At 59.3% G+C, this 129,693-nt stretch overlaps 6 protein-coding genes across 9 annotated transcripts in view; 5 read left to right on the top strand and 1 right to left on the bottom strand.

Annotated features, from left to right (window-relative positions):
• Positions 1-5,317, top strand: part of LOC147525889 (microtubule-actin cross-linking factor 1, isoforms 6/7-like) — a 7,970-nt gene extending 2,653 nt beyond the window's left edge. Inside the window, exons 6-17 of the mRNA XM_086630822.1 lie at positions 333-458; positions 726-869; positions 2,144-2,332; positions 2,690-2,804; positions 2,894-3,060; positions 3,443-3,605; positions 3,803-3,957; positions 4,036-4,110; positions 4,469-4,586; positions 4,718-4,908; positions 4,988-5,108; positions 5,271-5,317. Coding sequence (XP_086486948.1) covers positions 333-458; positions 726-869; positions 2,144-2,332; positions 2,690-2,804; positions 2,894-3,060; positions 3,443-3,605; positions 3,803-3,957; positions 4,036-4,110; positions 4,469-4,586; positions 4,718-4,908; positions 4,988-5,108; positions 5,271-5,317 — 1,611 coding nt within the window. The remainder of the gene's footprint in view (positions 1-332; positions 459-725; positions 870-2,143; positions 2,333-2,689; positions 2,805-2,893; positions 3,061-3,442; positions 3,606-3,802; positions 3,958-4,035; positions 4,111-4,468; positions 4,587-4,717; positions 4,909-4,987; positions 5,109-5,270) is intronic.
• A 10,410-nt stretch (positions 5,318-15,727) lies between these two features.
• Positions 15,728-34,939, top strand: EPPK1 (epiplakin 1). The gene is given in 5 exon segments (XM_086630821.1): positions 15,728-23,644; positions 23,646-26,096; positions 26,098-26,930; positions 30,386-30,692; positions 34,757-34,939. Coding segments are annotated over 5 exon segments (11,691 nt in total).
• An 11,399-nt stretch (positions 34,940-46,338) lies between these two features.
• LOC147525888 (epiplakin-like) lies at positions 46,339-49,284 on the top strand. Its single transcript, XM_086630831.1, has one exon. It carries the CDS (start codon positions 46,339-46,341, stop codon positions 49,282-49,284), a length of 2,946 nt encoding a protein of 981 aa, XP_086486957.1.
• Positions 49,285-62,458: 13,174 nt separating this feature from the next.
• Positions 62,459-90,520, top strand: NRBP2 (nuclear receptor binding protein 2). The gene is made up of 18 exons (XM_086630819.1): positions 62,459-62,581; positions 75,980-76,102; positions 76,901-77,002; positions 77,236-77,325; positions 78,605-78,645; positions 78,736-78,830; positions 79,033-79,056; positions 79,396-79,479; positions 80,138-80,193; positions 80,919-81,014; positions 82,101-82,233; positions 82,414-82,516; positions 82,657-82,707; positions 83,334-83,469; positions 86,724-86,777; positions 87,106-87,169; positions 88,056-88,111; positions 90,413-90,520. The coding sequence occupies exons 1-18, from the start codon at positions 62,459-62,461 to the stop codon at positions 90,479-90,481; spliced, it is 1,500 nt and encodes a 499-aa protein (XP_086486945.1). The 3' UTR covers positions 90,482-90,520.
• Positions 90,521-91,069: 549 nt separating this feature from the next.
• On the bottom strand, positions 91,070-92,178 carry LOC147525887 (uncharacterized). The gene has a single exon (XM_086630830.1). The coding sequence runs from the start codon at positions 92,162-92,164 to the stop codon at positions 91,262-91,264; it is 903 nt and encodes a 300-aa protein (XP_086486956.1). The 5' UTR covers positions 92,165-92,178; the 3' UTR covers positions 91,070-91,261.
• Positions 92,179-96,450: 4,272 nt separating this feature from the next.
• On the top strand, positions 96,451-124,856 carry PUF60 (poly(U) binding splicing factor 60). Of its 4 annotated transcripts, XM_086630839.1 has the most exons (12): positions 96,468-96,501; positions 103,213-103,320; positions 108,250-108,345; positions 110,155-110,244; positions 111,270-111,320; positions 115,390-115,551; positions 116,012-116,104; positions 117,038-117,251; positions 117,652-117,842; positions 121,775-121,910; positions 122,370-122,605; positions 124,430-124,856. In XM_086630839.1, exons 3-12 carry the CDS (start codon positions 108,268-108,270, stop codon positions 124,727-124,729), a joined length of 1,551 nt encoding a protein of 516 aa, XP_086486965.1. In that variant the 5' UTR covers positions 96,468-96,501; positions 103,213-103,320; positions 108,250-108,267; the 3' UTR covers positions 124,730-124,856. The 4 variants fall into 4 exon arrangements, with proteins under 4 accessions (XP_086486964.1, XP_086486965.1, XP_086486962.1 ...); XM_086630838.1 differs by lacking the exon at positions 103,213-103,320 and having other exon boundaries at positions 96,451-96,501; XM_086630836.1 differs by lacking the exons at positions 96,468-96,501; positions 103,213-103,320 and adding an exon at positions 103,944-104,879.
• The last annotated feature ends 4,837 nt before the right edge of the window (positions 124,857-129,693 follow it).

Below are 129,693 nucleotides of genomic sequence, written 5' to 3'. Positions count from 1 at the left end.
GGTTGCTGTGCTTTGGGGTGCTCCGTGGGGTGCTGGGGTGGTGGGTGGCCGTGCTGTGGGGTTGCTGCCGTGGGGTGCCAGGGTGGTGGGTGGCCATGCTTGGGGTTGCTGCCGTGGGGTGCCAGGACAGTGGGTGGCCGTGCGTTGCAGGGCGCTGTGTGCAGCTGTGCATGGCAGGGTGCCGAGGCCGGGTGCCAGGCTGTAGGTGCGCCCGTGTGCAGGGTGCCCGGGGCAGGATGGCTGCGCATTGCAGGGTGCCTGGCTCGATGCAGGGCCGAGGGGATCGTGTCCCGGTGCCGGGTGCTGAGCTGGGCCCTGGTTTTCCGTGGCAGGCGGAGGAGTTTCACGCCCTGGTGCATTCCTTCCTGGGCCGCCTGGCCGAGTCGGAGAAAACCCTCAAGTTCGGTGTCTTTCCCGAGGAGGAGCTGGCGGTGCAGGAGTGCCAGAACCAGCTGCAGGTCAGTGCCAGCCCCGCCGGCCCCCATGGTCCCCAGCTCCGCGGGACGTGAGGTCCCATCGCACCGAGACACGGGGTTTGGGGTTCCAAGTGTCCCGAGGCTCAGAGATTTGGGGTCCCAGACCCCCCGGGCAAAGACGGCCGCGCTCAGCGCCCAGCATCCTCCTGCAGCGGGGGGGGGGGTGATCCCTGCGGCGTGAGGGGTGGGGGGGTGCACAGGGGTGCAGGGGCTGACACCCGGCGGTACCACGGTCCGTGCCCTCCCCAGGAGCTGATGCAGTCGCTGCAGTGCCAGCAGCTGGAGCTGGAGTGCATCACCTCGCTGGGGGAGGAGATCCTCTCCACCTGCCACCCGGACTCCGTCGTCACCGTCAAGTCCTGGGTCACCGTCGTCAAGAGCCGCTTCCAGGAGGTGAGATGGGGGCCCCCCCTCCATGGCTCCCCCCCTCCATGGCTCCCCCCTCCATGGCTCCCCCCTCCATGGCTCCCCCCTTCATCACTCCCCCCCTTCATCACTCCCCCCCTTCATCACTCCCCCCCTTCATCACTCCCCCCCTGCATTGCTCCCCCCTGCATCGCTCCCCCCTCCATCGCTCCCCCCCTCCGTCGCTCCCCCTCCATCGCTCCCCCCTCCATCGCTCCCCTCCTCCATCGCTCCCCCCTCCATCGCTGCCCCCCCGGGTGCGGAGCAGATCCGTGCCCGCGCCGAGGACGAGCACGGCCCTGCGCCTTTCTCACCGCCAGCGTCTCTTCGGTGCAGCCGTCGCCACCGGCACATGGCGAGGCGCTGGGGATGCTCGGCCCCAGCCCCGGCCCCGGCCAACACACACCGTGCCGGCCGTGGCTCAGCTCCTCCTGCGCAGACCCGGCTCTCCGTGAGCTGCCGGGACGCACCGCCCTGGCCGGCTCCTCACTCCCCCCTCGCTTCCCCATCCCGGAGCCACTCGGGGTCACCGGGGCCTCTCCGATCCCACCGGGATGGTGGGGGCTCATGCCCGTGTGATGGCAGATGCCACGAGGCCCTGGCAGGGAGTCCGTGGGGAGCAGCATCTCGGGGATCCCCGTCCTGGACCCCGCTCCCGCAGCGGCTCGGAGGCTCCCTGGCACAGCGGGTTTGCAGCCGGGAGCGCTGCCGGCGCTGCCGGAACGGGTCGGACGGGTTGGGCCGATCCCTCGCCCGCGTCTGCACAAAGCCCTTAGCGAGCAGAGATCTCGGCTGTCTGATCTGGAGCCGTGCCGGGGTCCTGCCGCCCCCGGGGCCGTCCTGCCAGCCCCGGGCAGCCGGGACGCGGCACGGCCCTGCCGTGAGGGCAGCCGGCACGTCCGCACCAGCGCAGACTTGCCTGCCGGCACGGCCGGTAGCCCTGAGGAGCGGTGCTCAACGTGCCGGTGGCAGCACCCGAGAGCTGCAAAGGCCCCTCGCTCCAGCCCGGTGGTCACGGGCGGGTCGTGGAGCCCCCGCGTCCCTGCGCCACGTCCCTGTGCCGCGTCCCTGCCCCACAGTCACCGGGGCTGCTGGCCGGGGGTCCGCGTGCCCGCCCCACGGCAGGGCTGGGCTGTGGGTCCCCGCGCAGAGCTTCGTCCCCCCACTAAAACAACGGCGCCGCGGTGCCCAGTTGGGATTGCGGATGCCGGGGGCTACAGCTGGCCCCCGGCCCCGTGGCACAGCCCCCCGCCGTGCCGCAGGTGCTGAGCTGGGCGCAGCAGCAGGGCGAGCGGCTGCGGGCGCAGGCGGCCGTGCTGGCCGCCGAGCGGGAGGAGGTGGCCCGGCTCATCGACTGGATGGCGGCCGCCGAGGAGGCGCTGAACCTGCGGGACCAGGAGCCGCTGCCGGAGGAGGCCGAGCCGCTGGAGGAGCTCAGCGCCCAGCACGCGGTACGGGACCCTGTGCCCAGCTGCCCACTGCCCCGGGGTCCCCCCCTACCCTGCCCGGCCCCGGGCGAGCGCTCCACCCGACTGGGGATTTTTGGGTGTACTGGGCTGAGGCTGTGGGTGCAGCTCGCGCACGGCAGCGACGCAGCGGCGCGTCTCGCACGTGCCGGCAGCCGTGGCCCGAGCTCACCGCGACTGCGGCAACGGCTGCCGGTGCGGGAGGGTCCCGGGGAGGGGGATGGCAGGGTCAGTCTGCGGCGGCCGTGCTCCCAGCTTTGGCCCCCTGCCCCAGGGGTGCCAGCGCGGTGGCAGGGCATGCCGGGGGCACCTGGGGCGCTGAGTGCCGGCGCTCTGCGGCAGGTGTTCATGGAGGAGCTGAACCGCAAGCAGCCCGACGTGGAGAAGGTCACCAGGAGCTGCAAGCGGAAGCTGGCGGCGGAGTTGGGTCCGCCGGCCACCCGCCGGCTGGCTGCACGTAAGGGTGACCGTTGCCCCCCGCGCCGTGCCACGCCGTGCCCTGGGACCCCCAGCTGTGCCCTCACCACCCGTCTCCACTGGCCGCAGGGCGCCGCAGCACGGGGAAGGCACAGGGCACGCTAGCGGTGCCGCTCGGGGGGCTGGAGCCCCAGACGCCCCTCATGGCCCAGCTCCTGCACCGCTGGCAGCAGCTCTGGCTTCTGGCCCTGGACCGGCAGTACCGGCTGGAGACGGCCCTGCAGCGCCTGCGGGAGGTACGCGCAGCCCCGGTGGTGCCGCGATGCCAGCCGGGTGTGGGCGGTTGGTCTCACTGTCTGCCGGCGGGAGCCCCCAGCCCTGGCTCGGACATGGATGGGGACGGTGCCCGGGGGTCGGTGGGATGGAGCTGGCAGTGCCCAGCAGCCTGCCCGGACCCTGTCCCTGCACACCCCTGCCAGCCACAGGCCGGCTGCTGGAGCAACCCGGAGTCAGGGGGTCCTGGGCAGAGACCCCTTTGCCGGTGTTGGCGGGGTTGGGGCTGGGAGCGCGCCGGCTGCACCGCAGCAGGGCTGAGCCCCGACGTGGGGCAGAGTGCGGTCACCCCGGCTGGCACGGTGCAGGGCACGGGGGGCTTAACGCCCGCCCGTGCCTCCCGAGCTGGAGGAGTTCGCCCACTTCGACTTCGGCGTCTGGAGGAAGCGCTACATGCAGTGGATCGGCCAGATGAAGTCCCGCGTCCTGGATGTTTTCCGCGGCATCGACAGGGACCAGGACGGGCGCATCAGCCAGCGGGAGTTCGTCGAGAGCGTCCTCGCCTCCAGTGAGTGCCCGCAGTGCCAGGCTCCCCCCGGCCCCGAGAGCCTGGAAGGGGCAGTCTGGGGAGAGGGAGGGCAGCACAAGCAGAGGCAGGGTCTGCCAGCCGGGATCCCCCTTGGAGCGGGGCTGGGACTTGGTGCCCGCACCAGCTGGCCTTGGCATGGGGCATGGTGGGCTGAGGGTTCCAGTCTCCCCCCGCAGAGTTCCCCACCAACGTCTTGGAGATGAACGCCGTGGCGAGCATCTTCGACATGAACGGCGACGGCTTCATCGACTACTACGAGTTCGTCAGCGCGCTGCACCCCAACCGCGACCCGCTGCGCCGCACCGCCGACGCCGACCGCATCCAGGACGAGGTACGGCGGGGCGGGGGGGCCGAGGCCGGGCAGGGCGGGGGTCCTGCCGCGGGTCTGAGCCTGGCGTGCCGTCCGCAGGTGAACAGGCAGGTGGCCCAGTGCAACTGTGCCAAGCGCTTCCAGGTGGAGCAGATCAGCGCCAACAGGTACCGGGTAAGTGCCAACCGGTGCCGCTGCAGCCCCCTGCCCTGCTGCCAGGCCCTCAGTGGCCCCCGTTGCCCACCCCGGGGTCCTGGGCTTGCTCTGACACCCTGCACTGCAGTGGAGGTCCCGCAGCCCCCCATGTGCCCCAGACTCTTTGCGGTGGTAGGGAGAGGGCACATCCCCGTGTCCGTGGCATCCCCATGTCCTGTGGGATCCCTGTGTCCTGTGGGGTCCCTGGCCCCGGGCACTGCGTGCAGGACAGGGCAGGGAGGGCAGCGCTGGCGGGGACGGAGGGACCCGACAGCCTGGTGATGGGTGGCTCTGGGCGCTGGTACCTGCCGCGGTGCCCCTCCTGACTCCCTGGCAGTTCGGGGAGTCGCAGCAGCTGCGGATGGTGCGGATCCTGCGCAGCACCCTGATGGTGCGGGTCGGCGGCGGCTGGATCGCGCTGGACGAGTTCCTGGTGAAGAACGACCCGTGCAGAGGTGGGTACCAACATCCCGCGCTGGGCACAATCCGCAGCCGGCAGAGGCCAGGAGAGCTGTGGCATTGGCGTGGCAGGTGTCCCCGGGCACCAGCCCACGGGACCCCGGTGCCAGCCCCGCTCTGTCCCCAGTGAAGGGAAGGACCAACCTGAAGATCAACGAGAAGTACCTGAGCGCAGACGCCTTCGGTGCCGCCGCCGCCGCCAAGTGCGCGGGGAACCAGTCGGCGCCCTCCTCCAAAGTGCTGTCCCCCACCCGCTCCAGCTCCAGCCTCAGCCTCTACAGCAGCGCCTCGGCCCCCAGCAGCCCCCTGGCCAGGAAGGTGAGGGCCGGGCAGCCTGCCGCCCAGTCCCGACCCCCCCAGCCCTGCCAACGCGGGCACTGACCCTCTCCCTCCCCAGTCGGTGCTGCGGAGGACGCGCTCCGGAGACCGGTGCCCGCGCTCCCGCGGCTCCCTGCTGCCCGACGGCGCCGAGCTGCAGTTCACCGCGGCCGAGGAGAGCCCGGCCGGGGCACCCCCAGGTGAGGGTCCTGCCGCTGCGAGGGTCCCCCGTGGGCTGAGGGGGCTGGGAGGGCACAGGGGAGCGGGGGGCGGCGTGGGGCAGGGCGGCGAGGCTGTGCCCTGGGAGCACTGCTGCGGGGGTACCAGAGAGCCCCCCACTCCAGCCCCTCTGTGCCCTGCAGAGCCACCCGAAGGGTCCCCTCCAGAGCACCGCAGCCCCTGCCGCTGACCCCCTGGCCGCCCACCTGGCGCCTGGCACCCTCGGCCGGCCCCACTCAGGACTCTCCTCGCCGGTGGCTGCCCGCCCCGATGCTGGAGGATGGCGAAGCTGCGGCTGCGTGCCCCGCGGGTCTCCAGCCAGGCGCTGCAGCCCCCTGAGCGGGCACCAGCCTGCAAGGGCCAAGCTGTCTGTCCGGTGCCCGTCCCACTGGACTTGGCCCTGGCGGATATGCAAACACCCCCTGACACACACCAAACCACCCCCTGGGCTCTGGCTGGCATGGCCCCCTGCCCCACCACCCCACCGGGCAGTGCAGGGGGATCCAAGCCCCGATGCCCCACTCTGAGTGCCCAGCACAGCCACAGGCTGCCGGGAGCATCCCGCCGGTGTAGGATCAGCCAGGGCTGCCTGGACACCCCCGTGCCAGACCCTTCCCTTCTCCCCCGGGCTCCTGCACCATCGGCGTGGCCGCCGGTGCCTCTGGGCATTTGGCATTGCGGGCATGGGGTCCCCCCGTCCTGCCACCCGCGCCCCGGCGGGAGGCAGCCGGGCTCGGCACGTGGGCACCGGGGCCCCTGGCCGGATGCAGAGCCCCATTTCTGGTGCTAACCCTCACCCCTCGAGCCTTCGGTGCGTGCGCCTGGTGCCCCGGCTCTGGCCGCTCCCCGTCCCGGCAGGGCCGGGGCTGCCGCGGGCGAGGGGCCCCTGGCACCTGTGCCCCCATCCCGCCCGCAGCCCCTGCGGCGGTGGCCCTGGCCCTGCCAACGCATGCTCACGCCGCCCCGCTAACCGGACAGCAGTAGCGCTGAATGTAACCCCGGCGGGGCACGGCCCCGCCGCCCACAATAAAGAGTAGGTTTGTTTTTCTATGAGCACCCGCCGCTCGCTGCCATCTGTCCGTCCGTCCGTCTGCTCACCCCACTGCCGGGCCGAGGGACCGCCACAGCCGGGCGGTGCGGGGGCAAATCCGGCACGGTGGCACGTGGTGGCTGGGCACGGCTGGGTGTGCCTCCAGCTGGGTGCCACCGGCAGAGACGCCCGGCGCCGGAGCCGCGACTGGCAAGCCCGGGGCGTTGTGGTGGGTGCCAGCGGGCACCGCGCCGTGTTACCTCCTTTCTGGGGAAAGCATCGCTGGGATTCCTGCTGCACCCCAGCGCCTCTGCCCGGGGCCAGGAGCCCGCGCCCACGGCGGGTGGCCCTGGGAGACGTGTCCCCATCCTCGTGTGCTGGCCATCCTTCTGCCACCCTCAGCCGCGAGGGCACCAGGAGCGTCTGCGCGCGGTCCCCTCCGGCAGCGTGTCCCGCAGTGGGGCAGCTGGGGGCCAGTTGGGATGGGGCTCAGCTGCAGGTCCCGGTGGGATGAGGCATCCGGAGCCACTGGCCGTGTGCCCGTTCCCGGAGCCGGGCACCCCTTGTGCACAGGGACTATCCACGGCCATCGCAGCAGCACGGCCCGTGCCCAGCACCCCCCTGCCACCAGGAAGTGCGGGACCCCACGTCCCGGGACTACTGCTGTCCTCCACCCCGCACCGGGGCTGGGGCTTTGCCCGGCTGCCACCACTCCATGCCGGGTGCCATGGGCCGGCCGCGCTTTCAGCCCCGTTTCCCCACTGTGCTCCCCTAAAACTCTCTCCACGCTCGTTTGGTTTTTTCTGGACAAACGCTGCCGCGTCGGAGAGCGGCCGAAGGGGGACAGGTCCGGAAACGTGCCAGAGAGCCTGTGCCAGGGCATGAGCCCGGCGAGCCCCCCTGCGCGGGTCGGGGCTGCCAACAGCCCCCTGGCAGCAGTGCCGAGCCCCACCGCGCTCCGTGGAGCTGAGCATCTGCCAACACGTCCCGGGACGGTCGGCGCGGCGCTGCCGGCACGGGCTGGGGCCGCCAACACGAGTTGCGTTGCACATTCCTCTGCCGATGGAACTCCCATCCGCCACTCCCAGCTGGCGGAACACGCCCGGCACCGCCGGCACCACGGTGTCAGCCGCATCCAGAGCCGCGGGCGGCGGCGATAACAGGTGTGGAGCGGCCGTGGCACACACGCCAACTGATCACGACATGCTGGCGCAGCCATGCAAACGCTGGCAACGCGGGCACAGGGTGGCATGACAGCTGGAGACACAGACCCGCCATGTGTGGACAGGGGCACAGGGTCCGAGCGAGACCGTGCCATGCCCAGGCAGCCGTGGGGCAGGGGGGTGCCCGGGGAGAGCCCCCGCGGCTCGCAACCCCTGCCAGGGCTGGCACGGGAGCACCGTATGGTGCGAGCACATCGCTTTGCTGCGTGAGCGGCTCCTGGGCAGCGAGTGAGGTTGGCAGCTCAGCCCCAAACGGGGGCCGGATGGCGCCCAAGCTGCCGTGGCCATGCCATCCAGTGAAGCCGGGTCGCACGGGGCTCTGCTCACGCGGCGGAGCTGCCATCATGCTGGCGGGCGCCCCCGGACCCAGCCAGCCCCCGCTGCAGGGAGGGGGAGGCGGGTGCCGCCCTGTTGCCCAACCGCCCCACGCTCATCCCAGCTGTGGGAACCCCGGGAGCGGGACCTGCCCCACCTGACGGGCCCACCCCGTGTGCCCCACACAGCCGCCCCAGCCCCGGACTGGAGCCACGCTCCGGTGGCAGCCTCCTCGTCCTCATCCCACCCGCCAGACCCGGCCGTGCCGTGCGGGGTGAAGGGGGCCTGGGGCAGAGCAGGGGGTGAGCCCCGGGGGTCCCAGCCCGCTGAGCGACCCCCAGCAGCTCCTCCAGCCCCGAGGTGACCCGCCCCGGCTCCTTCCCGTCTGCTCCCGGCTTTCCCGCTCCTGGCACGGCGGTGTCGCCCGGCTGCTCTGGCTCCCACCCGCAGGCACCGGGCTCTCTGGCCTGCGGTTTGCACCCATGTCGCACGTGAAGCCCTTGTCCAGAGCTTGGGGCACGGTGTTGCCAGGCACGGGGTGAGAGCCCTCCAGACCCATCCAGGTTGGGATGCCTGCGGGGCTGGAGGCAACGGCATGGTGGGGATGGAGGCTGGTGGGACCAGAGTCTTTAGTGCCGCACAGGTCCGTGTCACCGTGTCTGCTCTGCCCTGGGCTGGGGCTGGCATGGGAAGGATCACAGAATGGGTTGGGTTGGAAGGGACCTCAGAGACCACCCAGTTCCAACCCCGCTGCCATGGGCAGGGACACCCTCCACCACACCAGGTTGCCCAAAGCCCCATCCAACCTGGCCTGGCACACTGCCAGGGATGGGGCAGCCACAGCTTCTCTGGGCAACCTGTGCCAGTGCCTCACCACCCTCAGAGGGAAGAATTTCTTCCTTAGATCCTGCTGAAATCTCCCCTCTCTCAGTTCAAAGCCATCACCCCGTGTCCTGTCACTCCACACCCGTGTCCAAAGCCCCTCTCCAGCTTTCCTGGAGCCCCTTTAGGCACTGGGAGGTGCTGGAAGGGCTCCCCGGAGCCTTCTCTTCTCCAGGCTGAACAGCCCCAACTCTCCCAGCCTGTCTCCAGAGCAGAGGTGCTCCAGCCCTCGGAGCATCTCCGTGGCCTCCTCTGGCCCCGCTCCAGCAGCTCCATGTCCTTCTGCTGTTGGGGACCCCAGAGCTGAAGGCAGCACTGCAGGGGGGTCTCACAGAGCAGAGCAGAGGGGCAGGATCCCCTCCCTGACCTGCTGCCCACGCTGCTGTGGGTGCAGCGCAGGGCACGGGTGGCTTTCTGGGCTGCCAGCACACGGTGCCGGCTCATGGTGAGCTGCTCATCACCCAGCCCTGACCCACGTGCAGGACCCTGCACTTGGCCTTGTTGAACTCCGTGAGGTTCATCCTTGCCCTGCTGCTGCCCTCCCACTGGTGCCAACAGCGATGCTCAGGGTCCCCCAGACCCCCAGAGCTGTGGGGCTGTGCCCTTTGCTGCTGCCCCAGCAGACCCAGGCCGGCTGTGGCAGGGGCTGGACCTCGGGACATCCATGGACTGGGGCTGTTGGCAACTGGGACAGACGGACACAGTGCAGGAGGACAGGCAGCCTGGCAGCACGGGCAGCATGGATGAGCGCCGTGGGCTGCCCCACGCCGGGGGCTGCACTGGAGGTGTCAGACGGCGTGACCCGGTGGGCAGCAGCACCGTTTGCCATGGGCAGAGCGACGGCTGCCGGGCCCGGTGATGGCATTGCACGGTGGCGGCAGCGAGGCCCCTGCCAGCCCCACCGGAGCCCCTTCCCCGCAGCAAACGGCTCCACGGCCCCACCGGCTCGGCAGCTGGCACAGCCGGGCTGTCACCGCTCCCGGAGCCAGCAGCTACGTCCAGCCCGCACCGCGGCTGCCCACGGCGGGGGAGATGTGCCCGGGCCAGTCACTCCTCTCTGTACCCAGCTGAGATGTTTTGGTTGAGCCGCATACGGTTACGAATCGCAACCGCACATTAGTGCTAATTACCGTAACCAGACCCTTTCCTCTGCTTTGGGCGTCGTGCCCAAGAAAGCAAAAGCAAAACAGTGTCGGCAGGCGTAGCACGGAACAGCCCAGCATGGCACAGCGCGGCCCAGCATGGCCCAGTGCGGCACAGCTTGGCATGGAACAGCCCAGCATGGCACAGCGCGGCCCAGCATGGCCCAGTGCGGCACAGCTTGGCATGGAACAGCCCAGCATGGCACAGCGCGGCCCAGAATGGCACAGCATGGCACAGTGTGGCACAGCTTGGCATGGAACAGCCCAGCATGGCACAGCATGGCCCAGTGCGGCACAGCTTGGCATGGAACAGCCCAGCACGGCACAGCGTGGCACAGCATGGCCCAGTGAGACACAGCATGGCACAGCACGGCCCAGCATGGCCCAGCATGGCACAGCACGGCCCAGCGCGTCCCAATATGGCACAGAATGGCACAGAACAGCCCAGCATGGCACAAACTAGCCCAGCACGGCACAGTGTGGCACAGAGTGGCACAGACAGCCCAGTGCGGCCCAGTGCGGTACATGGGTTCCTGTGTGAGCAGCCATGCTGCCTGGGGCAGGGGCCAAGGTGCCCCTCCTACCCATCCCTGATGAACCCCCATCGGCCACCCGTGCCAGGCTCCTGCTCACTGGCCCGCCATGCCCGTGCCGGGCCCCGCTGCGGCCCCGACACCGTCCTCGCTGCCAGTGTGAGCTGGCAGGGCCCTGGCACGGCTGCAGCGGGCACCGCTGGTCCCGACCCCACCAGCCGTGAGCGGGTCAGTGCCCCGCAGCCTCGTCAGCAGGAAGGTCTGCGGTGGCGGCACCGCTCCAGCGGGTTGGTGCCAGGCCCTCCATGGCGGCGGTGGTGAACACTTATCCCTGTTTGCCTTTGCAGCCGGCTTCTGGGACATGATCTCTGCTCGGTGTGCCACAGGAACGGGGCACGGGCCTGCAAGTGGCTGCCAGCCCTGCCAGGGGGGATGCAGCCCCTGCCCCCTCCCTGGCCGTGCCAACGCTGCCCCGAGGGTCCGGGGCATCCTCTGGGGCAGCCCCATGTCAGCCTCGGCTGCTCTGGGGTGACACCCTCCCGAGGGTCCCTCTGCACTCCAGGGACCACCGGCCAGGCGCTGCCCAAGCAGCGGGCACAGAGGGCTGTTTGGCCATGCTAGCCCCAGCGGAACGCCCCTCGGCACGGGGTGCACCGCCACTGCCGGGGTTTGCCGCACCAGCAGCAGGTGCCAGGGCTGTGTGCCCGCCGGACCACGCCGTGCCACGCCGCAGGCTTGCCCGGCCAGCCTGGATACCGGCAGCTCTCCAGACAACACACTCCCACGCACCGTAAACATCGTGCCCAAGCGCGGCGCATCCCTTCCTCAGTGCATCGCCCGCAGGGCTGGCACCGGGAGGGAGGGGGCTGCAGGGTGACTCTGCGGCGCCCAGTGGCCCTAAAGGGCCCCTTCCCCCTGTGCAGTGCCCGCTGCCCTTCCGGTGCCCACTGAGCACCCACAGCACCAGGGAGAGGCAAGGGGGTGCTTGGGGTGGGGGGAGTGGGGCACTGGGTGTGGGGTCTGGGCAGAGGGAAGGGGGCTGGTGGCGGCGGTGGGGCAGGGGTGTTTGGGCAACCCAGGAGGCAGCGGGATGCCTTGGGCACATTTTGGGTGATTCCAGCTCCACCTGCACATCCAGAGATGTGGGCAAGGTTGGGGGGGCCGGGGAAGGGTCCCCCTCACCCCCCAGCTGCCGCGGTGCCAGGGTCAGGCTGCGGCTGGATGTCCAGGGTCTGTCAGCCCCACGGCCTGGGGTGCTGCCAAACAGACCTGGCGGCCGTGCCAATTCGGTGGGGAACGGCCACGCAGCGGGCTGGGTGGGGTCGCTGCGGGGGCTGCCATGGGATGGAGCTGGGGGTGCCCAGGGGCTGCGGCTGCGGGTGGGTGTGGGGTGACGGGCAGAAGGATGAGAGGCCGCTGGGGCACGTGGAGGTTTCCCCCCAGCCCCTTTCTGTTGGCCGTTTTGGGGCCACCGAACCCCTCATCCCGATCCCACCCAGCCCTGGTCCTGCGCCCGCCGGGGCACAGCACAGGGAGGGTGGCGATGGGGCCGCGGGCAGCTGGACCCACCGCAGGGGGGGAGCCGGGCACCCCGAGGCGGCGCGGGGAGGGCTGGCCCGCGTGTTTCGGGCAGGGCTGGGCCGGTGTGTCATCCCCAGGGGCGGGGAAGGGAATGGTTTTAAACCCGCTCCGGTCCCCGGCAGGAAGCAGCAGCGAAGCAGTGGGACCGTGGGCATCTGCCAGGCGAGCCCGTCCTGCCGTCACCGCAGGCAGGTAGGAGCGCAGAGGGGCTCGGCCAGGCGTCGCGGCACTGTGCCGGAGGCGCTGGCGTAGGACCTGGGCGTGCGAGGAATCAGGCATCGCCGGTGCCCGCCGGCCCGGCTGGGCTGCAGCCCAGTGCCAGTGCGGGACAGTGGGCATAGGGCGACAGCCGCACGGTGCTGCCACATGCCACCACCGCCGGCCCCTGTGGCCAAGCGCAGTGGGAGGATGCTGGTCCTGACCCTGGCATGTGCCGGGAATGGGACAGGGGGTGATGACTGTGGGGCGGGATGGCTCCCAGGGAAAAGCCTGGCAGCCTTGGGGCACTGGCGGGCACAGCGGGGCTTGGTGGGGCGGCGGGTGGCGAGGAAGGGCAGGCAATGGGGCAGCGCAAGTGGGGCACTGGCAGCACCATTCCGCGGTGCCCACTGAGGTGGGTACAGGGGGCTGTGGGATTGCCCCCCACGAGGGCAGGGGGCAGCCCCCATCCCACAGCTCTGGCGGAGCACCAGCCCCGCTACTGGCACCTAACGGGGCAGGTCCGCAGGCGGGAGCACCCGTCTGCCACCAGCCGTCGGTGGGACCCAGGCCCGGCGTCCCCCGCTCCGTGGCAGCCGGGAAGGAGTGTGGGCTGCCCGCCGCCCCGCTCAGAGCAGGGCCCCCAAAGTGCCTCCCCGTCCCCGTTTCCCTTCCATCACTGCCCAGACAACTCCTGCACTGCCCTCCCTCTGCCTGAAACACCCCCAGCCTCAGCCTGTCCCACCGGAGACCACCCCGCAGACCTCCCCCACCCCACCAGTCTCCCACCCTCAGCCCCAGCCCCTCCCCAGCTCTGCTGCCCTTCCCCGGCAGACGTCTCCTCCGCCACCCTCTCCCTAATCCCAAGCCCCCCACCCCACCAGTAAAACCCGTCCCTTCTCCCAGCCCTTCCCCGCGGCCCCCAGCAGCCTCTCCCACGGCTGGCGCCGGCCCGTCGGTGCGCGGTGCGGGCGCAGGTGTGCGGGGTGGTCCCGTAGGTGCAACGCTCGCCCGTGCGCCGGGGGCAGGAGGCAGAGCCGCCCGCGGTGACTCACGCGGGCTCGCGGCACCGGTGGGTGCGACGGGGCCGCGCGTGCGTGCGTGACGCCGACCCGCGCCGGGGCTCGCACCGGTGCCAGCACGTTTCCCGGCACAGCCAGGAGCGAAGGCGCGGAGCAGCGGTTGCTGCTGCCAGGAAGAGCTGCCCGCGTTGGGAGAGACCGTGGCCGCGGGGACGGCCGCAGGTGCCGGCGCCTGAACCTCCGCCAGGAATCTCCCCGGCTTTGTCGGCAGAGTCGGTTACTAAGAGTTTCCACAGGGCTGACGCCTTCCGACAGCGGGGAGGAGAGCCCTTCCTCCGCCCGCGGCCCCCGCGCCTGCCCGGACCACGCCAGGGACCCCACCTCGGCCCAGGGGGTTCCTGCCCCTGGCCCCCAGCCCCGATGGGAATTGGGCTTCCGAGCTGCCGCGGTGTCACGGGTGGCAGTGCCCAGATCCTCTCTGTGCCCTGGTTCCGGCAGCTGGCTTGGGTCTGGATCTGCCTGGGGGTCTCCAGATGCCGCAGCCGCACCAGTGCTGCCCACCGCCGTGCCTAGGCATGGCCAGGCTGAGCCGGGCTCCTCCTGAGTGTGGCACAGCCTGCACCATCTAACCTGGCATCTCTCTGCCAGGAAAGGGCTGCGGGGCTGGGAGTGTCTTTCCCAGCTCTGGAAGGGAGCATGGAGCCTGGAAGGCGGCAGGGACCCTGGAAGGTGGCACGGACCCTGGGAGGTGGCACGGACCCTGGGAGGTGGCACGGACGCTGGCCCGGCGTGGGCAGAGCCGGTGGTTTTGTGCTGCCAGCCCTGTCGTGTGTTCTGCACGTGCGTGGCACCAGGCACAGGGCTGCCCAGCACTGCCGTGAGCCGGCAGGACGAGGAGATGGCCCGGCAAGAGAGGGGACCCCCCGCTCCCAGCCCACAGCCCACGGCAGAGCGACTCCCCCCAGCCTCGGCCAGCAGGACGGGCCCCTCGCTGGCCGCCACAGCAGCCCCCCACCAGGCAGAGACCCCCCAAGTCCCGGCTCTGCTCCCCTCCCCTCATCCCGCGTGGCTCCGGCGGCCGTTCCGGAGGCAGGAGCAGGGCCCCGCGGCCGTCCCGCCAGCCGTCCCCACCTCTTGGCGCCCGAGCCGGCGCGATCCTGAACCGGCAAAGGCAAACAGCATTGCCTGGGCAGATCCGAGCCGGCGCGGCCGCGCTCGCGCTGACATCACGGGGCGGACGAAGCCGGCGCCTGCCGGGACCTTTCCCCTGGAGCGCGGCTGGGACCGAGGAGCCTCGGGGAGGAAAAGGTGCTGGTGTGGCTGGGGGGGAGTGGGACGAGCTGGAGTGGGCACACGGGGATGGAGCCGGGCACACGGAGCCCATTCAGAGAGACAGGCCCTGGGCACAGCGCCTGCCGGCGTTGGCACCGGCACGCCGCGCTTCGCTCCCCGGTGCGTTTACGCTGGCAGCGCAGGGCAGGACGCGGGTCGGTGAGCACGAGGTGGGGTCCACGCCCCAGTGCCGGTGTGGGCAGTGGGATACGGCCGGTCTGTGCCGTCCCCGCTCAGCGTGACTGCCGCGGGACGGTCGCCGTGGCTCCGGCTCTCCCTGGGGCTGCTGTGCCAGCGCCCTTCCGCGTACGGCGGTGCCCACCGTGGCCTGTCCCAGTTCTCTCTGGCTGTGTCCTTGCAGCACCGCGGTCCGGCCGGCTCGGCTGCGGCACCTCGGGCAAGCGGGTCTCCTCCACCTGCCACAGTGCTTCGTGCTCGGCCCCATGGCCTTACCGTAGGGCCGGTCCAGCCCTGGCACACCCCGGTCTGCACTGGTGCCCGGGAATAAGGAGCCATCGCCGCTGCCTTGGCCAGCCCCGTCTCTCCCCAAACCTGCTCCGGTCTCCTGCCGTGTCACCAGCTTCCAGCTGGAGGACCGGAGGGTGTCGGGCACGGATGCCCCACTGCGCAAGGCTGTGCGTGCCACAGCCATTGCCCAGCGGCCGTGGCTGACCGTGGCTCCCCGACCTCTGTGCCGCCCGTACCAGCCACACGTGCCCTCCAGCCTCCTGGAGTGCACGGCCCAGCGCTCGACGGCCTCATCCTGCCGCCGGCACCGTAATGTGGCAGTGTAGCGGCTGTACCGCGGGTGATCCCAGCGTGCCCGGGAGGTTTTCACGCAGGTCCGTGCGCTCCTGCTGCACTCACCCGCTCCTCCTTCTGTTGGCCCCTTCCCGCGCTTCCCGAGCCATGCCCGGAGAGCGGATACCCCAGCTCAGTGCAGCGGCGGGCACCAGGCAAAGAGCCTCTGGGGATTCTTCTGGGTGCCTGGCAGCTCCAGCCCCTGTGCTGGCACTGGTGCGGCTGCGGGGAGCGCACCGGGAGACGGGGCTGACCCCCTGTCCCTGGCCGAGGGGAGCGGCCTTTCCGCCCTGGCTCGGGGTTTGCTCATCCCCGTGTCGGTGTCAGTCGCAGCCCGAGCGAGTGCCAGTGCCCCCGGGGAACGCTGCTTTTGGCTGGTGCTTTGCCCCAAGCCCCGCTGCCCTCCAGCCTTTGGCTGGTACTGTTCTCCCCCCGAGTTGATCATGCAAACCACAAAAAAGTTGATTTCTCACTGAGCTTTCCCATTCTCTGCCCTCTCTCCAGAGCGTCTCGTCAGCTGTGAGAGGATTGCAGCGGGAGGATGGAGAGCAAGCCGGCAGTGAACGGCCACGCCGCCCCTGTCTCTCATGGCGAAGACATGCCGGGAGCAAACGGCCTGTGCCGGGACACGCTGCAGTGCAAGCAGAGAAAAGCAGCGGATGGGGATGTGGCGGAGATGGACGTGATGGTGAGGGACGCTCCTAGTGAGCCCTCGGAGGCAGCTGGCAGCATTGCTGGGGTGTACGTGGAGGCTTCAAAGAAGATAATGAGCTTTTACGATGCCACCAGGGAGCATCTGCTGAGTTTGGATCCGGCGCTCTGGCTGCTGGAGGCGCAGGCGGCCACGGGCTCCATCGCCGACCCGGTGAGGAACAGGCACGTCTCCGTAGCAGAAGCTGTGCGGCTGGGGCTGGTGGGGCTGGAGCTGAAGGAGAGGCTGCTCTCCGCCGAGAAAGCTGCCACGGGCTTCGTGGACCCCTACACAGAAGATCGCATCTCCCTCTACCAGGCGATGCAGAAGGAGCTGGTCGGGAGGGAGCAAGGCACTCGCCTGCTGGAGGCCCAGATGGCAACCGGCGGCGTCATTGACCCGGCCACCGGCTGCCGGCTCCCGGCAGGCGCTGCCTGTGAGAGGGGATATTTGGATGAAGAGATGGGGCAGCTCCTCTCCGACCCCAGCCGTGAGGACAACAAGGGGTTCCTCAACCCCAGCACCATGGAGAGAGTCACCTACACGGAGCTCATAAAGATGTGCATCGTAGATCCGGCCTCGGGCCTCCTCCTCCTGCCCCTGCACATCACGTTCCCGGGGCTGGGAGGGCGGGTGAGCAGCAGGGACCTGCTGGACTCCGGCATCATCAGCCCCGACACGTTCCGAGGTCTGGAGGAGGGAAGAGTTTCTGTCCAGGAGGTAGCGGAGAACGACGCCGTCCGGCAGTTCCTGCGTGGGACGAGGAGCGTGGCGGGTGTCGTCCTGCCTTCCGGCGAGCGCAAGAGCCTTTACCAGGCGCTGAGAGAGCACCTCCTCGTGCCGGGGGCTGCTCTGATGCTTCTGCAAGTCCAGGCCTCCACCGGCAGCCTAACAGACCCTGTAAAGAACAAAAGCTACTCAGTCGATGAGGCTGTCAGGGTTGGTCTTGTCGGCCCAGAGCTTCACGAGAAGCTGTCTTCAGCTGAGAGGACCATCACTGGATACAGGGATCCCTACAGCGGAGAAATGCTCTCTCTGTTCCAAGCCATCAGGAAGGGCTTTGTCCCCAAAGATCATGGCATTTGCCTCCTGGAGGCTCAGATGGCCACGGGAGGTATAATTGCTCCGGGCAGGCACCTCCATGTCCCCGCAGAGATGGCGTGCAAATGGGGGTACCTGGACGAGGCCACAAGACAGCTCCTCTCCAGCCCTACCAATGACATGAAAGGGTTCTTCGACCCCATCTCCAAGGAGAAGCTGATCTACGCCGACCTGCTCCAGCGCTGTGTCACTGATCCCAACACGGGGCTCCTTCTGCTGCCCCTTGGTGGAGAGAGCGGAGAAGGATCCCAGGGAACCCACCTCTTCTTTGACCACAGGACCCAAACGGCTCTGGAAAACACAGAGGTGCACATTGCTTTGGGTAAATTCAAGGGAAAGTCGGTGTCTCTCTGGAAACTGCTCTTCTCAGACTACATCCAGAGTGAGCAAAGAGCTGCCCTCAGCCAGCAGTACCTCGCGGGAACGCTCTCTGCGCAAGAGTTGGGTGAGGCAGTCAGTGCCGCCATCCAGGAAACGGCTTCCACCGCTAACGTCACCTTCGAAGGACTGAGGGAGCGAGTGACAGCTGACCAGCTCCTGAGCTCTGAGATCATCAACAAAGATCTGTTCAAGAAACTGAAGGAGGGAGAAACATCAGCCAAAGAAGTCGTCAGCATGGACACCGTCAAGAAGTACCTGCAAGGGACGGGTAGCATCGGTGGGCTCCTGCTCCCTGACTCCCAGGAGAAGATCAGCATCTACCAGGCGAAGCGGAAAGGACTTTTGAGGCCAGGAACGTCTCTGATCCTGCTGGAGGCACAGGCTGCTACTGGCTTTATCATTGACCCAGTGGCCAACAAAAGGTATTCCGTGGACGAGGCGTTAAGAGCAAACGTCATCGGCCCAGATGTTTACGACAAGCTGCTGGCTGCAGAGAAATCGGTCACCGGCTACAGGGATCCTTACTCAGGGAACAAGATCTCCCTCTTCCAGGCCATGACGAAGGAGCTCATCGTGAAGGAACACGCCATCCGCCTCCTCGAGGCCCAGATCGCCACTGGCGGCATCATCGACCCCGTCAACAGCCACCGCATCCCCGTGGAGGTGGCCTACCGGCGCGGCTACTTCGACAAGAAGATGAACTTAATCCTTTCTGACCCCAGCGATGACACCAAGGGCTTCTTCGACCCCAACACCCACGAGAACCTCACCTACCTGCAGCTGAAGGAGAAGTGCATCACAGAGCCATCCACCGGGCTCTGCCTCCTTCCTCTGAACAGCAGAAAGCGCCAGTTCATCGACGAGGCCACCAGACGGGTGTTCAGGAGCTCCTGGCTGCCTGTCAGGTTTGGGCGGTTACGGGGGGAGAGGGTCTCTGTGTGGGACCTGCTGAACTCTGAGTACTTCAGCGAGGGAAGGCGCCGAGAGATATTCAACCATTACCAGCTGAGGAAGCTCACCCTGGAGCAAATCCGAGTCATGTTGGAGGAGGAAATGAAAAAATGGGTCCCCATCAAGTTCCCAGCCCTGAGAGGCAGCGTCAGCGCTTACCACCTGGTGGAAACAGGCGTCATCGACAAGGCCCTGTTTGAGAAGGTATTGGAGGGATCCGTCACGCCAGAGGAAGTCCTGCACATGGACTCCGTCAGGAAGTACCTCTATGGTTCCGGCAGCATCGGAGGGATTGTACTCCAGCCATCCAACCAGAGGTTAAGCATTTATGAGGCCATGAAGAAAAACATCATGGTACCAGCAGTAGCCCTCCCGCTGCTAGAGGCCCAGGCTGCCACAGGCTTCATCATCGACCCGGTGAACAACCAGAAACTCTGCGTGGATGATGCCGTCAAGGAGGGGGTCATTGGGCCAGAGGTCCACGAGAAGCTGCAGCATGCAGAAGGGGCTGTGACAGGCTACAAAGACCCTTTCACAGGCGAGAAGATACCCCTGTTCCAGGCGATGAAGAAGGGCCTGATTGCTGACAAACAGGCCATGCAGTTGATGGAGGTACAGATGGCTACAGGAGGCATCATTGACCCAACGTGTGGCCACCATATCCCCACAGAGTCTGCCCAGAAGCGAGGGTGCCTGGATGAGGACACAAGCAAGGCCCTTTCTAAGCCCACCGAAGACAACAGGGCCTTCTGTGCCCCGGACAGCAAAGAGACCGTGACCTACGCCGAGCTCATCAAGCGCTGCCAGAAGGACGAGGTTGCCGGCTTCCACTTGCTGCCTCTGCCACAGGCAGCAGCTCCTGCCTACACCGAGGAACAAATCCAACGGATCTTCAAGGAAACTGTGGTGAAGGAAAAAGGGGTCTCTCTCTGGGAGCTAATCCACTCCGGGTATTTCACCGAGGAGCAGAGGAGTGACTTCGTGGAGAGGTTCCGGTCCGAGGAGATGTCACTGCAGCAGCTGGTTGCTCTCGTGCTCAGACTGGTCGGGGAGATGGAGATGAAAGCCCGCACCCACATCACCTTGGAGGGCCTGCGGGGCCCCGTCCCCGCGGTCTGGCTGCTGGACGCCGGCATCATTACCGAGAAGACGTTTGAAGAACTGGCTCGGGGCACAAGAACTCCCGAGGAAGTGGCTGCAACGGAGAGCGTGAGGAGGTACCTGCAGGGCACGGGCAGCATTGCCGGGGTGCTCATAGAAGCATCCAACAAGAAGATGAGCATTTACGACGCCATGAAAAACAATCTCCTCCTCCCTGGGGCTGCTGTGAGGCTGCTGGAAGCTCAGGCAGCCACAGGATCCCTGACCGACCCGGCGACAAACCAGAGACTCAGCGTGAGGGACGCCGTGAAAGCAGCTCTTGTCGGGGAAGAGCTCACCGAGAAACTCCTTCTGGCTGAGAGGGCGGTGACCGGCTACACAGACCCCTACACGGGGGGCTCCATCTCGCTTTGCCAAGCGCTCAGGAAAGAGCTGATTCCCCTGGGAGATGCGGTTCCCTTGCTAGAGGCCCAGCTGGCCACAGGAGGGGTCATTGACCCCGTCCACCACCATCACCTTCCACTCCAGGCTGCGTGCAGATACGGCTTCTACGACGAGGAGCTGAACCAAACTCTCTCTCAGCTGAATGACAGCACCAAAATCTATTTTGACCCAAACACAAAGGAGAACGTGACCTACCAGCAGCTGAAGGACAGGTGTGTTCGTGAGGCCGAGTCAGGTCTTTGGCTCCTTCCTCTGTCGGAAAATGCAATGTTCTGCGTGGATGAAGAAACCATGGAGGTGCTGAAATCTGTGACTGTTTGTGTCAACACAGGGCGGTTCAAAGGACAGACGGTGTCAGTCTGGGACCTTCTCAACTCTGAATACCTCTCGGACAGCAAGAGGAGAGAGCTAGTGCAGAAGTACAAAGATGAGAACACTGAAGTGCTCCATGAGATCGTAACGATTGTCACCAAAATCATCGAAGAGACTGAGACACAAGGCAAGAAGTTTGCATTCAAGGGCCTGCGGAAAAGAGTATCTGCCAATGATCTCTTCCAGTCTCAACTGATAGACAAAAAAACCCTCGATGAGCTCAACCAGGGGAAGAAAACCGTCAAAGAAGTCACTGAAATGGACTCTGTCCGCAGGTACCTGGAGGGCAGCAACTTCATAGCAGGGGTCCTGATACAGCCGAGCAACGAGAAGATGAGCATCTACCAGGCCATGAGGAAGGGCATCCTGAGGCCAGGCACAGCACTGGTGCTGCTGGAGGCGCAGGCTGCCACCGGCTACATCATCGACCCGGAGAAGAACAAGAAGTTTTCAGTGGAGGAAGCATTAACTGCAGGTCTGATCGGAGGGGAGATTTTCGAGAAGCTGCTGTCAGCCGAGAGGGCCGTGACGGGCTACACCGACCCCTACACGAAAGCCCCCATGTCCCTGTTTGAAGCGATGAACCAAGGACTGATTGTGAAGAGCCACGGCATCCGCCTGCTTGAGGCCCAGATCGCCACCGGCGGCATCATCGACCCCGTGCACAGCCACCGTCTCCCGGTGGAGGTGGCCTATCGGCGCGGCTACTTCGACCAGGAGATGAACCAGATCCTCTCCGACCCCACCGATGACACCAAGGGCTTCTTCGACCCCAACACCCACGAGAACCTCACCTACATGCAGCTCCTGGAGAGGTGTGTCCAAGATTCGGAGACTGGGTTGCACATGCTACAAGTTGTACAGGAAGGAGGAAAGTACTTCTACATTGACGAGGTTACAAAGCAGGTCTTGCGCTCAAGGCCCCTGGAAGTGAAAGTTGGAAAGTTTAAGGACCAGACTGTTTCCATCTGGGAAGTTCTCTGCTCTCATTACATCTCCGAGCAGAAAAGGAAAGAACTCGTGATGCAGTACAAATGCAAAACCCTCACGCTGGAAGATCTTACAGCCCTCATCCTCAAAATAATTGAGGATACAGAGCAAAGGGCAGAAGCCCTCAAGGTGAAAGGACTCCGGGGGGATGTGTCAGTGTCGGAACTGTTTGACTCTGAGATAATTGACAAGAAAACTTTGGATCAGCTGCAGGATGGGAGTCTCACACTTGCCAGCCTCACAAAGAGGGACGCGGTAAAACGGTACTTGGATGGCACTGGATGCATCGCCGGGGTTCTGCTCCCATCAAGGAAAGAGAAGATGAGCATCTACCAGGCCCTGAAGAAGGGCCTCCTGACAGAGCCATGTGCACTGGGGCTGCTGGAGGCACAGGCTGCCACCGGTTTTCTGATTGACCCCCTGAAGAATAAGAAGCTCTCCGTGGATGAGGCCGTCTCGTCCGGGCTGGTGGGCAGCGAGCTGCACGAGAAACTCCTGTTGGCAGAGAAAGCTGTGACGGGCTACACAGATCCTCAGGCAGGAAATAAAATATCCCTCTTCCAGGCCATGAGGCAAAAGGTAACAGCCAAGGAGCACGGCGTGCGCCTGCTCGAGGCCCAGATCGCCACCGGTGGCATCATTGACCCCGTGCACAGCCACCGCCTGCCCGTGGAGGTGGCCAACCGGCGCGGCTACTTGGATGATGACATGTTTCTCCTCCTTTCTGATCCGGATCATGGTAGCAAAGGTTTTATAGACCCAAACACCCATGAGAAGATCAGTTACAGTCAGCTCCTACAGAGATGTTCCAAAGACAGAGACACCGGATGGTACCTGCTGCAGGTCATGGGAAAAGGCGATGACTATTTCTACATTGATGAGCAAACAAAAAAAGCCCTTTCGTCTACCAAGGTACAAGTGTCTGTTGGAAAATACAAAGGACACGTGTTATCACTGTGGGAACTTCTCTGCTCGGAGTACATCACAGAAGAGAAAAGGAAAGAACTGGTGAAAAAATATAAACAGGAATCCCACCATATCCTACAGGGCATCATTGATACAATACTGAAGATCATCAAAGAAAAAGAAGAGGACAGAAGTGACGTCTGGTTCCAAGGGCTCAGACAACAAATAACAGCTTCAGAACTTCTCAGTGCTCAGATAATTACAGAAGAAACAATGGAAAAACTCCACGAAGGAAAAGAGACGGTGGAAGAAATAGCACGAATGGATACCGTGAGAAGATACCTTGAGGGGACTGGAAGCATCGCCGGCGTGCTAGTGCCTTCCAAGGCCGACCCCGCCAAGATGGAGAAGATGAGCATCTACCAGGCCATGTGGAAGGGCATCCTGAGGCCAGGGACAGCACTGGTGCTACTGGAGGCGCAGGCTGCCACCGGCTACATCATCGACCCACTCACCAACCAGAAGCTCTCCGTGGACGAGGCCGTCTCATCTGGGCTGGTGGGCAGCGAGCTGCAAAAGAAACTTCTTAGTGCAGAGAGAGCCGTGACGGGCTACACCCATCCCTGCACGGGACAAAAGATGTCCCTCTTCCAGGCCATGAAGAAGGAGCTCATCGTCAAGGAGCACGGCGTGCGCCTGCTCGAGGCCCAGATCGCCACCGGCGGCATCATCGACCCCGTGCACAGCCACCGTCTCCCGGTGGAGGTGGCCTACCGGCGCGGCTACTTCGACCAGGAGATGAACCAGATCCTCTCCGACCCCACTGATGACACCAAGGGCTTCTTCGACCCCAACACCCACGAGAACCTCACCTACATGCAGCTCCTGCGCCGCTGCGTCCCCGACCCGGACACGGGGCTGCTCATGCTCCACGTGATGGACAAGGGCTCGGTGCTCTACCAGCTGACCGAGGACGCCCGCAAAGCCCTCCAGACTGCCCGCACCACCGTCAGCGTGGGGCTCTTCCAGGGACAGAGCGTCACCGTCTGGGAGCTCCTCTTCTCCCGCTACGTCCCCGACCACCGGCGCCAGGACCTCCTCCGCAAGTACAAGGCGGGGACGGTCACCGTCTCGGAGATGATCACCATTCTCACCGCCATCATCGCAGAGGCTGAGGGCCAGGGCCATGACACCACCCTGGCCCACGAGACACCGGTGGAGAACGGTGAGGCTGCGGGCTCCCACCGGGAGCGGGAGCGGGAGCGGGAGCTGGAGCGGTCCCTGAAGTCCCGCACTGTCGAGATCTCGGTGGGCGACTTCCATGGCAGGAAGGTCTCCCTGTGGGAGCTCCTCTTCTCCAAGTACATCTGCGAGGCCAAGAGGCAGGAGCTGCTGGGCAAGGTGCACGCTGGAGGGCTGGACCTGGAGCAGCTGGCAAAGCTCCTCACCGTCCTCATCCAGGAGGCGGTGGAGCGGAGCGGCCAGGTGAAGTTCAAGGGCCTCAGGAGGCAAGTGACCGCCGTCGGACCTGCTGGACTCGGGCATCATTGACAAGGACACGCTGGCCGACCTCGTCCAGGGCTCCAAGACGGTGCAGGAGGTGACAGAAATGGCCTCTGTCAAGCGCTACCTGGACGGCACGAGCTGCATCGCCGGCGTGCTGGTGCCCTCCAAGGCCGACCCCGCCAAGGTGGAGAAGATGAGCATCTACCAGGCCATGTGGAAGGGCATCCTGAGGCAAGGCACGGCCCTGGTGCTGCTGGAGGCGCAGGCTGCCACCGGCTTCGTCGTCGACCCGCTCACCAACCAGAAGCTCTCCGTGGACGCGGCCGTCTCCTCCGGACTGGTGGGCAGCGAACTGCACGAGAAGCTGCTGTCAGCCGAGAGGGCCGTGACGGGCTACACCGACCCCTACACTGGCGACAAGATCTCCCTCTTCCAGGCCATGAAGAAGGAGCTCATCGTCAAGGAGCACGGCGTGCGCCTGCTCGAGGCCCAGATCGCCACCGGCGGCATCATCGACCCCGTGCACAGCCACCGTCTCCCGGTGGAGGTGGCCTACCGGCGCGGCTACTTCGACCAGGAGATGAACCAGATCCTCTCCGACCCCACTGACGACACCAAGGGCTTCTTCGACCCCAACACCCACGAGAACCTCACCTACATGCAGCTCCTGCGCCGCTGCGTCCCCGACCCGGACACGGGGCTGCTCATGCTCCACGTGATGGACAAGGGCTCGGTGCTCTACCAGCTGACCGAGGACGCCCGCAAAGCCCTCCAGACTGCCCGCACCACCGTCAGCGTGGGGCTCTTCCAGGGACAGAGCGTCACCGTCTGGGAGCTCCTCTTCTCCCGTTATGTTCCTGACCACCGGCGCCAGGACCTCCTCCGCAAGTACAAGGCGGGGACGGTCACCGTCTCGGAGATGATCACCATTCTCACCGCCATCATCGCAGAGGCTGAGGGCCAGGGCCATGACACCACCCTGGCCCACGAGACGCCGGTGGAGAACGGTGAGGCTGCGGGCTCCCACCGGGAGCGGGAGCGGGAGCGGGAGCTGGAGCGGTCCCTGAAGTCCCGCACTGTCGAGATCTCGGTGGGCGACTTCCATGGCAGGAAGGTCTCCCTGTGGGAGCTCCTCTTCTCCAAGTACATCTGCGAGGCCAAGAGGCAGGAGCTGCTGGGCAAGGTGCACGCTGGAGGGCTGGACCTGGAGCAGCTGGCAAAGCTCCTCACCGTCCTCATCCAGGAGGCGGTGGAGCGGAGCGGCCAGGTGAAGTTCAAGGGCCTCAGGAGGCAAGTGACCGCCTCGGACCTGCTGGACTCGGGCATCATTGACAAGGACACGCTGGCCGACCTCGTCCAGGGCTCCAAGACGGTGCAGGAGGTGACAGAAATGGCCTCCGTCAAGCGCTACCTGGACGGCACGGGCTGCATCGCCGGCATGCTGGTGCCCTCCAAGGCCGACCCCGCCAAGGTGGAGAAGATGAGCATCTACCAGGCCATGTGGAAGGGCATCCTGAGGCAGGGCACGGCCCTGGTGCTGCTGGAGGCGCAGGCTGCCACCGGCTTCGTCGTCGACCCGCTCACCAACCAGAAGCTCTCCGTGGACGCGGCCGTCTCCTCCGGACTGGTGGGCAGCGAGCTGCACGAGAAGCTGCTGTCGGCCGAGAGGGCCGTGACGGGCTACACCGACCCCTACACCGGCGACAAGATCTCCCTCTTCCAGGCCATGAAGAAGGAGCTCATCGTCAAGGAGCACGGCGTGCGCCTGCTCGAGGCCCAGATCGCCACCGGCGGCATCATCGACCCCGTGCACAGCCACCGTCTCCCGGTGGAGGTGGCCTATCGGCGCGGCTACTTCGACCAGGAGATGAACCAGATCCTCTCCGACCCCACCGATGACACCAAGGGCTTCTTCGACCCCAACACCCACGAGAACCTCACCTACATGCAGCTCCTGCGCCGCTGCGTCCCCGACCCGGACACGGGGCTGCTCATGCTCCACGTGATGGACAAGGGCTCGGTGCTCTACCAGCTGACCGAGGACGCCCGCAAAGCCCTCCAGACTGCCCGCACCACCGTCAGCGTGGGGCTCTTCCAGGGACAGAGCGTCACCGTCTGGGAGCTCCTCTTCTCCCGTTATGTTCCTGACCACCGGCGCCAGGACCTCCTCCGCAAGTACAAGGCGGGGACGGTCACCGTCTCGGAGATGATCACCATTCTCACCGCCATCATCACAGAGGCTGAGGGCCAGGGCCATGACACCACCCTGGCCCACGAGCCACCGGTGGAGAACGGTGAGGCTGCGGGCTCCCACCGAGAGCGGGAGCGGGAGCGGGAGCTGGAGCGGTCCCTGAAGTCCCGCACTGTCGAGATCTCGGTGGGTGACTTCCATGGCAGGAAGGTCTCCCTGTGGGAGCTCCTCTTCTCCAAGTACATCTGCGAGGCCAAGAGGCAGGAGCTGCTGGGCAAGGTGGCACGCTGGAGGGCTGGACCTGGAGCAGCTGGCAAAGCTCCTCACCGTCCTCATCCAGGAGGCGGTGGAGCGGAGCGGCCAGGTGAAGTTCAAGGGCCTCAGGAGGCAAGTGACCGCCTCGGACCTGCTGGACTCGGGCATCATCGACAAGGACACGCTGGCCGACCTCGTCCAGGGCTCCAAGACGGTGCAGGAGGTGACAGAAATGGCCTCTGTCAAGCGCTACCTGGACGGCACGGGCTGCATCGCCGGCGTGCTGGTGCCCTCCAAGGCCGATCCCGCCAAGGTGGAGAAGATGAGCATCTACCAGGCCATGTGGAAGGGCATCCTGAGGCAGGGCACGGCCCTGGTGCTGCTGGAGGCGCAGGCTGCCACCGGCTTCGTCGTCGACCCGCTCACCAACCAGAAGCTCTCCGTGGATGCGGCCGTCTCCTCCGGGCTGGTGGGCAGCGAGCTGCACGAGAAGCTGCTGTCGGCCGAGAGGGCCGTGACGGGCTACACCGACCCCTACACCGGCGACAAGATCTCCCTCTTCCAGGCCATGAAGAAGGAGCTCATCGTCAAGGAGCACGGCGTGCGCCTGCTCGAGGCCCAGATCGCCACCGGCGGCATCATCGACCCCGTGCACAGCCACCGTCTCCCGGTGGAGGTGGCCTACCGGCGCGGCTACTTCGACCAGGAGATGAACCAGATCCTCTCCGACCCCACCGATGACACCAAGGGCTTCTTCGACCCCAACACCAACGAGAACCTCACCTACATGCAGCTCCTGCGCCGCTGCGTCCCTGACCCGGACACTGGTCTTTACTTCCTTAATGTTTTTAGAAAGTAATTGTAAATCTTTTTGCATTTTGTTCTTTGTTATTTTGTTGGTGAAGAATTCCGCCGTTTTTAATATTTCCTTTGCTTCTGGTATTTTTCTTATTTTTTCCTACTCCTGTTTTTTAAAATTCCAACCTGTTCAGAGAATTCTGTTATGGGTCTCTCTTCTGTTCAATAACCCACCTGCTCCAGGCAGAGCTTTTACGTGACTCCACCGAGCATCTTGGTCCGACACAGGACCCGTTGTCTCCTGTAGTCCGTCAGGAGCACGGGAATCCGCCTGGGTCACCTCGGGTCATTTTGGTGAAATGCGTTGTCCTCATTTCCTCATCCATGTTTAAGAGGAAGTAGGTCTGTTGTGGGGTATGAGGTGTAACCAGAACCGTATTTTTATTCTCCTTCCAGTCTGTTTTCTGATGCGTGAAGAACAATTTTTTCTTAGCCGTTTTGAGGGCGTTATTAGAGTTGCCAGTTTTCAAACTGGAATTTTGTACAGAGAGCGTATTTCCAGTGCCTGAAGGGGCTACAGGAAAGCTGGAGAGGGACTTTGGGCAAGGGCATGTAGTGACAGGACACGGGGCAATGGCTTTGAACTGGGAGAGGGGAGATTTCGATGGGATCTGAGGAAGAAATTCTTCCCTCTGAGGGTGGTGAGGCACTGGCACAGGTTGCCCAGAGAAGCTGTGGCTGCCCCATCCCTGGCAGTGTTCCAGGCCAGGCTGGATGGGGCTTTGGGCACCCTGGTGTAGTGGAGGGTGTCCCTGCACATGGCAGGGGGTTGGAACTGGATGGTCTGTGAGGTCCCTTCCAACCCAAACTGTTCCATGATCCTATGATTCCGTCTAGGCACTGTGCCAGGGTGGGGTTACCTGTTCTGCAGTGGGATCCATTATCTGTGTTTGCTCTCAATGCCTCAGCCTGTCTGGTTTCTCCGAGGGTGTCTGGACTACGCACACCCTCGTCTTGGAGTGGTCTAGTCTCTCACTGGTCCATACACTCAGTTCAGTTGCCATCTGGGCTTTCCATCCCTCCAGTTCTCCATGGAGCCTCCACAGAGAGCTGCACTGTGGGATCCACGCAAGAGCTAAGAGCCCGTGGCGTACGTCGTCGTGCCGTATTCCTGGTCCATCCATCCGCAGTCAGGGGAGCCGGCAGCGGAGCCGGCCTGTGTCCTGAGCCGACTCAGCTCCTGGCCATGCTCCTGGCGAGGCGGCAGCCCCAGAACCACTCTGCCGTAGAGTTCAAGGCTGAAGAACTCCACTACTGTTTAACAGGAGGAAACTCAACTCTCCTTAAATGCACTGCCTGAGGTCGTTTGCCTTAATTAACCCGGTAATGTTGCGGAAAATGGATTTTTTTTGCCAGAGCTTGTATTGCTGATAGCAGAAACAAGTGTAGATGAGCAGTGGAACCCCTTACGTGACCTGCTGCGTAGCTCAGGGATCTGCATGGGCTCAAAAAGCGATGGGACGGATGGACAGGAGAGAAGTCCACTGAGGGTCGTTAAATGCAAAGACACACCTCAGTCCCAGGAGGTCCCTCAGCCACAGGCTACCAGAAGGGAGAAGACGGGATCAGGGAGGTGTTGGTACGGGAATGCACTGCTGTTACACGCTTAGTGTGGACTCTGGTGGTGGACAGAGCCGACCTCACTGAGGAGGAGGAGAGGACACGTGGCTGCATGGTGCCTTAGCTGCTGGCTGGGCTAAACCAGGACAATGGCCCACTGTGGCTCCCTGAAGGAGCCGTGTTGGGCAGCCACACACGTGCACAGCCAGGAGCTCCCGGTATTTAAATGGCTTTGAACTGGAAGAGGGGAGATTCCCGTGGGATCTAAGGGAGAAATTCTTCCCTCTGAGGGTGCTGAGGCACTGGCACAGGTTGACCAGAGAAGCTGTGGCTGCCCCATCCCCAACCCAGGCCAGGCTGGATGGGGCTTTGGGCAACCTGGTGTAGTGGAGGGTGTCCCTGCCCGTGGCAGGGGGGTTGGAACTGGATGCTCTGTGAGGTCCCTTCCAACCCAAACCATCCCATGATTCTATGATTCTATCTCTGCAAGGAATTCCTGTCCCCGGTCCGGCGGTGACACCTAACAGGGATGTGGTGGTGGTGACGGTCCTCCCCGATGACGGACCCAGAGAGCGAGCTGAGGCGAAACAGACTTTGGGGCTTCTGATCCGGAGTCACATCATGACTCACCTGTCGGACGTGTGGTGGTCAGATCCCAGGAGATGTCCGGAGAGGCTTGTGATACGTGCTGGGGAAGAGGCAGTGACTGTTGGCCCCACACTCAGGAAGGTGGAGGAAAGAGGTTCTGGCATTAAAACAGGGTTCAGGGAGGAAGACGAAAGCCAGGCAATCCATGACAGCATTCGCTGAAATGATCTGGGTACCACGTGGAGGTCAGAGACTCAAGCAAAGACATGAATTCACCAAATGAAGCTGAAAAGACGTTGTCATAAAAGTTCTGCATCTGCAAGCAAAGGAGAGGCCAAACTTGCACCGTTCAAATATGGTGAAAACCAGGATGGAGAAACGGAAAAGGGAAGAGCGGTTTAAAGACGCAGAAATCCTGATTAAATAGAGTTCAGAAAAAAAGCAGAGAACCCAGATATAAATATCGTGTGTAGGGCTGAGGAACCGGGATGCCTCATCCTGAAGGGAACCCTGGCGGGCCATGGGCTTCTCGGGAGGAGGCTGGGCAGAACGCTGCCACGCCAAGGGATAAAGTGCACGGGAGGGTGTGCCGGCGGCAGCGCCGGGCGGTTACCGGAGAGCGCGGAGTCGGGTCAAAGTCACGAACACGCCGGCAGAGAGCCCTAGACGAGCAGACAGGCGTTGGGGCATGTCGCTGGCTGTCAGTGCGGACACATGGTGTCCTCCGCAGCTGGGAGGGAGGGCACAGCCTGAGCGGGGGCGTGGGAGGGGTGTAAAACCATAAATGACGTGGACACGGTGAGGAGGGGACGGATTGATGAGGGGGATGGATGCTCCGAGGGCTGGAGCACCTCTGCTCTGGAGACAGGCTGGGAGAGTTGGGGCTGTTCAGCCTGGAGAAGAGAAGGCTCCAGGGAGACCTTCCAGCACCTCCCAGTGCCTAAAGGGGCTACAGGAAAGCTGGAGAGGGGCTTTGGACACAGGCGTGGAGTGACAGGACACGGGGTGATGGCTTTAAACTGGAAGAGGGGAGATTTAGATTAGATATAAGGAAGAAATTTTTCTCTCCGAGGGTGGTGAGGCACTGGCACAGGTTGCCCAGAGAAGCTGTGGCTGCCCCATCCCTGGCAGTGTTCCAGGCCAGGCTGGATGGGGCTTTGGGCAACCTGGTGTAGTGGAGGGTGTCCCTGCCCATGGCAGGGGGTTGGAACTGGGTGGTCTGTGAGGTCCCTTCCCACCCAAACCGTTCCATGATTCTATGATTGTTGCTGTTTTCCGTAACGGATGAGGTTGTGAAACAGCAGGAACGATTTCTGGTCGCAGTACGACCGCGGCGGTGGCTGCCAGGGTGTCACGGAGGCAAAAGTGGAAACGCTCAAAGGGAAGAAAAGACAAGGAGAAGGGATCCCTCGCAGCGAGGGAGCCGTCGGCAGGGCCTGGGGAACCCACGCGGAGAGCTGGGCCGTGGAACGCCTGCAGATGCGGTCGGGGAACGCCGTCAACGGCGACGGAGCAGATGGTGTGAAATTACTCAGCTTTGCAAAGAAACGTGCCAGCTGCAACAACCGCAGGAAGACCCAGGAATGCCAAAACCGGCAGATTCTGCTCAAGGTGGGTAAAACAGGCGGACGGGGGGAGCAGCAGCCCCGGCGCTCACGGCCGGCTCTGCGCTGTCGCTGTCAGCAGCCGACGATTCCACGTGTGTTCCGCGGCTGCCGGAGTAAACACAGCGGTAAGATCAGGGAGGGAACGCATCCCTGCCCAGCTCTGTCCGTCCCTGCCCAGCCGTGTCCATCCCTGCCCAGCTCTGTCCATCCCTGCCCAGCTCTGTCCGTCCCTGCCCAGCCGTGTCCGTCCCTGCCCAGCCGTGTCCGTCCCTGCCCAGCTCTGTCCATCCCTGCCCAGCTCTGTCCGTCCCTGCCCAGCCGTGTCCATCCCTGCCCAGCTCTGTCCATCCCTGCCCAGCTATGTCCGTCCCTGCCCAGCCGTGTCCGTCCCTGCCCAGCTCTGTCCGTCCCTGCCCAGCCGTGTCCATCCCTGCCCAGCTCTGTCCGTCCCTGCCCAGCTCTGTCCGTCCCTGCCCAGCCGTGTCCGTCCCTGCCCAGCTCTGTCCATCCCTGCCCAGCTCTGTCCATCCCTGCCCAGGCCGTGTCCGTCCCTGCCCAGCTCTGTCCGTCCCTGCCCAGCCGTGTCCGTCCCTGCCCAGCTCTGTCCGTCCCTGCCCAGCCGTGTCCATCCCTGCCCAGCTCTGTCCATCCCTGCCCAGCCCTGTCCGTCCCTGCCCAGCCGTGTCCGTCCCTGCCCAGCCGTGTCCGTCCCTGCCCAGCCGTGTCCGTCCCTGCCCAGCTCTGTCCGTCCCTGCCCAGCTCTGTCCGTCCCTGCCCAGCCGTGTCCGTCCCTGCCCAGCTCTGTCCGTCCCTGCCCAGCCGTGTCCGTCCAAAGGCACTGTGTAACGTCCCGAGAGGAGACCGGGCTCCTCGGTGGGGCTGCAGCCAGGAGCTCAGTGGTGGCCCAGCCTTGGGGCTGCGCTGGCGTAGGGCAGGGTGGACGAAGAGCACCTGCACCTTCCAGGGAATTCGGCCAAAGGAGCCGCCAACAAGAACATACCGGCACAAACCTGGTCGAGAATGAGCTGGGAGGCGGTGATGGGATCAAACCTGGCCGGTCCCACCCATGGATCAGGACACCTGGAGTGATGCTTATTTCTTCTGTTGACATGAGAAGGAAACAGAGGCAGGCAAACACGGAGACACAAACCTGACCAATTAGTGTTAATGAAGACGATAACCAGGAACAAGCCTGGTGGGCAGCACTCATTGATGACTAATTAACAAACTGCAGGCACACCTGCAGGGACACTGGGACTTGGCAGCTGGCGCCGACCCAACCCTGAAGGTCTCAGCATCAGCAGCTGGAGGGGTCTCAGCTGGCTGGACCTGGGGAGGGTCCCACAGACTCTGTCCCAAAAACTGGCTGCTGAGTGAGGGGCTCCGCGCTGGCGGCTGGAGCGGGCCCGTGGGTCACAGCCCGTGTGTGCGGTGTCGGCTGAGGGGGGGTGGTGTGCATCCTCCCCACTCTTGGTGCGTGTGGGTGCACGTGTGTGTTCACCAGCAAGCTGCGGGCTGGACAAGACAGCGAGCGGGGGACTCACGGAGGGGGTCAGGAGCCGTGTGCGTGTCTCTGGGAGACACGTGCGCCTTCGCTACTGGTTGACCTTGCAAATGGCAGGGCAGCAGACATGTCCCTCAGCCTGTGCAGAGACCACTGACTTTCAACCTGAATTATTCCATGATCCTGACTTTCTGTTGCGTTTCTTTTTAAGAGAGTAGAATGGCCTGTGTGGCCCCAGCAGCTCCAGCCTTGGCACCTCGCCTGCCCATCGCTGAGGCCCTTGCCCAAGCACGGCGGCACTCTTGCTGTTCCAGGACATGCCGCAGCCTCGTCGGGCCATGTTCTCCTCTGCCTGGGGACCAGCACAGAATCACACAGAATCCCAGAATGTCAGGGATTGGAAGGGACCTCAAAGGATCATCTAGTCCAATCCCCCTGCCGGAGCAGGACCACCTAGATCAGATCACACCACAACGCGTCCAGGCGGGTTTGGAACATCCCCAGAGAAGGAGACTCCACAACCTCTCTGGGCAGCCTGTCCCAGTGTTCTGTTACCCTTGCTGGGAAGTTCTTCCTCATGTTTAAGCAGAACCTCCTATGTTCCAGCTTAGATCCATTTCCCCTTGTCCTATCATTGGATGCCAGTGAGAAGAGCCTGGCTCCGTCCTCATGGCAGTCACCCTTTGCATATTTATAAACATGAATGAGGTCCCCCCTCAGCCTCCTCTTCTCCAAGCTAAAGAGACCCAGCTCCCTCAGCCTTTCCTCATAAGGGAGATGCTCCACTCCCTTCATCATCTTCGTGGCCCTGCGCTGGACTCTCTCCAGCAGTTCCTTGTCCTTCTTGAACTGAGAGGCCCAGAATTGGACACAATATTCCAGATGCGGCCTCACCAGGGCAGAGTAGAGGGGGAGGAGAACCTCTCGACCTACTCACCACACCCCTTCTAATACACCCCAGGATGCCATTGGCCTTCTTGGCCACAAGGGCACACTGCTGGCTCATGGTCATCCTGCTGCTTATGGTCACCAGCACGCCCCGCTCACCCTGCCGAACCAGCGCCTTGCAGAAGACCCTCCACCCAGGAGCACGTGCAGGCAGTAATTAACCCTCCCTGTGTGTAATCAGGCGCCGAAGCTGCCAAGATGAGCATCACACCCACCGTCCTGCCACATCCGCTTCAGGCTGGAGGGGCAGAAGGTTTTATTTGGGACTGTGATGGAAGTCGGGTGGCCTTTCCTGGGACACCAGCTCCCGCTGGATTTTTTTGGCTGCCTGTTCAAAGCCTCTCCCTCCCTTTTTGCCCGTTTTACCCTTCCTGGAAACTTGACTCCCTCTTCCAGGGCGGCAAACAGGAACAGCCGGTGCCGGGTCGCCGGGCAGTCGGCCGCCTTCCTGGGTGTGACATCCAGCTGCGTTGGCAGCAGCACGGTGCCCCCGCGGCTGCCGCCCGCCCCGGGCTGGGAGAGCCACGCCGTGCCATGATCTGGTGCACCACGGACCCCGGGCACGGCCACAGGCAGGAACGGTGCACCAGCCACGCTGGGCTCTGGTGGCCCCTGGAGCTGGCCCCTGGGCCCGAAGGGCACTGAGCCGTGGCCTCCAGGAGGTCAAAGTCTCCACCTGCAGCAGGGTGTGCCCGTCCCCTGCCTGCCTCCTGAGCCGGGGTGCCGTGCCCTGTGTGCCACGCTGCCTCCTCCCCACCTTCCTCCCTAGTCCACGCAGCCGCAGCCACCTCCCCCGAGCTCTCCGCTGCCCTCCTGCCCCCCGTCTCACTCGTGGTTGGATCTCCAGTCCCACAGCATCTCCACCTGCCCTGGCAGCATCTCCTGTGCAGTGGCCTCTTGGCCACCAGGCTCCTGGCCCCAGCCCAGGGCTGCACGGCTGCCGCATGGCTTCGTGCCTCCCAGAGCCATCCTCCTCCTCGCCAGGGCAGATCCAGGGATCTCACCCACTCGGTCTCGCAGCTGCCTCCCAAACCCCTCGGAGCCACCCCCAGCCCCGTTTCAGGGTGAACCACGGTCTCTGCTGGTCTCTCACCTGAAGCCCCTGCCGTGCTCCCTGGCCCCCACGCACAGGGACTGCCTCCGTGCCAGGACGTCCCCTGCCCGGGACACCCACCGCGCAAGTCAGCCGGGTGGGTGGGACGCGCCCCCCTGCGCCAGTGTCCCAGCACCTCCCGCGTGGGACCAGCCTTCCCCACCCAGCTCAGCCGCGTGCTTGGCGGTGCCGGACCACCCTCGCTCCACCGATTCTGGCAGCAGCTCCGACCCACAGCTCCGTGTCCCCTGCGGGCAGGGCTCGGAGCCCCGGCCACCTGCACGGAAGCTGCCCACGCTGACCCCATGCCACGGTTTGGGGGCATCACGCTTGCCCCCTCCCACCCACCCCCCCGAGCTCGCAGCTCTTGCACCTTCACTGGCCAAAGCCAACGCACCGTCGAGCCGCGTCCGTAACCTCCACTGGCCAACCCAGCCGGCGGCCCCTCCGCGGACCAGCTGCCGATAAGCCGGAAGGGGTAAAGGCGAGATGGGGGGAGACCCCCCACCCTCCCTGCCCGCAGCCAAAAGCAGACCCGCTGGCGAAGCGCTGGGCACCTTCTGACGGAGGGCGCAGTCGGATCGCCCTGTGCCCCGGCTCTCCGCGGCGCAGCAAGCCCCGCGTCCAGAGCACCTTCCGGATCCCCGAGCCCCGGGCACAGGGGCACCTGCTTTGTGTTTCAGGGTGGCCTGGCCGAGCGCTGTGAACAGCAGCGTCAGCGCGGTGGCTGCAAACCCCCAGGGGCTGTGGCCATGTCTGGTCCGGCAGCAGCGGCCGCACGTGTGGCCACCTGCCCGGAGGCGTTGGTAGCCAGGCTGCACGGCGTGGGGGGCGCGGGCTCAGCAGGAGGGAGCGCGCAGGGGCTCAGCCAGACCAGAGCAGACACGTTACGAGGGGCCCATTCATCAAGCGACCATCTCCGGAGCTGGATTTTCCCTTGCTGCTCTCAGCAGGGTGTTGTACCAGTGACCACCACTGGCGTGGAACATAGAGTCATGGAATGGTTTGGGTGGGAAGGGACCTCACAGACCACCCAGTTCCAACCCCCTGCCATGGGCAGGGACACCCTCCGCTACACCAGGGTGCCCAAAGCCCCATCCAGCCTGGCCTGGAACACTGCCAGGGATGGGGCAGCCACAGCTCCTCTGGGCAACCTGTGCCAGTGCTTCACCACCCTCAGAGGGAAGAATTTCTCCCTCAGATCCCATCGGAATCTCCCCTCTTCCAGTTTAAAGCCATCACCCCATGTCCTGTCACTCCACACCCGCGTCCAAAGCCCCTCTCCAGCTTTCCTGTAGCCCCTTTAGGCACTGGGAGGTGCTGGAAGGTCTCCCCGGAGCCTTCTCTTCTCCAGGCTGAACAGCCCCAACTCTCCCAGCCTGTCTCCAGAGCAGAGGTGCTCCAGCCCTCGGAGCATCTCCGTGGCCTCCTCTGGACCCCCTCCAGCAGCTCCGTGTCCTTCTGGTGTTGGGGACCCCAGAGCTGAAGGCCGCACTGCAGGGGGGTCTCACAGAGCAGAGCAGAGGGGCAGAATCCCCCCCCAACCTGCTGCCCACGCTGCTCTGGGTGCAGCCCAGGGCACGGGTGGCTCTCTGGGCTGCCGGCGCACGGTGTCGGCTCATGTCGAGCTTCTCATCATCCAACACTCCCATGTCCTTCTCCTCAGGGCTGCTCTCCATCCATCCCCACCCAGCCTGTCCTTGTGCTTGGGATTGCCCCGACCCACGGGCACGACCTTGCACTCGGCCTTGTTGAACTCCATGAGGTTGGCACAGACCCACCTCTCATCTGTGTCCGAGGGGGGGGGAGGACAGATGCTGGACGCTCATAGATGGGCAGCAGAGCTGTGTTGTTTGCCAGCTGGGAGATGGACCGAAGGGCTGACCCCACCAGCTGCACCCAGCTCTGCACATCCCAGCGGTGCCCCGAGCTCAGCTCTGCGGATGTCCCGACAGCTGCGGCTGTGGCACATCGAGGGGCTCCGTGGCCCTCACCGGAGCCACAGCTGCACCAGGAACAGGTGCCATCTCCTGACGTGCCCTCAGGGGAAGACTGTGGTGGGGGAACCTGGGCCAGTCCGTAAGTACGCGATGCACCCTTCCCCTGGCCGTGCCCAGGAGCTGTGGAGGGAAACTCTTCTGCCAGGAAGCTGGGAAGCTGAAGGAAAAGCAAGTTCCCTGGGAAGGGTGGCAGGAAGGAGCTGCTGCCATGGTGCAGCCCTGGCACCAGCCCAGCGCCGCTGCCTCACTTTCCCCCCTGCTGCCGGCGGGGTGGCCTGAAGCACCGGGGAAAGTCTTGCCGATCCTCGTTTCCCAGGAATCACGTGTCAGGGTGGAAGATGCTCGAGAGCTGCTTTCCCACAGAGATCAGCGTTGTGCAATCACGTATCTCCAAGCCGGAATGAAAAGCATTTTTGTCTTTTTCTGTTTGTCCATGGGTACCTGCCCATGCCCGTCCCTTGGGTGCTGGGCTCGACTGGATCATTGTGGGTTCCGAAAGGGACATTTTTGTTATTCTTTCCTTCAAAGGCACCTGGTGTTGCTCGGCTCAGCTGGGAGAGAACAGGCGGAGCAGGCGCGGCAGCGTGAGCCGCCTGCACACAAGGTGAAGTTCCCCCTCGGGTCCAACGCCACCGGCTCACGTGGCTCTGCAGGTCCCGAGTCAGCTCCACGCCTGCCAGGAGCACCCACACGGCGCGTGGGCGGCTCCACGCCTTGGGACACCCGTGCCGCTGGGAATCCCGGAGCACGAGCTCCACGCCGTGGGTCACGCCAGGCAGAGAGACACCAGCTGCTGCGGATCTTCCCTGGTTAATGTCGGCCCCTGCCGTGTGCGGGGGCTGCCCGTGCGCGGCTGTCCCAGGAGGGATGTGTGCCTGCGTGTCACCCCGGGATCCCAGTGCTGCTCCGGGCTCGGCTGTGCCTGCGTGTCACCCCGGGATCCCCACGCTGCTCCGGGCTCGGCTGTGCCTGCGCATCACCCCGGGATCCCAGCGCTGCTCTGGGCTCGGCTGTGCCTGTGTGTCACCCCGGGATCCCGCACTGCTCCGGGCTCGGCTGTGCCTGTGTGTCACCCCGGGATCCCAGCGCTGCTCCGGGCTCAGCTGTGCGGCTGTGGGGACCGGCTGGGAGGGAGTCGTGCCAGCAGCTGAGCTCCGGCAGAGGAGTTTCCCAAATCAGGCGCCGAAGGAAAACACCACTCCGCGACCAGCCCAGCGCCGAAGCATCCCTGGGAAAGCCGCCTCCCGGCTCTCTGATGTGGTTGGCGGCTGCTTCAGCCCCGGACACCTACGCCTTCCGGTGAGGCCGAGCCAGCGGGCTGCAGGTAGCCCAGCGCGGTGTCTCCGTGCCAGGCTTCCCGGGAGGCTGCAGGACCAGCGGGTGTCACGGAGCGCAGCGGCCGACAGGAGCATCCCGTGGGTCCGCGTTCTGGCGTTGCTCCCCGTGGAGCAGTCAGGGAGGGGGAGGCAGCACACTCGTGAGTCCTGCCCGCTCGCCCGGCGCTTCTTGGCTCTGCTCAGGGCACAGCCCCTCTGCCCTTAGCAGCCCGCAGCTTCGGGGCCAGACAGACGCCAACGGGTGGCAGCCCTGGCCATCCAGTGCCAACTGTACGGATCCTGACGCGGCACGGACCCTGACATGGCACGGATCCTGGTGTGACATGGATCCTGGTGTGACATGGATCCTGACGTGGCACGGATCCTGACATGGCACGGATCCTGGTGTGACATGGATCCTGACATGGCACGGATCCTGACGTGGCACGGATCCTGGTGTGGCACGGATCCTGACGTGGCACGGATCCTGGTGTGACACGGATCCTGACGTGGCACGGATCCTGACATGGCACAGATCCTGACATGGCACGGATCCTGGTGTGACATGGATCCTGACATGGCACGGATCCTGACATGGAATGGATCCTGATGTGACCCGGATCCTGACATGGCACGGATCCTGATGTGACCCGGATCCTGACGTGGCCCCTCTCTCTTCTGCCGAGCGCAGGACCCGCAGTCACCCGCAGACCTGCATGCCCCACCACGCGCGGAGGCACAGAGCGCTGGTAGGTGCCGTGGCAGCCGGCGCGGGGCTTCGCGGCTCCGGCTGTTCGTGTACCTGCCAGCTGCACCCCCGCGTGTGGCCGAAGGGGAAGGGCGACAGCTGGTTGTCAAGTCACTAAGTAAGGAGGAGATGTCTCCAAAGGGCCCCCACCACAGCTCAGAGCGCGGCACGGCCAGACACGCTGGCTGGGCGATGGGTCCGAGGCGTGAGTGGCAGCGCTCGCACCCCGGCAGGTCGGTACGGCTGGTCAAGCTGTCTGGGAAGCGGGGAGCCGGGGCGGCAGCGGGGCTGGGGGTAACCTGGACAGGCTCCTCGCTGAGATGTCTCCAGGACTTGTGCAGACTGGGAGCTAAAGAACCGCTTCCGCATGAGACAGACGGCTGATGTACAGAGCATCTCCCTTCTGATGAACAGCTGAGGGAGCTGGGTCTCCTTAGCTTGGAGAAGAGGAGGCTGAGGGGGGACCTCATTCATGTTTATAAATATGGAAAGGGTGACTGCCATGAGGATGGAGCCAGGCTCTGCTCAGTGGCATCCAATGATGGGACGAGGGGAAATGGATCTAAGCTGGAACATAGGAGGTTCTGCTTAAACATGAGGAAGAACTTCTTCCCAGTAAGGAGAACAGAACACTGGGACAGGCTGCCCAGAGAGGCTGTGGAGTCTCCTTCTCTGGAGATGTTCCAAACCTGCCTGGACGCGTTCTGGTGGGATCTGATCTAGGTGGTCCTGCTCCGGCAGGGGGATTGGACTAGATGATCCTTTGAGGTCCCTTCCAATCCCTGACATTCTGGGATTCTGGGATTCTGTGACTCTGTACCACCTTCCTTACGCTGTTCTGCCGCTGCGGGGTTTGCGGGTCAGTTCCGGTTCTGCAGTCAGGACCCCACCGTCAAGATCGAGCCCCGTGTTTGCTCACGAGGCCTCACGGCCAGCAGCGCTCGGCTGCAGCTGCCCGCGCCACGTGTCGGAGTCGGGCTGGTGCCTTCCAGTGCCGAGGGAACGGGCCCCATGACACCGGTGTCACCGGGTGAGGAGCTGGTGACGCTCCCAGGCAGCAGACAGAGAGGCAGGAGCCCTCCTTTGAGTCTCAAGCCTGACGGTGAGCCACAGGAGCAGGGGGAAGGGATGGAGGCAGGTCCGGACACAGTTGCACACACACGGGGGGCACCGCGTGCACGCAGGCACCGGCCGCACGGCGCTCCGCTGGGCTCTGGCGCGCCGGGCAGGGAGAGCATCCCCATGCCTTTAACGCAGCCGTGCCCAGCGGCTCGGGAAACGGGGCCGAGAGGACATCAGCCCATGCCATGGCGCTGAAGCCAAGTGCCAGGAGGGGACGCGCGCCCCATGCGCCTGGCAGTGGGTGGCCCCAGCAGTGAGCACGTGAGACAGGACTAAGGTCTGGCACGCAGCACGCATGCAGCCCTGCCCAGGAGGACCAGGGCTCCTGCTCCGCGGCACAGGGCTGGCGATTGCGAAGCTGAGAGGCTCAGTGCAGCCTCTGCCATGCTCCCTTTCCCTGGGGAAGGTGTGCAGGTGCTGGAGTCACCCATGGGACACAGGAATGGCCACCTGCCTGGAAATGTGCTGGTGGGCACCCTTCTTCTTCATCAGCCCTTCTCGGGGGGGTGGCAGAGGAGCAGGTGAGCCCTGGGGCTGTGGAGGGCCAGGTTGTCCTGTGCCAGGGCGTGCAGCCCCCTTGGTGGCTCCAGGGGCTGGCACAAGGCTTACTGGCAGCAGCATCCTATATTCCCCTGGGGAAATACCTCTGGGATGCAGCACTGGGCACAGCAGAGCTGACCTCACTTAATCCGTCTCCAAAAAGCCTTTGACAGTGCCGTAGAGAAGATCATGAAAGAACTAAGCTGCTCCAGGGTTAAAAAGAGAAAAAAAATTGTCAGATCCCAGAAACAGGCCAGGACGGAAGAGTAGGACTAAATCCTCAGTCCTTGTTGGGAGAGAGGGAGCCCTGTTCTCTGCTAAAGAGGGGACAATCTGGGAAGAGGGTCGAGGTGAGGCACCAGCGTTTCCATGTGGCACAAGGCTGCTTAAGCCAGCTGGTGCCCGTGAGAGTGGTGGGACTGCTCAGAGACCTGCACGGGCAGGAGGGTCAGGGCTGTGTCACTGCAGGTGACATTTGCAGTGCAGGTCACCCCCGCTGCCCGGGCAGCCAAGGGAGAGCAGGTCCCTGCAGCCGGTGGTTCCTTTGTGGACACGTCCTATGTCAGACACGTGTACATGGTCAGAGGAGTCACAGTCTGGGCTCCAGCGAGCATCCTGGTGTGCTCTGCGCAGCTCCAACGGGACCCGGGCTCCAGCTCTGAGAGAGGTGTCCACCGCGGGGAGACAAACCACAGCCTCTGTTGGGACAAATGCAAAGTAACGCACCTTCCAGGGAAGCCACCAGCTACCAGCCCTTCGGAGGTGTCCGAACGAGCTGAGCCAGCTCCAGGTAGTGGTCCAGGGCCACGGGTACAGCTCAGAGGAGAACCCTGCTTGGCCACGGTCAGCGCTGTGCCATGCCTGGGATGGGGGGGCCAATGCAGAGAGCTCAACGTTGCCTTGCCGGTGCTCATCCGGCCAGGCCGGTGTGCGGGGTCTGCGCCGCGCAGAGCAGGTGCCGGGAGAAGGGAGAGGTGGGATCCTCCCGCCTGCCCCGGACCCTTTGCATCCCCTTCCGCCCCGCTGCTGTCTCGGATGAGGCCCAGGACAAAGCTTTTGCTGCAGCCCGACCGGAGCAGCTGAACCTGCGGTGACGTGCAATTAGCAGCAAATTTGTGGCATCCGTAACGAGCCGACACAACGCCGGCTTCCCAGGAGGGAGGAAAGGCAACAGCAACGGGTCCTGTGCCCACCTTCGCCCCTGGGAACAGGGGGACCTCCTGCCCAGGTGTGTTCCCCAGCGCCCAATCGACCTCGGTGAGTCAGAGGGAAAATGCCTCCGTGTGCCGATCATCCAGTCTGGCGAGCACCTACGCGGGCAGGAATGTGCACCCGCAGCAGGACACCCCGGGAAGGAAGGGCAGGGGCAGGCAGCACCTCCTCCGCACAGGGGCACCGGCTCACGCACGCCCACACGGGGCCAGCGCCACGCCAGCACCCGCGCCGCGTATGTGCGGCCGCACACGCAGGCTCACGCGGGCATATTCCGGCAGCCCCCTTGCACACGCACAGTCACGCTCACGGGCGCACACGTAGAGGCACAGGCGCACACGCGGGTTGATGGGAGCACACGCGCGGGCAGAACCGCGCTCGGCCACGGGCACGGTTGGCACCCAAGCACAAACAGCTACGCAAATGATTCGGACACCGGAACGATCCAACCAAAGCCACCCTTGTCCTGGAAGCGGGCACCAGGAGAGTGGTGGCTGCGGTCTGACGGGACACGGCCCGTCCTACGCTGGCACAGAAACGGACCCAAACACGGGACTGAGCTCCAGCCTCGCTCAGCCCGGAGCTGGCCGGAGCCACGAGCCTGCCTCTGCCAGCGAGCCCACCGCAAGCGAGCAGTGATCACTTGTCCCGAGCTTCTGGGCAGACGCTGGCCACGGCATGGGGTGGCCCCCGGCTCACCAGGAGCGTGAGACGTGTCCATCCTGGGGCTGCTTCAGCCAGAGGCGCCGAACCCCCGCTCCACGCGCTGCGAATGACGGCAGCAGCCACCACAGCTCCGGTGCCTGCGCGGTCCCAGGCACGGCCACGGCGAGGGACAGGCTCGGTCTCTGTCCCAGTTGGACACCAGGGACAGCTGCAGAAGGGTGGCTGCAGCTCCCCCCGCCACCAAGGGGCTCAACCAGAGCAACAGCAGATCGAGCAAGCCCAGATCCGTGGAGACTTCCGTGGCAGCCGGGACCTCGGGCTGGGCAGTCCATGAGCGGTCGTGCTGGACACCTGTCAGAAGAAGGTGGTGGTGGAGAGTCCAGAAGCCTCACTGTGCCTCTGCACCCCCCGCAGCCCGAGCTCCGGTGGGAGACGTGCCCCACATCTCGCAGCGGGGCTGGTCACCGTGCCCAGCCCCTGCCACCCCAGCCAGGCTCCCAGAGTAGGGGCTGCCAGGACACCGTGCTGTGGTGGTCCGATGTCTGCATGTCAGCTGTGCTCCCGTGTCTCAGCACAGGGCAGGGCCACCAGTCCATCCCCAGGGGCGGGGAAGGGAAGGATTTAAATTGGGCGCTTGCCTCGGCTGCTCATCCTGGCTGAGAGGCGGCGGGAGGAGGAGGAGGACCAGAGCCTGCCGGGAACCAGCCACTCTGGATACGTGTCCAGCAGGTAGGACAGAGCCCCTCTGGAGGGGCACCGGGGGCACCGCACAGCCCCGCTCCAGCATGGCACTCTCCATGCAGCTACCGGGGCCTACAAGGGATGTGGGGACCTCCCCTCCACCCCAAAGCCTAGTGCCCAGGGGCAGGCGAGCAGGAGGTCTCCAGGCAGGACTCAGTCCTTTCCAAGTAGGGACAAAGCGACAGAGTGGCCCCAGGGCTGGATGGATCTGCCGCTCCACATGATGGACTGAGCGGATCGGGACCTTGCGGTCGGGCAGGGAAGCGACCAGAGCCGTGGGCCCTGCCGGAGCCTGCGGGCACCGAGCCAGGAGCTGCGGTGGGTCTCGGCTGGGAGCCAGGCGGCTGCGGGGCTGGGGGCTGACGCGGTTTCACGCCCCAGGGTGCAGGCAGAGCTCGGGACCGCGGCACAGCCGGGCCCCCCCCAGCTCACCCCGGCTGGAAAACCGCTTCCACTGGGGCTTCTTGGGCTGGGCTGCTGCAATAGCTTGGCAGGGCAGGCAGCTCCTGCGCCGGGAGCTGCGTGTGCAGCCAAGCCCCAGCATCAGGGGCTGATTAGAGACCAGCTAATGACAGCTTGCAGTTGGGCAACGTCTTTCCAGTATGGGGTGTTTACACGACATCCGTGTCCTACATAGGTGTCGCCAGCTCCAGGGCGTGACACGGCATTCCGCTTTGTCCCGGACCGAGTGCCACCCCGGCAGGCAGCACAACCAGCCCGTCACCTCCCGGGAGGGCTGGGCTGCGCGGGGCACTGGAGGGCAGGGAAGCTGCTCTCCGGGGCCGGAGCCACAAGGTGGACCGGAGCCGACGGCCGGAAAAGAGCCCGAAGCCATGGGCAGGGCCCCCGGAGAGGCAGCGGCTGGGCTGTGGCTGGGGGGTTACGCCTCTCCCCGACCGTCACCCATCCGCACCAGCACCAGCCCGATATTTCAATGGATCAAAAGCGGTGACTCAGAGACTTCGGGACCAGTTAGGTAAACAGTCGGAGAACTACGCTGTGACCCTGATAATGAGTTAAACGTGTCATTAATGTCAGTCACTGCCGTTTACGGGGGATGGGTGTTCCCAAAGAAATGTTCTGGGTTTCGTTGCTGCTGTCTTTACAAGACTGTGGCCTCATCACCACTCAGTGTTTGGATGCTGGAAGTTTATGGGACTTCCAGAAGGGACCAGGGGGCCGCGTGGGAGACGTCCCTCGAGGATCACTACACAGACCCAAAGCGTGTCCGGTTCACGAAATCCACCGAGCCGAAAACAGCCAGGGGTTGACACAGAAACGGGGGAAATATCACACCCACCGCCCCGTCCTCCATCCGTCCCCTCTTCTCCGCTTACGGCCTAAGATGGAAACAGGCTCCGGGGTACCCGGACCCGCGTGGCCGTTCCGATGTCTGCTGGAGAGCGCGGCTGCCTTCCTCCGGACCGCGTCGGACAGCCCCGCCGGCGTCCTGGCTGAGGGGCTGCATTTAAGGGGTGCCAGTGCCCTGGCTAAGGGGCTGTGCTTTAAGGGGTGCCAGTGCCCTGGCTAAGGGGCTGTGCTTTAAGGGGTGCCAGTGCCCTGGCTAAGGGGCTGTGCTTTAAGGGGTGCCAGTGCCCTGGCTAAGGGGCTGTGCTTTAAGGGGTGCCAGTGCCCTGGCTAAGGGGCTGTGCTTTAAGGGGTGCCAGTGCCCTGGCTAAGGGGCTGTGCTTTAAGGGGTGCCAGTGCCCTGGCTAAGGGGCTGTGCTTTAAGGGGTGCCAGTGCCCTGGCTAAGGGGCTGTGCTTTAAGGGGTGCCAGTGCCCTGGCTAAGGGGCTGTGCTTTAAGGGGTGCCAGTGCCCTGACTAAGGGGCTGTGCTTTAAGGGGTGCCAGCATCCTGGCTAAGGGGCTGCATTTAAGGGGTGCCAGTGTCCTGGCTAAGGGGCTGTGCTTTAAGGGGTGCCAGCATCCTGGCTAAGGGGCTGCGCTTTAAGGGGTGCCAGTGTCCTGGCTAAGGGGCTGTGCTTTAAGGGGTGAGGGGGCGAGGGCACCCGCCGGTCTGGCTGTGACGGGTGGCACTACCGGCAGAGTACGTGCCCGAGCTGGAGAGGCACCGCCACAGCCGCCCTCAGCAACCCGCTCTCAGTCCCTCCCTGCTCACTCCTTTGTGTTTACAGCCGTACAGAGAGTTTTACCCACCGTCTCACCGACGTAACCATGAGCTAACAACAAAGACTGACCACTCATGACCTGCTGCGGCACCGGAGCTCGGCGCTGCCCGTGGCAATACTTTCCCTGCCAAGTGTGGTTAGATCACAGCCCTCGTTGCCGCGGGACGTGGTAGAGGCTGACACCAGACCTGGGCCCTCCGGATCCGCGGAGGTCTGCAGCCTGTGGTGGCTACAGACGGTGGGCCAGGACAAGCCCGGGCCAGGACATCTGGAGGGCCATGTGCCAGAGGGCTCGGCCAGAGGGAGCATCTCTCTACCATCCCGTTCCTAGAGCAGTTTCCCTAAATATCTGGAGAGAGCACCTTGGCCCGGCTGCAGAGCAAGCACTCAGTCACACAACCCCCCCCACTGACTCTGCCCTTGTCCCCAGTTGCTGGCACTGGTTAGAATGGTCCCTGGGATGAGGTCTGGCATCAGCTGACCAGCTCTCCCATGGATGAGGCCCAGGTGCCATCCAGAAGTCAGCATAGGCAGCAGACCCCCGTTTTGGAGGAGAGGAGAGTGTCACAGGATGGAGTTGGGAGCTCTGCCAAGCCAGTGGCCTTAGAACAAGCAGAGACCCAGACACATCTCACCTTCAGCAGAAGCACGGCCTTAGAGAAGGTTCCTGCCAGCTCGGACCCACTGCTGCACGTGGATCTTTCCAGCCGCTCCTCTGTCACTACGACCATTCCCTCGTCCTGTGTCGTGCCGGGGTGGTGTGGGATCCCACAGTGAGAAGAAAGATCTCCATGGACAGCCATGAGCCAGGCTGTGCGTGCCACCATGCTCAGGGCTGGCGGTGTCCCACCACGCTCACAGCCCACCTGTGACCGGCATGATGACCAGCGTGATGGTCTAAGTGGACAGGACAGCAGATGCCTTGCAGCACCAGCCAGCTCCTCTCCACAGCCAGACAGTCGCTGGTGGCACCCCGTCAGCACGTCACTGTTGTTTCTTGGCACGACCTGTGCTTGCCAAATGACCACCAGCTAAATCCGCTGGCCCCAGGGCAGCACAGGAGCCAGTGCTGAGGGAACGGGGAGGTGAGCAGTGGCCATGCTTCCTGCTGGCACCCTGTGGCACCAGCCCAAAAGCCAGCAGTGGCTGTGTCACCAGGAACAGAAGAGGAGGGTCAGAGAGGCCACAGGTTTGAGGTGTCGGGCTCCGGGAAAGCAGGCAGCTCCTCGGGAGCCCGGAGCGGGGCCAAGGTGGGACAGGCACCGAGCCTTCCGCTCTCGACGCGGCTGCATCCCTGCGCCAGGACTGCCAGCTGCGCGGGGTCGTGTAGAGCCAGGGCTGCAGCTTCTGGAGAGCTCTCATCCGCTGCTCGAGAGGGAGCTGGGTGGCAGCACTCTTGGCCCCGGGGTTGCTGCTGAGAGAGGGGGACAGCAGCAAAGCCCCAGATCCCACTCCGCTTCCCTCTGGGCTCCTGAAGGGGAGCATCTCCTGTCCGGGGAGATGACTTTCTTAACACGCACCATGAAAATTGCGCAAGAACCTGAGTCTCACCACGTCTGTTCTTTCTCTCTCCTCAGACACCCGCGGTGCCCCGCAGCAGCAGGACTGTTCCCCAGAGACACGGCAGAAGATGAGCGCAACCCCTCAGAACAGCAAGTCAAGCAACACGGGAGGCAACCTGATTGCAGGTGGACACAAAGAGATGGGCGGGGGTGGGAGTAACTTCATAGCCGGAGTCTTCATCCAGGCCATGAATAAGAAGATGAGCATCTACGACGCCATGATGAGGGGGCTCCTGACACCAGGTACGGCGCTGGTGCTGCTGGAGGCACAGGCTGCTTCAGGGTTCCTCACCGACCCCGTGAGGAACGAGAAACTGTCGGTGAAGGAGGCGCTGACGGCAGGACTCATCGGCAGAGATTTTTACGAGAAGCTGCTGTCCGCAGAAGGAGCCGTGACAGGGTATGCAGAGCCGTACACAGGACACAAGATCTCCCTCTTCCAGGCCATGAAGAAGGAGTTCATCGTCAAGGAGCACGCTATCCGCCTGCTCGAGGCCCAGATCGCCACCGGCGGCATCATCGACCCCGTGCACAGCCACCGCCTGCCCGTGGAGGTGGCCTACCAGCGCGGCTACTTTGACCAGGAGATGTGCCAGTTTCTTTCTAACCCCAAGAATCAAACTAGAAGTTGCTTTGACCCCAACACGCATGAAAACCTCACTTACACACAGCTCCTCCGCCGTTGTGTCCCCGACCCGGACACGGGGCTGCTCATGCTCCACGTGATGGACAAGGGCTCGGTGCTCCACCAGCTGAACAAGGACGCCCGCAAAGCCCTGCAGGCTGCCCGCACCACCGTCAGCGTGGGGCTCTTCCAGGGACAGAGCGTCACCATCTGGGAGCTCCTCTTCTCCCGCTACATCCCTGATCACCAGAGAGAGGAGCTGCTGAGGAGGTACAAGGCGGGTACGGTGACCATCCCGGAGATGATCACCATTCTCACCACCGTCATCACCGGGGCAGAAACAGAAAACGGGGATCTGAGCTCCTCCACAGTTACACCCAACAACGAGGTGGGAGCGTCACAACCCGTTCAGGATACGCACTCCCAGGAGCAACAGTTGAGAAAGTCCTTGAAGTCTGCAACCATCTATGTCACTGCTGGTGAGTTCCAGGGGCAAAACATTTCCCTGTTGGATCTGCTCTTTTCCAATTACATCCCTCAAGGGAAGCGGCAGGAGCTGCTGGAGCTGTACAGAGCAGGGATACTGACCACAGAACAGGTAGCTGCCGCGGTCACCACCATCATCAACAGAACAGAGGCTGCAAATGCCGCACTCGTGGCAAATGCCAGGAGTCCACACAAGGCAGGGACAAGGGCAGGGGAAAATGGAGATGATTTTTCAACGCAAGATGCACAACTAGATAACATCTTGAAGTCCACCACTATCGATGTGCCAGCTGGTGAATCGCAGGGGAGGCAGGTCTCTGTGTGGGACCTGCTCTTCTCCGACTACATCCCTGAGGAGAAAAGGCAGGAGCTCCTGGAGCTGTACCGTGAAAGGGTACTAACTCTGGAGCAGATGATAACTGTTGTCACCACTCTCATTAAGAAAAAAGAATCCACAAACAGAAAATTCCTGGTTGCAGTCAAGGCTTCCAACAAGGACACTGTGCCGGCGGCAGGAGAGAAGGATGACGGCTCCTCCAAAGAAGAATCATGGAAAACTACCTTGAAAACCACAGTTGTTGACATGGAGGTCGGGGAGTTTCAGGGCCACAAGGTCTCTGTGTGGGACCTACTCCACTCCAAGTATATTCCAGAGAAGCACAGACAGGAGCTCCTGGAGCTCTACCAGGCAGGAGAGTTAACCCTTGATCAGGTGAAAACCGTTGTCACCACCATTGTAACCAAGGCAGAGGCAGCGAGGGCAGAGCAACTGGCGAATGCCAGTAGTCCGAGAGCTGAGCCGACAGTCGCAGCAGCTGAGCACACCCATGTGGAGGAGGACAGGACCTGGGAAGAGACCCTGAAGTCCACCACAGTTGAGATTTCTACGGATGAGTCCCAGGGGAGGCAGGTCTCTGTGTGGGACCTGCTCTTCTCTGACTACATCCCTGAGGAGAAAAGGCAGGAGCTCCTGGAGCTGTACCGCGCAGGGACATTGGCCTTGGAGCGGTTAATAATTGTTGTCACCACTCTCATTAAGAAAAAAGAATCCACAAACAGAAAATTCCTGGTTGCAGTCAAGACTTCCGACAAGGACACTGTGCCGGCGGCAGGAGAGAAGGATGACGGCTCCTCCAAAGAAGAATCATGGAAAACTGCCTTGAAAACCACAGTTGTTGACATGGAGGTCGGGGAGTTTCAGGGCCACAAGGTCTCTGTGTGGGACCTGCTCCACTCCAAGTATATTCCGGAGAAGCACAGACAGGAGCTCCTGGAGCTCTACCAGGCAGGAGAGCTGACCCTTGATGAGGTGAAAACCGTTGTCACCACCATTGTAACCAAGGCAGAGGCAGCGAGGGCAGAGCAACTGGCGAATGCCAGTAGTCCGAGAGCTGAGCCAACAGTCGCAGAAGCTGAGCACACCCACGTGGAGGAGGACAGGACCTGGGAAGAGACCCTGAAGTCCACCACAGTTGAGATGTCTATGGATGAGTCCCAGGGGAGGCAGGTCTCTGTGTGGGACCTGCTCTTCTCTGACTACATCCCTGAGGAGAAGAGGCAGGAGCTGCTGGAGCTGTACCGCGCAGGGACACTCACCGTTCAGGAACTGGTGAGCACCACCAGCAGCATTGTGACGGACAGCAAAGAAAAGCACCTCACCACCCTTCCCCAGCAGACAGTGGATCTCCTCCAGTCCGAGGGCTCCTACATCACTTTTGGCCAGTTCCAGGAGCAGAGGGTGTCAGTGTGGGAGCTCCTCTCCACCAAGCAAGTCTCCGAGTACAAACGAGAGGCACATCTCGACACTTACGGCACAGGAGGGCTGACGGTGAACAAGATCACCATCACCACCACCGTCATCACAGGCCCACAGCGCAAGAAGAGGCACCACCAGGACCACTAGCAGCACCCGCCCCAGAAGAGGAGCGAGCTCTTCCTCCTGGGGCAGGCATGGCCCAGGTTGTTGGGAGGGTTTGCTCCCCACTAACCCAATTTTGGGCAGGAAAGAGTGGTGACAAACCCGTGTGTGGAACGGGGCGGTCGCCTGGTTAAACTCCTTGCTGTCTCAACTACTGCTTGGCCGAGATTTCTTTTGTCCAACAGAGCTTTCCAGGGGGTTCTGGGGAGGGACCAGCGAGGCTGTGACTGCGCCTTTCTGCCGTGCACACACAGGCACTGACAGAGAACAGGGGCACGCGTGGCCAGCACCCACGTCAGATGGGCTGGAGAACGCCATGAACGGGAGCGGGCAGAAACCCCGGTGCAGGAGCTGCGGGCAGCACAACTGGCCACCCCAGAAGAGCTGCAGAGGGACAGACAACCTCTGCTCAGGATGGCCAGGACCCCGGCCCTGCTGAAGAGCAAGCAGCGGGGCAGCACACGTGGCTGCGGTCGCCCGTGGGACATTTAGCCCTGACCTGTCCTTCAGCTCCACCGGGGCCACGCGGGTCTGCTGGGCACCGGGAGCTCTGGAGCTGGAGCTCGGCCCCCAGGGCTCCGACACCTGCAACGGTGAGGGGCTGCGGGCTGCGCTCACGTGCTGGGACCAGCCGTGCTTCTGCGGGGCGAGAGGACACCGCGTGCAGGGCAGGGCTGCTGCCATGTGTGCCGAGGAACTGCACGTCTCTGTGCTTGTGAAGGTCGCTGCCGTCACAGATGGAGGAGCACCCACGGGGCATCCCCACGCTGCTCAGTGCAGGGGGTCAAGCGTGGCTCCCTGCCCCTCACCCCTGTGTGCGTGTGCAGAGCCACGTGCACAGAATCATAGACTCATGGAATGGGTTGGGTTGGAAGGGACCTCACAGACCACCCAGTTCCAACCCCCCTGCCATGGGCAGGGACACCCCCCACTACACCAGGTTGCCCAAAGCCCCATCCAGCCTGGCCTGGAACACTGCCAGGGATGGGGCAGCCACAGCTTCTCTGGGCAACCTGTGCCAGTGCCTCAGCACCCTCAGAGGGAAGAATTTCTTCCTCAGATCTCATGGAAATCTCCCCTCCTCCAGTTCAAAGCCATCACGCCGTGTCCTGTCACTCCACACCCTTGTCCAAAGCCCCTCTCCAGCTTTCCTGGAGCCCCTTTAGGCACTGGGAGGTGCTGGAAGGTCTCCCTGGAGCCTTCTCTTCTCCAGGCTGAACAGCCCCAACTCTCCCAGCCTGTCTCCAGAGCAGAGGTGCTCCAGCCCTCGGAGCATCTCCGTGGCCTCCTCTGGCCCCGCTCCAGCAGCTCCGTGTCCTTCTGGTGTTGGGGCCCCCGGAGCTGAAGGCAGCACTGCAGGGGGGTCTCACAGAGCAGAGCAGAGGGGCAGGATCCCCTCCCTGACCTGCTGCCCACGCTGCTCTGGGTGCAGCCCAGGGCACGGGTGGCTTTCTGGGCTGCCAGCGCACAGTGTCGGCTCATGTCGAGCTTCTCATCATCCAACACCCCCACGTCCTTCTCCTCAGGGCTGCTCTCCATCCATCCCCACCCAGCCTGTCCTTGTGCTTGGGATTGCCCCGACCCACGGGCACGACCTTGCACTTGGCCTTGTTAAACGTCACTGGGGGGGGGGGGAGGGGGAGGTGGCACCGTGTGTCACCCCGCTGCTGCCCTCTGCCGACCAGCTGCTGCCGGTCCCTCGGTCCGTCCGTCGGTCTGTCCCCGCAGACACGGATATCAGCCCGGCACTGGCGGCCCTGCCCGCCTCACAGCCCACCCGCAGCCCGTGGCACGGCTCACCGGGGCGGCGGCTCTGCCCGGTGGCACCTGCGCAGCCTGTGCAGACGGAGCGGACAGGGCAGGGCGCCTGTGCCACTCTCCAGCTGCCCTCGGTCCGGGTCCCAGTGTGGGGCCCCTGGCACCGGCCCCCGCAGCGCGGCTGCTCCCAGTCCAGCCTCTACAGTGGATCCCTCCAGCCCAGGAGCCATGAACACCCCCTGCCCCAGCTTGGGCGCCCGAACACCCCCCTGCCCCAGTCCAGGTGCCCTAAACATCCCCTGCCCTGGCCCAGGTGCCCCAAACACCCCCTGCCCCAGCCCAGGTGCCTGAACACCCCCCCTGCCCCAGTCCAGGTGCCCTGAACACCCCCTGCCCCAGCCCAGGTGCCCCGAACACCCCCTGCCCCAGTCCAGGTGCCCTGAACACCCCCTGCCCCAGCCCGGGCACCCCAGGCAGCCGCCAGCCCCAGCCCAGCCTGGCCCCCCAAGCATGGGGCCTCGGAAGCCCCCACAGTCCATGACACGCAGCTCCAGCCCTGCCCAGGGCACCTGGGCACAGCCCTGCCCTGCTGTCCCGTGGGGTCTCATTGAGCCACCCAGCAGGTCCTCAGAGTGCCCCTCTTGAGGCATACATGCTCCCGGTCTTGGTGCTGGGCACGGCATGGCATGGCCTCCCTGCTGTGCCCCACGGTGCCAAGGCCCGTCAGGGCTCCCCAGACCCCTCAAACCCACACAGGGCCATGGCACTGCCAAGGAGCTCTGTGGGGCTCTGGTGGACACAGGGAGGGAGGTGTGCCCCAACACTGCCAGCTCTTGCTGGACACGGGGAGCGGCACCCGCTGCGCTGCTCCGGAGCTCACGTACCACACCATGCCCACTGCCTTGCCAGCTCTCCGCTCAGAAAGGGACAGGGAGGATGCAAACCATTGCCTTAGCCAGGGACAGACTGCCCAGGGATGAGCCCCACCGCCGGGTCACACTGCCCGGGGGTCGGTGGCACTTTCTGGGGGCCTGCTCAGATCCCGAGAGCTGCGAGGGCTGCAGCCTCCCCCGGAGCTGCGGGCAGGGTCAGCTGTCCTGCCGGGCACGCTGCCCACGGTGTGGCTGCCACAGGGAGAGGCTCAGGGGGCAGCCCTGGATGTGCCCGTCACAGCTGCGGGTGCCTCTGGAGAGCGTTCCCTATGCACAGAGCTCTGGTGCCATGCGAGAGCCCCGCAGAGCCAGGCACGCGGGCTGTCCGTGCGGCTGGCAGAACGGTCTCGTCGCAGCCACCCCCGTGTTACACATGGGCAGCTGCAGAGCTGTGCCTGCACCCCGGGGCACGGCCCATGGCAGGAGCACCCATCCCTGCTGGGGAGGCACAGGAAGGTGCTGATGGAGGTTCCCATGAGACATGACACTTCAGTCCCAGGGGCAAAAGAGCTGCTCCATCGGCGGAAGCCCGCTAACAAAAACCTAACACAGGGCTAATAGGGGCACGCAGCAGCACAGGGACCTCTTACCCACACTGCTCCACAGAGGGAATGGAGCTGCTGGAAATTACTAGGAAGGGAGCAGAGAACAGAACACCATCTCCTGAGGTGTTCACTGTCCCATCTCATTGTCCCATCTTGTAAGCACTCGGAGAAGCATAAGAATGTTGAAACATGGGGAAGGAAAGAGGAAGGACTGAACAGCCTCAGATGGAGAGATGGCCGCGGTGGATGGCACAGGAGTTGGCAGCGGGGAGATGAGTTCATTGTCTTTTCCAGCATAAGGATTGAGGGTTATTGCAGAACCCAGCACGAAGCCAGTTCAGGTGGAAAGAAGTAATTCTGCACACATCAGGTAGCTGAGCTGAGGAACTCCCTGCTGCAGGATGTCCCTGGATGCTCAGAGTTTCTATGGATGCAAAAAGCAGTTGGAGTAAGCCATGGGGGAAAATCTATCCGGGGCTACTAAACAGCAAGAGAGGTCATTGTTTCAGGAGCTACCAGAGGCACAAACCCCTGGGGCCTGGGAGGACATAGCAGGGAAGTGCTGGTGCACGCTCGCCTTGTTCTCGCTCCGCTTCCTACACACTCGCTGCTGGCTGGTGCCCCGTTTCAGAGCCAGGCGGGCCGTGCAGGTGCAGCCCCCCTCCATTTTCTTGCTTCTTGCAGGGCATCGGTGCCAGCCGGTGCCACTGGCTCCGGGGTCAGCTGAGAAGGCAAGCGGAGAAGGGCGGGCAGGAGGACTCAAGCGGCCAGGGTGGAGAGGCTTCTGAAAGGAGCCAGTGCCAGCCCCAGCCTGCCTGTGGATGGAGGCTGGGTGGGTTCCAGATGGCTCCCTGGGACTCAGACTGCGCTGCCACAGGAAGTGCTGAATTTCCAAAAAAGCAGCTGAAGGAAAACAGGACGTTGTGTAAGGGGAAAGCTGCATACATTTGCATAGTTATGAGCTGGTTGCATAACTGAACGCATCTGAATCGTGCCTGAACGCTCTTCGGGGGCGTGGGGGCAACAGGGCACAAGCAGGGGTCAGGCAGTCCCAGTGCCTGCTGCCCAGTCCCTGCAGGAACGTCGCGCCGCGGGGGATGCGCGGGGCAGCTTCTCACTTTCAACGGAGAGGACTGGGGTTGGGCGCAAAAGCCCCGGGACCTAACCTGCTGGAAAAGGAACGGGAAACCAGCAAACCCACCACTGTGCCCACAGGGCAGGCGAAGTCGCGGCCATGAGGGGGGAAGCGGGTGGGATGCCCACTGTACGGCAGCTTTGCCGCCCATTGGGGGCCGCAGACCTGCACGACGGTGCCCTGGAGCGTGGGACGCAGAGCCAGCCATGCCCACCAGCCCAGCGCGAGCACACCAACCCGCTCGAACAAAGCAAACGTGGTTGGCAGGGCGCTCCTGGGCCAGCGTGCCTGCTCCTGGCTGGGCAGCAGCTTCCCATAGAAATCCTGCTGCAGAACGGGCAGGCTCCCTGCACCTCTGCTCTGGGGGGTTGTTCCAGTCTGCCTCCACCAGCTGCTGGAAACGCCTCCCAGTTTTAGCCAGGTCGGACCGATTTCTTCTTCTGCAAAGCCTGTGCATCGGTTTGAGCAGAGCTCCTCCTGCTCCAGTGTTTGCCACCGATAAGGCTGCCCTGAGCAACCTTATCTCCCCTCAAGGGCTGTTTTGAGGAGCTATCAAGCGGGGCTGCTCTCATCTCCTCTCTGCATTCCCTCAGTCAGCTCCGTCGCTCTTCTCCGCACCTTTGCTGCAACGAATTCGTGCTTTCTATTTAGCATGGCTGGTGCATGGTCTGTAAATAACGCTCTGTTCAACAGCACCGGCACTATCTGCCTCTCCTGGGCATAACCCCAACGGAGCCAAGAACGCACCACGTCTGCGTGGCTGCGCTGCACGGCAGCCGACGGTCATCCCGAGGTTGCTGAATGCACCCAGGCCTTTTCCTCTTTAATCACTTCCCAATCAGGGGCCTAATTTAGGGCATAAATGTTTGTTCAGTGACTCCAGGGCATGACTTGGCATTTTGTGCCATTCCATTTCCTCAGCCTTCAATGTCACCCGCTGCCCTGAACGCTGTTCCTGCCCTCTGCTCCACCGTTTCACTCTCACCTGCCAGCTCACCGACCTGCACCTGATGTTTTATGACAAAGTCCCTGGTAAAAAAATGAAATTAATTTGGCTCTTAAAGCCCATATTCTCCCTTATAATTCCCCTTTCAGCACAACCCGATCTCCTAGTGGCAGATGGGACATGGGATGTGTCTACATCTACAGTAAGGATAACTACAGCAGAAGTAACTTTTTTGGCTTCGCTGCTGTTGTGTGCAACTGTCTTGGGTTTGTCTTGGCAGCACAAAGAGGGGGTTTTAGCAACACAGCTCCCGAGTGTCTCCACCAACTTTTTTCCCCAAACCCCAAAGACGACAGCTGACGTCACCTATATGCTCAGCTGAACGTCTGCTCGTTTCTGCTAGTGGAAGTTTTGACCTCAAAGAGAAAAGGAACGAAAGGTGGTGTTGTGATGAGAGCTTTGCTTAATTTTCCACTTAACTGCTTCGCTTCTTTGTCTTCACAAAAGGTCAAAAGAGTGTTTAAAGGCTGTTGGGACAGGGAACCCCTCTGCTGCAGTGTGATAGCCCAAGCCACGCTTACCCCCCTGCTGGTGTAGCAGCAAAGATAGGGATTTTACCTCAAAATCCTCCAGGCTGGAGCCCCCAGGGCGGCAGCCATCCCCTGTGCCCCTGGCCCGTGCCAGCTGCGGGGCTGCACATGGGCAAGCTGGGGGATCATTCACACTGGGTGCAGGGCACTGTGCATGGCAATGTCATAGAATCATAGAATCATGGGATGGTTTGGGTTGGAAGGGACCTCACAGAGCATCCAGTTCCAACCCCCCTGCCACGGGCAGGGACACCCTCCACTACACCAGGTTGCCCAAAGCCCCATCCAGCCTGGCCTGGAACACTGCCAGGGATGGGACAGCCACAGCTTCTCTGGGCACCCTGTGCCAGTGCCTCAGCACCCTCAGAGGGAAGAATTTCTGCCTCAGATCTAATCTGTCCCCCCCCCCCCCCCCAACACCTTGCTGCTGGGCAGCCACAGAAACCGCCTGTCCCAGCTCATCCGCCTCCACCAGCATCTTCCAGAGCTGGCATCTGGGAGCAGGGGCACAGAGCCTGGAGCCGGGCAGCTCGGGCGTCCCGCCGGAGGTTCTGGGGTGGGCTGCGTGTCCTGGAGAGCAACGGGGCTGCTGAGGGAGGCCAAGCGGGGAGGGACCTGAAGGAACTGGCTGAGATTTACAGAAGGAAACCACAGCTGAAGCGCAGGAAATACCCCGGCAGCCGAACGCCGGAGGCCGGGACATGGAAACGTGGAGGCCGGGGGCCACCTCAGCCTCAGACAGCACCGGGCGTGCTGCTGCGCGGAACACGCTGTCCTCTGCCGAGAGCACTACCTGCAGCCTGGCCTCCCTCCTTGCCAAGGGGCCGGGAGGCAGGAAACTCTGCGCGAGTCCCTGGCCAGAGCTGCGGAGCGGCTGAGCCCTTCCAGCTGCCGGCGGGAGCCTGCCAAGGAAGGGGGCGCGGGCAGCGAGGTCTGACACGCACCAGGCAGCCTTGGCGCGTGACCGGCTACGAGCAGCAGACAAATTCAATTCAGCCTTCTCCAGTGGCAGCACCGGTGCGAGCAGCAGCGTCGCCCGCTCCGACAGCAGGCTCTCGCAGGGCTTCGACTCCCACCTCCCTCTGCCATCCCTGCCCTTGACTCCGCTCCCCGTCAGCCGCTCCGTGCGCAGCGCCGGGCTCCCTCCCTCCACCTCTCCACTCAGACAGGGATGCCTTCCTCCCTCCCGGCAATGCCCCCCCTGCCTCTGCCCACTGGGTCCGGCTCCATCACCCAGCGCCTGTCCTGCAGCCCGTGGCCGTGCCCTCACGTCTGCAGATGGTCCCACAGCCACCGTCTCCATCCAGCGCCTCCATCCCTCCGCGCTGCCCCGCACACCCGCCTGGCTGCTGTCCCCTGCTCCCTCCTGCTCCCTGCTGCTCCCTCGCAGGCGGACGAGCCTTCCCCAACAGGTTCAAACTGTCCCATTTTTGGTGCTGAGCTGGGACCGGTCACAGCGAGTGCCCTCGCCCCAGCACGCACCCATGCACCGTGCCCTGTCCCTGCGGGCAGCCTCGCCGCTGTTTACGCGGCGCGCCGTTGTGCACGCGCTTTCCACGTATGGAAGCACTTATGGAAGCGCTGGGTACGTGTTCCCGGCACTGCGTGGGAGCTGCCAGCGGGAACGCACGCAGAGCTCCAACGAGCAGGGCTCAGACATCGTAAACGTCTGCAGCCCCTCACCAAAGCCTCTGGCCTGGCCTTTGCCCCGAGACATTTGCAGACGTATGAGCCATCCCAGGGGTAACAGGAGATGCTCTCAGCGGTAACAGTTGTAAGAAGTAGTCTGAGGAACCTGCGCTGCCATATTCCCAGGAAAGCTCTGATCCCGCAGCGCTAAATGCACGCTGGGCTGTCCTCCCGCGGATTCACACGTCGGAGTCACGCGCTGACACCAGCGGGTCACACGCCTGTGCGGGTCACACGCCTGCGCGGGTCGCGTGTTTGTGAGGACACACGTGGCATGTGGGGAGCTGCAGCACGGGCGAGGTCAGAGCCCGACGCGTTGACTCCAGGAACACGAACAGATTCCCGAGGAGCCGTGCGCTGCCGCACGTTTGCCCTGCAGAAACACGCTGCAGGAGGACACAGCAGCGGGGAAGAGGTTTGTCGGCTCCACGGAGTCATCCTGGCACCGAGACCGAACCTTACACCGTAACAGAGTGCAAGTTGTGCAAAAACACGTGATGTCATCACGTCCCAGCCCTATCCATCAACTGCGGATAAAAATAGGCAGGAGCCAAGAGGGGCCTCCCAGCAGGGAAGGGAGGGAGGGAGACAGGGAGCTTCAGCCCAGACCTCGGCACCGTAATAAACACCAGCGCGCCGCAGGAGCCGGCGCTGCCCCGGCCCCGGCACAGGCTCGCGGGGCAGCACGGCGTGGGCGCCCCGCTCCCGCGGGGAGGGATGGTCCCAGCTGCACGGCATCGCCCTGGCTTTCCTGCAAAACCTGCAGAGCGTTCCGGAAAGGAATAAAAGCCAATGAATCCTGAAAGGGGTTCGACAATCCCCTCAGACCCCAGCAATTTGAAGTCGGAGCGCGCTCGAAGGGATGCAAACTGGGGACCCGCATTAATTAAAACGAGGGGCTCCCCGTCACCGCGAGACCCCTCAGGACCCCCACGCTGCAAAGCAGCTTTCGGATCCTCTGGACTCTTCCGGTCACACCGTGGCGAAAAGCACAGCAGGGCAGTTCAAGCCACAGTCCTGGAGGGAGCAGTGCCCAGGACACCGGGTGAAACTGGGGGAGACCAGAAAGGAGTCCCAGTTCCACATCTCCGAGTGCCCCCTTGCCCAGGGACTGCTGAGCAGAACCGGTCCGTTCGCCCTTCCCGACAGTGGAAAAAGAGAACTGACCCCAAGCAGCAAATCCTTCCTGCCTCACCGCCCGCATGCAAGAGTCATGGAATCATGGAATGGTTTGGATCGGAAGGGACCTCACAGACCATCCAGTTCCAACCCCCCTGCCATGGGCAGGGACACCCTCCACTACACCAGGGTGCCCAAAGCCCCATCCAGCCTGGCCTGGAACACCGCCAGGGATGGGGCAGCCACAGCTTCTCTGGGCAACCTGTGCCAGTGCCTCAGCACCTTCAGAGGGAAGAATTTCTTCCTTAGATCTCATGGAAATCTCCCCTCTCTCAGTTCAAAGCCATCACGCCGTGTCCTGTCACTCCACACCCTTGTCCAAAGCCCCTCTCCAGCTTTCCTGGAGCCCCTTCAGGCACTGGGAGGTGCTGGAAGGTCTCCCCGGAGCCTTCTCTTCTCCAGGGTGAACAGCCCCAACTCTCCCAGCCTGTCTCCATAGCAGAGGTGCTCCAGCCCTCGGAGCATCTCCGTGGCCCCACAGCCAAGGTCAGACAGCTGTTTAAGGAGGTCACGTTCAGCACAAAAGTGTGGAGGCTGCCAGGACGGACCAGGTTTCTCCTGCTTGCTGGTTATGTGACAGTCAGGACAACCAGTAAATGAGAGACCGTATGACTTACACCTGAAAGTGAACAGGCAAGACAAATATGCTCTACTATTTATCATCCCGTAAAGAAAAAGGAAGTAATAGAAGGAAGATAAATAAGTTTACTCTGATAGGATGAGAGGAAATGGCCTCAGGTTGCACCAGGGCAAGTTTAGGTTGGATATTAGGAAAAATTTCTTCACTGAAAGGGCTGTCAGGCACTTGGACTGGCTGCCCAGGGAAGCGGTTGAGTCACCATCCCTGGAGGGATTTAAAGGAGGTGCAGGTGTGGCACTCAGGGACATGGTTTAGCGGGGGACTTGGCAGTGTTGGGTTTACAGTTGTACTTGATGTTCTTCAAGGTCTTTTCCAACCTCAACGATTCTATGATTCCATGTGGATGAGGCACTGATGATGAGGGGCTTGGGAATGAGGTAGTGGGATATAGGGCATTCTCCGGATGAGGATGAGGGGGCAGGGATGATACAGAGGACCATCACTGCTGTGGGAGCATCCACTGGTTCTGCATCACCTCTGCCTCTCATCATTCCCGTGGAGTGTCCAAAGAAGTCAGGGGTATCGCACGCTGAGAACCCTGTGCTCAAAGTGGCTGAGAGCTGTAGGATCCAGCCATCTCCTGCTGCTGGATGCAATCTATAAACCTTAAAGGACCTTAAAGGTTGGCGTAACAGCTGCTGATGCAGAGAGTGGCCGGTCCAGGGACACAGCCGCATCCCGCAAAGGACGTGTCCAGCAGATGTGACGTGAGAACAGCAAAGGTCCACAAAGAACATGTGAAGACCAAAAGTGTTTGCTGCCCAGGGAGCACGGAGCCGCAGACGGTGCGAGAGCAGCTCCCCCGGGCCGGGTCTGAGCCCTGCACATCCCCGCTTCCCGTTTGTGCCAGTTGCTAATGGTGGATCCCAAGAGGAAGCGCGCTGGAACCGGGGCAGGGACGGAGCAATATTTCATCTGCTGCAGACTCACAGCTGCTGACAACCCGCCGCTTGGAGCCCTCTCGAGCCAGAGGCTGCATCTGCGCCTTCCTGTTTAATAGCCCTCAATCAATTTTTCTCCCACAAATTTGCCTAATGGCTTTTAAAATCCTTCCCTGCTTTGGCGGCTGTAAACACCCTACGGCAATGAATTCCACCATGTGTCACCCACGGACGTTTCACCCCAAGAAACACTCCGTAAAAAATGACTCCCATTCCTGTGTCTGACAGCTCTTGCCCAGCCGTTCCGCCAGGCACCCCAGCTACCCTCCTGTGAAACGGTGAGGAACCGTTCCTACGTGCTCCCTCCGTGCCCATCCTGGTGCTCTGTGGATCCCCCGCTCAGCTGCTGCTCTCCAAGCTCAGTCCTTAGTTTCCTGGGAAAGCTCATCCGCACTTTTGATACCCCTTCCTGTGCCACAAGAGCCTCCGCAGCTCTTCGCAGCCAGCTTCAGAGCCGGCTGTCCTGAATGGTTTGGTGTCATCAGCAAACTCTGCCAACTCGTTGTTCATCCCTTTTCTGCATTGTTTAGGGACGTGTTGGAAAGCGGTGCCTGGTACGGAGCCTGCCGTAGGTGCCACGTACGTTCTCTGGCCGTTCAGCGCCTGCGTTCCTCCAAACCTCTCGGGCAAGGATCAGCCTGGCAATCTGTCACCATTCGTATTATCGGCCTGTTATACAGTCTGCTCTTTTGCCACCTCGTTTTGAGACAATTCCTCTGGCTGTGCCGTGAAGAAGGGCTTCCCACAGCGTGAATGCTCCAGCAGAGAATGGACTTTGCTTTTTTACTGCAGCCCTGCCTCTCCAGTGACCCCGTCTAGACCCTCACCATCCTTGGGCTCTACGTGTCTTCTGCTCAGGTTCTTGCCTTCAGTGTTTTTGAATCACAGAATCATGGAACAGTTTGGGTTGGAAGGGACCTCACAGACCACCCAGTTCCAACCCTCCCTGCCATGGGCAGGGACACCCTCCACTACACCAGGTTGCCCAAAGCCCCATCCGACCTGGCCTGGAACACTGCCAGGGATGGGGCAGCCACAGCTTCTCTTGAGCTCTGCTTTTTACCCTTGGCCAGTTATTTATCTTTTGCTGTACACTTGGCCTGTCTTCCTCGTTGGGACAGGGCTTTTCCTTGCAGAGGACGCCTGTCAGCACTGACAGGTCACCCCCAGCACAGGCTGACCCCCCTCAGGAACAGCCGGACTGGCGGACAATTGGCAGAGCTGCAGCAGGGAGCCAAGTCCACGGGAGGCTGTCACGGGAGTGCCGTGGGGGCTCCTGGAGACACAGGCAGATAGGGGCAGTGCCCGGGGTGTGCTGCGAGCTTTGTGTCTGCTTCCAGCCTTTTTATTCCTTGTCCTTATTCCCAGCTGAATGTTTGACTTCCACTTTGATAAGAAGCCATGGTTTCCTTCCCTCCGAGTCCTGTCTGGTGGGCACAGGACAAGCTCACCGAGGAGTTTGTGGCACCCAGGCTGTATTGATGGTGGCACCAGGGTAACTGTTGCCACCAGCTACAGCCCTGCAGCACGGCCATGGGCGCTCTGGCAGGGGGCTGAGCTGCTGCCGCCAGCTCCCCATGGCACACCCTGGCCTGAGCCCACCTGGGTCCATCGCTGCTGGAAGGCTGTTGGCTGCCAGCGTGAGCCCTGTGCCAACCCCGGCAGACCCTGTCACCACCTCCCGGCCTGTGAAAGCCTGTCCTGGGCCATGGCCACCTCCCGGCACAACCTCCACTGCACCAGCCTGGTTGACTGCCAGGCAGGACCTGGCGGTGGCCATGCCATGAAACGCCTCCTGTTTGTTTATGCTGTGCTTCAGGGAACGCCATTATGTGTACGATACCTGGTGTGCATCGTTGGTGCCTCCTTGTCCAACACCACCCTCCCGGTGCACCCTCTCGGTTAACCACACCGGCTAAAAGCAGTAACTGTCTGGAGGCAGAGGATGTGTCCCAGAACAGCAAGCAGGCACCAGTGCTTGTAAGGAATCAGGGTGGGACACACAGCCAACGTGCTGAAAGAAACCGGAGATGGCCACAAAGAGAAGAAAAACATCAAATGAGCCAGAAACTTCCCCGAGGAATGAAAACATCTGTACGATTTCTTGCTCGTAGCTGGTGAAGCGGTTTCTGGGTGCACAGTGCCTGGGTGGGCACCGGAACCCAGCTGGTTGCTCCACCTGGGGTGCAGCCCCCGGTACCCACCACGGAGCCGCGGCTGTTGGGGTGGCCGAGCACGGGCACCACGGGCACACCGGGAAGGGCCGCCGCGGGGGCCGCGGGAGCACGGAGGCCCCGCCGAGCGGGACTGGGAGGGCGGCAGATGCCCGGACGGAGGCCGGGGCGAGGAGAGGGCCCGGCACCGAGACGGGCGGGTCCGGCCTGGCAACCGGGGCTCCGAGGCCGGTGAGACAAGCCCCGGGGGCGGGGGGGGCCGCCGGCGGGTGCGGGGTGCGGGCACCGGGTCCTGCGCGCGGCGGGGCTGCGGCGGCGCCGGCCGGGAGCGGCGGGGATGGGCGGCCGCGAGGCGGGGCGGGGCGGGGCGAACCGGCGGCGCATCCCGGGGCCGGGGGCCGCGGGCCCCTCCCGGCGGGGCGGGCCGTGCGCGGCCGCACGTCCGGAGCGGGGCGGGCCGAGCCCGGGGCGGCCCCGCGCGGCGCTGTCAGCCCGCGGCGCGGCTCGGAGCGGAGCGGAGCGGTGCGGAGCGGTGCGGAGCGGAGCGGCTCCGTTCGGCTCGGAGCGGGGCGGCCCGGCCCGGCCCGGCTCGGCTCGGCTCGGCTCCGTTCCGTTCGGCTCGGCGCGGCGATGGCGGTGCCGGTGCCGGAGCCGGACGCGCGGCTGGCGCAGGAGAAGGAGGAGGAGAGCGAGGAGGAGAGCGAGATCCTGGAGGAGAGCCCGTGCGGGCGCTGGCAGAAGCGCCGGGAGCAGGTGGGCGCGGGGCGCGGCGGGACGGATGCCACCGCTGCCGCCGCCGCTGCTGCTGCTGCTGCCGCCACCGGGCCCTGCGGGCACCGAGCGCTGCCTCTCGCCCGCGGCCGCCCCGCGGGAGCCCGCTCCGGGGCAGGCGGCGCCGCCAGACCGTGTCCCGCCGGCCGGGGCCGGCGCCGAGGCGGCCGCATCCCCCCGGGCACGGGCAGCCCTGCTGAGATCCGGCCGGCGCCCGCAGGTGCCCGGGGCGGGGGCGATGGCTGCGGCCGGCGGCCGATGCGGAGAGCTGCTCCGGCGGGAGGCGGGGGCAGCCGGAGGCGCGGGGTCCCCGGTGCGGGGGGCCGTGCCGTGCCCCGGTGCGGGGTCCCCGGTGCGGGGGGCCGTGCCGTGCCCCGGTGCGGGGTCCCCGGTGCGGGGGGCCGTGCCGTGCCCCGGTGCGGGGTCCCCGGTGCCGGGGGCCGTGCTGTGCCCCAAGGGAGCGGGGCAGTCCCGGTCACGCAGCCCGCAGCGAAGGGCAGCGGTGCCCGAGGGACCAGCCGTGCCGGGCCGGGCCGGGCCGTGCCGGGCCGCCCGCTCGCAGCCGGTTCGTGGGCCGTGTCGGTGCTGGCGGCTCTTGCTGGACTCGGTCTCCGAGCTGCGCCGAGTGGCGGGGCCGGTAAACAAGGTGGCAGCCCCTACGGGAATGAGGATTTGCCGGGTAGAACGCGGGTCGTGCACTCCATAGCTGCAAAACGCGGTTCCTCCTCTCCAGACGAGGGGTTTGGACCGTTTCAGCTTATCTTCCCAGGCCAGGGGCTCCGCACAGCCCTCCTGCAGCGTGTCCACCGGGGTTTTGCAGTGCTCTCGTCGTCACTGCCTGCCCTCTCCTTCCAGACGTGTGCCCCATACCCGTGTACTGACCATCTCCCCTGAAAGCGGAGCCTGAGTCTCCCTGCCCCTGCCAGGGCACCCAGGAACAGGGATCAGAGTCAGTGGGTGAATCCTGACCCCAGGCAGGGGTGGGACAGCATGGACAGACAGACGCCGCCAACACTGCCAGCTCCTGAAGGGTAAAAGGGCCCATCCAAGGCCAATCCTGTTCTTCCCACTGTTACCTGTTAAGGGCCTGACCTGTCAGTAGTCCATAGCACTGTCTGCCCGCGGGCTGCCCGCGCTTTAGGCTGTTTTCCCAGTCTGGGCTTTGCTGAGATTTTGATAACCCACTAATGTTGGTACCATCAGCACCTGCCCTTCTCGCATCCCTCTGGGCTTTCTGGTGCTTCAGCACCCACACATCACCCCTCCATCTCCGTGCCCGCTACCCTACCACCTCAGCCTCTCATCTCTACATCAGGGCCTGGCATCAGGGCGTACATGCCGCGTGGCTGGTGCCTGAGCCTCATCCCACGGTGTGCGTGCCAGGACCTGACCCCATGTTCAAAATCCCATGGCTTCTTCCCCTGCTTGTCCTCGGTGCTCCCAGAGCATCAGATCCCACCCATGTGGCACATCCGAGGTGTCGGAGCCAGCTGTATCTGGGTCTCGTGTTGTTTCCTTTATCTTTTTTGGGACAGGCTTTGCTGACGTCCATCATGGGCTGTCCGTCTGTCTGCACCCCGCGTCTGACCGAGCTTCGGCTGCCGGTGCAGGCGTTGCGGTGCGTCCTCTGTGCCGCCGGTGAGGCGTGGGGTGACGGCACAGGCGCAGCTGACAGACAGACCCGGCCTCTCCGGTGGTCCCTCTGCCGGGGCGGGACAGCTGGAGAGCTGCATGGAAACTGGTGTTTTAGCTGCGAAGGCAGCTCTTGTAATTAGATCTACAGACTTGAGATGACCTCCACTGCGTGCTGGAGACAAGTGCCAGGTGGAGAAGTTCGGTGTGGTACGGATGGGGCCCTGTGATTTCCATGCATCCGAGCTGTAGTTGCGTTGTGGTTTTTGACACAGTTCTTGGATGATGATGCGTGTGGGTCTCTGACCCGCTGCAACACCCTGAAACCCCCACTTGGCCTTGGAGGTCGCTTCTCACTTGAACCGTCTCCATCTGTTTTGACCTAACAATGACATGTGACGGCGCGTACTTTAACATGTCGTTTTGGGAAGGAGCCTTCTGGAGCGGAGCTGCAGCGGCTGGAACTGGCCCCTGGAACTTCGTCCCCCCATGCAGCGTGTGGAAGTGGAAGCAAACGTGGGGCGCAGCCCGCCCAGTGACATTTCCCCGCGGATGTTCTGGCCGTCGGTCGCTGTGCCGCGCTGTCCGTCTGCGGGGAGTTTTTTCTGCCGGAGAGGTGGGAAGGGGGGACTGGCCTTCCCCGGGTGTTGCGGGACGGCTCGTGCGTCTCGGCGGTTTGTGATGTGGTCGCACATCACGGCGATGGGCTGTCACGTCTCTGGGGACACCAGGCGTGCCGACGGCTCACCGGGCCCGCGTTGCTGTGCCGAGGCTGTGCCCCCCTGGGAAGCGAGCGTTCGGGCGACGGGGCTGGAGGGTCCGTAAAGCGGCCGTGACAAAATGCGCGTGAACTCGAACAGGGAAGTGGCAGCGCTGCCGAAATGGCAAAGTGAAGGAAGTTTTGCATAAGAGAGTAGTTTGTTGCGAATTCCTAGATGTTTAGTTATGTGCCAGGAAGACAAACCACCCCTTGCTGTCGGTAAGCTGTGGATACGGCGTCTTCCAACAGCCGTTCTGTTTAACACACATTCTGATTGCCGTAAGCGCTCCAGGTATTTTCTCCAGTAGGGATTTTCCCTCACTGTCCTGATGATTCATTGTAATTATTTGTTCTCCTGAATTTGCTTTTGCCAAAACAGTCGAGCCCTGCGTGGGACCCACAGTGCTGTGCTTGATGGAAGGTCTTGCTCTTTTGGGAACAGGCCCAGGGAGGTGGGAGAGCTGCCGGTGAGCTGCCGTCTCTGTGGCAGGTGGCACGAGCCCGGGAATGTGGCTCGGAGCCGTGTCTGGAGCCGGGAGAGCCGGAGCGGGCAGAGGCAAGCACCCCGTAGGGTGCTTTGATGCTTAAACCATCATGCTCAGGAGTACAGGCCGGGCAGCAGTTAATGATAAATTAATGATGATTAATGACAAATTGCCGGTGTGTCCGTATTAGTTACACGCACACGAGGCCCACACCTTTGATTTTACGCGTGGCCGCCGCAGCCGTGCTCCACCGGGAGGATGCAGAGCCGCCGCTCACCACCCCGCTGTGCGTTACCACGGCGCCTTTCAGGTACGGACGCAGCAGCTGCGATGTGCCGTGATGTTAGAGCTGTGCCGGCTCTGGCCGTGCCCACCACAGAAGAAAACATTTCCCTGATGGCTTCCTTCGCCTATTTAGAAGGCTCCGGGGGGACCTTCCAGCACCTCCCAGTGCCTAAAGGGGCTACAGGAAAGCTGGAGAGGGGCTTTGGACAAGGGTGTGGAGTGACAGGACACGGGGTGATGACTTTAAACTGGAAGAGGGGAGATTTTGATGGGATCTGAGGAAGAAATTCTTCCCTCAGAGGGTGGTGAGGCACTGGCACAGGTTGCCCAGAGAAGCTGTGGCTGCCCCATCCCTGGCAGTGTTCCAGGCCAGGCTGGATGGGGCTTTGGGCAACCTGGTGTAGTGGAGGGTGTCCCTGCCCATGGCAGGGGGGTTGGAACCAGGTGGTCTGTGAGGTCCCTTCCAACCTAAACCATTCCATGACTCTATGATGCATCTCTTCATGATGGCTATGAAGTCACAGGTTTCCACGAGCAGTTCAGGAAATAAAAGCACTTACAGTATCTCTGCAATGTATGTGGAGAAAGAGTCACCTGAATCCTTCGGTGACTTCACGTTCAGTGTTGGCACAACCCGTTGTTCTGCCTCTTCCATTTCTCTCCCTGCTATTGGTGTGGAAGCGCAGCGAAGGAATGCTGCTGCTGTAAACTTTTCCATGTAGGACAATACTTTTTTCAGTGTTGGTTTGATGACTCCATTTACTTTTTCCACCCGCCCTGTGGAGTAAGAGTAGCAAGGAAGAAGAAACTTGGTTTACTGCTTATGTTGAGAGTTTTGCCACTTTCCTTGTCTGAACACAGATTCCTGAACGAACCCAACACCTTGTTACTAAGATCAAACTGTCTCCATCCACGTTGATTTGCTCTGCAAACCCTGTATCCATTTGGAAAGGAGGCTGTTATGACCAGTAGATGTTGACTCTGCTCTTCAGGAGCACTGGTACCGCCACATTAATCTGTTACGTACACTGGGGTCAGGCCATTGTTTCAACAACCTTTCCAGCACAGCCGAAACAGGGAAGATCTCGATTAGATCTAAGGAAGAAATTCTTCCCTCTGAGGGTGCTGAGGCACTGGCACAGGTTGCCCAGAGAAGCTGTGGCTGCCCCATCCCTGGCAGTGTTCCAGGCCAGGTCGGATGGGGCTTTGGGCAACCTGGTGTAGCGGAGGGTGTCCCTGCCCATGGCAGGGGGGGTTGGAACTGGATGGTCTGTGAGGTCCCTTCCAGCCCAAACCATTCTGTGATTCCATATCTCTCCCATCCATCTCTGGCTCTCTCGGCCCGCTGGTTCTGCCCGTTGTGCTCCCCACGGGAACGTCCTGGACCGAGCGTGCCCTGGGTTGCTTTGGTGTTCCTCAGGCCCCTTTCCCTTCGGAAGGGAGCACGTGCTTGCTGTGGCAAAGTTCAGCTGTGGTTCACGGGGCCGCGTTTTAGTGTTGCTTCTCCACTTGTAACTCCGTCATTGCCTCCAACGCGGCGTTGTGCTTCACGGAGCCGGCGGCTCCTGGCTGGAGCGGGGCTGGTCGTGTTTTCCCTTGCAATAGTCCGTTGCTCCCCTTTTGGTAAGAGGCTTGGTGACTGGATGTGTAGTGATGCAGAGCCCTCCAACTATGAGCTTTGACTTCTGAAACCAGCGGGAGGAAAGAAGGGAAAAAGAGAAACAATAATAGACAGAGAAGAAATGCTGAAGCAGAATTTAAAGAAAATAAAGTGATACGAAAAAATCTGCAAGAGGGGGAGACGTTGACGTGTTGCTGGAGGAAAAACGTCAGAAAACGAAAACAAAATACGGTGAAGTAATCTGAGCGTCGGAACACGCTGGGGCACAAGGAGTTCCCCTTTTTTAGGGATGTTTGCAGCTTGCAGTGAGGATAACCAGTTCTGCGACAGATTATCTGGAAAGCATCCAACTCTTTAATATTTGCCACCAGAGCTATTTTTAAGAGCTGCTTTGTTGCCAGCCCTCCCGGGAGACCGGGACTTGAAGCGTGTTTTGTTGTGAAGTGCTTTTCCAGAGCAGAGAGGATCAGCTGAAGGACTTGGCTCTTTCTTCACATGCCATCTATTTTTTTTCCTCCCCCTTACTGGTTTTACAGCTTTCTGTTTGCTGTTGTTTAACTTTCCAAGACGAGTTTACTTGTCAACAGGCTGACCTCAGCGGATGGGACGGGTTAATGCATTAAAGCTTTGCTCTGAGCTCCGGGTAGGGGGTGGGACACCCCAGATGGTTTTAATCGAGGACATTCTCGGAAGGAAGATGAACTTGTCTGAGCTAAGGTGGCATAACTCCCAGTTAGACAAGCTTTGCTGGAAGCAGGTAGTGGAGTCGGCTTCTCAGTGTGTGTTCTGTGGGTCTGGCAGCAAACGAGACTGCGTGCCGGATTCGGTGTCCCCCTCGTTACCCCCCTGGTTCGGGTGGGCCGTGCACGAGGGCGGTTCAGCCCTTGGCCTCGGGCCCGCTTCCCCCGTGCTACTTTCTCCGTTTCAAGGATCCTTTAATCCATCCCGGTCTTGCCCGGCCGTAACAATCCTCTGCCTTGTTCTCCGTGCCAGGGAGGGCGGTGACGTCAGCCCAGCGGTAAAGGTTGGTGCAGAAACTTGTCCTTCTTCGTGCGGGAACACGCTCCTTTAGTTCCAGTCGTGCTCTCCAGCAGAACGCCTTTCTGCTCGCCGCTCGTTGCTCCTGGGCTACTCGTTGTGCTCCCGCGGCACGACCCGTCTGCTCGGGCTTCTCGTGTCCCAGATGCTCAGCACTCCCCGGCTGCTCCTTCGGCGCCCCCTCCAAACGAGACCCGAACGAGCAGTGTTGCAATTACCGGCACTCTCCATGTTTTGTTCCCATTCCTGTTTTCAACCGAGCTTTTTTGGCCCTTTCGTTGGTTTTCCCGTGCAGGTACTTTTGTTCCCCGTGGCCAGACGTGGTGTGTGAGCGTCGCAGCCTTGTCCCCCTTTGTGCCCCGTCTCCGTTCCCCTTTCTCTCCGATGCAACCAGAGAACACGCACAGTCCCAGAGGCTTTTCCACGTTACTTCTGGGACAACGGGGGTGTCCCACACTTGCGTTATGGGACGGATTGAAGGATGAACAAGCGCTTGTTGGTTGGCTCTTCCACGTCACGAGTTGGCATTTGACAGCGCACACGTGAGAGGCAGCGTCTGAGCCAGTACCATACTGGTCAGCGAGGTGGTTTTGTTCACTTTCACTGGAATCGTGCTGCCGACAGCTCAGCTGTTCGGCTTGGGGTGGCTCTCTGCAAATCCCCCTGCCCGCGCGCCCGGCGGGGCCGATCGCACCGAATCCCTGTCTGCGCTGCTCACCGCTCTCCTGCCCGCCTCCCAAAGCGTTGCTGATCGGAGTTTTCTGGCTGGGCTTGGATGACCAGCCAGCGCAGCCCGCTGCTTGCTGGGCTCGCACCGCAGAGCCCATCCCTGGGCCTCTGTTCCCAGCTCGGGCTGGTGGGCGCTGGGGTCCCGTGGCAGTGGGATGGCAGACCGCATGCCTAGCTGGTCCGTGGGCACCTCCTGCTCCCACCTCCCGCCCCGGCCTGTCTGGGCTCGGCACTGCCTGGTGCCCAGGCGCAGGCTGGTGCCAGGGACCCTTCCCCTTTCCCACTGTGCTCGGCAGAGCCTTCTCCACCGCCCGCTGCAGACGCGCTGGGCCGCGTGTGCCCGGGTTCCAGCGATGCTGCCGGTGGATTTCCGAGGCGCGGTTTAGCCGAGGAGCAAAGCGGTGCTGGGCTTCGGCTGACCCCGGGCTCACGTCGCCTTCCCAGGGGCGTGCGGTGTCCTGGGGGTACAGCCCACAGCTCCCGGGGATCCGGCCTCTGGCGGGGCAGTTTCGGGAGCAGCCCCCATCCGCGGGCCGGGATGTGCGCAACGGTGCATCTGCCCAGGAAACAGCAACGCGCCTGTTGCCTGCAGCATGCAGGATCCCTCCCAGCTCTTATCTGGGCACTGGGAAAACGCTCTTCTGTCCCTGATTGTCAGCTGTGGAAGGAGAACAGGGATCACGGTGTTTGCTCCGGTGGCTGCTGGGCAAGAGGGAAGGGCAGCCGTGGGTATGGAGAGAAAGGAAAGACTCCAGCCCCCCTTCCCCCGGGCGGAGGGGACAGGCTGGCGGGTGGCTGCGTTCCTGCTCCGGATCCCGCTGGGAGAGGCTTCCCCTCCCTCTCTGCAGGTATTAAACAGCGCCCTGCCTTGCCCCCCGGGCAGGGGATTTCCTGGGGATGGACAAGGAGAGTTCATGGAAAAGGGCTGGATGGAGAGAATCATAGAATCATGGAACAGTTTGGGTTGGAAGGGACCTCAGAGACCATCCCGTTCCAACCCCCCTGCCATGGGCAGGGACACCCTCCACTACACCAGGTTGCTCCAAGCCCCGTCCAACCTGGCCTTGATGTCCTGGGACGGGAGAGCTCTGCTGCTGCACGTCCTGCTGCGTTGCCCATGATTCCGTCTCCCTGCCTCGGCCTCCCCTGCCTGCCGGAGCTGGGCACACGGCTATTTTCCTGGTTGCCTGGCTGAGTGCCAATCTGCATCTGCCCACGGCTCCGCTCCTACTCTCCTCTTTGAGGCTCGCCGCTCCGCCAGCGCTGCCCACAGCGACTGCCGCCCGCCCGGACCTGCCCCGCTGCTCTCCGTGGTGCCTCGATGGTGAGCTGCAGCAGAGCTCGCCCTGGCCCGTCTCGTTGCCTCCCGGCTCCGTGAGCGCACGCGGGCCACCGTCCCGGCTCGGCGGGGTCTCTGCGGCCGGTAGCGCGTTAGCCCCGTATCCACGCTGCTCGGAATCACTGCTGGGAACGTGTTTTTGTGAGATGTAGGATCAAACACTTCGCTGCCATCAAAATATTTTCCGTCTCATGTGTTCCCTTCACCTGCTGGTTGTGTAACACGATCACACGGAGAGAACAGGTTTATCTGGCACCGCAGATCCCCCATCCCGCTCCTGCGCAGTCACGAGGCGCCGTGGGCTCGGTCCGTTGTTCGGCTGTGGGCTGCACGCAGCGATGCGGGTGATGTCACCCCGCGGGCTCCTCCGTCGCAGCCGTTGGCATATCTGCCACGGGGGGAAATCAATCCGGGCAGCGGAACTGCGGGGGCTGCCACTGGCCCCAGGGGACAACGGGGCTGTTGGCGGCAGGTGCGGTGCTTGAAACGGGACGCTGGCAGCAGGGAGCTCGCAGCGGCGATGCTGAGCCTCAGACCCCAGGCAGAGAGCTCCCGGCTCAGGAAAGGGGGATGTCTTGACTCGTCACCCGGGGAATCGCACGGCACAGCAGGACCGTGGATGAGCCCCCCTCGCCCCCTGGGTGCCCGCTGCCCACGTGCCACCGCTCCCGCGGGACCTGCTTCGGCTTCTGCTCCCCGGCGCAGCGGTGATCAGGCGGGCTCTGCCTGCTGCCGCGGCTCGTTGTTGCTGTCCCTCGGCAAGGAGGGTGCCAGAGTGGGGCCTCAGCCCTCTCAGATCAGTTTTTTCCCTTTTACGTGTTTTTAAAAGTTATTTCCATGTTGCAGCAGTCGCCCTGCCCTGCCCTGCCTGCTGTGTAGCACGGGGTGGTGCAGGGGGAGCACAGCCTCTGTCGGGGCCGGGCAGCACGTGGTTTGGGGGATGCAACGGGAGCCTCCAGAGCCCCGCGTCGGGCAGCGAGCTGGAGAGGGAGTCCCTGCAGAGACAGTCCTCCATCTCTGCTGTGGGCATGCAGCGCTCTGAAAGGACAGGCTCTGCTGCCCAGGTGTCCCCATGCCCTAGCAGCACCTCTGTGCCAGCTGTAACCCGAACAGAAGCCCCTGCAGATGCCCAGACACAGCCTGCACTGTTGCCCAGGCTTACGAGATACGGGAGCAAGGGCCAGGTTAGGATTTACTCTCTCCCAGGCACACGGTGTTCCCTGCTCAGCCGTGTGGCCCCAGCAAATCCTGCCAGTTCCCAGCGCCGAAGGGATAACGTGTTGCTGTGTCACGAGGAGTGGGGCAAACTGCGCACGCGGTGAGCATCGCCGTCGTCACGTCCCACCAGCCCTTCTCTCGCTACCAGCAACCAGGGGCAGAGCGGTGCGGGCACTGCTCCCCTGGGACACACATGGGGGTTGTGACCTGGAGCATCAACCCATGTCTGCCGCTGCCATATGACCAGGTGGGTCCTGGTGCTCTTGCCAGCGTGGCACAGCTGGTCTCGGAGAGCCTGGGGCCCTGTAACCTGGGAACCACCCCTCCTCGCTTGGCTCTCCCTTTGGCTTCGCCCTGTGTCCTCCAGACGGTGCCATTCCGTATGTCCTGGCTTTCTGTCCCAGGGCTGCTATTGGGCTGGAGCCACGCGGTGCTTCTGCTGGGCAGAGGGTGCTCAGGAGCAGGAGGTGCTGGGCAGGAGGGCAGAAGGGAGGGCGGGCGCAGGAGAGACACGTTGGCGCAGGGGGCTGAGGACGCACGGCGGCTGCTGGGGCTCAGGCCCGGCTCTGGCAGTCGGTGCCATGGCCGTTCCAGGGGCTGGACCACTGCCCTTGCCCAGGAGCTGTCTGCCCCACTCCTGCTTCTGCTCCCGTACTGGTGTCCTGGCAGCAGGGCTGCCAGCAGAGGAGGCCGCTGGGACGGCTGTGTCCTCCTCGTCCCACAGGTGGTCCAGATGGCACGGGGGCTGCTGGGGGGCACGGGAGGGCAGTGGGATGCCCCTGTCAAGGGACGGGGCTGCGTGCGCTTGTCCTGAGGATGCGAGTGCGGGTGCCTGGGGAGAAGCAGAGGAGCGGCAGAGTGCCCTCTGCTCCGGGCACCGTGGCTGTGCCTCTTCCCAGTCGCGCCGAGCGACCCAGGAAAGGTAACAACCCACCCTGTCCTCATCTCCTCCTCCAAATGGAGACGTCTACGTGCCATGGCAGCAGCAGTGCCCGCTGTTGCTCTCCGGCCCCTGCCTGCCGTGCTTAGCCGCTGCTCCCCAAGGCCCAGGACTGCATCCCTGAGCCTTTTTCTGTGGGCTGTTTCGGTCCTTATTGACGTGGAGAGCTCAAAGGGGAGTGATTTATTGTAAGATGCAATCCGATCTTTTGTAAACCTCCGCTTACTTGTCCCCGGTGATTTCTCCAGGCTGGCTCAGCTCCTGCCAAGGACTTTCTGGAAGCAGCCTGCGCGGGGAGTTTGCCCAGCCTGGCGCTGGAGCTGTGCCTGTTCCACATGGTGCCCAGCGCTGGCAGCGCGCGGAGCCGCCGGGAGCCCCTGACAGGCGCAGCACCAGATAGTCAAGGTGACCCGGGGCTGGTTCCTTTTGTCCCGGTCACCTCTGTGATTCTAATCAGCGTCTGTTTACTGAACACAGGCTCGGGGCTGGGTGCGAAGGACAGCTGTTGGGTGTCGGTTTTATTGTCATCGGGCACAAGACTCAGCACGTTCACGTCTGCGTGGAACAGGGAACATTTCCTCCCCTGTAGACATGTCTGTTGCTCCTCACCGTGTACCAGAGCTTCCCAGATACCACAGATCCACCACCTGGAGCCTTAAGCACCAGGAGTCCCCAACAGCAGAAGGACATGGAGCTGCTGGAGTGGGTCCAGAGGAGGCCACAGAGATGCTCCGAGGGCTGGAGCACCTCTGCTCTGGAGACAGGCTGGGAGAGTTGGGGCTGTTCACCCTGGAGAAGAGAAGGCTCCAGGGAGACCTTCCAGCACCTCCCAGTGCCTAAAGGGGCTGCAGGAAAGCTGGAGAGGGGCTTTGGACACGGGTGTGCAGTGACAGGACACGAGGTGATGGCTTTAAACTGGAAGAGGGGAGATTTCGATGGGATCTGAGGGAGAAATTCTTCCCTCTGAGGGTGCTGAGGCACTGGCACAGGTTGCCCAGAGAAGCTGTGGCTGCCCCATCCCTGGCAGTGTTCCAGGCCAGGCTGGATGGGGCTTTGGGCAACCTGGTGTAGTGGAGGGTGTCCCTGCCCATGGCAGGGGGGTTGGAACCGGGTGGTCTGTGAGGTCCCTTCCAACCCAACCCATTCTGTGATCCTGTGACGCCACTTTGGGCTGGGAGAGCAGGTTGTTCAAAGCTGGGAGGCTGCAGCAGAGGGACGACCCTGAACTTCTGCTGTGGATCCCTCTCAGACGGGTGGCCAGTCCGGTTCAGCCTGGCCGTTCTTACGTCGAGCTCTGAGCGAGCGGGAGGTGGCACTGCCTGCCCGGGGACGGGACGGGGCTGGCACGCACCCAGGCACGGGGTGCGGGTGCAGGTTGGGTCCTGCTGTAGGTTCAGTGCCTGCACGCAGGGACGTTGTGGCCCTGTGATGAGGCGGATGAGGAGGTGGCACCTGAGGTTTTCAGACCTGGCTGTGCCTTCGAGCCCCCTCTGCCCGCGCAGAGCTCTCGTGGCCACCGAAAGGCTGTTTGGGTCCGTGCTCTCCATCTGACTCCTCGTTCTCAGCCTCGTGGCCACTCGCTGGTTTCAGGGCAGGATTTTTCTCGAGACCGCGGGCTGGTTTTCCGGTGACATTTTGAGAGAGGTGGAAGAGCAGCTTCACAGAGCGCTCGGTGAGCAGCGGACCCTCGCGGTGTGCGGGTGTGTGCCCCTGGCCGCCCTCCCTGCTGGCACAGCCTTCGCTGGGACCCACCTCAGCCTGGCACTGGCTGCCGAGAGCTGCTGCCCGGGCTGCCTCTCCCCCTCGGCCGGGCACCCCTGCTGTGCAGCCCACCCTCGCTTTCGCACCCGCGGCCTCTCCAGGAGGACCACGGCGGGGGTTGGCAGCGGCTGGTGCGACGCCTCTGCCGTGGGAGCATGCGGGCGAGGGCTGAGCCCTCCCCAGCGCCGCCGGCAGCCGCTCCCCTGGCACTGCCCTGGCTGGGCACTCCGGTGCTGGCCGCGTCTGCACCGGGAGCCCTGGGAGGCTGCTGGGACCTGCCGGGAAGGCCGCGGTCGGCAAGGCCACCTGGCTGCGTTGCCAGCTGGCCGCGTCGCCGGCTGGCCGTGCCGGATTGTGCGTGAAGCACGCGGAGCCGTGAGCGGCGGGAACAAGTAACAGAGGTGCTTTGTGTGCCCGCAGCAGGAGCCGGCCGCCAGCTGCCCCTCCGTCCCCGCTAACGAGCCGGGGGTGCCGCGTGCCCGCGCCCACAGCTGCCCTGTGCCGCAGTGGGGCCTGGCAGTGGCACGCCGCGTGCCAGCCCCCGGCAGCAGCAGAACAATCCTGCTTTTCATCCGGCTGCCGGCAGCGCCGCGCCGGCCCTGCCGCGGGGCAGGTGGAGGAGGGAAGGGGCAGGTCGAGGGCTGCGGACCCGCTCTGGCTTTTGTGAGGGGAGAGCGCGGGCAGCGGCTGTGCGGAGCCTGGCGTGGATGGTGGATGGCGATGCAGCAGGTGCTGCTCCTGGGAGGCAGAACCCCCTGATCCCGGAATGTCTCTGTGCCTTTGGGCTCCTGTCGGAGCCAGGTGCCTCCTGAGCAGGTTTGACCCGGGCTGGAGCTGGGACCCAGCCGTCCTGGCTGGCCGGGGGACCAGTGACCTGGTGCTGCCCTCGAGGCAGCGTTGGCAGAGACCCGGCACCGGGATGGGGCCGCCGCGGCGGGGTCCGTGCTGGATGTGGCCCGTGGAGGTGATGCCTGCAGAGCTGCTCCCCACGAGGTCCCAGGACGCAGCTTGGTGACCTCCGGGATGGGACCTCGTCAGACAGACCCCGGGGCATGGAGGGTTGACCCCAGCCTCCTGGGGATGCTAAAGAGATGCTGTTACGGCTTTGGTTTGTCTGGACCTTCTCGTTTGCCCCATCCACCGTGAGTGTGACCACCAGCCATGGCGTGGGTTGCTCCCCGACGGCTGCTGGGAAGTGGGGTCCACGTGGGGGTCCCTCTCTGCGTGCAGCAGCGGGGCTGGCAGGTGACTGTCACCGCCGGCTTCTCGCCGGGCTGGAAGAGTCAAGAGAGGCTGGCATGGGAACGGCTCCGAACTGCCGGGTCTCTCCTGTGCCCTCATGTCCTGGAGAAACGGGCCGGCTGCTGCGATGCCCAAGCTCCTGAGCAGGCAGGTCACGGGGGCAGGGCAGAACCAGCCACGGGCGGGGGGTTTGCTCCGCTCCCCGTGTCCTGGCCAGATCCCACGGGCTGGAATCTCCGCAGGAGCAGTACCAGGGGCTGTCCACATCCGGGAGCACGTTCCCCTGCATGGGGCTGCGGCTGGGCTCTCACGTCTTCCCGTGCCTTGCAGGTGAATCAGGGGAACATGCCAGGCATCCAGAGCACCTTCCTGGCCATGGACACAGAGGAGGGCGTGGAGGTGGTGTGGAACGAGCTGCTCTTCACTGACAAGAAGGCCTTTAAAGCACACGAGGTGAGCCAACCCTTCCTGGTGGGGACCGTGCCCAGCTCCCCTGAGACCACCCCCTGCACTGTCCTGGAGCTGTTGGAGCGGGGCCAGAGGAGGCCACGGAGATGCTCCGAGGGCTGGAGCACCTCTGCTCTGGAGACAGGCTGGGAGAGTTGGGGCTGTTCAGCCTGGAGAAGAGAAGGCTCCGGGGAGACCTTCCAGCACCTCCCAGTGCCTGAAGGGGCTCCAGGAAAGCTGGAGAGGGGCTTTGGACACGGGCGTGGAGTGACAGGACACAGGGTGATGGGTTTAAACTGGAAGAGGGGAGATTTCGATGGGATCTGAGGGAGAAATTCTTCCCTCTGAGGGTGCTGAGGCACCAGAACAGGTTGCCCAGAGAAGCTGTGGCTGCCCCATCCCTGGCAGTGTTCCAGGCCAGGCTGGATGGGGCTTGGGGCAACCTGGTGTAGTGGTGGGTGTCCCTGCCAGTGGCAAGGGGTTTGGAACTGGATGGTCTTTGAGGTCCCTCCCAACCCAAACCATTCCATGATTCCTGGGCAGCAGCGCTGGTCCCTGCTGCTCATGGGCAGCAGCACACCTTGGTCGCCAGTGCTAACCACAGCCGGTCATGCCGTGCTCCTGTCTCCAAGGCATGGTGCTTTCCCTTGGCTTCTGTCTCAAAGGCAGCTCCATGTGTCTTCTGTACCCCAAACCCGACTTTCCCTGTGACCGGGGGCACGACCTGCTCCCCACCCCCAGGTTCCCCTGCTCTAGGAGGTGTCCCAGGACCTGCCACCTCACCTGTGCTCTCTCTGCCCACAGGAGAAGATCAAGACCATGTTTGAGCAGCTGGTGCTTGTGGATCACCCCAACATTGTAAAGCTTCACAAATACTGGCTGGACGTGAAGGACTCGAAGGCGCGGGTAGGGAGTGCTCGGGGTGTCCTGGTGGGTCCCAGGCTGGGGGAGGGATGCCGGTGGGAGCCAGGCAGGGATCCCAGCTCTGCTCCTCGCCCCGCTCCCCGGGACTCCCCTTCCTTCCCCGGGACACCGCTGCTGGCAGCCCGCTCTCTGCCGCGCGTGGGGCTGGCACGGGCCGCGTGCTGCTGGCCGGTGTGTGGGAAGGCTGGGGAGCTGACACCTCGCTTCCCTCCCAGGTCATCTTCATCACGGAGTACGTGTCCTCAGGGAGCCTGAAGCAGTTCCTGAAGAAAACAAAGAAAAACCACAAGGCCATGAACGCCAGGGTAGGTTCCTGGGAGCCGTGCAGGGTGTCCCGGGTGAAGTGGGCAGCTCTGAGTCCCTACAGCTGCTCCCTGAGTTACCCAGGGCCTCTCCACTGTAGGGAGGTGGCATCTTGGTGAGGGCTGGAGCAAGAGCAGAACTTCACCAGGACAGCCCAGAAACCCATCCTGTTGTCAGGATCCGACCCTGCGGGTGGGAACCTGCTGGAAGCTGCTGCCATGAGGCTCAGTGGCATGATGCTGACCGCCCCCGGGGCTGCACCATGCTCTGGGAGGCCAGTGTCCCCAGTGCCTGCAGCGAGGGACCATGGGCTTGTGGCTGCGCTACTGCCTGGGTCGAAGGACCAGTTTCACCTGCAAACCCACTCGTTCTGGGTCTGATTCATGGTTCTGTGGGCAGGTCTCGGCTGGCTGTGACTGAGGAGCTGGGTGACCATTCTGAGGGCCCTGGGCTTGCCCTGGCAAGCCCTGCCGTGGGGTCTGAGCTCAGTACCGCACCGGTGCCGTTAGGCGCTGCTAGAGCTGAGACTCACTGTTGGTGCGTACAGAGAAAACCGTGTGCATGGACCGGAGCGAGCTCTGCCCCCTCTGCGATGTGTCTGTCCATGCTCCCACCGGGGTTTTGGGGCTCAGGGGAGCTCTGTCTGTTGGCAAGGATGAGTTCTCAGCTTTGGTGCTTTGGGCTGGAGCACCTCTGCTCTGGAGACAGGCTGGGAGAGTTGGGGCTGTTCAGCCTGGAGAAGAGAAGGCTCCAGGGAGACCTTCCAGCACCTCCCAGTGCCTAAAGGGGCTCCAGGAAAGCTGGAGAGGGACTTTGGACAAGGGTGTGGAGTGACAGGACACGGGGCGATGGCTTTAAACTGGAAGAGGGGAGATTTCGATGGGATCTGAGGAAGAAATTCTTCCCTCTGAGGGTGCTGAGGCACTGGCACAGGTTGCCCAGAGAAGCTGTGGCTGCCCCATCCCTGGCAGTGTTCCAGGCCAGGCTGGATGGGGCTTTGGGCAACCTGGTGTAGTGGGGGGTGTCCCTGCCCATGGCAGGGGGGTTGGAACTGGGTGGTCTGTGAGGTCCCTTCCCACCCAAATCATTCCATGATTCTATGATTCTTTGAACAGGGATTGGAAAGGAGACTGTTGTCGCTGGGACAGCGCGTGGCTCATCTTTGAGTAACAGTCTCTGCAGGGGTAGTGGAGGGTGGATTTCCCCAGCCACTGGGGAGTAGGTGGGAATGACCCGATCCGGCTGCTGGGCTCTGACGGAGAGCTCTGGTCTCTGCTCTAGGCCTGGAAGCGCTGGTGCACTCAGATCCTGTCTGCTCTCAGGTAAGCTTGCCATCGCCGCGCTGCCGGCCGCCCGCGTCTCACCGGGCTGGGCACAGGCGGTGTGCTCAGGGCAGCTGTGTCTGTCCCCAGCTTCCTGCACGCCTGCGAGCCTCCCATCATCCACGGCAACCTCACCAGCGACACCATCTTCATCCAGCACAACGGGCTCATAAAGATCGGGTCAGGTAGGAAGCTGCCGCCCTCGCCGGCCCGCGGCTCCGGGGAACACGGAGGGGCTGTGTGGGGTGGGGTGCCGGGGGGGTTCCTCAGGGATCACGTCACTTTGCACATCACCTGTGCAAGGCTTGGAGTCACCTTCTCTTCTCTTTGTGTCCTGTGCCGTGTGCCGCCTTCCTCGTCCGCTTCCGGACCGGTGCCGACCGGCAGTCTGGCACAGGGTGTTTGCAAACGGTGAGTGCCCCTCTGCCACCCTTGCCAGTGCACCCATCCCTGGGTTGACCTCCTCCCCCTGCAGTCCCTGGGCATCGCTCACCGGCGCGGCACTGCGGCACAGAGCAGCAGCCCTGGGCTCCGCAGGGAGGGCAGACCTCTGTCCCTCAGGGAATGCTGCCCCTGTCGTGGGAGCAGAGGGGTCTCCGGGGGGGAGCGCATGCCCCACGGGTGGTCTGCGCGGGCAGGAGCACAGGCAGAACTAAACCCCTGCGACGTCGAGCGCCCGCCTGCGCTCGCGGCGCTGGGGAAGCGGCTTACGAGAGTCGTGACGCAGAACGTTTCCCGCTCCCGACGCAGCCCTCCCGGACGACCTGCGAAGCCCCATCAGGATCGAGAGGGAAGAGCAGCGCAACCTGCACTTCTTCCCTCCGGAGTACGGCCGTGAGTGCGGGGTCCGTCTGTCTGCCAGGGGTGCGGGCAGCCTGGGTGCCCGGAGGGGTGAGGAGGGGGTCCCGGGCGAGGCGTGCGCGCAGCGTGTTTGCAGCCGCACGGAGTTATCCGGTGCGTTCACAGCTGGAGCTGTTGGCCGTGAGCCGCCGGAGATCTCGTGATAACGGCTGGCTGTGTGGTAACGCGGGAGGTAGAATTTGGCGTCGATGAGCGCGGAGCTGTGCACGTGGCAGAAACGGCTGCGCCTACGCGGGCACGGGCCGCGCGTTGGCAATTGCGGGTCGGGAACAAGGTCTCAGCGTGGCCACGGATAGCTCTGGAAAGGTCACCTTATGGCCCAGGAACGCTCAAAAGCATGTAAAATGTGACAACACGCAGGGAAAAGGAGTAAAGAATCTTTGTGCCATGCGAAAACCCATTATGTCATCCCCATCCTGACTATTTTGCAGCAAAATTGAGGGGAATAAGTGGGAAAGGTTTGTGCAGGGAACTGTGAGAAAATGTGTGCCTGGGTGGGGGGAGTGGGCATGGGCAGAGGAAAAGGACGGTTGGGCCTGGGCAGGGGTGAGGGCAGAGGCATCCACAGGGATGAATCGGGGTGCAGGGGGCTGTACCCCTGCCCTGACGGGGTTCTGCCTTGGTTTTGCAGAAAAGGCTGACGGGACGGCTGTGGACATCTTCTCCTTCGGGATGTGTGCGCTGGAGGTAGGGAGCAGGATGGCTGCAGCACCTGGGAGCTGCCGTGAGCCCTGGGTACAGGGCAGGGTTGTTCTTGCTGAGCCTGCCGGGGATCGCAGGGGCCTGGGGAGCTTCCCGACGTGTCTCCTTCCCCTTTCCCAAACCTCGCTGTGAGCTGGGGATCCCTTGCAGCAATGGAGACGTCTCTGCTGAGCTCAGCAGAGCATTTTCTGCTGCCGTGGCCCACCCTGCCCTGGGTGCAGCACCAGGCTTAGCTCACCCCTCTGTGCTTGGCCAGTGCCTCTCGGCCGCCTCTGCTGGTGCCTCCTCTTCCTCCCTGGGCTGTGACAGCCCTGGGGTGGGCGAGCACAGAGGGCAGGGACAGACCGTGCTGCTCCCAGGGGACATGCACCGCCGAGCGCAGCTTGCCCGCGCGGACTGTGTGGCTGTTGGTGCTGTCTGCATCGTCCCCCGGTCCGCACGGTGCCCGGGAGCAGCTCCCCGTGCTGGCACTGCCGTGACACTGGGAGCAGCCTGGGGCAGTGTGCGGGCAAGAAACAGGCCCCAAGTGCAGGGACACAGTGGCCGGGGAGCACGGGGGAGCCCAGGAGCTCCGGAGCCTGCCCGGACTGTGTGTCCCAGTGAGGAGCTCCACCACTGCCACCCTGCCAGGGGATGTCCCTCGGGGAAGCCCTCCAGGACTGCCCCAGGGCTGGCCGCATGCAGACGTGCCTGCACTCCTTCTTCCCCAGATGGCCGTGCTGGAGATCCAGACCAACGGGGACACGCGGGTCTCGGAGGAGGCGATCATGCAGGCACGACATTCTCTTGACGACCCCAACATGCGGGTGAGTGCAGCTGGCTGAGCCTCGGGGACCCGTCTGTTGGTCAGGCCCCCCTCCTGGGGCGTACATCTCCCGTGAGCATCCTTCCCCCCGGCTGGAATCTGGAATGTCAGGCAGCCTGGCGCTGCTGCGCACTCCGGGTTACACCGGCGCTGGGAAAGGGGAGCAGAGACCACAACCTGCTGCAGACCGAAGGGGCTCCAGGAAAGCTGGAGAGGGGCTTTGGACAAGGGTGTGGAGTGACAGGACACGGGGTGATGGCTTTGAACTGGAAGAGGGGAGATTTCGATGGGATCTGAGGAAGAAATTCTTCCCTCTGAGGGTGCTGAGGCACTGGCACAGGTTGCCCAGAGAAGCTGTGGCTGCCCCATCCCTGGCAGTGTTCCAGGCCAGGCTGGATGGGGCTTTGGGCAACCTGGTGCAGTGGAGGGTGTCCCTGCCCATGGCAGGGGGGTTGGAACTGGGTGGTCTGTGAGGTCCCTTCCAACCCAAACCGTTCCATGATTCTATGTGTCCCTCCTATCCTGCCACAGTCAGGAATCCCTCCCTCTGGCTCGGTCTGCTCTTTTTCCAGTCCTCCCACCATCTTTCCTGCTGGGATGCTGCTCCCAGAGCTGCTCCTGACTGGCTGCTGGGATACATCCCAGCCTCTTCTCCTTACGACCTTGTGCTGGGCTCGTGCTGCAGCCGCCTCCCTGGCCGAGAGGAGCAGGGAGCAGAGGTCCTGTGGCTGGAGCAGAGGTCCTGTGGCCAGAGCAGGGGTCCTGTGGCTGGAGCAGAGGTCCTGTGGCCAGAGCAGGGGTCCTGTGGCCAGAGCAGAGGTCCTGTGGCCAGAGCAGGGGTCCTGTGGCTGGAGCAGGGGTCTTGTGGCCGGGCTGTTGGTGGGTGCCCGGCAGTGTGCTGCCCACCCAGAGCTGGGGTGCTCTGTGCCACCCACCCTGCCCTGGGCTGTCTGCTGGCGGAAGCAGCCGCTCAAATCTGCTTCCCAGGAAGTGCAAGCGTGAGAGGGAGCTGGGGCTGGCAGCGGTGGGGATGAAGCAGGGAAATGTCCTGCTTTGCTTCCAGTTTGTGCCTTTCTCTGACCCCCAGGAGTTTATTCTGTCGTGCCTGACCCTCAACCCAGACAAGCGACCGACAGCCCATAACCTGCTCTTCCACCGGGTGCTCTTTGAGGTGCATTCCCTCAAGCTGCTGGCAGCACACTGCTTCATCAACAACCAGTGTGAGTAACCACGAGACCACCCTGCCCCGTCTGACCTCGTGCTGCTGCCCCAGCAGCGCGGGAGTGGTGGAGGAGCCCGGGGATGAAGGCGGTGACTCCTAGACCTTCCTTCGGGTCCGTGCCGCAGCGTCCCTGTTACCGGAGCTCCCAGCTGATGGCCCCTTTCTGCCCTTGCCCTAGATCTGATGCCAGAGAACGTGGTGGAGGAGAAGATAAAGGAACTGGACCTCAACATGGTGATGGCAGAGATCCGGAGAGAGGGTCGGCCCGGAGCACAGTGGAGGTGAGGATGAGCGGGGAACGTTTCAGAGCAGCCACAGCCATGAGCCCAGGACGTGCATCCAGCCTGGTGATCCCGTGCCATGGCACAGTGCTCCTTCGCACCGCTCCTCTCTCAGTAATCTTGTCCTGTTTCTCTCCCAGGTACTCGGAGGTCTCCTTCCTTGAACTCGACAAGTTCTTAGAAGACGTAAGGTGGGTGGAAGGTGATGCTGGGTGACCTGTGATGTGTCTGCCCAGCGCTGGTGCCCAGCGTCTCTGCCCTCAGCTCCCCGGGCAGCACAGAGCCAGGACCAGGGCACTGTGCCGCAGTGCTCGCTCCCGTTCGCACTGTGCTGCTCAGTCGTGTGCCGTCCCCTCCGCGGTTCCGCCGGCACACACAGCCCTGGGCCGCAGTGCCGGGGTGAGGGGAGCTCCGTGGCCGCGGTGCTGGGGAGAGGGGAGCTCTGTGGCCACGGTGCCAGGGCAAGGGGAGCTCTGTGGCTGCGGTGCCAGGGTGAGGGGAGCTCTGTGGCCACAGTGCTGGGGCGAGGGGAGCTCCTTGGCTGCCATGCCAGGGCAAGGGGAGCTCCGTGGCTGCGGTGCCAGGGCAAGGGGAGCTCCGTGGCTGCGGTGCCAGGGCAAGGGGAGCTCCTTGGCTGCCGTGCCAGGGCAAGGGGAGCTCTGTGGCTGCCGCTGCCTCACCATGCTGCCTGCCAGCCGGCACCACGGCTCCGCGGGTGCACATCCCTGCTCTGGGCCGTGGCCTTCGCAGCTGACCCTCGGCAGGGCTGTAGGAGGACAGGGCTCAGCCGTTTGTCCTCGCTCTGTGTCTGTACCAGGAATGGGATCTATCCCCTGATGAACTTCGCCGTTTCCAGACCCCATGCCCTCCCACGCGTGCTCTCCCAGCCCCAGGAGGACCCTCAGAAAGCCAAGACTCCCACCCCGGAGCCCTTTGATGTGGAGACCAGGAAGGTAAGGTCAGAACCAGGTGGGGACAGGTTCTCCACTGGGATTAGGTGGATGGTCTCTGTTCCTGGCACACTGCTGCAGGAACGCCTCTCTCTGTAGCCGAGCACTGAGCTCCAGCCCGGCTGAGAGCTGTTCTCCCCATTGCATCGGCTGCCCCGGGACTGCCACGGTCCCTTTGGCTGCAGCTGGTGAGGTCCCTCTCACGCCAGACCCTCTGGAGCAGCCCCAGTGCCTCCGATCCTTTGGCTGTGCCAGCCCTGCTCCCGCGCCCACCGGCAGCTCTGCGGCACGGTGCGCTCTGCGCCTCGGTGCTGGGGTGTAGGCTCGAAATCCCGTCGTCCTTTGACACTGCCACTGCCGTGGCGTGCCGAGATGGCAGCTGAGCTCAGGCGTGTTCTGCCTTCAGCCGCGTGCCCGGACACCGGCGTCGCGGGCAGGACGGGCACTGCAAGCGGGTTACGGACCCCTGCGGGGAGGGGAAGGGGTGCCAGGTGGGCGGGCAGGGAAGGACCGACACAAGCGGGGATGTTTGAGCAGAAGTGAAGCCTTCCCAAAGCACGGCGTGACCCGTCACTGAGCAGAGCGATGCGGCCCTGCAGCGCAGCCCCCTCGGCGTACGGGCACGCTGCCGCTGCCTCCCCCCGCAGCCGGTGCTTCCCCAGGCTGGACCAGCCCTGATCCCTCAGCCCCTTCCCAGGGTGCGAGCGCTCCAGCCCAGGGTCCCTGCCAGGGCCCTCCGTTGAACTTGCTCCAGTTTATCAACGTCCCTGCATTAGACGCAGTACCTGGATGTAGTTTAACGAGCGCTGAGCAGGGGGAACAATGATTTCCCCCAATACCCTGGCTGTGCCCCAGGATGCCGTTGGCCTCATGTCCCGCCTGCTGCCCACTGTGACCCCAGAGTCTCCAGCAGAGCCAGTAAGGCTTTCCTGCAGCCAGGCCATCCCTGTGTCCTTGCCAGGGATTGTTCCTTCCCGGGGCAGGAGTTGGCATCTGTCCTTTGCTGACGTGCGTAGGGGGAGAGAGGGCTGTTGGCCACCATCGCCAGGGCAGAGCTCGGGCACGGCCCTTCTTCCAAAGGCTCCGGTCTCCTGAGCTGCCGGCCGTCGTCGGGAGCGGTCAGAGGAACTCGGTGGTCTCTGTGCCCCCCTCTTTCTTAAAAGCTCACGTGTTCCCTGGTGTTTCCCTGTGCGGGTATCTCCCTGTATCTTCCCTTCCAGCCATTCGCTATTCATCCCCTGTGGCACTGTCCGTGTTCCCGTGGACGACGCGGACGCAATTTCATCCTTGCATTGAACTAGTGTTAAAAACCCAGTGTAGGGCCAAACCTGACTGCTGCTGCTGCACGATCCTGGGAGATGTCTCCTTCAAAAAGCGCAGCAGCAGCGCGTTCTTCCTGCCTGCCCGAGCATGGGCTGTCCGCCCCCCGAGCGTAGCTGTATCCGTACGGCCCAGCGCGTGTTCTTAGCGCCAGGGCTGTGGCCATCGAGCGGATGCGACAGCGGAATGTGAATGTAAACCTGCGCCGTTCTCTTTTCCCCTCTTTGCCTTTGTTACGTGCTGGTTTTCATCCAGTGCCCCCAGCAAAGCTCTGCAAGTGCGCGGTCTGTCCGACCAACGCGTTCAACTGGTTTTTATCCAGTTTGACAAAGGACTGGTAATCTCAGAAGCATGGAGTTTCTAAGTGCGAGTCCCACAGGAGTGTAGCAACAATGCAGGTTCTTTGTCTATTCTGGGATGCACTGGAATATGGATGCAGGATGGATCCAAGGAATTTTTTTTCATGGTGAGGATGGTTAAACCAGAGAAGCTGTGGCTGCCCCATGCCTGGCAGTGTTCCAGGCCAGGCTGGATGGGGCTTTGGGCAACCTGGTGTAGTGGAGGGTGTCCCTGCCCGTGGCAGGGGGTTGGAACTGGATGATCTTTGAGGTCCCGTCCGACCAAAACCGTTCTATGATTCCATGATTCTAAACAGTGGACCTGGGGCTAAGAGAGGTTGTGGGATCTCCTTGGAGATTTTCAAAACCCAGTTGGGCAGAGCTCTAAGCAGCCTGGTCTGAATTCACTGTTTGTCTTGTTTTGAGCAGGGGCTTGGACTAGAGACCTCCTGATGTCCCTTCCCACCTAAATGATCTTTGGGGCATCAAGTAGAGAAAGGTGGGCAGCAGGTGGCAATGATGCACTCAAACGTCATCAGCCTTCTCTTTGATGGTGTCTGCGAGATGCCGCACAGCTCGGTGTAATTCAGGACATAAAGGAGCACGAGGGCAGACAGTGTGCTGGTGTCACTTGGTGTAAGCAAAGGGCACCCACCTTGGGTGTACAGTCACACCAGTCAGCTCTTCCTGGAGAAGCGGGTGGCCTGGAGGTGATAAAGGTCAGAGGACAGTGAGCTGCACGGCCAGGGCTGTGTGTCCTGGGGAGGGGCTGTAGGAGAGGGGTGCCGGGTCAGAGGGAGGAACGAGCAGGTGACTCACCTCTGAGCATAGGCTTGAAATGGAGGAATGTAAATGAAACCCTGTTGGACCCTGCGTGGAACAGGGGCGTTGATTCCTCGCTGGGTGCCCTGTCGTTGGGCTGACCAGTTGCACGCCCTCTCTGGCTTCCCTTTGCCTGGACAACGTGACTTCTGGTGTGAGCCGTTTTCATGGGAACTTGAAGCTGACTTGCTGAAGCTGGAAGCTAACCCAGCTTGAAGCTGACCCAGTCCCTTTATAGGAACTTGAAGGTGACATTAATAAAATGCCGTATTTGTGTAACACATTTGAATATTCTGCGATGCAATGCGGGATTTCCAAAAGAAAATCCGTATGTAATTTTAATAATATTCAAGATTTCGGTTTTGCTCTTTTTGTCTGATCTAAGGATTGGTCATCCCACAAGGACATGAACAATCACATCATTGAGACATAACCAAGAGTTTGGGCAGGGCTTTAGGGGGAAGGCCACCCCTGGCAAATGGAGCAGACGATTAATCCTGGTTGCAAAGTTGCACCTTGCACAGGGCTCCCTTACCCACTTCTCGGTCGGCTGACCATGGCCGTGGTTTGTCGCTGGGCACTGGGCTAAACCAGCCCTCAGCTGCTCCACCTGGACAATTCCTAGAAATGTGAGAAGAAGTGGAAGGTCAGGCTGGCAGCTGGAATTAAGGGGCTTGAGTAGAGATTTGAAAGTCCTGCTTGGAGAGCAGAAGTAGAGCAGGCCCGGGGAGCCGGAGGGACGGTGTCCGAGCTGATGTTGGTTTTGGCCCCTTCCAGGTGGTGCAAATGCAATGTAACATGGAGCTGAACGAAGACAAGACCCAGTGGCACGTAAGTATCCAGCTCCTATTCTGCATGAGACACTGGGGAAAGACCTGCTCTCTGTACCCATCTCTGGCATCCGACTGGGAAAAGTCTGGTCTTAGCCGCTGTGCCGCAGTACCCAAATACTTCCTCTCGTCCCTTTGTCATAAAAGAAGCCCGAAGCAGAAGGAAGCCACCAGCCCCCTCTGGCTGCAGGACAGCCCTTGATATCTTTGCCTGGACATCTTTTAGCTCGCCTTCTTTCTGGTTTCACAGTTGCAGCTCCCAGTGCTGGTGGAGGAGCACTCTTAGGGAGAAACGGGCGTTGGTAAAGAGCACCCTCTTCTTTCCACAGCTCACTCTTCTGCTGATCCTGGAGGACAGATTGCACCGACAGCTGAGCTACGACCTGCTGCCCAGTAGGTTTGCTCGCAAGTGAACTTCTGTGCGTGAGTGCAGAGGTGTTGCCTGGTGGCCCTGGTCAGCTCTAGGCTCAGCCAGCTTTTCTTTCCGTGTCCTGGGCGAGCGGGCGAAACCCTAATAGCCACGTGGCACCAGTTCTTGGCCACTCAGACCCTGAGCTTACAGCCTCTGGCACGTGGTTGTAACCTGCACTCTGAAGGGATGTTGGGAGTCCAGTGAGTGCCCATTGGGAACGTGCGCTCTGGGACATGTGGCATGCCATTTTGGGGATAATACCAGTGAATTCTGCCCTCATTCCCAACACTGGTGCAGTCTCCGCAATACCTTTCAAAGGAGAAGGTGGACCCTCCTCTGAGGAAGCCCATGGCTCTGGGGAAGGATCCAGCACCGTGGGCTCCTTCCTCAGACACCCTAGGGTTAGGGTTAGCCTTTTGCACCCGGGGCCGTGCAGCTGGAGCCCCTTGATGGCTCACAGCCAAAACTAAAGCACAGAGCCTGGAAATCAGTGCTTGGGAGCTGCTGCTCCAGCAGCCCCTTAGGTTTTCCTGCCTGCCCGCAGTGGCCACCTGCTTTTCGTGCTGGCCCAAGGCAAGCGGAACGTCTCGCAGTAACACGCTGCCAAGGCCATTGCGCTGTGTGATCAGGACCGGAGCTCGTCCCTGCCCCGTAGCTGCTCAGCTCCCATCACTGCCCGCCTCTGCGCTCCGTGTGCCCCAGGGTGACTTGGCAGTTCCTTGGCCAGCCAAGAGCACAGAGCACGTGCCCCCGCAGCGCGCGGCACAGTGCGGGTGTGCTGCGGGCTGGGGGGGGGCACTTTACTGGGGGAGGGGGAAGGAAGAGATGCACGAGCCTTCACGTTCTCACCGTTCCGTGTCTCTGCAGCTGATAACTCCAAGGACTTGGCCACGGAGCTGGTGCACTATGGGTTCATCCACGAGGTAAGCCTCCTCGCCACGTGTGCACCGTGCCACCAAGCGCGGTCCCCAAATCCGTGTGGCACCGCTCATGCCTCAGAGGAGTAAGAGCTCCTCCGTGCTCCACCTGGCAGCCGCAGAGCCGTGGCAGAGGCCAGCCCGCAGCGCCGCGCTGCACTCGCTCCCCTCACGGTGCGAACGCATCCTTTTTTTGTTGAGTTGCTGTTTTTTTCCTCCATACTTCACTCCTGCCCGAGGGGACAGTCATGTTGTGATGGCAGTGTTAATTACGTCCACCTCGCAGTGGTTCTGAACGTGACAGCCAGAGGAGCCCAAGGGAAGGAGGCTGAGGCCACCTCCCATCTCCCAGAAGAACGGCCCCGGTGGCCGGTGTTGTCTGGACAGCTGCTCTGAACTCAATTTGCAGGTTTCGTAGAACCATGGAATGGTTTGGGTGGGAAGGGACCTCACAGACCACCCAGTTCCAACCCCCCTGCCATGGGCAGGGACACCCTCCACTACACCAGGTTGCCCAAAGCCTGGTTTCTGTCTGCCAGGAGAGATGGCCACCCCAGCAGGGAACGGCTGGGCTCTCCTTACGTGTTTGCGGATAGTCCCAGGGAAGAATTCGGAGCAGCCCAGCCGGTCAGGCTGCTCGGCAGTAGAGCCTCCAGCAAAGGCAGCATGGAGAGAATGAAAAGTGTATTTATTTTTATTTTGTGCAAGTTAGGAATTCTGGGGCTGTAGGCAAAGTTTTGGAGAATTCCTCCTTCCGGATGCTGACATTAGACAAGGAAGGGGTCAGCGTCACTGAGTGAAAAATTTATGAGTACAGCTGGAAAAAAGTCCATTCGGACTTTCTTCCTTTCTTCACCCGAGCATGGTGACTGTGCAGCTCGGCGCTGGCACACCGGGCTGCTTCCGCCTCTGCTCTGGAAAACACGTGGCATTTGGGGCAACCTCGTACCGTAGGATATACCTCACACGGGTCCGTCTGCGTTCCACGGGCTGTAAACTCTTTTTCTCCGTCTTCCTCCTAGGAGGTAACCTCCTTTTAACATGTCCTCCCCTCTCTAACATCTTTTCTACTCCGCAGGTACCCGCTACCTTTGCTCTCAGGTGGTATAACTGGTTCATACTGGTTCATACTGTGTTAAACTCTGAGCAGGTGTCACGAGCCCGTGTTTAGCTTGGAAGTGTGCTGCTTCTTCCTGGCCTGAAGGACTTGTCTGCCCAGATGCTCTTCTGGTTTTCTAACTATAGTGGTTGGTCTAACAAGAGATACCACCTATGCCTTAAAAATCTTGTCTCTTAAATCCAAATTTTTTCTTAAAAGTAGTAATTTAGCAGCAGTAGTGACAAAGGGACCGCTCTAAGCAGCAAGAAAACAACTGATTTTGCATTTTTCATTTGAGTGAGAATTTTGAGTTCTTTCTGGCAATTCCAAAACCCCTCTACGAGACAAAGTGGGGGTGTTTTGCACCCTTTGCATATCAGTGTGGTAGTTCAGTAACTTCTTTCTTAAGGAATAAACATCCTAATTTTGTCAGAAACCACCTACTCCTGAATATGTCAGAAAAGAGATTTCTGCACAAAATAGTGGCCAGACCAACGAAAAGTGACATTAATTTTTATTTTTGTTAGCAGTGAGGATATTATAAAAGAGATGGCCATAGAAGATAACTTTAGAGCCAGTAGTCAGTTAATTAAGTTGAAATTAAACTGAACAAAAGAAGCTGGACCTGTTACGTTCCTTCAGACCAGAAGCTCCAAAGAACTGTCTGCTCTTTGGCCTTTATGTGGCACCTGACACAAAAAGGCCCCGTTCCCGAGTGGTCATTTGGTGTTTTTCAGTAAATATGGTGCTTATTAGTGGCATGTTCCAGATGTGCTTGTGAGTTGTTCGCTTCCATGTCAAAACTCAGAGGGGCTTTTTACAAGGGCAAGTAGTGACAGGACATGGGGCAATGGATTTAAACTGAAAGAGGGCAGATTTAGGTTGGATCTAAGGAAGAAATTTTTCACTCTGAGGGTGGTGAGGCACTGGCACAGGTTGCCCAGAGAAGCTGTGGCTGTCCCATCCCTGGCAGTGTTCCAGGCCAGGCTGGGTGGGGCTTTGGGCAACCTGGTGTAGTGGAGGGTGTCCCTGCCCATGGCAGGGGGTTGGAACGGGATGGTCTGTGAGGTCCCTTCCAACCCAAACCGTTCTATGAATCTATGATTCTATGTGAAGTCGGTGGCTTGGGCTGGGACCATGTAAGGAAGGAGATGTACAAGGTAGCCACACCAAACTGACCTTCCGGCGTGTTTTCTCTTTTATTTTAGGACGACTGTGAAAAGCTGGCTAACTTCCTGGAAAACGCCTTCCACAAACACCGCTCTCCTCCCTTGTGAGTCACCTCGCGGCCGTCTGGGACAGCGCGGTCCCCGGGACCGCAGGGGACGGGAAGCGTGCCAGACCAGGAGAAGCCGCGGGGCTCCTGACCTTCCCCCAGCGGGACCGGCTGGGCCCCCGCTCCCACCCACCCTCGCAGTCCGCGGGAGGCGTCTGCCCGAGCCGCGGTGGGAAGAGGCGACGGCGAGCGGAGGAGCAGCCAGCGAACGGGAGCAATTGCCCGTGTGTCACGAGAGGCGACGCGCTCCGGCCCCCCTCCTGCAGCAGCAGCCGAGGCGGGTTGCGAGGCGTGGGGGAGCACCCAGCACCCCCTGCATCCCTTCCCCGTGGTGCTTGTGGAGATGCAAACCTGCTGCAGGAGTGCCCCAAACTGACCAATTTCCCGCTGGGAATGATGAGCTTTTTTCACTGCAGGTCCCAAAGTTATTTTTTATTTCTTCGCCAGCTGGTAATACTTGCAGGAACGAGGAAGGGAGCAGGCTGGGAAAGCTCTGGCGCAGCTTCCGATCTGCCACATTCCATTCTTTATGCCCAGTTTCTCCTGTTCCGTTAAGGTTTCCCCGCACAGATGAACCACGGTGATGCCTTGTGATTAGAACTGCACGTCTTGGTGCCAGCTGAAGAGAGGACTGTGAGAGCTGGACTTGACATGGCATGAGAAGAAATTCCAGAAATCCAAACCCGCCAGCTGGATCCAAACATGTGGATCGGCAGAAGCCTCACTGGTGCTGAACAGAACCCTTGTCATTCCCCAGTTTGTCTTACGGCCTTCCGAAACCTCATGGCATCTGAAGGGGAAGAACCCCGATGCCTCTTCCTTCCCTGTTTCTCCTGTGGTGTTTGGAACTTCCGTCGTCAGCCTGGAGAAAGGGGCGATCGTCTGCGCTGCGGCGCACGTCAGGCTCAGGCTCAGCTGGTGAAAAGTGCGATAGGAATTCTTTGTGTCGCAAAAGCCGCGTGGTGCCATGCTGCCCCGTGCTGTGCCGAGCGGAACCAGCCGTGCCATGCTGCTCCGTGCTGTGCCGAGCAGAACCAGCCGTGCCATGCTGCTCCGTGCTGTCTGTGCTGTGCCGAGCGGAACCAGCCGTGCCATGCTGCTCCGTGCTGTCCGTGCTGTGCCGAGCGGAACCAGCCGTGCCATGCTGCTCCGTGCTGTCCATGCTGTGCCGTGCGGAACCAGCCGTGCCATGCTGCTCCGTGCTGCTCCGTGCTGTGCCGGGCGGACCCAGCCATGCCATGCTGCTCCGTGCTGCTCCGTGCTGTGCCGAGCGGACCCAGCCGTGCCATGCTGCTCCGTGCTGTCCGTGCTGTGCCGAGCGGACCCAGCCGTGCCATGCTGCTCCGTGCTGTTCGTGCTGTGCCGAGCGGAACCAGCCGTGCCATGCTGCTCCGTGCTGTTCGTGCTGTGCCATGTGGAACCAGCCGTGCCATGCTGCTCCATGCTGTTCGTGCTGTGCCAAGCGGAACCAGCCGTGCCATGCTGCTCCGTGCTGTTCGTGCTGTGCCGAGCGGAACCAGCCGTGCCATGCTGCTCTGTGCTGTGCCGTGCTGTGCCGAGCGGAACCAGCCATGCCATGCTGCTCCGTGCTGTCCGTGCTGTGCCATGCGGAACCAGCCGTGCCATGCTGCTCCGTGCTGTGCCGAGCGGAACCAGCCATGCCATGCTGCTCCATGCTGTCCATGCTGTGCCAAGCAGAACCAGTTGTGCCATGCTGCTCTGTGCTGTCCGTGCTGTGCCGAGCGGAACCAGCCATGCCATGCTGCTCCGTGCTGTGCCAAGCGGAACCAGCCGTGCCATGCTGCTCCGTGCTGTCCGTGCTGTGCTGAGCAGAACCAGCCATGTCATGCTGCTCCGTGCTGTGCCGAGCGGAACCAGCCATGCCATGCTGCTCCATGCTGTCCATGCTGTGCCGAGTGGAACCAGCCGTGCCATGCTGCGCTGTGCTGTACCTAGCAGACCCAGCTGTGCCATGCTGCTCCATGCTGTGCCGTGCTGTGCCATGCGGAACCAGCCGTGCCATGCTGCTCCATGCTGCGCCGTGCTGTGCCGCACAGACCCAGCTGTGCCATGCTGCTCCATGCTGCGCCGTGCTGTGCCGTGCGGAACCAGCCGTGCCATGCTGCTCTATGCTGCACTGTGCTGTGCCATGCAGAACCAGCCGTGCCATGCTGCGCCGTGCTGTGTCCTGCGCTGTGCCGTCCCTCCCCGCGGTACTGCCTGCGCTACGCTGCCTGCGCTTTGCAGGGTGGCACCATTGTACGTGCCGGGCTGGGTTTGCCGTGCTGGGACGCTATGCTGAGCTGCTGACGCGTGCTGCGTGTCCCAGTCGTGCTGTGCTGTGCCAACTTTACATACTGACAGATCAATAAAGCCGCTGAAAGCAGCTTATCTCATCGGAGCGCTCCACTCGGCAAACCGCTCGGTCATTTCTTGGTCACTCTTACAGTTAAACGACGAAGATGTGAAATAGCTTCCGTGAGTTCCACAGTCAAGCCAAGCGGGTAGAGAAGGAATGCAGTGGAGAAACATCACTCAGCTGCTTGGTTCAGAAATCAGTGTCTCCAGAGCACCTCTGCAAACTGAGAAATCCCTCCATATCCCAGCGGCTTCATTTCCCTGACGAGCTCGTTAGCATTTCTGTAACGCCTTTCACCCCACAGAATCCATGGTTTCATTTAACATTGTCACGGCTCGGTTTGTCCAGTGGATTTCCCTGCTCCTGGCTGTGCCGCGTTCACCCACCTGCCATGCTGTAGGGTGTTTCCAACACAAGGGGCTGCCCTCACAGTCATGGAACAGGTGGGGTTGGATGGGACCGCTCGGGATCTCAAGAGGTCCCTTCCAGCCTCTGTGATCATCTAGTCCAACCTCTCTGCTCAAGTAGGTCAGCTAAAGCAGGTTGGCCAGGACCAGTCAGGGTTGAGTGTCTCCACAGATGGGGTCTCCCTAGACACAACTTGTCCCCATGTTTGGCCACTCTCACAAGAAGAAGAGAAGTGTTTTCCTACGTTCACATGGAATTTCTCATTTTTCGGTTTGTGCCCATTGCCTCTTGTCGCTGGGCCCCACTGAGAAGAGCCTGGCTCCTTCTTCTTTACCCTCTCATCAGATGTTTGTACACATCGATGAGATCCTCCCTGAGCCTTCTCTTTTCCAGGCTGAACAGCCCCAGCTCCTCAGCCTCTCCAATGCCAGGTGCTCCAATCCCTTCAGCATCTTGGTGGCCCTTTACTGGACTCAGTCCAGTCAGTCCATGTCTTCCTTGTCCTGGGGAGCCCAGCACTGGATACAGCACTCCCAATGTGGCCTCAGCAGTGCTCAGCAGAGGAAGGATCAGTCCCCTCAACCGGCTGGCAAGGTTTCACGTGGTGCAGCTCACAGTCAGCTTGGTGTCCGGTGGGACGCTTATCCTTCTTTGCAAAACTGGCACTAGCGCAAGAATGGAAATCCTGCTGTCACACATGCAAGTGACAAACTTGGTGGCCTTTTATGATGGGCTTACAGTGTTGGTGGATAAGGGAAGAGCCACAATGTCATCTACCTGGACTTGTCCAAAGCATTTGATACTGTCCCACACAACATCCTTGTCTCTAAATTGGAGAGACATGGATTTGACAGATGGACCACTTGGTGGATAAGGAACTGGCTGGATGGTCACACTCAAAGAGTTGTGGTCAACAGCTCGATGTCCAAGAGGAGACCAGCAACAAGTGGTGCTCCTCAGGGGTCAGTACTGGGGCCGGTTCTATTTAACATCTCTGTCGGCGACACGGACAGTGGGATCAGTGCGCCCTCAGCACGTTTGCTGTGACACCAACTGCGTGGTGTGGTGGGCACGCTGGAGGGCAGGGATGGCATCCAGAGGGACCTCGACAGGCTGGAGAGGTGGGTCTGTGAGAACCTCATGAAGTTCAACAAGGCCAAGTGCAAGGTCCTGCACGTGGGTCGGGGCAATCCCAAGCACGAGGACAGGCTGGGTGGGGATGGATGGAGAGCAGCCCTGAGGAGAAGGACTTGGGGGTGCTGGGTGAGGAGAAGCTCAGCATGAGCCAGCACCATGTGCTGGCAGCCCAGAAAGCCACCCGTGCCCTGGGCTGCACCCAGAGCAGCGTGGGCAGCAGGTCAGGGAGGGGATTCTGCCCCTCTGCTCTGCTCTGTGAGACCCACCCTGCAGTCCTGCCTTCAGCTCTGGGGTCCCCAACACCAGAAGGACATGGAGCTGCTGGAGCGGGGCCAGAGGAGGCCACGGAGATGCTCCAAGGGCTGGAGCACCTCTGCTCTGGAGACAGGCTGGGAGAGTTGGGGCTGTTCAGCCTGGAGAAGAGAAGACTCCGGGGAGACCTTCCAGCACCTCCCAGTGCCTAAAGGGGCTACAGGAAAGCTGGAGAGGGGCTTTGGACACGGGGGTGTAGTGACAGGACACGGGGTGATGGCTTTGAACTGGAAGAGGGGAGATTTCGATGGGATCTAAGGAAGATATTCTTCCCTCTGAGGGTGCTGAGGCACTGGCACAGGTTGCCCAGAGAAGCTGTGGCTGCCCCATCCCTGGCAGTGTTCCAGGCCAGGCTGGATGGGGCTTTGGGCAACCTGGTGTAGTGGCGGGTGTCCCTGCCCATGGCAGGGAGGTTGGAACTGGATGGTCTTAAAGATCGCATCCAACCCAAACCATTCTACAATTCTATGTAGTCAGACCTGACTCCTTGGAGTCCTGTCCTACAGGAAAGGGGATGTGTCTTCAGACACTGATAGTCAAGTCTGATTAGCTAATTAGGATTGTAATTGCTGCCCTTATGTTATGGTTGTGGTGTGCACACCTTCAGTAGAGTATCTACCCCTACTTTAAAGATTGCTTAATGTAGCAATCCACTGTGTCTCAAAAATCATGTTTTCCGGTGGTTAACTGCTGCCTCTTAAATTTCGGCTAGAAATGAGGTGGTTTATGTGACCGTTCAGATATTGTACCTTCATCTTCCAGATGGAACTTTTGCAATGCAAGGCTTTCTCATCGTGACAGTAATTAGGCGTTAAGTCATGTTTTAGCTGCTTTTGATAAACTTTATTGGCCTCAAATTTCTCCATCTTTTACAAGGCTCTCAGGGTCTGTGAGCGGGTACGTTTCCCTCCGTTCCGGATCCCTGCTGCAGCGGGGCCGCAAGGCCACAAGGTTCTGCTGCCAGTTTGAGTAGTGGGGCACACGGTGCCACAGCCCATCCCGCCGTCCCGGACTGGTGCCACAGCCCATCCCGCCGTCCCGGACTGGTGCCACAGCCCATCCCACTGTCCCGGACTGGTGGCACCTGCTCCCTAAAGCACACCGCCGCCGCGGGAAGGGATGTCTTCTGGGGCCCGTCCTATTTCGGAACAGCGCCTCCATGCCCGGGGCCAGAGGTCACCTGTGCCAGGCTGCCCGGCCTTGCCTCTGCATTTAAACTGGTTTGCAGGAAACCGGTCCCCTGGGAAAAGCGCAGAGGGCCGGGCCGGGGCCGAAGCCGGACACGCGGGGCACGTGTCGCTTCTCACGGCGGTTCTCGGCCGCGTCCGGCACCCGCTGCTCCCCGCGCCGTGACCGGGGCTCCTAACGCGGGATGCCCGTGAGCACGGACCGCCCTGGGGCAGCCAGGGCCGCTTCCAGCGCCTCGGGCACGGAACGGCACAGCTTCTGCCCGCCGGGCGGCCGGGCCGAGCCGAGCCGAGCCCGACCGAGCCGAGCCGAGTCGGACCGAGTCGAGCCGGGCCGTGCCGAGCCGAGCCGGACCGAGCCGAGCCGTGCCGAGCCGGGCCGAACCGAACACAACCGAGCCGAGCCGAGCCGGGCCAGGCCGAGCCAGGCTCACGCCTGCCTGACCGTCCAGCCCCACTCACGTGACTCCCCGGCGATCTCGCGATAAGTTCTCCGCGTCTCCACGGGACGGCTCGCGAGAGTTTCCCGTTTCGCGCGCGCCGCAGAGCTCTCGCGAGAGCCGCGCACTGACTGCCGACGAGGTGGACAAGATGGCGGCTACAACGACCATCTCCCTGGTGAGCGGGGCCGCCGCCGCCCTCCCGCGGGCGGGCCGAGGCGGCGGGCTCAGGCCGGCCCGCTCTGTGAAGCGTCGGCCGGGCCGGAGGTGTGGGGGGCGGCTCGCCTCGGCCGCGGGGCGTCGTGCGCGCCGGGCCCCGCCGGGATGGCGGCCGGTCGCGCCCGGCCGCCGCTCGGGGCCTCGGCTCCGCCGGGCGCGGGCGGGCGGCTGGGGCGGCTGCCGCGGGGTGGCTGCGGGCCCTCCGTCGTCCGCGGGCGGCCTTTCCGCGTGTCGCGGCCCGCCCTCGGGGCGTGCGGCCGAGGGGGATCGCGGCTTTCCTCCCCCGGCCGCCCCGCCGCTGGAGATCCCGCTGGTGCCGCGGGTGAGGCTTCCTGCTCCGCCTCGGCGCCGGCTTCCGTGCCGGCCAGGCGCCCCGCTCCGCGTCCGGGTGACGGGCTGAAGCGGCCCGGAGCCGGGGGGCCTCGGCGGCGGGCCCGGGCGAGCGGTGCGGGGCCCCTCGGGGCGGCCGGTGGCGCGTAGCCCGCATCGGTCGTGTGCTTTCCCGGTGCCGTCGGTGACCGGCGTGCGCTTCGTGCTGGTGCGCGGGGATTGGTTTCGCTGCAGTGCGGTCGCGCACGGTGCTGTCTCCGGGCCGCTTTGCTGCTTGCGAAACTTCACGCGTTTAAAAAGCTCTAGCGAGGTGCTGGGGCTTTTTAAGGTGCTCAGCAGAGGTTTTCCTTCCAGGTTAAAACGCGCTGCTGGGCGCGTTTCCTGACAAAACGGGTTGGGTACCCAACGGGCACTGATGATTTTCATGTTTTCTGTTGTTTCTTTGTGCATTCGTGGAAGGATCCTAACGGTATTGATTTCTATAGGAGTCCTTTGTGTTTCGGGAACGTTCTTTAGAGCTTTCCTGAAGGGACTGCTGATGTTTAAGAAAGCAGAACGCCCTCGTTTCAGAGGCTTGCTTGTTTTCTTTGTGAGTTGGCCTTAACTAGAAGAAATATATTTATATGCATATATTTATATGCTTTAAATAGAGGGAAAGTACTTCCCTAGGATGCTGTTCAGCCTTCCTTGGACCAGTCCTTTTATTTTTGGCTAACCATGGAATTTTGTAAAATGGAAATACGAGACCTGGTAGGTGTTAAGCCTCCAAGGAAAGTATCAAGTAATACGGTTGTAGATGCTGGGGGTGGCCAGGCTCATGAGCATCCCATGATATTTGGAGGGAGCGCATAAAGTACTGGGTTGGATAGACCATTGGTGTGACACAGCAGGATATTTCGTAATGTTTTTGTGTTTTCCGCTTTTCTTTTTTTCTTCCCATCGTTATTTTCGTAGGAAGTGCTGTATTTCTCTCATGAATAGGTCTAGCTCTAAAGCTGCTCTGCTGTTCTTTAAGGGTCTGCCTTTGAACTTCGAAGGAGGTGTCTTTCACAGAATTCTTTTTTGTATTCACAAACATTAATGCTCATAATCGGGGGCAAGTATGAGTAACTCTCCCTTCATTTCCGATCTCATCCTTGCTTAATTAGAGCTTCATTGTGTTAGGAGATTTGCTGGGTTGATGCTGGGAATGAGTGTTCAGGTCTTGAGCAAGAGAGGTTAAATACAATTCCAGAGATGACTGAAACCAAAGGAATGTTTCACTGAGGATGTGCGAGGACATCAGGTGGTGTTTTTCCTCAAAGCTAAGGTGGTGCCTGTCTTTTGTCTCCCAGCACACCACTTCAGCCAGTTCGTTTGCTGTCCCTGCATCGTTTGGTACGTGTATGTTTTAAATTGACAATTTATACATTTCAAAGCCCAAACCGCCCAGCCACTGCAGGTTTTGCTGCGTGGAAGTGGGATGGTGTGGTGGGTAGTCAAACAGAAGGCTGTCGGAGTTGCGGGTCTGTTTGCAGGGAATTCTCAGGGCCTTAGAACATAAACAGAAAAATGAAGACCTTGCCTCAGAGTCTCTATCTGTCTGTGTGTATTGGCTACTGTAAACAAATTTAACCAAACCTGTAAAAGAAACTGGTTTGTTACTTTTCTACAAATGTGGTGTTGGGATTGAGCAGAGCACAGTGAATGTAAGGAGTTGGATTGGGTTTGTTTACTTCAAACACCAGGCACTCCAGCTCAAACCTGGTCGCTTACGCTGTCGGGTTAAAATGGATGTTTGCAGGGAGTCACAATCCTGTTACAGATGGAGTATTGCACGGAGTCCAAGCCAGTCGTGAGGAACCTTTGATTATTCTTGGAGCTAAGAGCAAGCATCCGGGAAGTTCCAATGTAGCTTCAGAGCTGGGTGGCTGTATCAGCAGGGGCACGGAGGTGGCGATGGCCTGTGGGTGAGCGCTGGGAATGTGAGGCAGGGCGCGAGTGCTGTGACGGGTGTGAGAGGTGAGGAGCAAGCAGCTGTTTTGAATATGCTGATGTTATTCAGCAGTGTTGGCTGCAGAAGAATTCGGATTAACTGATGTCAGCTCTGTCTCTGTTGGTTCTTTCAGCATGTTCTGACAAGAGGCAGTAGACATCAGGAGTGAGGAAAGCTAAAAGGATTAGTTAGATGAAAGGTGGTGTTAGAATACAAGCCCTGAAATGGAAGAAAGTGGCTTTTTTTTAATTTCCCTTGCTCCCAGACTGGATGGTATCTCAGCATGAATAACAAATGGCATAGTGTAAGAGACAACCATCTAGGAGCAGGAATTCCAGCTCAACTGGGTATTGCAAGCTTTTATTCAGCATGGGCTTTTGGAGTATGACTGGAAGATATTTATTTTAAACTTGAAGACTGTTAAACATCCTCAGTAGAGCCTTCATTCTTGCCAGCTGCACATAATCATAGAATCATAGAATTAAATATGTAGAATCGTAGAGTTAAATATGTTAAATATATAGAATCATAATGAGTTAAAGCACTTTTTTTCAAGTAGGGTCTTTCATAAACTGTTTTTTATGTGAGTTGAGCTCTCATCTTGCTGGAAATAAGGTGAATCTGACCATCCAATATCATATGTTAATTCGTTGACATCTTTGCCACTGTGTGTTTTACCTCGCTGTGCTTGAAAAACTGACACATGATCTTAGTGCTAGTGGTCCTTAAAATGAAGACCCGATTCAAATGTCTCCACAGGCACCTTTTGCATGATCCCTGGCTTCTTTTTCAGGTCCAACACGTGTGTGTCTGTTTTAAATCTCCGTTGCATGCTGGAAAGAAATTTGCTGCTCTATGCTATGACTACAAAACTGGCCTGAAGAAAGCCCAGTGCTTCTGCAGTCTTAACAGCTGCAACACTTTCTTTGTTCTGGGACAATTGAAATCAGGAAGGCTGGGTAAAAAAGCTTGAGAATTAAAGACAAAGTAACCTCAATTAGGAAGAACTCAGTTCTGACATTTGGTAGACTTGGATTTTAGCTGGCAGTTAACTTTCAGCCAGCTTTCTGAAAGTACATTTACAGTACAGGCTCTGCTGTCGTACTAGAAAGAGTTCAGTGAGAAAAATAACTAAAATAGAAAGCAGAGGGCTTGTCAAAAGGAGTGCATCTTGTAAGGAGACCGAGTTGGGTCTTATGAATTATAACTCAAAGTTCCAAAATGTTTGGTGCTTTTCAAGCGTAGCGTATGCTTATCAGATGTCTTAAATTAAATGTACCTGACATTGAGCTCATCAGTAAACACATATTGAATGCATTTTATGTGGAAGCCGTGCAGTTTGATCTGTGTGAGATGGAAGCATCACTCCTCTACCTGGCCTGTTCTTTTTCTAGTTCCCATGTGAGTTTTGGGTAGGGTTAGACTACACTGAAGCATTTTGCTATGTTATTATCAGCTATGTTACTCGGTGCCAATCACTACTGATTGCCATGACAGCTCTGTGGTGCTGTTCTCTGTTATCCAGAACATCATGCTGCATTGCCGTCCTGGCTGTATCCATTCTCTCACCTGCATGTTTTTTTCCACACTTGCTTTTGGATCCCTTACCCCCACACTGCTGCCCAGGCCGTGCCCCTCAGCTCGCAATACAGGCAGGTTCCCATATGGCAAAGCTCTCTTCCTCCTCATGTCAGAGCTGTCACAGGTTTTTTCCTCCCTTCCCATGGTCTGCATGTGTGCCCACTCAGTCAGCCTGAGCAGTGTATGTGCAGGTAAGGTGGTGTGCAGTGCCCAGTACCTCCTGTCCCCCTCCCAAGTACTCTTTAAAACCTGGACAACCTCTAGTGCATCTGATGTAGCGTTCAGTGCTTTGGCTGACTTAAAAGGAGGATAGGAGGAAGAGAAACAAGTTGCTGAGCTATTTCATGATACTGGATCTCTGCCACAGCTGCCTCATGAAAAATCTGTGGGGGTACACGGCTTCCTGTGGGTATCTCATGCCCCAGCACCCAAATAATCGTCAGCCACGCGTTGTTTGTGGAAAGTGCCAGGCTGCACAGAGGCAGGGCAAGAACCTGATGTGGCACTCTCTGCAACTGTCTTTTTCCCAGCGTGGTCCTGAAGTGGCACTTGAACCGCGAGCATGATGATGAAGTTTACCTGTTGGGGACACACCCCAATTCTTTAATTCCAAGGGGTCTTTTTGTTTTGTTTTGTGGGATAAGGACTGCCTAATTGTCAGTGGGAGTGTGTGGGTTAATTCACAGAGCAAAGGAAGTGCCCTCCCGTGTCCCTGTGAGGGACATAGTTAAGGAACGGACTGCCATGTGCTACTCCTGGTGCAAACTTTGTCTTCCCAACTAATAAGTGTTTTGTCTGGTTCTCGTCAGTAACTGTGGGAATCTGTTAAAATGGTGTTGTTACTTCACCTAACAGATGTTTAGTTTAGTTACTGGATCTGGCTCATGGAATGGATTGAGTTGGAAGGGACCCCGGAGACCATCCCATTCCAACCCCCCTGCCATGGGCAGGGACACCCGCCACTACACCAGGTTGCTCAAAGCCCCATCCAACCTGGCCTGGAACACTGCCAGGGATGGGGCAGCCACAGCTTCTCTGGGCAACCTGTGCCAGTGCCTCAGCACCCTCAGAGGGAAGAATTTCTTCCTTAGATCCCATCGAAATCTCCCCTCTTTCAGTTTAAAGCCATTGCCTTGTGACCTGTCACTCCACACCCTTGTAACAAGTCCCTCTCCAGCTTTCCTGGAGCCCTTTTAGGCACTGGAAGGTCTCCCCGGAGCCTTCTCTTCTCCAGGCTGAACAGCCCCAACTCTCCCAGCCTGTCTCCAGAGCAGAGATGCTCCAGCCCTTGGAGCATCTCCGTGGCCTCCTCTGGCCCCGCTCCAGTAGCTCCATGTCCTTCTGGTGTTGGGGACCCCAGAGCTGAAGAGTATCAGGAGTTTCAGTTGTGTTTGCTGTTGGCAAAAGTCGTTTTGGAGCCTGACAGCATCAAACGAGCAAAAGAACAATCTTCTGCTAAGAGCAAGTGGTGCAGAGAACTTGTGGCTTAGAGGAACCCAGCATGGACACTGAAATTATATGCAAGCTCTCTCACTGCCCTTCTGGTGTTGTCTACAGCTGCATTAAGTGGAGAAGGGTTAGCTGAAGGATTTGTCAATAAGAAGGTGAGTTGATGGTCAGGGGTAGTGGTGTTCCCTTTTGGGAGAGAGGAGTGTGCTTCCTTGTGTCTCACTTTCCCGTTTGTGCTCAAGAGGAGGAGGCTCATGTGCATATTTGTTTATTTTAGCACTACACTGTAGCTTGTCAGGAACAGTAGTTTTCTTTCTTTGAGAGTTGAAAATTAAGATCCAGGAGATTTCTGGGTTCCATGAGACATGAATCGTAACGCAGAGCGCGCTGCATAGAAACGTAACATCTGGCAGATTTTTTTTTTATTCCTCAGTGCTGATCCAGTGGGGAGGAGTTCTATCAAACGCGGTGGAAGTGTAGCACAAGGAATTGTTTCAAGGGTGCACAGGTCACTTGTGTGCATGTTTTTAAGACTTTTTTCAGATGTTGGATTTGCACAGAATCTGGAAGAACTGTTATGCTGCTAGGCAACATCAGTGGAATTTGTCACAGAATCTCCTCGTTCACTGAAATAGAAGCGGTGTTACTGGCGGAGCAGGCAGCCACGTGAATGGTTTGGTTGTGAGAGGCTGCAAAAGTGGCACGGTTTGAGAGGTTTTAGTCCCTGCCCGTTCTGTATAGAGCACGGCTGGTAGGACGGTGGAAAAAACTTGTACTGCCAAAACCCAGAGCTCTGGGCACATCCATCGGTCGCACGTGCTCGCGTTAAGAAATCACTCACTAGCGCTGCTGTTTCCATTGGGGAAGAAGTGTTCTGTAGGGACTGGAGAAGGGTAGTTGCTAAAGAAGTTCAGGAATGGCAAAAGGCCATCGTGCACAGAAAGCTTGGAAAGTTGGAGAGTTTACAGCTGAATCCATGGAGATTCAGGTAGGGCAAATACTTACATGTGTTTGTGTGCGCAAAGAAGGACCTTTTCTGAAAAATAACCTATTGTGCGAGTGAAAACGTCGCCTGTGACCAGGCACTCGGGCGATGCTTCTGCCAGGTTCGCTGCTGGTGCAGGGTGTTGGAGTATGGAGATACTGGGATGATTACAGGCTCCCAAGCACTGACGCGGCTCATGGAGCAAGGGTCCATGAGCATACTGGCCTGGTGCTTCCTCAGTCCTTTTTCCACCTCTGTCTTGTTTAATCTTGGTGTTGTTTGCTTGTCATGGTTCCTAAAATAAACCAGATTCTGTGTTTTTCTTTCTCTTGTGTGTGTTTATACTTCAGAGAAGTTCTCAGCCATGTAATAAATTCCCAACGAATGTGCCTGAACTCTTGGAGTTCACACCACCCTAAAAGGCCAAGCAACGCTCAGAAGCAATGTCCTAGCAACAGGTATACAGTTTCTATTTATTTCTTTGCTTTTAAAAGAAGCTTCTCTTCCCCTACTTTTGCTGTCGGCTTCTCTCCCGTTTTTCCGGTTCCCTCCTAACTGTGCAGTGTCTTCAAATAAGGCAGTTTTCAAGGTGCCAGCCGTGGTGTAAAGCTCCACCTTTCAGCAGGTACTGTTACATCACTGCCCAGCAGACTGGAATTAATTGTGCTGAGCCTTTTCTCGGCGGTGGTGTTGTCCTGCGGTGCCAGGAAAGAGAGGAGCAGTAGTCTGGGTTCTCTGTGAATGGTGCTGGAGGTCGGGATCGTTCTACTCAATCTGTAACTTTCCACATAGACTGGACTAATGGAGGGTGGTAGTCTTCCTTGGAGAAACTCTTGGTGTCAAAAGGTACACGATCACAAATTTTTGTTCCAGCTGTGCCGTTGATCAGCAAAGGCACGTGTCTGTGGTTTCCTTCCAGAGGGGTGTGTGGTAGCAAAGAGCTGGGAACCAGCGGTTCCTGGGTCTGTCTTCTTGGGTACTCCATGTCACTTCTAGATCAGTTCATCATACTTCATCATCCTTAGTTTTGATTTTATACCCTCCGTGCTGGAGATTGGATGTTATCAGCCAGTTCTCAGAAATTATGCCATGTAAAGGCTCAAATGTCTAAATTACATTGAATGTGGATGTGCAATAGGCTTGATTTTTAAGAATCATAACATCATAATCAATGGAGTCACTTTTTTATTGTGAATGGTTAAATTTGATAGTCCTTCCACCATGTTTTTCTTCTCTGCAGTCTCATTGCTCCTAAATTGCAATAATTCCATTTTTTAAAGCTGAGAGGAAATGGAAACAGCAATGGAAAAAGGTGTGGGCTTTTAAATTGTTTGCAGAAATCTAAGGAAGTCTCTGGACTTGACTGTACGATAGCATGAACGTGTCATGTAAACAAATGGGAACAGGAGCCAGGGGAGCTGGGTGAAAACACTTTTTTTAGCCAGTTGGTTAAGAACGGTTTATTTTTTTAAAATACTTTTTTTAACATCCCACAATCAAGACGAATCTTGGCGATGGTGGAGCCTTCCTGTACCAAACAGATCACCATCACTATATGGCTTCGCTGATACTTTTTGTTTGCCTGCGGACTGTGCAGTAGCGTCTTTCGATCAGCAGGGTGCACTTGAGTTTCCCAGTTTGTAGCCATGGAATGGTTCCACTGCCTCTGTTCTTATTCATGTGTCAGCTTTCTTCTGTTGCACTTCTGTTCCCCTGAGATCCTTGGGTGTTGCTTAGTGTAGCTGTGAACTTCAGTCCGAAGGTACCAGTGAAATAACTGCAGCTCTAGAACACTCTACACATGCTTGGAGAGTCTGTTTTTATGTTAGGGTTTATTTTGCCTCTGCTCTGTATTCACCGATCCCAGATAATGCTCACAAACCCTTGGGAGCTTGGGACTGAATGCACAAACCTGGAAGTGTCAGTTGTGGCTATAAAATGGAGGAAAAGTGATCTGGGAGATACCTCCGTGAGTGTCAGCGAATGCATCCTGTGTCTGGCTTTGCTTTCAAGGCAGGTGAGCTCCACTCCTCGCCTGATGGTCTGACCGAGGGGCGCCGTGTGAGCGGGCAGGAGGCAGCGGGCAGGTGGCAGTTGCTGGTAGACTGAGACAAGTGGGCTAATGTGGGAGAAACTTCACAGCTGGTAAAGGAATTGCTTAAATCTTGTTTTCTGCTGTTAAGTGAGGCTTTTCTCGTGATAATTTTTACACCGAAACCAGCAGTGCTCGCAGACACAAGTTGCGTGTCCAGCCCAGTATGGGTGTGCCACTGAACAGGGGAGGATATTGGTCTGGTTTGGTGTTTTAAGTGGTTGATGGTGAACGTGGAGTTGAGAAGAAACGAGTTCTGCTTTTGAAGGTTGTTGCAGGCAGAACTTACGTGAACAGCAGAGGCAGCTCCACGTCCTGCTGCTGTCCACCGAGAAGGTGGTGAGGTTGAGGTGGGCGGTTCCAACAAGGGGCCCGTTGTGCTGCAGTCGCAGTCTCGCTTCTGCCGCTGTTGGATTGACGCGGTAGGAAAATGGGAGTTCCCTCGTGGTGTGGGAATCGGACCAGCCCTGCTCTGCGCATTCATGAGAAACGGACAGGTTCTGGTGGGAAGTGAACACAGTTTGCCTCGTGAGGAGGCAGTTTCTAGTCCAACAGTCACTGTCACATAGCTAGTGAGTTGCCAGAGGATCTCAGGATAAGGAATGACCGGGCAGTACGATGGCAAGTGTTGCGTTTGATATGTTAGAACATACAAAGTGCCATGTGTACGAGGGGGAAGTACCCCAGTTCTGTGTGCACGGTGACAGGTTGTACAACAGCCTTTCCCTGCATGCACTGTTCAAGGGCTTTCTGCTTAAAGGGAACGTGACCCCACTTTACACCCAGCGAGTAAAATAATAAATTTGGTTAATGAGCATCCATCACCCCAATCAGTGGGGACAGGGGATTCGTGGCAGCCCTGCCTCGAGGGAAAAGTGGGTGCTGAGTCCCTCTGTAGCAGCTTGAGGGGTGTCCGCCAGGGAGGTGCGTGGTGCAGGACGCTGTCATGTCACGGTCCTGTGCCCGCTCTGTGGGCAGTGAGAGCAAATGGCTGCCCCATCCCTGGCAGTGTTCCAGGCCAGGTTGGATGGGGCTTTGAGCAACCTGGTGTAGTGGAGGGTGTCCCTGCCCATGGCAGGGGGGTTGGGACGGGATGGTCTGTGAGGCCCCTTCCAACCCAGACCCTTCTGTGAATCAATGAAATGGGCCAGCAGATGCAGCTGGGGATCGCAGCCGTCATGGTAGGTACTTGCTGGTCTCGGTGGTGAAGGGCTGTCACAGCGAAGCTCCTGTACTTGCAGCTAGAACTGACACTGCACGAAAAGTGGGTGCTTGGGAAGCCTCTCGTGCTCTGCGCTCCGCTCCTTTGGAGCAGGAGGACTTGAGGATCGTTACCTTGGGCCCGTGCCTTCCGAGCAGCTGCTGCTTTCTCCTTTCTGCTGCTGTTTACTTCTTGAACTTGGCAATTTCTCTTACTTCCAGAATAATTTTTAAACTCTAAATTATTACCCTAAATCAAGAATACCGTGTGAATGTGCTCGAGCTTCATTCATACTTGGGTGGTGTCTGTCGTTTACTGTGGAAAGAATTCATGTGGTTGAAGTATCTTAACTGTTTTGTACTTTCCTTCCCTGTCACCAACAGAACCTTCTATGTATCAATACACAGAAAAAGTATGGAAATGCCATAAGTGAAAAATTGGGCTGTCAGGGAGCATGTGATTCTGGAGGAAGCGGGCGACTGGGCTGTTGCCTACCAGGTGTGATGGCAGCAGGAACGGGCCGGTGTTGTCTGGAGCAGTCCGTACAGCACACGGCTCTCCGCACGGAGACGCAAGCATGGTTTTCCTGGAATCACCCTGCTGCCGCTAAGTGTGTCTAACGGTTCTGTTGTGTCTTGTTCAGAGCTGCTGCAGCATCTCATCTCCTCGCCAGCGTGTCCCCTTGCCTCGTGGTAGGATAAAGAGGATGCAATGAAACATGCAGCTCGTGTGCAACCATGGTGCAGCATCTTTTGCTTTTGAAAGACATGGCTTTCTCTCTGAGGCTTCAGGTGTAGCCAAAAAAATAACTTTTTGCCATTCTGCATTTTGGTATTGTGTTTGTAAGTTCTTGATGCACCTGTAAGATTATTTTCTCTCTGGAGGAGGAGATCAGTGGTCTTGCAGAGATGTTTTTGCCCACGGGAAACTTCTAAGTCGTTAGCCACTACCATGAGTGCCATGAGCAAGTGATTGTTCTGAATGAACGGGAACCAAATTAGTGGGAATACTCGCTGTTCCTGCTGCTAAAATGCCAATTACCTTGATATTGCATCTTTTCCAAGTGACAGCTTTGTTCCTGTGCCAGGAGAGCTGGTTTTGTTTTGCCCTCTGAATGGGCCCGTTCCTTTTTTCTATGCTGTGATCATTACAGAGTGCTTACATGTTATCTGTCCCCTCCAGCCCCAGAGAACTGAGACATTCATTAATAGTTTTTTAATGACGAGCCCTATTTTGACTGGAAGTTATGCGATGGCACTTTTGGAATACCGGAGTAATACCCTGAGCGTACAAACTGGTGGACGCTTACCAGAAAGACAAAGCTGCCGAGTCACTTTAACCAAAACCAGGTCGATGGTGGTTTCTCTAAGGTGGACCTGTGACGTAACGTGGTAGGAACCATTGAGCAGTTGTTTCACAGGAATGTGAGCGTGAGGTCGGGAAGTCAGGAGAATGCCTAAACCACAGAGGGCTGATTAGCTGCACATACAGCTGAAACCAGGACAAGTGGTCCAGTGGCCCAGGAGCATTTTTCCAGCCCTGTTCCGATGCTGGTTTTGTGAATCCGTGTGGCAGGGAGTGTGCATCGGATACTCAGTGTGAGGATGGCACTGCGTTGTTACTCAGTACCCAGAACGGTGTGTGAGATGGGAAAAGTTTCAGATAAGATTTTAAAAAGGAACTTGAGAAACCACGAGTGACAAACCAGTATAGGAGGAGATGGAAGGAGAAAATACGTGGATTCGGAATGGGAAAATAGATGGGTACGTTTGACAGAATTTAACTGTTGAGAGGTAGGATGGAGATGATGTGAGTGAAGACTGGGGAGTCTTTCATTTTCTTTTAGCTGAAAATCCGATCGTTAGGGAACTCTTAAAGTGTCCAGCATGTTCATCACTGTACAATTGATGGGATAGCTCTCCCATGGGGAGGGGCTGGAATATTAACAGGCTTTCATGAATTACTGAGAGGTTTGGATAGATGTTTTAGCCAACTGTGACATTCTGACATTAAGTGCCTTGAGTTTCCGGGAATGAAGAAATGGGTCAGCTTTATGAGAACAGTTTTTTTCAGGAGTATTTTCTGTTTTCTCAGGGCACAGAGTCCATTAAGATGGAAAATGGACAGAGCACAGCGGCTAAGCTGGGGCTTCCTCCCCTCACACCGGAACAGCAGGAAGCTCTCCAGAAAGTGAGTAAACTTGATGTGAATTTGCTGTTTAGCACTCTTGTGTGTTTGTTTGTGGAGTTCTTTTGTTTCTTGTGTTGTTTTTTTTGTTGTTGTTGGGTTGTTTTTGTTTTGTTTTTTAAAAGAACATCTGTTACTGATGTTAAAAACCAGAACTCGCCTACCAAGCTGTGTACGGGGTAATGGCCGTGCTGTGTGTGGATTCACACTTTCCAGTTTGTGCCCAAGAGTTACTTGTTTTGGTTCAGAGTGTATAGGTGCTTTTTGCAGAGCATGATGTGGAATTTGCAGTTGGGGCAGGAGAGTGTTTTTAATTAAAACCCAAACAAAACACAACAAAACCACCCCACCAAACATAAGTAAAACCATCTTGAGATCCCACTGTAGTTGTGTGACGATACGCAGCCGCTGCCAGGCGCCGCCTGCGCGCACAAGGAGCAGGCTCCTGGTGTGCTCCAGCTGGTCTCTGGTTCTCCCACACAAGAACACATCACCAAACGTCGCTGTTTTTCCTGCGTGCTCTTTCCCCTGCTGTCGTGAGGAGATGCAGCAGCAAGCATTTGCGAGCGTTTTCAACCCACCTGAGCCAACCTGTTTTAATCTAGAGGAAACCTCAGCCCAGCTGTGGTGTCTGGATGTTGGTCCTGTTTTATACAGCTGGTGGGGAGGCTGCTGCTGACTTCTTGCCCGCTTTCCTGACGGGAGTGAGCGATGCCTGGCTTACTGAGAGGAGAGCAGAGTTGGGAAACGAGGGGAAAGAAAACAAAACCAGGGCCTGTGGGAGCTGTGGGCTAGGTGTTTTCTGTGCCCTAGTAAGGCAAGTAAAGTGTCGTTCTAGGTAGGCTTCGTGTGAATGTTCCCGTGATGTTGAAGCTGCTTGTGTGTGTGTTGTTTGGCTCACAGTGTGAAACGGCCTCGTTTCCTCTGGCTTCTCCGTAGCTGACAGATGTAAATCCCCTTGTCCGTTTCCAGGTTTCCGAAGCACACGTCTCAAATCCACGGTTTAGAGCCTACCGTTCCCTGGCACCTCCCAAACACGTACAGCCATGGAAAGCAGGTGCCTGAGGGGCTGGCTGAATGTGTTTGCACCCTCCCCTGGGAATAGGCACATCTGTGGGTATTAGGTTTCCCATGACAAAGAGCCTCCATGTCAGCACCACTGGCTGTAAAGCTCAGGCTTTGTCAAATTTGTAGAAGACTGAAAGAAAAAGACAAATCAGTCTTGTGTCTGCAGGCTAGGAACCAGAGGAGGAGAGCTGGAGCATTTTAGTGAGCAAAAGCAGTGGGTCCTCCAAACCAGAGTAGGCCAGATGTGGTAAGAAAAGAGAGGGGGAGCGCCCAGTCAAGAGACTGGACCTGGGGATTTGGAGGCCCTTCCTTTTATAGAAACTCTTTGTCCAGATGTTCTCTGAGTGGAAAGGACTTGAAGGAGGCTATCTGTCCTGCCCTCATCCCAGCAGGTAAGGTGCTATGGTGGGATCTGAGGGGCAGAGGGTGGAAGAGGGGAGATGCTGAGTGTCTAGTGCATGCTGCTTTCCTAACTTTGCACCTGCTGCAGACCGAGGCCATCCAGTCCTCTGCTCAAGCATTGTGCTGTATTCCAGGGCTCACGACTCCGAGACGCAAACCGAGATGTTAGTAAGATGTTGGCCGCTGGCTACTGTACCTGTGCCTTAGTGCTTAGGGCTGGAGCGCTGAAAAGTTCCACCGGCAGCCAGTTGTGTGGTTCTGGGGAGCTGTGGTGTGAAATCGAACGTCGTTCCCTGCTCCATGGTGTTGTCCTGTGACTACAGAGCCTGTATTTCTTTCTAGGCAAAGAAGTATGCGATGGAGCAGAGTATCAAGAGTGTGCTGGTGAAGCAAACCATCGCCCACCAGCAACAGCAGCTCACCAACCTGCAGGTGAGAGCCCCTCCGAGATGCTCCTTCTGTGCCTTACTCTCCCCTGAGGCGGAGTTCTTTTTGCACTTAGAAGCAGAGCACAGCCCTGAGGCCTGCCCGCAGCCAGGTACACGCGCTTGTGTGTCCGCAGTGAAATGGAAACGTGCGGCCTTCCGTTCGCCAAAGCGAGCCCCTTAATCGCCTGAACAAATTACCCCGATTTCTCTCAGTCAAGCAGTAAATTTTTCAGAGTTTTTTTTCCTGTTGACTGGCCAAATGCTTCTGGAAGTGCCAGAAGCCAAAGAATTTGCTGTGAGTTTCACTTTTGGCATACATTTAAGATGGCACCCGAGGTTACTGGGAGCAGCATCCTTTCACCATCCCTCTGCCTGGGAGGGACGGGGTGCCCGTGTCTCCTGTGTCACTGACAGTGCTGCCCCGTTTGCCTGCCCTTCGCCCAGGCGCGCTCCCAATTGCAGGGAAGTTCGGTTGGCTCCTCTTGCTAATGCTGGGATGCCTATGGACTGGGAGAACCCTTAACTGGTGTTTGAATCTCCTGTCCTTTAGAGGTCTCTTGAACACATCTCACTGCCTTCAGCTCAGTCAGGAAGCCCGAACGATGGCTTTGGGCTGTCGGATGTTTTAAGGAGGAATGGCTGTGCCTGTGCTTGCCGCAGTCGGCAGCTCTGGCCTTTCAGGGCTGTGCCTGATTCCGAGTGTCCGATCTAGTTGAGGGGCTCCTTTTTAAATGCTGGGGGTGAGTCAACGACAGTGGTTGCAGAGGTTACTATTGCCTTGAGTCCCCCCCCCCGGGAGAAGACCCTGCTTCCTGAGGCAGTGGCAGCAGCACAACTCCACCCTGACCTGGTGGGACTGGAATCTGCAGGGTCCCAGCGCTGGACAGTCCTTGGGACCAGGCAGTGAGGGGCAAGGAAGGAGAGGCCTCTCTCGCAGGTTCCCTGTGCCGCCGCTCTGCTTGAGTTTTTACAAACAGCCGTAGTATGCTCAGCTCCAACAGACTGAACTCTGTCTTTACTGTCTTTCAGATGGCAGCAGTGACAATGGGCTTTGGAGATCCTCTCTCACCTTTACAATCGGTCAATAGACATATTCACTTCTTCTTGGGCACTTTGTCTTAGTCAGGGCCTAGAGCGGGGAAGTACGTAGCGGTGATACAATGCTCTTAATTCGACCCAGCACAACCCTCCCACATACCCACCTGTTATGGACAAGCACAACAAGCAGAGGCAAAGTGTAATCTCCCCAGAGGAAGACCCTAGGCTGGGTGCAGTCTGCTGGGACACTGGCAGTCGGGGTCCTGGAGTCAGTTGGCAAAGAAAGCTTTAGATTTCGAACGGTTCTGAACACACCCGTGAAATTGTGGGAGCTGCATTTCTAGGGATGCTACAGTTCTGAGGTCCTGACCTAAAACTGACTGCCAAGGTAACTCACAAATGGGCAATTTCTTATGAAACAAACTCACGGCACTGGAGACCTGGCAGCTAAGGTGCTGGGGAGGACTGGGGCACTATAGGTTTCCAGAACGTGTGTAGCTCAGATGTAAGACTGCTCTTTACTGTGCATGTTTCCAGACTAGGTGAATATGGCATGTTCCAAAGTAAAAGCAGGATGGAAGTAACAAAACTGCAGGACTATTCAAAGAACTCATGCAGTCCTTTAGTGCTGCAATTTCTAATCAGACGCCACAAAGAGCTTAATTACCTGGGATTATCCATCCCCTCCTTTTTCCTAAACATGTTGGACAATGACCACTGCAGAAAGTGTCCTCTAAGCTCCGCTCTGCATGCAAAGGTTCATTTGTAAACGTTTTCCCATCTCGCTGCATTATAATATTTCTGCTTGGTGTGGAATGCAACCGGAGGCTTGTACTCCCAAGGGAAAGAGGCGCTGAAGCCAAAATCACCCGTCTCCCCTCCTTTAACACTGCCGCAGCAGGCAGTGTGTCAGCAGGGGAGCCAAAATAAATGGGATGGGGGTACGTAAGTTTGGAATGGAAGAGAAGCACATATCTCAGTGTGAATTTGGCATAGCTTCTTTCCGAGCCCTCATGCCGAAGAAGCTCCCACCAATTAATGCAGACGCTTACTTGATAGCGTAACTGCATCGGTTTTGCTGAAAAAAATTTTTTGGCCCGTTATTCACAGCCGGGCACCAGATGAAAAGTGTGTACTGATAATGTAACAGGAAATGTTTAATTTCTCGTTAGCCCCAAGGGCATAGTCAGTATCAGTTCACATTCACATAATAATGTGAATGATACATATTCAGTATTGTGAATCCTTTTCCTAAGCCATTCCTCCCTCTCTGGGGAGTCAGGGACTGCTGCTGATGGCACAGAACCTACAAGCAGGAGTCTGGGCTGAATCATTTGGCCGTGGTGCAGTTCAGTGTAGTTGGGATGCCCCGTCCTCAGCAAACGCTTTATCCCAAAGCCCATCAGGAATGTGGAAAATGCAAACAGACCTCTGTCCAACACTTTGTCCTGTTGACAAGATCCATCAGTTCCTCCATGAAGGAAGTGCAGCCTGAACTTCCTAGTGCAGTATCTTAGTGCCTGAGATTGAAGCTTCCTGTCTGCTTAACCCTCCAAGTATTCCAGCCCAAGATTGCCGTGTCACTTCAGCAAGACGAGCACAATTTCCTGGCGTTGTACTAAAATGGAAGGCAGCGGTGATGTTTTTGCATCGCCTCCTTCGTTTCAAGGAGCACTCCAGGACGATGTTTTGGCTTGTCCTTGAAGGAACCTTCATAAGCACTTAGCGTAGGTACAGCTGTTGGCTGCTGCCTTTACAAAGGTTGCAGATACTTCAGACTCCACTTTAGAGGTGGAGAAGGAGGGGCAGCCACCAGTAAAATCCACTTAGTGTTGCGAGCGAAAACAGTGAGATTTCTAGTCATGAGTTTGTGACACTGGCACGTGCTGAGGTCACAGGTGTGCATTGCATCATTGATGCTACCAGCTCCTGTTAGTGATCCACACGTGGCCCTAGCTGTCATGGTCCACCTCAGTTCTGCCTTCTCTAGGTCCAGATTTCTAATATGTTCCTGATGTAACAGTCTTCCTAACACCACCCCACCTGTTTTGTTAGGATCTCTGCAGCAGGGTAAGATGTGGATTTTCTCCTGTAAATGTTGCTGCTGTGGGAGAGGACAAATGCCATTTTTCTTGCACCTGTTGCATTGATAACTGAAAAGAAGAGAATGTCTCCTTTGTATTTATAGACCCTTCAGAAGGCGAAAAACCCCTCGGCGTGGTGCCAGGCTGCAGTGTCTTGTCAAGAAGCGCTCCTAGTAAAACCCTAAATTTTTATCACAGTCTGTGGCACCGTGGGTGAGGCGCTTCACTCGGACACTTGGGGTTAGAACGGTGGTGGCTCTGAACCCGTAAATGGACACACTGCACAGACTGAGGGGCTACTGCTCACTGGCTTTCCTGCACCAAAGCTGGGAATGTGCTGGAGAACCTGGGAGACAACACATCAGCTGTCCTGCGTGTACACGTGCCATAGTCCTCCTAGTCATGGCATTGCAGAGTAAATAATAAAACAGCTTATTTGTAACTGTGAAATACTTAAACCCAGACGAGAGGCACGCTTAATATCACTTGAGGAGCCGCAGTATGGGGTGAGAACCATTCCAGTTTGTAGTATTTATAGGAGTTGAACCTTGACAGCTTGTTTCCTCCTATGGTCAATGTCAAGCATGTGTGGGTACTATGAGGGAGAAGGATTCCTTCAGGTACAATTCGTGGCCTCCATGCTGCTGTGCTTACCACAGACAAACGCTGTCCCTTCTGTTCTGCCCTTCGAGTCGCAGCATCCCCAGACACATCAGAGCTCGTTGTGCTGTGCTCGTTGCAGCATTCCGAAGGTGGGCCTCTCCCAAAGGCCCAGATTAAAGACCCTCCCAAACGGCGGTGGGGAAGAGGGGGGTTGTTCAGAGATGCCTGCCCTGGTGCCTAGCACTGTGGTGCGGGGAAGGGAGAGAGGCATCGAGCTTAACGCTGCGTGTGCCTGCTCTGCAGCAGTCCGTAGCCCCTACTGCTTCGAGTTTGTTCCGTCTGTCCCACGCAGATGAGGAACGAAGCCCGGTGCACATCTCCAACGCACTGTGATTCAGTCTTGCTGATCCTAGGGAGCTGCCTCTACAGAGACCTGGTTTCTGCCTTGGTCCCAAGACGTGCTGCTGGGATATGCTGGCCAAGCCTGCTGCTTTACGTGGGCAGCATCGTCCCAGACTCATGTCCGTTAGCAGTAGCAGTTCTAGAATTGCCAGAAGGGTGAAAGATAATTGAAGGATATACTGCTTTTTTGAATACCTGCTGTAAGAAATTTCTGGATTTGTCTTGCAAACAGGTTTTCAGACATACTTAGGAGAAAATAGCACAGAGACCTTCTCTGCACCGACACTGGTCAGGGCCGAGTCTTTGGGGGCTGCACCACTCTGAGCCAGTACCGACAGGCAGTGATAAGTACTAGCACCACACATGTACCTACCAGCTTCTGTTCAGCCGTGTCCTTCTCTTTGCTTTGGAGCTGTGCGGTGGAAGTGGTGCCTAGTACTGGATCTCCTCCTGCCTGGGGTGGGGTGGGGGGAGGCGATACGTGATGCTGGAGGGAGTGGGGAGGAGGTACCCAATTCCAGATCCTTTGCTGCCTGGGAGGATGGGGCGGGGGGAGGGAGTGACGAGGTGGTGCCCAGGATTGGATCTCTTGCTGTCCCTTGCGGGAGGGAATGGGAGGGATTGCTGCTAGTGTCTAGAATTGAGACCTTTGCTGCCTGGAGGGGGAAGCTGTCCTAGAGTGAAGTTATTTCCTCCTCCTGCAGGCGTTGCTGGAGATGTGATCCGGCTGGGGAGGGTTAGACCTTACCAGTGGGGCTGGAGTTAAGGCTCCAGAGGTGGCAGACCCCATCAAAGATTTGGCTGCCCCGGGAGTGAGCTGTACTGTTTATCCGCTCCAGCAGTCTGTGCACTGAGCAGGAAAATACTTCTGTATTACTACGTGTGCCAGGCTGTGCCGCAGCCCAGTGAGGAGCTACCTGCTGTTGGGCCATAGCTCCTGGGAGGGAAGGAGGAAGGGAAAGAGGTCCTGGCATCCATGACCACCCCCTGACCTAACCAGCCAGTTCTTCTTTCCAATACAGATGGCAGCTCAGCGGCAGCGCGCCCTGGCCATCATGTGTCGTGTCTATGTGGGCTCCATATACTACGAGCTGGGAGAAGACACCATCCGCCAGGCCTTTGCCCCCTTCGGACCCATAAAAAGCATTGATATGTCCTGGGACTCTGTCACAATGAAGCACAAGGTGGGTTCGCCGCCCTTGAGCGGTGTGGGTTTTCTCTTCTCTCCAAGGCTTTCCCGAATATCTCCAGGAGGGGAAGGAGCCCTTTTCCTCGTGGAGAGCAGGCTGCTCTTAGAACGTTTATAGCTGCCTGTCCCACTCAGCTTTACGGGATTCTGTAGTGGGAACCAGATGCATGTGGGGGTGGCGTGCACGGACGATGCCAAACAGGTTGCAGTCCTGTGTGCAATGGCCTTTTCCCTTTAGGCCTCCAGGTATGAGAGGCTCTGGAAGCAGGTGGCTTTGTGTCTGTACTTTTGCATGCAGTTTTCTGCTTTAATGAAAATCTTCTTTAAGGAAACATCTTCTTAGGCCACGATAGCAGGAATCTGGTACATGGGAAGTCTTGGCTGCATTACCTTGGCACTAGATTCGAGACGAGATACAGCTGGTATGATGCAACAAGCGTATCCTTCTGTCCTAGGGTTTTGCTTTTGTGGAATACGAGGTGCCTGAAGCTGCTCAGCTGGCCTTGGAGCAGATGAATTCTGTCATGCTAGGGGGAAGAAATATAAAGGTGAGTAGCATCCTCTGAACATTCTTTGTTCTCTTTGCTGTGACTAATGGGTTTATACCTAGGAATGCTTTCCCACAGTGCTGTGACATGGAATATAACCTAAAGTCTGTTCCCTGATAGACCTTGATATTCAACCCATTGAGTACGCAGTGGCTCTGGGTGCCTTTCTGTCCGAGGAGAAACCCCCAGCATGCTAATAAACCTAGAAACTTGCTCTGGAAAGCTAGCTCAGTTTTTTCCACCCACACGTAGAACAGAAGTCTGAGGACAAAATAAAGGTGATTCTTGATATTTTAATGTCACCTTCTTGTATTGTACCTGTGTGGATGGTAGCTCAGTAGCATCAGGCTCTTGTGCCTGTCAGAAGCATGAGGGACTTCAAGTAGGGGTCCACCCTTGCCAGACAAAAGGGAGGCGTTCAGCACAAGCAGAAAGGAGCAGAGGATTGTAGCTGTGTTTTTTCAGGCAGTACGAGGGGATCTTGCAAAAGTGAAACTTTGGGGATTTAAATTAGAGGCAAAACTAACATTTTCTGCAAAGTGTTTTGTATCTTGCGTTTGTATCTCTGATACACTCTGCGTGTCTGCAGTGTCCGATTTCCGAAGGGGTTTTAGGAGCCTTCGGAAGAAGGATATAGAAGCATTGTGTTCTGCTTTCACAGTCGTTTTCAATTCCTGGAGGCTGGTCTTTGGCAAGTTAGGGAACATAAGTGAGGGCAGTGTGGTGGAGGAGAGGGCAGCGTCTGTCCAGGCACTCGGTACTTGTGCAATCCCTGTGGTCGCAGGCTGTATCCCAGAGCCCCGTCAGCGGGTGCCCTTTGCTGATTGTGGTTCGAAAAGGCAGTCAGGTGGCTGAGGGCTCGTCTGCCGTGGTTCCTGGGAGTCGTGCTGCTCTTCAGCATGCTTGATGGACTGTTGGCTGCCTTCTCTGCAGGTCGGGAGACCCAGTAACATCGGTCAGGCCCAGCCCATTATAGACCAGCTGGCGGAGGAGGCACGGGCTTTCAACCGCATCTACGTGGCGTCTGTTCATCAGGACCTTTCCGATGATGACATCAAGAGCGTGTTTGAGGCCTTTGGGAAGATTAAATCCTGCACGCTAGCCCGGGATCCCACGACAGGAAAACACAAAGGCTATGGTTTCATTGGTAAAATGGCTGTCTGGTGTTTGGTGTGGGGTGGGGAGAGTGGTCGGGAGCATCCTCATCTCTCTCTGTTGCTTTTTTTTTAACATTCTGGTGGAGGAATTGCATTAAGCAATGGGAGAGCATAAACTTGGAGCAGATTTGTGCCTGAACTTAGAAATGTAATTGATAGCCAGATGTTTTTGTCTCGCTGTTAGTGTATGTTGAGAGATCTTGCTATGCTGACTGTACTCAATCCTTGTGTGATCAGAGGGGTGAGATGAGTGAGCTAAGCACTGAGGGTCTTCTCACTGGAACTCTGTGCAGTTGTTTTTGCAAATGTGAATCGCAATTGTGTGATGAGAGAGTGGCTGAGTTCAGGATTACGACGATCATTTGTGAAAATTCCTCTTTCTAACTGCAGAATACGAGAAAGCACAGTCGTCTCAAGATGCGGTTTCCTCTATGAACCTCTTTGACCTTGGGGGTCAGTATCTGCGAGTTGGCAAAGCTGTGACTCCTCCGATGCCTCTCCTGACACCTGCTACACCGGGAGGACTACCTCCAGCAGCAGCTGTCGCTGCAGCAGCTGCTACGGCAAAGATCACAGCCCAGGTAAGGCGTAGGCTGGTACGACTGGGCTGACTGGATGACTGTCGTGACCCTGCTAGAGACCAGCACGCAGACTGTTCCAGCCAGGTGTGTTGGCTAGTTTGAGTGACAGCCCTTGGCCTAGATCATACCCTGCTCCCAGGACCTCACATGAAGCAGGTTGCCTCTGACACTTGCGAGGAGCGGAGACGCTAGCATTTTGGAATGGAGTCTGGCACAGCTGGTTGGAACTTTATTTAAAGAAACGGTGGGAGAAGATTGGAGGGAATTCCCTTTCAAGGCCAGGTTGGACGAGGCCCTGAGCAACCTGATCTAGTTGGAGATATCCCTGTTCCTTGCAGGGGGGTTGGACTAGATGACCTTTGAAGGTCCCTTCCAGCCCTAACCATTCTATGATTCCTTGCCTGGATAGGCAACCCAATGATTAAGTAAATGTTTATAGTAGAAACTAAAAGAACATGTGAAAGTACATGAAAGGGAGCAGCCTAACGAGGGCAGTAGGTCACATGAGCAATGCTCTCTGTTGTTGAAAAGACTCTGCCTGTGGAACAAGGGGGAAGATGACTGTCATGGCTTTAGGCTGTTCAGAAACAAGGAAGTGCAGTGATGGAGCAGAGTTGGATGTTGATGCAGGAGTGTAGGAGTTCTCTAATTTAGTTTGCTTGAAGTAGCAGAAGCTCCTGGCTGTGACCAGTAGGCACTGGTGGAGGAGGATTACCTTTTGAAGCAAACCCCTGTGTCTGTGTCCACTGTCCTTGCCTTGGGCAGCAGCATCTCCCCCTGCCTTGCCATAGCCCATGAAAGAAACAGGCCCCAGCACTGCTGAGCTCTTGCATTCTCTCAAGCAAAAACAGTGGTGAGGTGTGCAGCCTGTATGTGCTGCTGATCGGCTGACTGAACTTAGTTTGAAAACAGCTCTTTTTTTGGAAAATGTTTCTCTGAGTCACAAGGTAAAGGCAGGAGTGCCTTTAGAAGAAGGAAGGAGCTGCCACTAATGTGAAACTCTCAGGAGGTTTGCATGTCCTCAGTAAGAAGTCCAGGAGTCTGGGAACCTCTGCAGTGAACTAAGGAAGGAAGCTGAGGCATGGCTAGAAGAATTACTTGGATCAAAATCACTTTGGGAAAGAACAACTAACTCTTCTCTTAAAGGAAATGGTAGAGCTCTCTAACAGACATGGATAAATCTTGCTGTTCCTTTCTGCAAAATGCTGAAGGATTTGTTACTGTGAAGAAAATTTAAAATTTCCTGTGTAGAAGAAAAGGTTCTGAAAGACCTCAAGAGATACTTGACAGTCTTGTTGCCTGTACTTCAGCCATGGTACAGATCTAGGTAACCCCTGTGGGTGGTTGTGGATAACTAGGGAGAAAGAGTAAGAACAGCTACAGGAGGCAGTGTCTCTTATTTGTGCTCCTAGCGCTGTTCTTGTGTCAAACAGCTTGTTTTGAGTGAGAACACGTGCAGTCATGGTCTGCAAGGGCTTTAACTTCACAATTGTTTTAAACACAAGCTACTCAGGAAACTCAGCGGAGCTAAAGAAGTGGTGGACACAAGAGAGAAACTTAAGTCAGAGCCAGAACTTTGAATCTGCAACCAGAACTGCAGCTTTAGCCTGGAATTAGCACAGCAGCCAAGGAAGGAGGCAGAGTCTCCGCACTTGGAACTGCAGAGAGAGGGATACTGAGTAGCAGAGATGGTGAACAACTTGACAGTGAAAAGGTCAGTCTCGCACAAGCAGGTCGGGAGTTGGGGCATTAGGGAAAGTTTCTTTAGCCTTTGCAGTAAAAAGTGGGGCAGCGAGTGACCAGTGCCGAAGGGAATTGTGATGGTCTTGTTGCAGTGCTGAATGCTGAAGTGCTTTTCCCCTCGTTGGAAGCGTGGGGCAGGCTGGCCGTGAGGCACATGGGATGGCTGCGTCCCAGGTGGGTGTGAAGCTCAGTTTGTCACGTGCAGGCGCACGCTCAGTAGTTTTGGGGTGGGTTTTTTTGCCATGTGGCTAAAGAGGAGCGAACGTAGTACTTGTCTTTAAGGCAGTGTGGAAAACTGGCATCTGCAGGCTTTGTTCTCACCCCAGTGGTAGGGAAAGACTGAAAACAAGCTTTAAACGAAGGACCAAATTTTCAAAAGAAACAGATATGCAAAATGTGTGGGTGTTTTAGGGAAATCCCCCTGCTAGATGAAGATAACTTTCCTTGATAAGACTACCGTTACACTTCACTAAATGAAAGCTTATCCTGTCAACAGTTCAGGAGTTGGTGGAGACCCCTGGGAGAAGCTGTTAGACAAGCCCAGCACTACTACAAAGAATTCCAAGAGGCGTAGGCAAGTGAGAAGAAGAGATGGAGATGAGCTGTACTGGAAATTACTGACCCTTCACTCTGCCAGTGAAATTACAGATAGGTCTTGCTTTGTCTCCAACAAAAATATTGGTGACCTTGTTCTAGGCATTAGGGGAAAAGTACCGATGGAATTAGCTGGCAACACAGAGGTGAGATGCATTGTTAAGGTAGAGGAGAATTGGAATGCTGCAGCAGATTGGAGTAGGAAATGCACGCAGCGCTTAGCAGTAGAGCACAAGGTACTGAATTTAAGGAACAAAACCTTACGGTTTTTTGCACCTTGGTGTCAGGGCTTGTAGGAGCCCCATGAAAACAAGGAAGAGAAGGATCTTGAGTATAATCGTGAGTATAATAGCCTGGAAGGCAACCAAAAATAAAAATTGGGATCCTAGGATATATTTTGGGTATTATTTTCAGTAGTTTTATGGAAGTGTTTTGTCATTTAACTAGGTGTTCATCTTGAATGTTGTTTGAATTGTGGTCATCTGGAGTCAGGATGTTTATTTGGATTATAGAAAGTGTAGAGATGTACTGCAGTTACTGGGAGAACTGGAAAACCTGATATGCAGGAAGAAATTAGCAATGTTTGCCTTGGTATAACTAGAAAAGAGGTGCGTCAGGTTTTTGCTCAGGTACAGTCTGTGTGGAAGCAAGGGGGTAAGGAGATGGGAGAAGAGCTGCAGGCAACACGGGTGAAAGGAAGTGCTGATGAAATAATGCAGTGACCAAGGCTGGAAGTCAGAAGGCAGTTTCCAGTTTCAGAAGTGGTAAAGTTCAGCGAGGTCTTGCCACTAAAAACGGTGATGGCGACGGTAAGTTTGGTCGTTGTCTCCCTGCGAGACGTGGCCGTGTGACGACCGTTGGCAGTCGCTGTGACCGCCAAGGCCGGTTTCCCTGCCCTGTTGCTGTCGGCACCTAAAGGACGAGGACTGTAGGGAGAATAATTTTGGTTTAAACCCATCTAGAAGTGGGCAGCTTTTGAAAATGGCAGCGTTGTGCTCCCCCTTGCCCTGTCCCTTGTGCTTGCAGGAGTGTTTTTGACTACGGTGTTCCTTGACTCAGACAAGGATTCCACCTTACACCAGATCACTTGGGAGAGAGAAGCTGAAGCTGTCAGAGTTCCCTCACCTGGTTTGTCACACGGTGACGGGGTGGGATGGGAGCAGAGCTCCCATCGGTCTTTTCAGATGGATCACGTTTCTTAGCATCAGTAAAAAGCTTTATTTGGGTAGAAGGTGGAAACAGGTAGAGATTCCTTTTGCTCTGGAGTTGCCTGCATCTTTCAAACCATGCCTTGAATCCCTTGGTGTCTTTCATTCCGTGAACGATTTAGGAGCCTGAGAGGATGGGTGAAATTTCAGTTGCAAGGGCACGTTTTTCCCAAGGCTCAGTGTCTCGTAGGTCCTGCGTTTCTCTGGCGGGCTGGGTGGCATGCTTTTTTCTTTAGCAGTAGCGCTGGAGAGCTGTCACCTTCAGAATCTGTACATCTGATATTTCTTAGGTGGGAAAAAGCTGAGCCTCAGCCGAATGCACCCATAGTGTGATTCTCAATGCAGAATTAACACTCAGGATGTTTGGTTCTTGTTTTTGTCTTGCAGGAAGCAGTGGCAGGAGCTGCAGTTCTGGGCACTTTGGCAACCCCTGGGCTGGTGTCTCCAGCCCTGACTCTGGCCCAGCCCTTAGGGGCGTTGCCGCAGGCCGTAATGGCAGCACAAGCACCCGGAGTCATCACAGGTACGTTTACTCTTGCGTGCGTCCCAAGGCAGGGTTCTACAGCTGGAGTCACAGCTAGGGACAACTGGAAGGTGAAATCCTGCAACCTGCCCTGCTTTGCCAAGAACTTTTATTTTTTCATTTGTGTAGCATAGCAGGAATTTATTTTGGCATAGAATAGATACAACAGGGACGTGCACGTCACAGCAGGGATGCGTGGCGCTCCAGTGAAAATCTGGATAGCTGTTACTCGGTGCAAAGCCCTGCACTCTGGCTCCCTTCTGGGCAAGTGTGTGATGCATGTATGGAGTGCGTACGGCCTGTATGCTGGCTACGTTGCTGCTCATGTCTCCCTGGTCGTTACGGGTGCAGGGCAAGTAAAACCATCTAGATTCCGTGATCCTCCTTATCACTGGCTGGTGTGTACCCAAATGTTGCAGAGCATCAGTTCTTTATGCTACAGAGTTTGTACTCTTACAGGTGTAACCCCTGCCCGGCCTCCCATTCCTGTCACTATTCCACAAGTGGGAGTTGTGAATCCTATCCTGGCTAGTCCCCCAGCACTGGGCCTGATGGAGGTCAAAAAGGAGAAGGAGGAAGAGGAGGTATTCCAGGAGTCGGAGAGGCCGGAGATGCTGAGTGAACAGGAACACATGAGCATATCTGGCAGCAGTGCCCGGCACATGGTGATGCAGAAATTGCTCCGTAAACAGGAGGTGAGTGCAATGTGGTTGCCTTGAGCTGGTGGTACTTGTCAGCACATGAGACTGCTGGGTTCAGTGTGGTGGAGCTGTGCAGTTTCGTACGTGGTCCAGGCTTCCTGCAGCATACATGCCCACAGAGCTCGTGTGGGACTCCAAAGGCTCCCTGCTTGTGATGGTGCTTGTTCTGCCTTCGGGGTCTTCTCAGTTTCTCTGAGGGTTCAGACCAGTTGCTAGGCCAGAAGGGGCTTGGATAGCAGGTGTGTCTGATTAAACTGTATGTTTTTCTTAACATCGTTGAAGCAAATCATGATGGTCTTTTGGCTTTTGATAGAAGAAGTGAGACTGGCACCTGCTCGGGGGCGATCTGTTCCAAACTATTGAGTCTATCCTTTCCCCACAACCTTTTACTGTAGGATGAAACTCTGAGGCGTTTAGAACCCAAAATTTCACAGCAGTTACAATGAGAAGGAGGAAGAATGAATGATAGAAGAAGTCAGAACATTAAACAGAGCAATAGATTCATAGATTTTTTTTGGGGGGGTGGTCTTGGAAGGGGCTGTACTGATAATCTCATCAGGCTTCTTGTTTGGCCATGACCAGAGGTTTGTTCCTCTCCATGATTGAGCTTCCTATCTGACATGCAGGTTTCCTGAGCTCTGACACGGAATTGACGATGTTTCTTCCCTGATTGCTAAATAGGGGTAACGCTGACATGCATTTCCTAAGGGAGGACACAGAGGAGCTCACCAGTGAGCGTTCTCCTTTACTTTCAAAGGGTTTGTAATTTTAAATACATCTTCGAGCTTCTGACTTAGCAGCCAGTTTTCCTTTGCCACAAGCACCTTTCCCAAAGAAGCCAATTCATTTGGCATACTTGCTTGAAAAAACTTCAGCAGTGTTGGAAGAGTCTTAAACTGCTCTGTTCTCGAAGCTGCGTAGCGTTCCCAGCCTGTACGTCTCTGCTGTTCTCGCTGTTCTCTTAGTGGGCCCTTAAAGGCAGTTCCCCAGCCATGGGAATACCAGCTGGAACAACGGCACGGAGCCTGAAGCACTGTCTGGGAGGAAGGGATGTGGTAGTGCTGGGTGTAATGCACAAAAACAGAGGCTGCCCACAGCAGTGGTGGAGTCTTCATCCTTGGAGGCATTTGGAAGTCAATTGGACGTGGTTCTGGGCAACCCTAGGTGGCCCTGCTTGAGTAGGGGAGCGTGGACTGGGTGACCTCCAGAGGTCCTTTCCATCCTCAGCCGTTCTGTGATACAGAGACGTGCTGGGGCACAAAAGGGCTTGATGAAGGAATGCATGTGAGAGGGGTGGCACGGGCACTTGACGGACTTGTATGCCATTATCCCCTGTGACAAAGGTACCCGGTCAGCCGCTGGTTGTCGGAGGAGCGAAAGACCTGGTTAATCATTCTGCTGTGTTAGAGATGAGGAGAAACTTTCAAAATGATACAAGGTGGTGGTGTTGAAGGTAAGAAAGCAAAAAATGACTGGATAGGAATAGCACAAGAAAAATTAGAGAGGTCTCCAGGTCACGTGTGCTTCAAAGACGTGTCTAAGGAAAGCTGAAGAGATGGCACAGAGCTTTCCTGAGCGAGGCCAGCCACAACACAGCTGCCAGTGAATGAGATCTTCTGGTGCCTGGGAAGAAAATGTACTGATTTATCTCTTGAGAACTTGGGACATTGTTGGTTTCATGCAATATGCATGTAATGACAGAGCACTGGAATATCTGGTGGTGCTCAGGCACGCTGCATAGTCCGATGTGGCTCTGGAAGTTTGTCCTCAGTGTCTCGTAGGTGTATTAATTCATTTGTCTTGACCTTCTCTCTGCAGTCCACTGTGATGGTGCTTCGCAACATGGTGGATCCAAAGGACATTGATGACGACCTGGAGGGAGAAGTGACAGAAGAATGTGGCAAATTTGGGGCTGTAAACAGGGTCATCATCTACCAGGAGAAGCAAGGAGAAGAGGAGGATGCCGAGATCATTGTCAAGATCTTTGTGGAGTTCTCCATGGCGTCAGAGACTCACAAAGCCATTCAGGCTCTGAACGGGCGCTGGTTTGCAGGAAGAAAGGTGGTGGCAGAGGTTTATGACCAGGAGAGATTTGATAACAGTGACCTGTCGGCATGAACTCTACTTGAAAGACTTTGCCCCCGCCCCCTTTGCCTGTCTTTTTTTTTTTTAGCCATGTGTAAAGAACGCCCCAGGGTGGGCCCGGATCTCTGTGATGTACTTGTAGTTTGGATAAAAGCGCAAGGAAAGCCAGTGTGCATCCGTGTGTGTGTTCCAGGGCCGGCAGCTCCCGGCCCGCGCTGGCACACCTGCAAGAGGGTTGGTGCCTGTGCTGCTGCCGTGCGCTGCGCTCGCTTCAGAAGCACTCGGGTGAAGATCCCACTGCACCTTTCAGGGGCTGGAGTAGCAGTTGTCTTCAGCGATGGGCCATAAACGGTGGGAATGGAGGAGGGCCTCCCTTCATGAAGTGTTCCAGCAGCACTCGGGGCTTATTAACAACGAGGAGAGCAGCGTGGGTGGTGCTGGGAGGGAGCTTTCCTGCTGAGGACCTGCATGTGGAGCCTGGGCTCAGGAACCAGACACGGATCAGAGCCCAGAACTGAAGGAGCTGGGCCTTTCTGGAGTGTTCACATCAGGTTTGTCCTGGTAGCGTAGTTCAGACCCCACCGTTTATTGGTGGGTCAGTCACCCTTACTGGTCCTTCCTAACGTGCCGAAAGAGGAGCAGCGGGTCCGGCTGCAGGCGGCACCGGCGGGTGAAGGGGGGGGGCAGTGTTGATCTGCAGCACCTGAAGTGCTTTATGAAACGAGCATCTCGCCCTGGTGCTGCGGGCAGTGATACTGGGAACACGCCGTGCCTGATGGGAAAGATGGGGTTTGGGTTTTGTGGAGCACTGAAAGCTTTAGTAATATCTCCAAAGCTTCAGTGCCTTTATTTTAGTAGTCTTTCTGCCTAGCTAACGAGTAGGAACAGAATTAGCTCATGTTAATTACTCTGAATACTTCATGCAAGGGGCCACTGCGTTGCTCGTTATGCACAACTGGGACGCAGCACGGAGCCGAGGAGAATTAGTTCAGTTTGGATACTCAGATGAAGAACCATCTCAAAGGAACTTCAGAGAATGCTGAGCTGAGCCTGCAGCTGAGGGCTGCTTCTAAGCTGGGAGATGTTTTTAAAATTAAATTTTTGTCTTTTGTTTCAACCACTCAAGAACCCTTCTTCTCTTGTAGGTCAGAAATTTGTGTTTGCAGTTTAACTTTATTTGTGATTAATCTTTGTTTACTACTTTCTGTACTAATATTGCCTGTAAGCTTCAAGAGCCTGTCTTCTTCCCTGGTCTTATACCCATTCCAAGTTAACAGCAAGCCCGTCCCTTTCAGCTTGTGTTTTCATAGCCACAGTTTCTTGGGATCATAGAATCATAGAATCGTTAGGGCTGGAAGGGACCTTCAAAGGTCATCTAGTCCAACCCCCCTGCAAGGAACAGGGATATCTCCAACTAGATCAGGTTGCTCAGGGCCTCATCCAACCGGGCCTTGAACATCTCCAGGGATGGAGCATCCACCACCTCGCTGGGTAACCTGTTCCAGTGTTCTACCACTCTCATAGTAAAAAATTTTTTCCTAATATCCAACCTGAATCTACCTCCCTCTATTTTAAACCCATTACCCCTTGTCCTATCACAACTGGCCCTCCTGAACAGCCTCTCCCCATCTTTCCTGTAGGCCCCCTTGAGGTACTGGAAGACCGCTAGAAGGTCACCCCGGAGCCTCCTCTTCTCCAGGCTGAACAGCCCCAACTCTTTCAGCCTGTCCTCATAGGAAAGGTGCTCCAGCCCTCGCATCATCTTCGTGGCCCTCCTCTGGACCCTCTCCAACTGGTCCATGTCCTTCTTATGTTGGGGGCTCCAGAACTGGACGCAATACTCCAAGTGAGGTCTCACGAGGGCAGAGTAGAGGGGGAGAATCACCTCCCTTGACCTGCTGGCCACGCTTCTCTTGATGCAGCCCAGGATGCGGTTGGCCTTCTGGGCCGCAAGAGCACATTGCCGGCTCATATTGAGCTTCTCGTCCTCCAGTACTCCCAAGTCCTTCTCCTCAGGGCTGCTCTCGATCCATTCTCCGCCCAGTCTGTATTTGTGCCTGGGATTGCCACGACCCAGATGTAGGACCTTGCATTTGGCCTGGTTGAACTTCATGAGGTTGGTACGGGCCCACCTCTCCAGCCTGTCGAGGTCCCTCTGGATGGCATCCCTCCCTTCCAGCGTGTTGACAGCACCACACAGCTTGGTGTCATCGGCGAACTTGCTGAGGGTGCACTCCATGCCACTGTCCACGTCACTGACAAAGATGTTGAAGAGGGCCGGGCCCAACACGGACCCCTGAGGGACGCCACTCGTGACCGGTCTCCACATGGACATCGAGCCGTTGACCACTACTCTCTGAGTACGGCCATTGAGCCAATTCAGGATCAGCTTCCCCTTTCCCTGGTCGTCTGTCCCAGCAGCCCTTCTTCGTGTTCGTTGGCTTGAACGTCCTTTTTCTTGAAAGTAGTTGGTGAGGCCTGCTGAACATAGGGTGTAAGGGCATTCTTCTGTTCGTACCTGTGCTGCAAGTGCACCATCCCATGCCACCTGTGATCCCATGGGCCTCTCACAGCCACAGCAGACTGGTAGCTCCCAGTCGCCCCAGTTTCACAATTCAGAGCAGCTGCTGTGCTGCTTTTGTTTGTGATGCAGGAGAAGATTCACTGCTTTTAATTGTTGCAGAGTTCTGTTATTCCTGCTAAAGAAAACCAAAGCGCTTCTCCCAGGACTTAGTTGCTCTGTCTAGCTTCTATTTTCTGCTGTTTGCTCCTGTTGTGTTGGCTGGATTTAGGAGTGGAGAGACTGCCCCAGAAGTTCCCTTGTGGTGGTAATGGTTTGAGAAACCAAAGTGGCTAAAAGTTGATGCGAGGTGAGAGCACAGATTAAAGAGTGACAGCCTGAGTGTTGATCAACAAGTTTTTGTGCACCATCAATCTTACTTTGCTGACAAGGTGGTATTTGATTAAAGTAACTTCATAAATGTCTTGACGAGTCGAATGGCTGGCAGAAGATCACCTGTCTTGGCTTCTGTGTGGCCTTTGACACGGTCCTCCACACGTCCTCGCAAGTAAATGGGGAGAGACGGGGTCGAGGGGCTGTGCTATTAGATGGACAAGGCTGGATCCCACAAAACGTGGGCAATCCTGAGTGGGCTTTTTGCAGAAGCAGCCTCAGCGTCGGGAAACCTTGCTGCATGGCTCCACACCGACGGACTTCATCCTGGATTCGCAGCCCTACATTGGGAAGAGAACCGTGCTCATCTCGTTAGGATTCAGGCACAGGTCTGCAGCAATTGCCTGAAAGACACAAGGCGGCGAATCCTGTCCCAGTCTGTCCCAGTACGCCATCCTGGGGTCTGTGTGGTTAGGGACGCTGATCCTGGCTGATGATGGAACTGCGTGAGCTGCGGTGTGTCGCAGAGGCCCGTACGGATCTTGAAGCAGAGTGTCTGCCAGTACCAGAACGGCGGGAACAGAACCGGATCTGAGCTGGGATGCTCTCCTGCCTTCCCTACGGCAGCTGCACAAACTATGGAATAGCCGTGTCTGGTGGCAGCTGCCAGAGGAGGCTCCAGCTGTTAATGAAAATGTCCCAGACGTGTTTGGGGTAAGGATGAAACCTTTTTGCCGGAGTGCTGGGGCTTACAGGCTGGGCCCGACCTTTTCTGATCCCTAAAGGAAGCAGCATTGGTGGGAGCAGAGGCCAACAGGCTGCTCCAGATGGGCCTTCTTCGTGCCTTTGCTCTGCACCACCAGTTCCTCATCGGCAGAGGGGCCGGAAACCTCAGCGCTCGTGCGACCGTGGGTCTCCCCTGTGGGCCCAAAGGCTTTAGAGAGGACACGGCTTCAGTGGCAGTGGGAAAACCGCTGCGCCGCAGCAGCCGGTGCCCGCGGTGCGGGGGTGGTGCCCGCGGTGCCGAGTTGGATCATTTCAGCGTAACAGGAAAAAGGGAGCTGGCGAGCTCCTGCACCCTCTGCTGAGAGATCTCTCCCCCCTCTGCAGGACTGCCTCCCCGAAAAACAGGGCTTGGGGTCTGACCCCGATGGATACGGGTGCTGGAGTAACCTCAGCCAGGTATTCTGTTATTTCGGGAGACTTTCATCTGAATTCATCTTAAACTGGTTCCAGCCATTCCTGTACCTGTCACTCCTGTTTCTCCCACCCCACCCTACCCCAGCTCTTGAAACGTCTTTTCCCGAGTCCGTCGCCTTTAGGAGCGAGTGCTCGGGCGGGAGAGAGCCGATCCCGGGCCGAAATCCGGCACACGTGCCCCTCAGGACAGAGCCGCGCACCGCTGGTGTTTTCTTGGCCAGGGCCCGAGTTTCAGGGCCGTAGCCCGTGCGATGCTGTTCCTGTTCCAGTTCCTGCTGATGATTTGTGTGCGAGTTTACAATCTAAATCCTGTGGGTTACTGGTGTGTTCCTGTGTAGCAGGTGAGCAGAAGAGACCAAATAATTTGGGAAGTAGCAGTCTGAAGCAAAATAGGGACACAAGAAGGTTTTTCAGTATCTCGTTGATGCTTGGACAGACCATCTGTCCACGTCATCTTCATTCCAGGTAAATGGTTCAACTTTCAGTTGGAGGTAAAATCCGGATTTGTCAGCGTTTTCCTGTATGTGCCGTCTCGCGTGTGGATGTTCAGCTGTATGGCTGTTGGGCTGAGGCACAGCCAGACTGGCAGGACTGGATGTTGCCAACAGGGTCATGAGTGTCCCACTCTTCCAACAGAGCCTGACAAGGACAGAGGACTGGGCAGTACTGGAGAAGCTCAGTTAGCGTGGATGCTTCTGAGACGACAGTCCTTTATCTGTAGCTAAACACAAAGGTAGTCGGAGTAAACGGAATTTACAGCCAAAGATTTTTTTTTTTTTTTTTTTGGTATGAGCTAATTACCAGGCTTTTCACTGGCACATCTGTGGAGAGTTACTACCAAAGCAGTCCGTCCATCTTTCCTGACAATCCCTGCGTGGATCTCTGACACACAGGTCCTGAAGCA

The sequence above is a fragment of the Tauraco erythrolophus genome, unplaced genomic scaffold (assembly GCF_009769465.1).
Source record: "Tauraco erythrolophus isolate bTauEry1 unplaced genomic scaffold, bTauEry1.pri scaffold_52_arrow_ctg1, whole genome shotgun sequence".
Taxonomy (NCBI): Eukaryota; Metazoa; Chordata; class Aves; order Musophagiformes; family Musophagidae; genus Tauraco; species Tauraco erythrolophus.
The sequence above is the reverse complement of the archived record's forward strand: the minus strand, read 5'-3'. Positions and strand labels throughout refer to the sequence as shown.

Bases quoted from the DNA above. Each gene is read 5' to 3' on its own strand.
- LOC147525888 (XM_086630831.1), top strand. From the start codon at position 46,339: ATGAGCGCAACCCCTCAGAACAGCAAGTCAAGCAACACGGGAGGCAAC.
- NRBP2 (XM_086630819.1), top strand. From the start codon at position 62,459: ATGGCGGTGCCGGTGCCGGAGCCGGACGCGCGGCTGGCGCAGGAGAAG. The intron at 81,015-82,100 runs GTGAGTGCAGCT...TCTGACCCCCAG, and splicing joins TTGACGACCCCAACATGCGG to GAGTTTATTCTGTCGTGCCT. The intron at 82,517-82,656 runs GTGAGGATGAGC...TTTCTCTCCCAG, and splicing joins CGGCCCGGAGCACAGTGGAG to GTACTCGGAGGTCTCCTTCC.
- LOC147525887 (XM_086630830.1), bottom strand. From the start codon at position 92,164: ATGGACAGCATGGAGCAGCATGGCATGGCTGGTTCCGCTCGGCACAGC.
- PUF60 (XM_086630836.1), top strand. From the start codon at position 104,664: ATGCTTGGAGAGTCTGTTTTTATGTTAGGGTTTATTTTGCCTCTGCTC. The intron at 104,880-108,249 runs GTGAGCTCCACT...CTGTTTTCTCAG, and splicing joins TGGCTTTGCTTTCAAGGCAG to GGCACAGAGTCCATTAAGAT. The intron at 117,252-117,651 runs GTAAAATGGCTG...TTCTAACTGCAG, and splicing joins CAAAGGCTATGGTTTCATTG to AATACGAGAAAGCACAGTCG.